The sequence below is a fragment of the Papio anubis genome, chromosome 18 (assembly GCF_008728515.1).
Source record: "Papio anubis isolate 15944 chromosome 18, Panubis1.0, whole genome shotgun sequence".
In the NCBI taxonomy this organism is placed as follows: domain Eukaryota; kingdom Metazoa; phylum Chordata; class Mammalia; order Primates; family Cercopithecidae; genus Papio; species Papio anubis.
This window is the reverse complement of record NC_044993.1, coordinates 72,708,657-72,844,031: the sequence shown is the minus strand read 5'-3', so window position 1 is coordinate 72,844,031 and position 135,375 is coordinate 72,708,657. Positions and strand designations below refer to the sequence as shown.

Sequence of the window (135,375 nt, the reverse complement as noted above, 5' to 3'; positions counted from 1 at the left end):
CGCCACGGGGAAACTGCTCAGATCCCTGCCGTCTGTGACGGCCGCCCTTGTCACGGGCTGCGGACAACAGGTCAGATCCCCAGCTGTGGCCTGGCCCCCGCCCCGTGCGGACTTGAGCTCAGAAGGTGGTGCTGGCAAGGTTGGGGTGACAGCTGTGTTCCCACCGAGGGCATTTCTGGTTGAGAAGGAAGCGGCTGGCACAGGGCTGAGCTGCGGCAGAGGGGAGGGCTCTGGTGTGTGGGGAGCAGGCCTGAGGGCGGGCGGGCTTTGCAGGCTGGAACCCGGGATTCTGCTGTGTCCTTCCAGGTGTGGCTCAGGTCACGGGAGCTGGGTTTGCGGAGAGCCGCCCCAGCGTAAAGCCGCCTCCTGGAGAACCTCCTGGGGCACAGGGACTGGCGACAGCAGCCTAGGATGCCTGCTTGGGGCCCCCTGTGTGTCTGTGGGGAGCAGGGCGGCCCGTGTGCCTGTCGTCTTTGCCCGGCTCCCGTGAAGCGCTTGGCTGGGGACTCCAGGCTGGTGTGCACATAAGGTTCATGCTGGTGAACCCTGAAGGAAGGAGAGAGCCCTGAGGTGCTGGTCGTGCCCGAGGCCTTGTTCCCTCCGGCCCATGCCACCCTCTGGGTTTCACTCTGAAACTCAAAGCAGCTTCGGTCCCCCTGAGCTGAGCAATCCCAGCAGGTGTCAGCTTTGCCTGAGACATGGTGTCACTTGGGTTTGTCGCTTGTCTGAGGCTCTGCTGAGAATGTCCCTTGCTCTTCATGTCACGGCGACGCAGGTGTGCGGCCCCGAGGAAGACGGGAGTGGTGTCGGATTGTGGGGTGGCAAAGGCGCCTCGTCCAGGCAGGATCTGGGGCGGGGCTTGCAGAACCCCTGGGGCGAAGGCTGTGCTTTTGGTGCTGCCGCCCCAGTGTGCGGCACCTGCCGCCCCGGCCCAGCCCCCGAACCCCGTCTCGTCTCCTTTCTAGGAGGACCTTTCCGACTTACTCTCTGGGCACAGCAGAGGTCCTGACAGTCCCCTTGGTGGGGCCAGTCCAGGCTTTAGGCTGGTTTGGGAGCCTCCTCTGTCGGGCCTCTGGCCCCGGTGTCCTGGCAGTCCTGGGAGCTGTGTCCTAGAGGCGAGCCCCTTCCTCCTGGGCTGGCCTGAGGCGGGCAAGCCGCCCATCTCACCACAGTTTATTTCCCCACAGACTCCGTGGGAAGGAGGCTTGTTTAAACTACGGATGCTTTTCAAAGATGATTATCCGTCTTCACCACCAAAATGTAAGTAGCTCACTGTTGAGTGTCCTGGAAGTCAGCCTGTTCCTGTGGGGATCGGAGTCCTCTCCAAAGAGGCCCCAGGCTGTGGCCGTGGCGCCCGGGCCAGGCGATCCACGTGGAGCTGGGAGGAAGATCACAGACCTGGAGGTCGGCTTTGATCCCTGATCCCCGGCTCAGGCTGCAGATTCGAGTCTGTTTCCAGCTCCGGGGGTGGGCAGTGCACGTAATAAACTTAGTCTCTCGTCCCAGCTAATTGGCTGTGAAGCTCCAGAGTCCTGTGGAGGGAGGGGCTGTGAGATCCAGGCTGGAGCTCCTGGGCTAGGAGTGCCTGGACCCTCAGTGGTTGTTGGCGATGAAGACAGGATTTGGTGCCCACAAGACCCCGGCCCTGGCCGGGATGGATGTGCAGAAGGACCATCACTCAGAGTCTCACCCTCTGAGGATTTATCTTGCTCCACCTTCTTAGCACTCTTCCTGTGGTCTCTCACGTTCTCTCCCAACCGTGGCTGTGTCTGCAGCCTGGGCAGGCCTCGAGTAGGTGAACAGCAGAGAAGGCATGGGAAGAAAGGGCTGAGGCTGGGTTCAAAATCGAGCCTACAGCTAAGTTAATGATCTCAGTCAGTTCGGCAAAACTCAGGAGAGGAGGGAGAGGGCCGCCGCGTCCCTGGTCTCCCGTAGCTGGAAATCGGCGGGCCCTGTCCGTGGTGAGTTCCATGCGTTAACACGCACCCAGCATCTAGAGAGTGCCTGGCCACGGCGCGGCGAGAGCTGTGTGTAAAAGCTTCCCCTGCGACTCGTTCAAGACACACAAGTGTTTTCCACGGTGGCACCGACCGGAGGAGCTCGAGGGCTGCTGACAGCACCACCCGGCTGAGACTGGCTTCATTTTGGATTGTCCTTTGCTGTTTGATTTTTTTTTTTTTTTTTTAACCATGAGTGGATATTAAGATGATTTATTTTAATTAAGAAAAATACAAGAATGGGACAGAGTAGCTGCTTTCATTTATTCTGTTCAACCATTTATTGGAATTCCAAGCAAATGCAGCAAGATGAGAAAAAGAAGTCACAATGGAAGAGGTGGCGAGGAAGGCCAGGACAACAGCTCACTAAAGCTGAGGTGCAAGTAAGGCTGGGCGCGGTGGCTCACGCCTGGAACCCCAGCACTTTGGGAGGCCGAGGTGGGAGGATCACCTGAGATGAAGACCAGCCTGGTCAACGTGGAGAAACCCCGTCTCTACTAAAAAAAAGTACAAAAATTAGCAGGTGTGGTGGTGGGCGCATGTAATCCCAGCTACTTGGGAGGCTGAGGCAGGAGAAGTGCTTGAACCCAGGAGGCTGAGTTGCGGTGAGCCTAGTTCACACCACTGCACTCCAGCCTGGGCAGCAGAGCGAGACCCCGTCTCGAAAAATAGGCCGGGCGCGGTGGCTCAAGCCTGTAATCCCAGCACTTTGGGAGGCCAAGACGGGCGGATCACGAGGTCAGGAGATCGAGACCATCCTGGCTAACACGGTGAAACCCCGTCTCTACTAAAAAAAATACAAAAAACTAGCCGGGCGAGGTAGCAGGCGCCTGTAGTCCCAGCTACTCGGGAGGCTGAGGCAGGAGAATGGTCTAAACCCGGGAGGCGGAGCTTGCAGTGAGCTGAGATCCGGCCACTGCACCCCAGCCTGGGCGACAGAGCAAGACTCTGTCTCAAAAAAAAAAAAAGAAAAATAGCACAGGACATGGTGAAGGAAACAAAACTAAATAAATATAAAAATAAAATAGAGATTGAGATATACACAAACCTGCTCTTATATCATTTCAATGACCAAGGATTTAAAACTATGCCATTTATAGCAGCTTGAAATACGTTGGAATACAATAAAAGATTGGTTGAGGACTTCTCCACTGAAAACTGTAGAATATTCCAAGGGAAGCCGAGGCTGGCCTGAGCAGTAACTGAGCTCTGCTTTGCGTGTGGAGGGGAAGACACGATGCTGCACATGTGGCCCTTCTCTCCAGGCCCATCTGTGGATTCCGTGTGATCCCAGCCGAGTCAAGCACATCTTGGTGGAAACTGCCCCGCGGACTCTGGAAATGCAGAAATGCAGAGGCCTTGGCTTCTCAGTAGGGGTGGCGAGACCCAGGCTGAGGCTGTGGTGCACAGTACACCCCCCCCACCCCGCCGCCCCCGCCAGATCTGCCACGGGACGCGGTGATGAGACTGCGGGATTGCTGAGGACAGGCAGGCAGGCCTGCGGACAGAGCGAGGAGTCAAGGCCACGCTGGTGGTGGCTTGGGCTGTGACAGGACCAGTCCTAAGGGATGTCCTAGCAGGAGAGACGAGCCCTGCCTCCCACCGTAGAGAAACAGCTTCCGGAAGGACTGTGGTACCCGAGCAGAACGGCGCGGAGAGGAAGACCCAGGAGGGCGTCTCGCGAGCTCTGGCCAGGCAGGAATCTCTTCACCAGAGATGCACTGAAGTGCTGGCCGGGGGGAGACCGACGGGTTGACTAAATGGAAATTAAGAATCTCTCTCTATCCCAAAGACTGCAGGTGGCGCCAGGCAGGTGGGCACACCGTAGTGTATGTACGTATCTCAGCCCTCGCCCTGAATCTACCAAGAGCTCCTGGGAATCCGTAAGAAGGCAGACAGCCATGAGGCCTCTACCCGGCCAGCAAACGCGGCAGGGATGCCTGGCTTTGCCAAAGAGTGGAAGCCTCCACAGTGGGACCTGTCGTACCGCACAGGGGAGCAGACAGCCGCAGCACAGGGCAGCGGGAGCCTGAACCACCGCTGGAGCGGGCAGATGTTCTGAACGTTTCCCCTGGACGCTGCCTGCCGCGCTGGTGGAAGCCGAGCTCATGTTGTAGGGCCTGGCTGTTCACTCGAGTCAATCAAGATTCACAGAAACACGCGTGTGTCCACCAGAGGCACAGATGGGTGCTGGTGTCACCCCCACTTGCCGCAGCCCAGACGTCCTAGGATGACAGATGGGGAAGAGTGAAGAGGCCTCATGACACCTGGCAGGCAGTCCAGACAGGAGGGCACCCCCTTTCTGTTCCTTCTGCGAAGCATGGCCACCTCCAAGCTGGAGGCCATGAGGAAGGAGGAGGCAGCCCCCACCTTGGGAGGGCCTGGCGGTGCTGGCATCCAGCATCTCTGTGGGCCTGGCGGTGCTGGTGTCCAGCATCTCTGCCTTTCTGTGGGTAAGTTGTGATTGGTAGAAGAAACGAGATTGAGAAATCAGATTAAATTGAAATTAGGCACTTGTGTTTGCCAAAAGATTCTCTTAGAAGAGTAAAAAGTAGGGCTGGGCACGATGGCTTACACCTGTAATCCCAGCACTTTGGGAGTCCGAGGCCAGTGGATCGCTTAAGGTCAGGAGTTTGAGACCAGCCTGACCAACATGGAGAAACCCCGTCTCTAATAAAATAGAAAAATTAGCCAAGTTTGATGGTGGGTGCCTGTAGTCTCAGCTACCCTGGAGGCTAAGGTGAGGCGGGAGAATGACTTGAACCTGGGAGGCGAAGGCTGCAGTGAGCTGAGATCGTATCACGTCACTCCAACCCATGCAACAGAGTGAAACTCCATTTCGAAAAATTTTAAAAGCAAAAACTCAAGCCCCGAGCAGGAGAAGAGGCCTGTACGTGTCACTTGAAGAGCTCCGAAGCAGTCGCCAGGAAGCAGTCTGGGCTGAAAGGGGCGCTCCGTAGTCACCAGGAGACGCAGCGTAGGCCACTGTGCGCCTCACCCAGTGGCTGGAATCCACCAGCGACAGCCCGCGTGAGCAGCCTGGAAGCAGCACAGCTTGAGGGCCGATGCCGTGACCCCACATTGCACAGCAACGCACTCACGCCAGTGTTCACACTCAGGATGGCCACGCAGCTGCTGGTGTCGCCTGTGGGCTCCTGCAGCGTGGGATGGTCCACCGTGTGGGATGGTCGCAGCGTGGGGCGGTCTGCGGTGGTGTCCTCGCTGCATTCTCCAGGGCGTGTGCCCTGTGCGCTCCGTGGTACCTGAAGTCCAGGAAGCTGCCCGTGGGTGTTGGAGTTGGGATTACGGGGCAGACGCAGTGGTCGGTAGGAGCGAGTGTTCGGGAAGCTGTAGGTGTTCGTGGCGCGTTGGCTTTGAGAGAATTCCTCAGGCTGCGCTGGACTTGCCGCACTGTGTGTCCTCCATAGCATTGAGGGAGAATGCCCGGGCAAAGACGGGAAATAGCCTAGAATATCAACGGTGATGGCCCCGATGGGGCTAATGGTGGCAAACTTCTTTGCTTTTTTGTAAAGAAATAACACAGGGTCCTAAAAGCCCATGTGTCCTGGAAGCAGAGGGTCTGCGTAGGAACTGCCGACTCTGGAAGGGCCTTGGCTATGTCCCTGGACATCTCCCGCAGCTCCTCCTATCTCCCCTGAGTCTGGCTCAGCTGGGAAGGACGTGGGGGCCGCAGGTTAAGTGGCCACCCGGGGGCCTGTGTTCCCAGACTGCCTGGCTGTGTCGGGATTTCTGTCCTGGGAGAGACACAGCTTCGTCTCTGGCCTGTGGCCGTGTCCCCAAGGCTCTGTGCCCTGCGTGCAAAGGTGGACATGTCTTCCTCTTGCCTCCTCGTGGCCACAATGTTATTTTTTTGGAAAGTTGTTGGCCACATAACCTGGCTACCAACCCAGTGGCCCAGTGTTGGGAGGGGGTCGGGGGGGAAGGACATGACTCGGGGACAGTGCCTGCCTGCAAAAAGCGCTTCCTTTCTTCCTCGTCCTCCAGGTAAATTCGAACCACCATTATTTCACCCGAATGTGTACCCCTCGGGGACAGTGTGCCTGTCCATCTTAGAGGAGGACAAGGACTGGAGGCCAGCCATCACAATCAAACAGGTACGGGGCCTCCACCACCCATATGGGCAGGGCTGCCTCAGTCTCCCCTCTGGACGCGCGGCTCTGCAGTCATTCTCGGTGGCTGAGGCCGAGTCTCACCGTGTCCCCCTTTCAGGCGGCTCACACCCCTGTGTTGTGTTTTTGTTTCTGGCACAGATCCTATTAGGAATACAGGAACTTCTAAACGAACCAAATATCCAAGATCCAGCTCAAGCAGAGGCCTACACGATTTACTGGTTAGTAGCAGCCCTCGCCCCGCTGCTGGCAGCTCCTCTCCATCCCAGCCAAGGCCGCCTGGCAGGAGGGGAGTGGAGCACACAGGCTCACCCTAGAGACAGCCGGGGTCCGCACCTCCAGGGGAAGGTCGGGGGCATAAACCCTGTGGGCAGCAGGCACCGACGCACAGGGTGTGCCGTGGGCGTGGACGGTGCCGGAGCCCTGTCTGGGGGAGGGAGCAGGCCAGGTGATGGCGGCTGTCTTGGGCCCCTACTAGGAGGGGAAGGACCTGGCCATGGGTGCCGGAGGAGGCCATGCTGAGGGGCTTGTCCACCTGCTCAGCCTCCTGTGGACCCCAGCCTCTTGCACTGCCCCTGCTGCTTATCCCTAGCCCCCCATACTTGGCTCCTCTTGTGGGGGCCCAGCACGGCTCAGTGATGTGATGCTGTCACATAGGCCCTGGGCTCCCACCCGGTCCCTGTGAGGTGCTGCTGTGGCTACAAGGGTTCCCATGGTCCTGGGGTCACTGTCTGCACTGAGGAGGGCCTGGTGTGAGTGAGGATGCAGACGACAGCCAAACAGTGCTGGGGATAGCAGGGAGGACCCTGCCCTGAGCAGACGCCACGCGCCTGCCTGTCCTGTCCCCAGCCCTGGGGGCCGCCTCTGCAGCTGCTCTGGGCAGGTCCATAAGAAGGTGGGTCAGGGGCTCCGACCCCCACTGCTGCACCTGCAGCGTTGAGAAACCCAGCCTCATCTCAGCGTGGGTGCCCACACCTCTGAGGGGGTCTCGGGGGCCCCAGTGGCCGGGGACCCAGAAGGCTCACCCTGCAGCCACCCCACACGTGCCTGCCACTGTGGGCATCGGAGGCCCGCTCCCTCCAGGGGGCATCTCCTGGTCGGGAGTGGGAGGCTGAGGGGTCACCGTTGCCCTAAGCCCAGCCCGCACAGGTTGTGAGGAAAAGCACCTGGTTTTGGCCGGGCACAGTAGCTCACGCCTGTAATCCCAGGGCTTTGGGAGGCCAAGGTGGGCGAATCACGAGGTCAGGAGTTCGAGACCAGCCTGACCAACATAGTGAAACCCCATTCCTACTAAAAATAAAAAAAGTTAATTGGGCATAGTGCTGGGTGCCTGTAATCCCAGCTACTCGGGAGACTGAGGCAGGAGAATGGCTTGAACTCAGGAGGCGGAGGTTGCAGTGAGCGGAGATGGAGCCACGGCACTCCAGCCTGGCAGCGGAGCAGGATGCCATCTCAGAAAACAGAAGGCACCTGGCTTTGGAGAGATGTGTTTCTCCCTGGATGCAGGCCCAGCCCAGGTGTATGCAAGGTGCCCTCCCTGCTGGCTGAGGGTGGCACAGAGGCCCCAGGCAGGGAGCAAGTGTCACAGCAGCCACCCCAGCCTCAGCCTGGCTCCCCTGCACACCTCACAGACGCTCAGTCGGCCGAGCCATTGCTGGAACTGGCTCGTGGGATGTGGCGTGGCCTGAGTTTGTGTGTTGGCCTGCTGTGCCCTAGGAGTTCCGTGAAACGCATTCCACTGGGCAGGAAGCCACAGTGCTCACGAGTGTCACGTGGCCCTTGAGGTAGAAAATATTTTCTTTTTTTTTTTTGAAACAGAGTCTCACTCTGTCACCCAGGCTGGAGTGCAGTGGTGTGATCTCGGCTCACTGCAACCTCCGCCTCCTGGGTTCAAGTGATTCTCCTGCCTCAGCCTCCAAGTAGCTGGGATTACAGGTGCACACCACCACACTTGGCTAATTTTTGTGTTTTTAGTAAAGACACGATTTCACCATGTTGTCCAGGCTGATCTTGAACTCCTGACCTTAGGTGATCCACCCTCCTGGAAAATGGCCTGGAAAACATTTTCCAGGCACTGTGGCTCACGCCTGTAATCCCAGCACTTTGGGAGGCCAAGATGGGCTGATTGGTTGAACCCAGGAGTTCACGACCAGATTGGGCAACACAGCAAGACCCCATCTCTACAAAAAATTAAAAATTTGCGTCGGGCGCGGTGGCTCAAGCCTGTAATCCCAGCACTTTGGGAGGCCGAGACGGGTGGATCGCGAGGTCAGGAGATCGAGACCATCCTGGCTAACATGGTGAAACCCCGTCTCTAGTAAAAATACAAAAAATTAGCCGGACGTAGTGGCGGGCACCTGTAGTCCCAGCTACTTGGGAGGCTGAGGCAGGAGAATGGCGTGAACCCGGGAGGCAGAGCTTGCAGTGAGCTGAGATCCGGCCACTGTACTCCAGCCTGGGTGACAGAGTGAGACTCCGTCTCAAAAAAAAAAAATTGCCAGGTGTGGTGGCTCACGCCTGTAATCCCAATGCTTTGCAAGGCCACTGCGGGAGGGTTGCCTGAGCCTGGGAGTTGGAGACGAGCCTGGGCAGCAAGGCAAGACCACCTCTCAAAAAAAAAAGTTAAGCCAGGCATGGTGGTGCACGCCTGTAGTCCCAGCTATTTGGGAGGCTGAGGTGGGAGGATCGCTTGAGCCCAGGAGGTTGATGCTGCAGTGAGCTGAGATTGCAGCACTGCACTCCAGCCTGGGTGACAAAGCAAGACCCCATCTCAAAAAAAAGAAAGCAGGCCGGGCACGGTGGCTCACGCCTGTAATCCCAGCACTTTGGGAGACTGAGTCGGGCAGATCACGAGGTCAGGAGATCGAGATCATCCTGGCTAACATGGTGAAACCCCGTCTCTAGTGAAAATACAAAAAATTAGCTGGGTATGGTGGTCCCAGTACCTGTATTCCCAGCTACTTGGGAGACTGAGGCAGGAGAATGGCATGAACCCAGGAGGCTGAACTTGCAGTGAGCCGAGATCATGCCGCTGCACTCCAGCCTGGGCGACAGAGCGAGACTCCGTCTCAAAAAAAAAAGGGAATGTTTTCCTACTTAGCCCTTAGTTGGTCTGCCATCCCGAGCACGGTGTGGGCGTGAGCTCTGTCTGGCCTGCACCCCATTTGCCGGCCATCTCCGGAGCTGGGCTGTGGCTCCCACTTGCCGCATGGGCCAGGCAGGGTCGCAGTACCCCGCCCTGTGTGACTCTCCGCTGTGTCTCCTGGGCTTGGTGCCTGCTGGGCTGCACTGTACACTTGTGTTCATGTAAACAAACGTTCTTTCTCCTGCAAACATCCACTTGAAAAGTGCCCTTTGTGAAGCATGTTTGCAGGTTTCAGTCCTTTTTCCTGGGTTTCGTGGAGGCCTTAGGCTGTGTTCTTGCCCTGGCAGGTGCCTCTTCTGGGGGCCCCTGCTTGGTAAAGGCAGAGCCGGGACATGTGGCCACTGCCTCTGGTTCCTTCCACGCCCACCCAGCTGAGCTGCTCTGCCCTGGGGCCAGCTGGTGGTCCAAAGAGGGCGCTGGGGTCTGGGGTGCAGTCCAGGCCCTTGGCCTGGGTGCGGGTGGCGCCTGCACTGCTGCCGTCCTGGGTTGTTGGCCTTCGCTCTGCACCAGGCCTGGCTTGGCTCAGTGTCTCAGACCAGGTCCAATCCCGGCGAGACTGCCAGGACTGCTACCTCAGGGACCACCTCCATGAATGTCAGTGTTCCCCCATCCTCACGGTCACACTGCCCCGTGTCCCATCAGCTCCTAGGTGCAGCCTGGGCAGCTATTTGCAGGCGGAACCTCACTCTGCCCAGCTCCGGACCTGTGCCCTGATAACGCCTGCACTGCCCAGCTGGGGCACCACCCCCTTCCGAACCAGGCGTGCCTTCCCACATCTTTGCCCCTGGGGCTGAGCGCCTCATGGAAAAACCCTCCAGAAGTTTCTGTCTGTTTTGGGGAGTTGGCGAAGAACAGTGGCAAGCAATCAGTGTTTTCAGTTTATTAGCGCTGGCCCTAGACTTACAGAAAAGAGAAGCTGCTGATTGCTAGTTAGGACCAGACTTTTGGCACTGGTGACGATGTTGCAGGCCCCCTGGCGTGGGTCCCCTGGGGCCCGAGCCCTCCTCGCAGCCCTGCGGGGCCCCTCTGTCCTCCTCTGACACCACATCCACCCAGCATGGGTTCCTCTCCTCCCTGCCCTTCTGTCCCCCTCAGACCACAGGACAGTCTCAGCCAGGTCAGAGCCAGCCTGGGCTCCCCACCACGCAGGCCTCCCTGCTTCTCCGGGCTTCCTGCTTCTGTTACTGTCACGAGCTCCACACTGCCCTCACCCAGGAGGTCCCGTCCTGCAGCCTGGTCTGCCGAGCTGGCTCCAGGGCCGGCGTGTGGGCCAGGCTGCTCAGCCCCCTAACACGTGTCTTTCCTTTGACCTCCTCAGCCAAAACAGAGTGGAGTATGAGAAAAGGGTCCGAGCACAAGCCAAGAAGTTTGCGCCCTCATAAGCAGCGACCTTGTGGCATCGTCAAAAGGAAGGGATCGGTTTGGCAAGAACTTGTTTACAACATTTTTGCGAATCTAAAGTTGCTCCGTACAATGGCGAGTCACCTGGGGGGGTTGGGCGGGCGCCATCTTCCATTGCCGCCGCGGGTGCGCGGTCTCAATTCGCTGAATTGCCCGTTTCCATACAGGGTCTCTTCCTTCGGTCTTTTGTATTTTTGATTGTTATGTAAAACTCGCTTTTATTTTAATATTGATGTCAGTATTTCAACTGCTGTAAAATTATCGACTTTTATACTTGGGTAAGTCCCGCAGCAGCGAGTCCTCGCTCCGGGATGCAGGCATGCTTCTCGCCGTGCAGAGCTGCACTTGGCCCCGGCTGGCTGTATGGAAACGCACCCTCCCTCTGCCGCTCCTCTCCAGAACCTGGGCTGTGCTGCTCTGGAGCCTCAGACCCCAGGTCAGCATCTCGGTTCTGCGCCACTTCCTTTGTGTTTATATGGCGTTTTGTCTGTGTTGCTGTTTAGAGTAAATAAACTGTTTATATAAAGGTTTTGGTTGCATTATTATTGAAAGTGTGAGGAGGCAGCCTCCGAGTGTCCCGCCCTCCCCACCTGACTGCAGCCCCACCGCGGGCCAGGACCAGGCTCTCCCCTCTGCTTCGGATGTGCCCAGGCTGTGTGGCTCCGTCTTGCCCTGGATCTTTGTCAGCAGGGCTATGTACAAAGTGCTGCTGAGGTTTCTGTGCTCCCGGGATCTTCGGGCTGTAGAGCGCTGGGCAGCTAAGGTCTGCATAGGTCGGGATTGGCGTTGAGACCCTGGCAAGTGTGCACCGGTGCCAGCTGTCTAGAGGGCCACAGGGCCAGGTCCAGACCAGGGCTGGAGGCTGTGTGAGGACTCCTATCCAGGCAGCCTGCTGGCGGGGGTGCCCCTCAGTGGCCGGGTCACAGGGATGGAGCCGCGCCGTGCACAGGGTGCCCCCTCGGGTGTCTGTCTCACGTCCTCCGGAGGCAGCCTTGCTACCACCCCTGGCAAACACGGGGTGCTTTCTCCAGGAGAGCCCACAGCCATGGCCCCTCCAGGGAGCGCCAGGTGGAGGGCCCTGGGCGGCCTGTGTCGGAATTCTTCGTCCTGAGGTTACCTGAGCATGGCCTCTCCTGGGGAGGCTGTGCCACTCAGAAGCCGCCCTGATGCTGAGCCCTCTGCAAAGGCTGGGCCGGCCAGGCCTCTTGGGGCTGCCTGAGCCGTGGCTGAACCGCTGTAAGAAGTGGCCTGGCTGTGAAGTTGGGTGCCAGTCACCTCCCAGCAGGAAGGTGCAGTGGACAGAGATGGGAAGCCCTGGGGGACACAGCCCGACGCTCCCAGCCCTCCAGCCTCCGACCCACCACCCGGTCTCCGCATCCTAGTGAGCTGGGCCCTCCTCAGTCTCGTTTCAAGCCCTGGGGCTGGAGCTGGCCCTGCTGCCCTGGTGCACCCCGGCAGCTGGAGCTGGGTCCCGGTGGCCCAAGTGCAGGGTTCCAAGGGGGTGGGGCAGGTGCTCCCCAAAGGAGCCAAGAATGCAGGGAGGGCGGCTGCTGTGGGCTGGGAATCGAAGTTAGAGGTGACTTCCGAAGGCCCCCCCCGAGCCGGCAGTGCCCCCCGCCCCCACCGGCAGCTCTGCAGTGCCAGTGCCTTGTTCGCTTTCCTGGTTACGTGCCCTGCAGTCACTGAGCTCTCGGTCTGACGTGTGTGGTTTGTTTATAAAGCAGGGGGCCTTACCTGGGGAATTCAGCTGGTTTGAATATTTGTAGCCCGCTCCCAGAATGTCTTATTTTGTAACGACTGAACTACATTTAGTAATAGTTACACATGTATATGGTTAATATATATGGAAATTCAGTATATTTTGTAGTTAACGTATTCTAAAGTAACGGATGTTTCTAGCCAATCGTAGTGACTTCAGCTAATGAAATGTTCCTTTTGTGGTACCACAGTCCTCGGCCTAACGAAGGACGTGAACCTTGTAACAGGAGAGCTCTGAAACGCGGTCACCTTTGTTTAGCGGAAGGGAGAGCGTGTTCCCGGCATGAGGTGCCTCGGAATTAATAAAGAATTGTGGGTGATGGGTTTACCACTGTATCTAAGAATCCACCAATTAAAGCATTTGCACAGACTGCGGCCTGCTGGGTGTGTCCTTTTCTGCCCTGTCCCCGGCTCCCCTGGCTGTGGGGGTGGGAGCCCACTGGTGCCACAGGGCCACTCCCCCGCATCCGGAGGTCCAGCCCTACACCCCAGGGTTTCCTTCCGGTCCTGCCTCTGGCCCTGTGTTAACCCCTCCGGGTGATACCCCTCTAGCCAAGGTGACCCCCAGGCTCAGGGTCTCTTCGCCTGTACCTCCCTGGCCTGCTCTAGGGGACTCCTCCCTGGGGCTCGAGACTGCTCTTGCTGCCCCTGGCAGGGGACTTCCTTGGGGAGCAGGGACCCCAGGTGCCCAGAGCTCTCCTCACAGGGCCCATCCAGGGCTGGCTAGAGCCACCAGGTAGGAGTCCGGTGCACAGGTGCAGGAACCCCAGCCCCTGTGGGATGGGCTAGCCAGGCCTGAGCTGGCGCTCGGGGAGCCCTCCCTTTGGCGGTCGGGCTGGCCGCACGTGCCCTCCGCCTCTCAGGTCCCTTAGGACTTGGGTCTGGCTCGGCTGGAGGAGGCTAGGAGATTTGGCCACCATGCTGGCCACTGCCCCCGGGGACACAGGCTCCTGGCCAGGCTGCTGGTCCCCAGGTCCCGTCACCTTCCTGGACCTGAGGCCCGGCCCCGCCATCACTCCCGGGTGCCACCGATGGGAAGCCTCCCTTGTAGTTACCATGACAACAAGTTGCCAGGTTGGAGGGCCTTGCACTGACTCAGACTGGCTGCAACTGGTTTGAGCCAGCTCCAGCAGGGAGGGGCCTGGGAGTGCTGGGTTTGGGATCCATCCCCAGCTGACCCTGATTCTGGGTCTGGGGGCGTCCCGAAGCACCTGCTCAGGAAAGGCAGCCTGAGACCCCCCAGGCACCCCCTGGTCTGAGGAAGCCGTTGGGCCCAGTTGGGGTGGGGGCTCCTGGCTTCGGCCCATTGGGTGGGAAGGGGCTAGGACAACTGGTCCCATCCACCCTGCCTGTCTCCGGCCCAGCCTGGTCCAAAGGCTCCTGCACCTGCCAGGAGCTTATCCAGCTCTTAGGACAAAATAGGAATGGGCTCAAGAAAACCACCGCGCACATGTGGCCTGGGCTCTTCCTTCCCTGGCCTCGGCCCTTCCTCCAGGACGCCCTTCACCGAATAAGGCAAGTTCCCACTCCTAGATGTGGACTGTGCCTTATTTATTTATTTACTGATTTAGAGATGGAGTCTCACTCTGTCACCCAGGCTGGAGTGCAGTGGCGCGATCTCGGTTCACTGCAAGCTCCGCCTCCCAGGTTCAAGCAATTCTGCCTCAGCCTCCCAAGCCTGGGCTGTGCCTTTAAGGATGGACTCTGAGGCTAGGCACGGTGGCTCATGCCTGTAATCTCAGCACTTTGGAAGGCCAAGGTGGGAGATCACCTGAGGTCTGGAGTTCAAGACCAGCCTGGCCAACACGGCAAATCCCCATCTCCATTAAAAATACAAAAATTAGGCCGGGCACGGTGGCTCACGCCTGTAATCCTAGCACTTTGGGAGGCCTAGGCGGATGGATCACAAGGTCAGGAGTTCAAGACCAGCCTGACCAATATAGTGAAACCCTGTCTCTAGTAAAAATACAAAAATTAGGTCTTTGAGGAAGACGCAGTGGTAGGTGCTGTGGATTGCTGATCTGCACGCTCCTGCTCCTGACTCACTGCTGTTCGCTCTCGCCGAGGAACAAGTTGGTCAGGAAGCCGCGTAGCAGCTATGGCTTTTAAGGATACCGCAAGAACTCCCATGGAGCTGGAGATGGCAATTCACTAAAATTCAACAAATTCAAATCGCTCTAACGAGCCGCAGGGTAAATCCCTGGAAAAGGTGTGTGCTGACTTGATCAGAGGCGCAAAGGAAAAGAATCTCAGTGGGAAAGGACCAGTTTGAATCTGACGACCAAGACTTTGAGAATCACTACAAGAAAAACTCCAGGTGAAAACCCACAAGTGACTCACTGACTTGCACAGTTCTTCTGAGATTGTTCCGCAGATGACTTCCATCAGTATTGAAGTGGAGTTGAAGTGGAAGTCACCATTGCAGATGCTTAAGTCAACTATTTTAATAAATTGATTACCAGTTAAAAAAAAATACAAAAATTAGCGGGCATCTGTAATCCCAGCTACTTGGGAGACTGAGGCAGGAGAATCGCTTGAACCCAGGAGGCAGAGGTTACAGCTGAAATCACACCACTGCACTCCAGCCTGGGCAACAGGGCAAGACTCTGTCTCAAAAAAAAAAAAAAAAGAAGAAAAGGAGGGACTCTGAAGCCCCCAGAGCTGGGAGGAGTCGCCTCCCACCCCCAGCTCTGTGTAGAATGATGCGCACTGAGGGCCTGGCCTCTCCCTGCTGGGCCCCTAACCACAGTGAGCACGGAAGCCCACCTCGCTGGGCAAGGGCCTCTGACACCCCCACCCTCAGGCTGGTGGGAAGCCTGGCCAAGGTACAGGGCGCCATCCTCCCTGCCATCCAAGCCTCACTGCAGCAGGGGCTGTCCTGCCTGCTGGGCTCTGGCACATGAGTGGCCTTTGTTTGGGAGCTTGCAGGCACGGCCTCTCAGAAGCTGCCCCTAACTTCCCCCTGAGGAACCAAGCAAGGAAAGGCAGGGCCCTTGGAGAGCTCGTGGTGTCAGAGTCCGGGGACTCTGGCCAGGGACCCTGCCTGTCCCGGAGCTGGAGGACCCTGAAGACACTGCCAGAACGTGTTCCTTGCCCACAGTGGCCAGGTATGGTGTCTTGGGCCCACTTCTTTGTCACCACCCCGCCCTGGACACCTCACAGATGCTGCAGCAGCATGGAGGCCTGAAAAAACTCCAACGTGGCACCGGGCGGTCACCTCCAGCCGGCTCCACCTGTGCACACCTGACAGCAGGACTCCCGGAGCTGCTGGTGTGGGCTCTGGAGACCAGCATCTCAGGCATGAGGCCAGACCTGGGCCAAGGCCCTCCCACCCAGAGCCCCTCTCTTGATGGGGCACTGCTACCCCAGGGCCAGTGTGGGCAAGGAACACGTTCTGGCAGTGTCTTCAGGGTCCTCCAGGACAGGCAGGGTCCCTGGCCAGAGTCCCTGGGCTCTGACCCCACGAGCTCTCCAACGGCCCTGCCTTTCCTTGCTTGGTTCCTCAGAGGGAAGTTGGGGGTGGCTTCTGGGAGGCTGTGCCTGCAATTTCTAGGGCTGCCACCAGAGGGTGGTAGCACAGGGCCCTGCGCGGTGCTCCTGAGGGTGGAGCAGGAGCGGGTGTCTGACTCTGCCATGGCCTCACCTGTGTGCTTCAGCGGCTTTGGTGCCTGCGTATCCAGAGCCTGGTGTTTTCCCCCGCCCTAAGGAGGAAAAGCTACTCTCCCTGGCTGCCAGCCCCTTTCCAGCACAAAGTCCTGAGAATGTGAAAAGAGCCAGGCTTGAAAAATGGCTCTTGTCAGCTTTACACAAGCAGCCCTGGTGCCCCAGCAGCCTCCTCAAGCTCTGATCCCATCTGGGCAGGGGGTCTTGTGTCCCGACACATCGCCAGGAGGTGTTCCTGCACCTGCGCCATCCCCTCACTGTCCCCGGAGCACAGCAGCGGTCTGCACTCGGGTCCGAGGGCAGATGCCAGGGTAGCCCCTTCGGAGTGAGGTCTGGGGCTCAGGTGTGGGGAGGGTGGGTGGCCCTGTCTCTTAGTGGGAGGGGACTCACACAAGAATGGGCTTCCAGCCCCGAGCTATGGAAAGGTAAATTGGGTCACTAGAGGGGCCGGAGTTCTGGCTGGGTGGCCGCAGTTCCCACCCCACCAGCTGGGACTGAAGCTGACCTGCTGTGAGTTGAGATTGGCTCACTGAGGTCCCCAGCTGCACCCAAGGTGGGCGCTGCTGTTGTCCCCATTTTACAGAAGAGGGAAACTGAGGCCTGGGCCATGGAGGGTTGCCTTCGGGCAGGGGTGAGCAGGGTGCTGGGACTTTGATCCAGGTCAGCCTGTCTTCAGCCTTAGAACAAGTTGGAGAATGAAAGCGTCGGTCACTGAGTGGGTCTTCACTCGGCTCGTTCATTCTGTGACTCTGCACTGAACGTTTGTGGAGGCGACGGTCCTAGCGACCATCCTATCCTGGGGAAATGGAGGCCCAGGGCTGGTTTGGGACTCAGCTTGTTGCTTTGTGGCCCTGGAAAAGCCCTTTCCCATCTCCAGACTTCAGTCTCCCTACCTAGAAAAGAGTGGGCAGAGGTCTCCAAGCGCGCTTCCGCCCCGACAGACTGCAGCGTTGGTTTGAGGGCTGGTGCCCTCGTGGGGGCTGAGCAGCAGCTGCCCCTCCCAACTTCCTGTTTACTGTGGCTGCAGAGCCTGTCCCTTCACTCAAAGCCCGTGTGATCACCATGGCAACCGGCCCGTGTTTGTTCCAACAGGTAGGCAGAACCTGGTGCAAGACTGCAGAGGCAGGGGCATCGCTCCCAGACGCTGGCTCCAGACCCGCCAGCCCCTCAGGAGGGACGCTGCTGCAGATGGGGGCTCAGGGCCCAGGCCCCCTCCCCTGCTTCCCCCGCGTGTCTCTGTCCCAGGCAGTCCCTGCATGTCCTGCAAGCTCCCTGCCCTCCCCCACCGGCCTGGCTGTGCAGGGTCAGGATCGGGCAGAGCCTGGGGCCGAGCATCTGGAAGGAGAGCCCACCCAATGGTCCTGCCCCCAATCCTGCACAGACAGGTGTGGGGCGGGCATGGATGGGAGTGAGTTGGGATCCAGAAGTCAAAACACTTGTTGGCAGACGGGCCCCCTCCCTTTGAGGAGCTGTGTTCTGGAAGCCCGTCTTGCCTTGGGTTGCCCTGGTGCCCTTTCGGGTGAAAACTCCAAAGTCTGACACCCCGCACCCCCCACCCCCAAAGGACTATGAGTGTCCAGCTGTATTCGGCCAAGCGCAGATGGGGCCGGGGCGCTGCGCTCTTGGCAAGTCCCAGAGCCTCAGGACCCCCCAGGGCGGTGCTTAGCACAGACTTCTCCAAGTGTGGTCCCCAGACCTGCGGCAGCAGCCTGCAGCTGGGAAGTACAGGCACTGGCTGGCGCGGGGCCGCGCCTGTGTTCTCAGCGACTTAGGAGGCAGGGAAGGGGGACCCCTTGAGCCCGGGAGATGGAGACCAGCCTGGGCAACATAGAGAGACCCCCATCTCCACAAAATAACCCCCCCCAAAAAAATAGCCTGCGGGAGGTCCCAGCTACTGGGGAGGCTGAAGCGGGAGGATCGCTTGAGCTGGAAAGTTCCAGGCTGCAGTGAGCCGAGATGGCGCCCCTGCGCTCCATCCTGGTCGAGAGCTTTGAGAGCTTTTTTGAGACCCTGTCTCAAAAGAAGGGAAAAAATGCAGATCGCGCCCCCGCCCAGACTTTGGGAACCAGCGGGTTGGGGACGGGACCCATCAATGCCTTAACAAACCCTGCAGGAGACCGCGGACCCGCTGGGTTCCAGGTCAGCGCGGCGGAGGGAGAGTGGGGAGCCGCCCGGGAGGGGCTGGCCGGATCCAGTTCAGACCCCAGGGGCTCCGGCCGGCTGTGACCCCACAAGCGCCAACTGGCCCCTCACCAGAGCCTCAGGGACGATCGCCCCACAGGCCGTCCGCGTGGGCGTGGGGCGTCCCGAGTGGATTGCTGCAGGACGCACCCCTGCTCCGAGAAGAGAGCGGCGGGACACTCGAGGGGTCCCTGAGCCAGGCCCTTCCAGAAAGGTCTGCGGCGCTGCCGGGCTTGGTGACTCTGGCTTCCCTGGGGTCCGCGGAGGAGACCCTGCCGACCAACCCCTCCCAGACCCCACGTGCCACAGGGAGGGCGCGCGCGGCCAGGCGGGGTCCCGAGGCACCCAAGCCCGCTCCCCGTCCCGCAGACACCTGTGAGTTGACTGACAGCCCCGCACCCCGGGGGAGGGGGCTCCGGCGCGGCTCAAGGCACAGGGACCCCGGCCCGGTCCCCCAAGGCGCAGTGGGCGCAGTGGGCGCGGCGAGCCCCGGGTCGTGGGCGGGGCGAGCGCGGTCAGGCCCCGCCCCGTCAGGCCCGGCCCCGCCCCCAGTAAGGCCCCGCCCCCGCAGCGGCGTCCGCCCCGCAGTTGCTCAGTCGTCGGCGCGCGCGGCTGGGAACGGTCGCTGAGCCTCGGCGTTCCCGAGCTGGTGCCCGAGCGCGGCGCCCCAGGAGCCCCTCTCCCCGCGCCGGCCCACGGTGAGTGCCGCGGGCTGCAGCCGGTGCTGTTGGGCCGCCGTCGGGGCTCGGCCCCGCGCCCCCACCCGGACGGACCGACGGCCGCCGCCCCCTTGGCCCGGGTCCCCCAGGAGTCACGGGGGTGGCCTCCGAGGCGGGGGGCGGTGGGAAGGTCTCGACGCCCCCTCGGCCCTGGGGAAACTGAGGCCGCGCATGCTCGGAGGGGCGGGGTCTCGGGGGCATTTCTCCGAGCGCGCAGGAGCAGGTGCGGCGGTGGGGTCCGCACTGCGGAGCGGACGGGGGTGGTATCGGGGCTCTGGCGACGGCCTCCCCCGCACTTGGGCCGCCAAGCGAGGCTTCGACCCCCGCGCCCGCCTCCCCAGGGAGCAGACGGGCCCGGGGCCTCCCAGCACCCCTCCCGGGCGGGCTGCGCCCCCCCCCAGCGCCCTCGTCTCTGCCGTCCTCCCGCAGGTCCTCGTAGGGCCCTTCAGGCCCCCCCAAATCCCTGCGAGTGTAAAGTCGCCCCTCCTTCAGCCCCACTCCGCGAAGGGCTGTGGGCTCTTGGCCTGGGCCGGGGTCTCCGGGGGAGAAGTTTAAAATGACACACTAGGCCCGCCCCCAGACTCCCCCCGGACCGCCCGCCCCCTCCAAGGGGAGAGACCCCCATAGAACTGAGGGTGCGGCTCCCGCGGGCGCCCGGAGCCCCGGGAAAGGGGGTGCCGCGAGGCGGGGCAGGGAGGGGGTCGGTGAGCAGAGGGAGGAGAGAGCACTGCGCAGACACAGGAGAGGGGAGGAAGAAGGCGCCGCGGGCTCCGGTCTCCTGCGCTCCTGCTGGGCGCCAGCAGCTGGACCTTGGCAGCCGGTCTCAGACTTCAGGGAGCCCAAGGCCACCGGCAGCACTTGTTAGAATGCAGATTCCCGGGATTCGACTGGAATGAGACCCCGGGGAGCAGCGTTTGTAGCGGGCCCGCCAGGTAACCTGCACCTGGGCACTGCCATCAGCCGCGCAGGGGCCGTCTGGAGGAGTCAGTCAGACCAGGGAGAGATTCCCACGGGAAACCCCCAGGGCCTGGTGAAGGGGAGTCGGGGGCGCTGAGGGAGGAAGAGCGAGGAAGCTGGAGAGAAGACCAAGAGGGCGGCTTGGAGAGCCAGCCTGTGGGCCAGACATCCCGCCACCTCCCCTGACAGGCACACACCCAGGGCACCAACAGCCACCCCCCTGCCCCAAATGTGGTAAGAAGGGCGCCCCCAGCACGCTGAAGGCGTTTGTTCCCAGACATCCTGCACTGGGGAGGAAGGTTGACCCAGCCTCTGCTCTGCTGCCCCCAGACTCAGCTACCTCACTGTTCCCCCACCCCCAGCCCCCAAATGGCCTGGCAGGAGATGGCTTGGCTTCAGAGTCCCAGTTTCACATCTGGGCTCTGGGCAAGTCGCCCCTGCCCTGGGCTGTGAAATGAGACGTGCCATCCTCCTTGCAAAATGTCATTCCCTATTCAGTCAGGGCCTGGGGGACTGGCAGGTGTGGCTCCGCCCCCGTGCCACAAGGCAGGAACTCCTTGGCAGTCCTCCCTCTGCTCACTGGACACATGGGAGTGTGGTCCTGGCCCTGGCATCAGGCATGAGCAGAGTCTGGGCTCATCCTGCCTCATGCTACTGTCCCGGGGTGAGAGCCTGGGAAGGAGTTACACCACATCTGGACCCACGGGAAAGACGGGGGGTCCCCTGCACCTGGCTCACTCCTGTCCCGTAAGTGCTGAGAGCCACCCAGGCAGTCAGTGCTTCCTGCACTGGTCACAGACACAGGCAGATGCGTATGTCCACCATTCACAGCAGCTCTGGCCTCTGTGGCAGGTGGCTCCCAGGGCCCACGCAGTTGGGTGCAGCCAGGCTATCAGCTGCCCGGGCAGCCTGGGGTTTCCAGGGGAACCAAAGGGGTTTCCGCGCACCCAGGATGAGCCAAGTCTTTCGTACACCTGTGCCAAGACGCCACCATTGCACCCATCCTAGCAACGGGCAGCGGGAGGGGCAGGAGCTGCGGTTGGGGTCAGGGTGGCCGGCCTAGCTGGTTGTCCCAGGAGCTTAGCACTGGGGACGCCAGAGAGACCTGGATGGCCGTCCCTGGACCACCTGCTGGCTCTGGGACCTTGGATAGGCTCTCCGCCCTGCGCCTCTGTTTACCCATCTGAGATGCAGGGAGCAAAGGGCATCCCTCTCGGGCCGCTCTGGGGATGAGGAGGTGAGTGTGGAGAGAAAAATGCAGGGAGGGCACTGAGCCCCCTCTTTCTGCCTGGAACATCTTGTTCTCACCAAGACACCCCCTCCCCAACCCCGCAGCTCGGGCCACTTAGCTCCTGCGTCACGTTTGTCTCCAGGACTGCGAGCCCCCATCGCCCCGTCACACGCACATGCGGCCGGCGGTTGCCCTGGCAACAGCTCCAGCAGCGGCTGCTCTGCTGGCTTCGGGGGGCTGCAAGGGGAGCAGCCTTTTCCACCCAGCAAGGGAGGGGAAGTGGGGTCTGCGACTCCCGGGTCCCTGGGGATTTCACGACTGGCTGTGGGGGTGACAGCTTCCGGAAGCATTGTACCCAGCCCACTGAGCCCCCTGTCTTTTGGGGGGAGGCTCACAGGGGAAGGCACTGATAGGTTTGAAGGAGTGAGGCCCCCCCAAGCATTACCTCTCATAGGGTGGGAGCCGCAAACCCTCCTTCCTGTCCTCAGCTCTAGGGTTTGGTCGCATGAGAGCCTGCACCCAGGGCTCGGGAGCTTGCAGGGACCCTGGAATCCGGTTGAGATGTCCAGGAATGGTGTCTGAGCTAGTGTGGGTGTAGATTGGGGCTGGTGACCCTGAACCCCCACAGACACAGCAGGGGCCCGGGAGCTGGCGCCACAAGGTCCATTTGGAACCCACCACTGGCACGGTGTGCCCGGGCCCCTGTGCTGCCTACTGAGCTTATGAGTCTAGTGCAGCCAAGGGGAACTGGCCTGGGCATGCAGGGGAGGGGTGGGCTAGCCTGGCCCTCACCGCCAACTGTCTGTGGGAGCCTGGGTGAGCAATAGAACCTGCTGAGTCTTCATTTCCTCTCCTGTTCCATGAGAATGACCATGCCCCCTGCAACGGCCAGTGTGCCCAGCCCGGAGGCACCCTCCGCGGGTGGATTAGAGAGCACTGGCAAGGGAAGGGGACCCAGATAGCAAGGCTAGGACCCCGGGGGGCTGGGGGAGCGCGGTGTCCTAGAAATCAGAGACCGGCAAGGCTGGGACAGGAGCCCAAGAGTGGATACGTCTCTTGTGGTGGGGCAGAGGTGGCCTGACTCTGGGACAGTTTTCATGGAGGGGGGAGGGGACCTCCCTGGGGCTGCTGGGGGGCCATGCAGGCAGAGGCAGTGCAGAGGTGGAGGGTCTGCATCTGTACCAGTGTGGAGGAAGAGGGTCTCAGGAGGCTGTGGTGTCTTAGCCATCATCCGGCCCCTGTTGAAGGGGTGTGCAGGTCGGTACCACCCGGCCTTCCTCCCTGACACGGGTGGGCTCGGCAGCGGTGGCTCATGCCTGTAATCCCAGCACTTTGAGAGGACGAGGCAGGTGGATCACCTGAGTTCAGGAGTTCAAGACCAGCCTGGCCAACATGGTGACACCCCGTCTCTACTGAAAGTACAAAAAATTAGCCAGGCGTGGTGGTGGGCGTCTGTAATCCCAGCTACTCGGGAGGCTGAGGCAGGGGAGAATCACTTGAACCTGGAGGTGGACGTTGCGGTGAGCTGAGATCGTGCCACTGCTCTCCAGCCTGGGCGACAGACTGAGACTCCCTCTCAACAAAACAAAACAAAAAGTGGGTGGGGCCTTCCGGGCAGGGGTCTGCCTGGGCCCGGGCTCCAGGCCTCGGCAGAGGGCAGCTGTGTCCTAGTGGTGACATCTGGGCTGCTGCTACTACAAGCAGGAGGCTGACAGGGTGGCTCAGTTGCCATAGCAACATGAGGGGAAGTGACTCCGGACGGACTGGGAGGGAGCTGTAGCCCCCACGCCCGGCATTTTCCAGCGGGGCCCGGCTCGCTTCACGTTCTCATTTGTACCAACTGTGGGGAGCAGGCCCTGCTCTGTGGAGGCACTGCCCCCACCTTCCACTGTCCACCTCAGGTTTGCTGACCAGTTCCTGGGGTGAGGAGGGGGCACTGACCTCCGCTGTGGTTGGTGAGTGAGGACCCCCAGACCGTCCCCTCCAGGGCCTCCTGGCCATGTGAGCACTGCCTGCCCCACCGGGGCATGAGTGCTGCAGCCCAGGCCACCGGCCCCTCCTCTGTCAAGGTGATGAAGACCCACAGGCCTTTCGTACCCAGGCTCCTCTGTGGTCCGGGATGTCAGGGTTCTGGCGAGTTTTTACCTCCTGCATAGGAGAGCTGGGTACCTGGCATCTGTCCTGGCCCCAGGGTGGGCACAGGGGCTGGGGGAGCTGAGCGCTGTGACCCAGATCTTGGTCCTCTTGGTGCAGCCCCAGGAGACAAGGGCCTCCCGCTGTGCTGTCATGGGGAGAGGTGTTGGGGGGCGAGTGCAGCAACCACCTCCCTCTCCAGTGAGACCCCAGGAGCCCCTGGATGGACCCCCGGCTGCGGGTGGGCACCAGCCCCGCCTTTGATGGCATCTGCTACCTCCTCCCTGAAGCCGCCCTGTAGGGCGTGCAGGGACTTAGCTGGTCACCCAGCAGGTGTGTGGACAGGTGCCCAGTGCCATCCAGGCTGTGGGTGAGCCCCCAGGCCTCTGCCCCACCTCTTCCCGCCCACCCCCCGCCTGCCGTGGCCTCTGTGGTGCACGGAGGATGGAGTGGATGACCTGAGGCTGCGGGCCGTGCTCTCTGCTGTAGGTCACCCACCATGTCGACCTTGCTGGACATTAAGAGCAGCGTGCTCAGGCAGGTGCAGGTGTGCCCGTCCTTCCGCCGCAGGACTGAGCAGGAACCAGGGAGTGCCAGCGCCGACCCACAGGAGCCTGCCACGGGGGCCTGGTGGGTGCCCAGGGGCCCAGCCCCACACGCTCACAGGGTCACTCCCCACCAGACTTCACACACGGCCACCCTGGCCCCAGCCCACCTAGGTGCAAAGGAGGGCCTGCACTTAGCCGTGCCACACTGTGGAGGTCACATGGCCCTGTCTGCCCCTGGAGTTGAGGGTCCCAGGCAGGGGCCAGTGTGCTGAGAGCCTCGAGCTGACCCAGCCCTTCCTCCAGGAAACCTGGGGACGGCGTGGAGTTCTTTGCCCACATGCGCCTCATGCTGAAGAAGGGGGAAGGCAGACAGGGCCTGCCGTGCCCCGAGGTGAGGGTGCCGCCCCCAGGTCCCGGTACTGCAGCCCAGCACGGGGCTTCCCCCTCCTCTCTCTCCTTCCCCCTCCCCCCTGCCCTTGCTCCCACCTCCTGGGGCACCACTTGTCCTCCCAGCCGCAGGCCTAGGGCTCTCCCTGTGATCAAGGCCCTCACCCTGGGCCCCACACACAGGTCCCCCTGCGCAGTGGCTCGCCAGCACCCCCAGAGCCTGTGGATCCCAGCCGTGGCCTTAGAGCCCTGGCCCCGGAGGAGGTAAAGGTGGGGCCGGAATCAGGGGCAGTTGTCTGCAGTGGCCGCTCTCTCAGCCGTTTATAAGCAGATACTGTGTGCACAGGGTCTGGTGATGGTGGAGAGCCAGGGTGGGTGGGTGAGTGAGGAGCGGAGGGGCTCCCAGTGCAGGGCGGCAGAGGTGGGGCCTGGGCTCGGCAGGCAGGAGGGGCTGCTGAGGGCTGGGGGCCTGGGACGTGGCACTGTGGCTGCCCTTCCCCCACCTGCAGGTGGACATGCTCTACGAGGAGGCCCTGTACACAGTGCTTTACCGAGCGGGGACCATGGGCCCTGACCAGGTGGACGACGACGAGGCCCTGCTCAGCTACCTCCAGCAGGTCAGCCCACCCGGACCCCGACAGCTTCCCCACCTCAACCCCTTCCCGACCCACTGACACCATGATCACCCAAACAGCAGGATCTCCCCGATCCATGCACAACACACAGAGATGGCTGAGGGTGCACACAGACACACACGCGCACAGGCTGACAGATGCACCCCTAAGGACGCACCTGGCTTCCACCTGAGTGTGCTCTGAACTCCCCCATCCCCCTGTGGCCCCCGCTCCTGCACATGCACTCGTGTGCCCCTCATCACGCCGACCATCTTCGGGCATGCCCGGGCCCCTTGGCACAAGCCCTCCGCCGCTCCCTCCCAGGCTTCCCCCAACCCTGCACCCGTGAGGACTGAGGTCGGGTGTCTGTGACTGGGGCTGAGCCCTAGGTCCCAGCATGGTGGCAGCCTCGCTTCAGGGGTTGCCTAGGTCCTGCCAACCCACCCGCCCTTCACAGGTGTTTGGCACCAGCACTGAGGAGCACACGAAGACCATCGAGCGAGTGAGGAAGGCCAAGGTGAGGCCGCCGCTGCCTGGGCAGACCGTGACCAGCATGTGCCTGTGTGGTGGGGGCACAGGGCAAGGCCCTGTCACCTCCATGCTAAGCAGGGTGTCTGGGGGGCAGCTCAGCCTCACCAGCCTCCCACACCGCTCTGTCCACAGGCCCCCACGTATGCCTTGAAAGTCTCTGTCATACGTGCCAAGAACCTTCTGGCCAAGGACCCCAATGGTGCGTGGGGACCCAGCAGACCTCGGCTGCACCCAGGCCTGGCAACCGTGGAGGGCAGAGGGTGTGGGGCTGGGGCTGAGGCGCCTACCGTTCCCAGGCTTCAGTGACCCATACTGCATGCTGGGCATCCTGCCTGCCTCGGACACCACGCGGGAGCCCCGTGCGCAGAAAGAGCAGCGCTTCGGCTTCCGCAAGGGCAGCAAGCGCGGGGGTCCCCTGCCCGCCAAGTGCATCCAGGTCACCGAGGTGAAGAGCAGCACGCTGAACCCCGTCTGGAAGGAGCACTTCCTCTTGTGAGGCCCTCGCCCATCTAGGTGTGGGAGGGGGGCTCTGCCTGGGGTCCAGAGTTGGGCTGTGCCTGGAGGGGGGTGGCTCGCAGCGGCTCCCGGTCTCTGTGGGGCCCTGTGGCCACTTTCCAGAGGAGGAAACTGAGACCCAGAGATGGGCGTTGTGCCACCGGGGCCACACGGCTGGCGACACGTGGCGGGATCGGGATTTGGACCTGAGCAGCCTGTCTGGAGAGCTGGAGCTTGTGGCCTGCTCCCTGCTGCTTCTGAACTCCCTGACCCCGGCCTGGGCAGAGCCTCGCCAGGGACCCTCATGGGCATCTCTCTGTTCTCCTTGTAGTGAGATTGAGGACGTGAGCACGGACCAGCTGCATCTGGACATCTGGTACAGGCCCCTGCACCGTGCAGGGTGGGGGGAATGGGCACCTTTTGGGAGGGAGCAGGATGGACTCAGGGCTGGGCTGGGGGCTCCAGACAAGCCAGGTCCTCTCCTCTCCCCACCAGGGATCATGACGACGATGTATCCCTGGTAGAAGCATGTAGGAAGCTGAATGAAGTCATCGGCCTGAAGGGCATGGGCAGGTATGACTGTGGGGACCTTTCTACCCCTCACCTGTGCCCTCAGCTTGGTCATGGGGCCCAGCGCGCGGTGGCTCCCCAGGAGCCTCAGCATGATGCCCACCACCGCGCTGGCCAGGTACTTCAAACAGATCGTCAAGTCAGCCCGTGCAAATGGGACAGCAGGACCCACCGAGGACCACACCGATGACTTCCTGGGGTGCCTCAACATACCTGTCCGGGTGAGTAGGTATGGGGTGGGGCTGGTGACGCTTACGGAAGGGCCTGGGGGGTGTCCCAGTCTTCAAGGGGCAGGGCATTGCCTGGAGGAGCTCCTGCTCTTGGGCCTCCGCTGAGTGCTCACGGTTGCCTGACACCCTCGTTCCCCGGAGAAGGGCAGCCCAGGCCATGTGGTCTCTCCAGGGTCTCACAGAGTCAGTGTGGAAGGAGAGGGGGAGGAGTCTGGTGGGCCTGACCCCCATGCTACCCCCAGGAGGTGCCTGTGGCTGGCGTCGACCGCTGGTTCAAGCTGGAGCCACGCTCCAGTGCCTCGCGTGTGGAGGGAGACTGCCACCTGGTTCTCAAGCTGATCACTACGCAGGTGGGGAAAGTGGGCGTCTCGGTCCTCCACCCCCGCCCGCGGGGCTGGGGCACAGCTGGTGACCCGGGGGGCTCTGCGTTGCAGAGGGACACCGCCATGAGCCAGCGCGGGCGATCCGGCTTCCTGTCCCACCTGCTGCTGCTCAGCCAGTGCTGATTGCGGTGCGAGCACGCAGAAGAGGTAGTGCTGTAGGTGGTGCTGAGTGGGCGTGGCAGGGGCGGGGTCCATATCCCTTGACCATGGGCTGGGCCCCGCAGGCACTGGCAGGTCAGCAGCCGCCACCATCAAACCTGCACACTGGACTACAGCTACCTGCTGGGGCTGCTGGACGACATGCAGGCACACTGGGAGGAGGCGCCCTCACTGCCCCAGGAGCAGGTGGGTGCAGCCGGGGCCTTCTTGCCAGCCATGGCGAAGGGAGTGCTGGGGACTGGGGCTGCTGAGTGCCGGTCGGCGAGGGGCAGAGTCCTGCCTGCGTGGGGGTCAAAGACAAACAAACTGTATGACATGGACTAGAGCCAGCGCTCTGCGGAAAGGAGACGGGAGGCTCGTGGAAGTCACCCCGGGGGGCGGCCAGGACTTAGGACAGAGTTGGGGAAGGCCACCAAGGTGGCGCCCATCTGTAGCTGAGGCAGCGAGAGGAGCGGTGCTTTGCGTAGGCACGGCAGCGTGGGAACTGCAGGGGCACAGGCCCTGCGTGTGCTGCGTGGGTGGAACAGCGCTAATTGGAGGGCTGGGACAGGCGCGGTGCTGTGCCCAGGTGGAGGAGTGCTAATCTCGAGGGCACGGAGCTGGGCGGTGACCATGCGTAGGTGAGGAAGCGGTGATTGCGTGGCCAGAGAAAGGGAGGGTGTTTCTCCTCCTCAGTGAGCGGTCAGGGCTGCTGGCACTGAAGGGCCCTGTCCTCACAGGAGGAGGGCCTCGCTGATAGCTTTTCCGCCTTCTCTGAGTTCGGGCTGCAGCTGCTGCGCCAGCTCCGCGACTACTTCCCCGCCACCAACAGCACCGCTGTCTACCGCCTGGAGCTGCTGCTGAAGTGGGTGCAGCCCCGCGTGTCGGCGTGGGTGGGGGCGGCTGGCAGGGCAGGCCCCACTCAGCGTGCTGCCCCCACCCAGGTGTCTGGGCAAGCTGCAGTTCTTCCAGCCCTCCTTTGAGATCTGCCCCTTCGAGACGGAGCTGAATATGGACGTTGCTGCGGCCCTGAAGGTGTGTTCCAAAGCCCATTGGGGGCCGGCCGCTAGGCCCTCCCCTCCCCTGCCCTGCCTTCCCGTCCCCTGCACCTCTGCACCACAGTCTCTTGCCCACCTCTCCCTCTTCCCTGCAAACCCCCATGCTGTCTTGGTGGCGTCTGTTGCAGAGAGGCAACCGTGAGTGGTATGACAGGATCCTGAATGCCAGGAGTCCCCGAGAGCAGGTGCGGTTGTGGGGGACCCTGGCCGTGAGGGGTGCGGGCAGCCGAGAGGTGGGTACGAGCTAGGCTTCCTTACAGCCAGGACCACAGCGCCTGCCTGGGCTGGTTGTGCTGGCCGACGCCATCTATGATGACCTTCAGTCCTGCTACAGTGTCTATGCCAGCCTCTTCCACAGGTGGGCCTGGCCTCTCAGGGCTGTTCTGGGGCTGGGGTTGGGGCCAACAGAGCCTGCAGGGAGGGCGCAGGTGGATGAGGTATGTCCCTTCCTCTGCAGCATCCTCAATGTGGACGTCTTCACCCTGACCTTCCGGCAGCTGGAGCGTCTGGTGAGCGGGGTCCCTGACCCCGGGTACCCGCCAGGCATGGGGAAGTGGGCAGAGGCCCTTGACTAGGAGGGGCCTGGGATTCCATGCTGCAGGTGGCCTGATTCTGCTGTCCTGGACAGGTGGCTGAGGAGGCGTGGGTGCTGACAGAGGAGCTGAGCCCCAAGATGACGCTGGAGGTGGCCTCGGGGCTCTTTGAGCTCTACCTGACCCTGGCTGACCTCCAGCGATTCTGGGATAGCATCCCTGGCCGGTGGGTGCCCCGGCCCGATCTCTTGCAGACAGACTTTTGGATGAGGGCCCCCGGACCTGTGAGGGGGGCTCTCCTGGGGCTGTTAGTCTGGAACGTGCTGGTTAAGGCATCTGAGTCAGGGCCAAGCCCTGACCGCCCTCCCACTACAGGGACAGCCGCTCTCTGGCCTTGGCTGGCATCCACACCCCATTCCTGCCTGCTGTGAAGCTCTGGCTCCAAGTGCTGCGAGACCAGGCCAAGTGGAGGCTTCAGGGAGCCGTGGACATGGATACAGTGAGAGCTGCCCTGGCCCGAGGACACTGGGGCTGGTCCAGGCCCCCAGCCTCCCCCACAACCCTAGCCTCCCCCACCTCCCCAGCCTCCCTCACCTCCCCAGCCTCCCCCACAACCCTAGCCTCACCCACCTCCCCAGCAACCCCAGCAACCCCAGCCTCCCCTGTCTCCCCAGCTGGAACCTGTGGACCCTTCCTCCAGGCACAGCAGCTCCGCAGCCACTGCTGGTCTCTGCCTCAGTCACATCCAGGAGCTGTGGGTGCGCCTGGCATGGCCTGACCCTGCCCAGGCTCAGGGGCTGGGCACCCAGCTTGGCCAGGTGTGTGGGTGGGCCCTGGGGGTGAGGGGAACAGGTGGGGGAGGTGACGGGGCAGGGGAGGGTTCCATGGTTCCCCACCACCGCCCCCTCCTCAGGACATGTGTGAGGCCACCCTCTTCTACACGGAGCTGCTTCGGAAGAAGGTGGACACTCAGCCAGGGGCAGCCGGTGAAGCAGTGAGCGAGGCGGTGAGTGGCCAGCTGGGGAGGGGAGTCGCCGGGAGGTGGGGAGCCATCACCAGGCCCCGACCCATCGCCGCCTGACCACACCTCCCCCAGCTCTGCGTGGTCCTCAACAATGTGGAGCTCGTGCGCAAGGCTGCTGGGCAGGCCCTGAAGGGGCTGGCATGGCCCGAGGGGGCCCCGGGACTCGAGGGGGTGCTCCCCCGCCCCCTGCTCAGCTGCACACAGGCCCTGGATGATGACCTGCAGCGGGAGGCTCACACGGTGACAGCGCACCTGACCTCCAAGGTGGGTGGGGCCTGGAGACCGCAGCGTGGGGACAGTCCCTGGTGCCCCCTGCCCATGCTGAGCGCTGCTCCTGCCCTCAGATGGTGGGCGACATCCGGAAGTATGTACAGCACATCAGCCTCTCACCCGACTCCATCCAGAACGATGAGGTGGGTGCTGGGGCGAGGGGCCGTGGATGGGACTGTGTGTGCTGGGAGCAGGGCAGAGGTGCGGGGTCAGCCCGGCCTGAACACCGCTGCCTGCAGGCCGTGGCCCCGCTCATGAAGTACCTGGATGAGAAGCTGGCCCTGCTGAACTCCTCGCTGGTGAAGGGGAACCTGAGCAGGTGCGGGTGGGTGGGGTGGGATGGACTGGCCCGTGGTCACTGATGCTGCCCTGCAGGGTGCTGGAGGCCCTGTGGGAGCTGCTCCTCCAGGCCATTCTGCGGGTGGGGCCAGCGGGGCAGGTGCGGCTGGCCCGTGGTCACTGATGCCACCCTGCAGGGTGCTGGAGGCCCTGTGGGAGCTGCTTCTCCAGGCCATTCTGCAGGCGCTGGGTGCAAACCGTGATGTCTCTGCTGATTTCTACAGTCGCTTCCACTTCACGCTGGAGGTAGAGCCCCGTGAGGGAACCCCTCCCGCCGGCCCCCGCCTCGGGCTGCTCTGATCCCTCCCTTTATCCCCACTGGCTCAGCAGCCACTGCAGGGCTGTCCACGGTGCCGCCTCCCGTTAATGCCGAGGTGTGACCTCTGGTGATGGCCTTTCCCCAGCTTTCCTGGGAGCTTCCGATGCCCCCCAGGGTGTGAGAAAGGGCTCTGCCCTGGACTGCTGAGCCCCCAGTGCTGCCTGGGCTCCTTTGTGCTGGGGGTCTCCACCTGTCCCCAGCACAAGCCAGGCTCCCTGACACCTCCACTTTCTTTCCCTGCCCCAGGCCCTGGTCACTTTTTTCCACGCAGAGGGTCAGGGTTTGCCCCTGGAGAGCCTGAGGGATGGAAGCTATAAGGTGAGGCGGGACCCTCTGTGCGGCGGGGGCGTGGATGAGGGGACCGAGTTCAAACTGCAGCCCCGCACAGGCTGTGTCCTTGAGCATGAGGTGGCCCCACGGGCAGTCAGGTCTCCCAAGTGCCAGCGCTACCAGCACCAGGGTCCCTCCTGACGTGCTTCCCCTGCAGAGGCTGAAGGAGGAGCTGCGGCTGCACAAATGTTCCACCCGTGAGTGCATTGAGCAGTTCTACCTGGACAAGCTCAAACAGGTAGGGAGGCGCCCGGGACAGGGTGTTGCCTCTGAGGCTCCCTGAGCCCAGCTGCGCTCACCCGCCTTTCTGCAGAGGACCCTGGAGCAGAACCGGTTTGGACGCCTGAGCGTCCGTTGCCATTATGAGGCGGCTGAGCAGCGGCTGGCTGTGGAGGTGCTGCACGCCGCCGACCTGCTCCCCCTGGACGCCAACGGTGAGCTGCAGCGGGGACGGGTCGGGTGATGGTAGGATGGGGACAGGGGGCTCATGACTGTGCTCCTGCAGGCCTAAGCGACCCCTTTGTGATCGTGGAGCTGGGCCCACCGCATCTCTTCCCACTGGTCCGCAGCCAGAGGACCCAGGTGAAGACCCGGACGCTGCACCCTGTATACGACGAGCTCTTCTACTTGTGAGTGTCCCAAGCCCCAGCCCCGGGCTCCAGGCTGCGGGAGTGAGACTCCCCTGACTGGCCTCTGTCCACAGCTCCGTGCCTGCCGAGGCGTGCCGCCGCCGTGGGGCCTGTGTGCTGTTCACTGTCATGGACCACGACTGGCTGTCCACCAACGACTTTGCTGGGGAGGCAGCCCTCGGCCTAGGGGGCGTCAGTGGTGTCGCCCGGCCCCAGGTGGGCGGGGGTGCAAGGGCTGGGCAGCCTGTCACCCTGCACCTGTGCCGGCCCAGAGCCCAGGGTGAGTGAGCATCCGGGTGGGGGGAGGGGCAGCGGCCTGTCGCCGGCTCCCAAACACCTGCCCATGCCCGCTTGCAGTGAGGTCTGCGCTGAGGATGCTGGAAGGCCGCACCAGCAAGGAGGCGCAGGAGTTCGTGAAGAAACTCAAGGAGCTGGAGAAGTGCATGGAGGCGGACCCCTGAGTCCGTCAGCTGCCAACCCCGGCCCTGGCCCCCACCTCGAGTTCCCTGAAGCATCTTCCAGCTCACTGTGGCCAGCTTTGTGCAGCCAGGGCCCATGGCGCCCCTCCTGTGCTGTGGCGTGTGTGTCGTGGCTGGCCCTGTGGCTCCCATCGCCCTGGCCGTGTCCGTCTGGTGTGTGCTGTGAACCCCTGCACCCAACCCCACATCTGGGTGGCCAACTTGGCAGGACCTGGCCAGAAGCTGCCTGGGACACAGTGCAGGCCACAGTGGGCTTGGCCACCAGGTGCGCTTCCCTGCCCGCTTCCTTGGGCTCCCCGGCCCTGGGTGGGCGGTGGGCAGCTGGTCTGCAGGGACTCAGTGAGTGGCTGTGCTCCCTGCACGACGGGCAATGTGCAGAGGCATTTTTTGGTAGTCACAGCTGGGGAGGGCAAAGGGTGCCACTGGCACTATTGGGTGGAGCTTCCAGAGCCTCCACTCACAGAGGGATGCAGAGGGCAGATGAGTCAAGAACCACACAGGTCTCCAGTCCCCACAGGGCTCCCAGGCCAGGGACGTCACCCAAGACTGGTGGTCAGTGTGAAGGGCTCCATGCCAACTGGCAGGGTGTCCTTCACGCACATATCCGTGGCCACCGGAGACCTGCTCCACAGCCCCGCCAGGCAGAGCCAAGAGTTCGCCCCAACCCTTCCCCAGGCCCAGGGTGAAAAACAGACTCACACACAGCTTCCTGGCCTGCAGCTTCATTGCGAGCGCGCTGAGGCAGGATGCAGAGCACAGCTGTGCTGGAAATGCGGAGAGAACCCGGACAGCTCAGTCCTGCCAGCAGCCACGAGGAGCCGAGACTGCCAGGCCCATCTACGTCCCTCGTGTCTCTAGATCTTCTCGTTACCCAGCCTCAAATATATACGTGTCTGCAACCCTCAGTCTCTCTGCCGTGTCTTGATTCCTTTCCAAACCTCGGCCGGGGCCCTGGCTTCAGCCCCCTGTCCCTGAGTCTGCTCCTCTTCAGAGCAGCTGCTGCTGGTTCCTCCATGCTCGGCGCCAGGCCCCGGGTCCTCAGACGCATCACTGTCATCAGTGTCCGAGGGCAGCCTGGGAGGGGAGGGGGAGCACGTTCCCAAATGACATCCTCCCTGGCTAGCTGGAGGCAACCTCATCCACAAAAAGCTGCAAGCCCAGGACAGATTCCTCTCCATGTACTCTCCAAACCCAAACCTCTCCAGTGGGATGTCCACTTCAGGTTTTCTAGTGAGATCATCGGGGTGTTGTTTACGACACCACCCCCAGGCAGCAGGAGGGGCTCAGGCCAGAGGTAGAGGAGAGCCCTGGGTCTGAGTGATCATGAAATTAAGAAGCCCAAGGACCTACCGGGTGCTGGCCACAGGCCTGTTGGGGTTTCCAGACTCTCTCCCTGAATCCACATCGAAGGGATCTGAGCCGAGAGAGGAAAGTGGTCTGTAAGTGAGCTCGGAGCAGGACCAGGCCTCCGACCCCCCAGGCTTTGGAGGGCCTTGGCTCCCAGCCCCGCCAGGGCTCACCAATCTCCTCCTCCTGGGGGCTCTCCTTGGCACTGGCTAAGAACTCCTGTTCTGCCTGCAGCACCTCCTCCGGGCCGCTGCAGGCTGCGTACTTGTCCAGCAGCTGGCGGTTCAGGTCCAAGAAGCCCTTGCCCCATTTAAACTTCCGCAGCAAAATGACAGCGAGGTCCGGAAAGCCTGATGGTGTGACAAACAAGAAACCCAAAGAAGTAAATGGTCCCCTCGAGTGCGTCCTGATCACCTGCTGCCGGATGGCTCTCCCACGTAACTGCAGGGTCCTCATCAAACATCAGCTCACAGTCCTGAGAGCCCGAACTGCCCCCAGCCCCAGCCTGCACCTCCCCTGCTACAGTCCACACCTCTGCAACCGACCGAGTCCCCCTCCTTGTTGCGAAACGCAAACATTCCCACCAAGACTGCCCCATGCCTCATCTGGGCTTCTTTAGATCAGCAATTCAGTAAGGAGGACACGGAGGATAAGCAGGATTCTCGGGGCAGTACTGCCGTCATGAACGGCACCCCATACGCTGGCCTCTGTACTGCAGTGATCCCATTCCGCCTACACTGCAACTCCACAGGCCGAAAACCTGAAGTGACAGTCGGGGCTGAAACCCTGGTCTGTCTGAACTGCTTCCCTGTCCGTCCCTTACGCTCCTCCAGGGGTGTGTCCGCAGGAAACACGATGCTGGGAGCACAGCAGGAACACCAGGTTGCCCGGTCACGCTGCTGTGGAGCCCCTGGACTCACCTACGATGCAGAAGGTGGCAGCAAAAGCTTCCACGCAGGAAAGTCTGCACGGCCGGCCATAATTTACGGGGTTGGCAGCCACCAGGTAGGGCAGCAGGCGCAAGTGGCTACCTCGCATCTTCCCAAACGGTGTCTCGTCCAGCCTGGCCCAGGAGCAGTCGATGACGGCGACCCCAGACTGTGCCACCAGCTGTCTGCCAGGGACAGCATGGGGTAAGTTCAGGAACCAGTACTACCCAAAGTGAAGCATGCCCCTGGAGAATTTCTTCGCTAGGGATTCAGGGACATCATTCCACCATCCCCAAATATCCTCAAACAGACTTCATGAGCAAGGTTTTGAGGCAGCTGTTTGGGGTACCTAGGGCATGCGTTTATTCACTCGACAAACGTTTATTATCCCAAAACCTCCTTTATCCTAAGCTCTGCGCTATGCAAAGGAGGCAAACTAGACAGACGTTCCCTGCCCACGTGGGTGTGGGTGTGGGTGTGACATACAAGTGCCACTAAACGATCCCTGAAAGGAACCAAGCGCTGGAAATGACAAGCTAGGGCAGGCCTCCCGCGCCTACCTGTCTGCGGGGGACACGTACTGCTTGCCCACGGGGCTGAGCACCAGACCGCCGAACCTGTGGCCCAGGCGCAGGCAGCGCACCAGCCCCAGGCGGGCCAGCTTGCGGCCGGTGCAGCGCCGGGGGTCGCAGTGGCCCAACTCCCACATGGCCAGCGTGCAGGGCAGCGCCGCCGGGCCCGGGCCGCCCTCGCCCTCAGCCGCCCCTGGCTCCACGGAAGCTGCACGAGAGAGAGAGAGGGGCACTCGGCCTCAGCGTGGGACCCCCGGGCAGGCCCTCGAACCCTGACCCGCTCTCCCCATCACGCCTAGCTCACCTTGCAGTGCGGCGCCGACCTCCTCGGCGAAGGCCTCCAGGGAGCGGGTCGGGAGGTGCCGAGGGCGGCCGCCCTCCATCCCCGGCCCGCGCCCTGCCCTCCTGCGGCCCATGGCGTACGCCCCTCAGCCTCTGGACGGGCCGTGCGGCTGCCAGCCCATGCGCGGGGCGCCACTTCCGGTTCCCGCGGTCACGTGACCGTCATTCCACGTGACCGCGCGGCGCTGCGGCGCGATGGCGGCGGGGCTGGTGCGGGTGCTGTTGTTCCTCGGGCTCTCGGCCCGCGGTGAGTGGCCCGGCCGCCCGCGTCCCCAGGCCCCGCGCGCGCTCTGCATCCCGGCCTCCCCGCTCACGGTCTCGCTCCCCGTAGGCCCCGCGCCGGCAGGTGCCGCGAAGATGAAGGTGGTGGAGGAGCCCAACACGTTCGGGTGAGCAGCCTCGCAGCTGGCGGCTCGGGCAGGGGGACGGCCCGGGCCAGTTCCCCGCTGACCCTGCCGCTTCCCGTAGGGTGAACAACCCGTTCTTGCCCCAGGCCAGTCGCCTCCAGGCCAAGAGGGATCCTTCACCCGTGTCTGGTGAGTGAGGAGCGCTGCTGGCGGGCTCGGGGGTGACCGCGGGGGGCCAGCAACAATGGAGGATGGGTGAGAGACCCTGAGAGTTACGGCCCGGAGTCCAAAGCATTGGTTTGTCAGCCTTCTAAAATTAGTGTGGACGTGCGAGAGAATATACCAGAATGTTCTTGTACCGAATTAAAAGTTATCTCCAGACTTAGTCTTTCCTTTTCTTTCCGAGAGGTAATTGCCGTTAATAGTCTGGTAACTTGGCAGAGGCGTTTCTGTGCTTTTACGTGCGTATCCATGCAGCCGGAAAACGTGTAGTTTTTGTAATCTTTGTCGCTTTTAAAAAAAAATCATGCTGCGCGAGTATTTGGCTGATTTGTCGTTGTCACTCGCTGTATGTCTTGGGACGCTTCACGGTGGTGATATAGGTCTTCATTCTTTCTCTTGGTGCTCAGTACGCGATCGGATGGCGCTGCATTTCCCGATTGTATTTAGGTTCTTTACATTTTTTTTGGCCATTAGAAATAGTGCTGTGGAGAACATGCTGTGTAGGTGCCTTGGTTTGCCCTCAGGTGAGTGGTTTCCCAAGGCAGGATTCCGGAAGTGGAATTGTTGGGTCATGAGTATATATGCCTTTTAAACACTGAATGAGTATTAAATATAAGAGACAAAAATCCAAGGATTTTTTTTTTTTGAGACAGAGTCTCACTCTGTCTGCCCAGGCTGGAGTGCAGTGGCACGATCTCTGCTCACTGCAACCTCCACCTCCTGCGTTCAAGCAATCCTCATGCTTCAGCCTCCCAAGTAGCTGGGATTACAGGCATGCATCACCATCACGCCCAGCAAATTTTTGTATTTTTAGTAGAGACAGGGTTTATTTCACCGTATTGACCAGGCTGGTCTCAAACTCCTGACCTCAAGTGATCCGCCCATCTTGGCCTCGGAAAGTGCTGGGATTACAGGCGTGAGCCACCGTGCCCAGCCTCAATAATTTTATTATCGAATACTTTTATGTGTTAGGGTCTGTGCTGGGGTTGCAGAAACGAACACAGATACACCAATACTTGTCCTCAGGGAGCTGACAGTCTCATGGGGAGTGATGGAGGAACAGGCACTGAACAAAGAATTAGGTAAAATACATAGAATAGTCAATGATGAAAAATGCCATGTAGATACGTGAAGCAGAGGAGGGAGTATGTGTATGTGTGTTAGAGTATTGTTTGGGGGATCGCTTTTTTTTTTTTATTTCTAGAGATGGAGTCTTGCTCTCTCACTCGGGCTGGAGTGCAGTAGTGCATTCATAGCTCACTGCATCCTTGAACTCCTGGGCTGAAGCAATCAACCACCCTCAGCTTCCTGAGTAGCTGGGACTACAGGTGCATGCCACCATGCCTGGCAAATTTTACGTGTTTTTGTAGAGATGGAAGTCTCACTACGTTGCCCAGGCTGGCCCCAAACTCCCAGCCTCAAGCAATCCTCCTGCCTTGGCTGGGGACTGCTTTAAATAGGATGCTGAGGAAAAGTTTAAGAAGTGACATTTCAGCCAAAAGCTAAAGGAGAAAAGGGAGTAAAGCTGTGCCTGTTTGGGGAAAGGGATTCAGGAAAGGGAGTGGCCAAAGGCCTTGCGCAGGAAATCGCGTGCCAGAGGCGATTCAGCTGGGTAGCCACAGATGAGCGAGAAAGGGGATCAGGTGGTACCGCAGCTCGTTGGTAGGTTTTGTGGACTTTGACTCCAAACAGATCTTTTTATGGATTTTGTTGTGTGGCTGGGCATGATGGCGCACGTGGGGTTAGGCTCACTTCCCTGAGGCTCAGAGCCATGGGATGTGGCTTCCCAGGGCCTGAAGTGCTGGAGTCGGGCCAACACCTGTCCCAAGAAGCTGGGGAGGAGGCAGGCCGCTGTGTAAGAGCAGTTCCCGACCGAACCCTTTCCAGTAGGAGAAAGGCAGCCTTGGCTAAGGGGACCACGTCTTTTCAGAGGTGAGGGTCCTGGAAAGAAAACAGAATATGCTGGTTGTGGTGGTACGTGCTTGCTGCTCAGGAGGGACGCTGAGGTGTGAGGATCGCTTGAGCCCAGGAGTTCAAGACCAGCCTGGCCAACATGGTGAAACCCTGTCTCTACTAAAAAAACACAGAAACAAAAATTAGCCGGGCGTAGCGGTGTCCACCTGTAATCCCAGCTACTTGGGAGGCCGAGGTTGGAGAATCGCTTGAACCCAGGAGGCGGAGGTTGCAGTGAGCTGAGATCACGCCACTGCACTCCAGCCTGGGTGACAGGGCAAGACTTCGTCTCAAAAAAATAACAAAAAACCCAAAAAATTTAAAAAGACTGCCTTTTATAGTGTTCCCCACCCCCATCCCCACACCTGGGCCCGTCAGGGTTCACAGGTGCATTTGGTTAATCATGTCTCTTTAGTGTTTTAATCTGGAGCAGTTCTTGTCCCACCTTTGGATCCAAGTGGCATGTTTGTTTTCCTGTTTCCCAGTGTTTTTGTTGATAGTGTTTTTCTCCAGACCATTTTTTCCTGCATCTGTGGGGTTGGGCGCGGATAGTCTCCCGCGTCCGTGGGATCGGGCACGGATATTCTAAGTGTTTTTTGTTTTTAATGTGGCACTCCTTCAGCATCAGCGTGTGAAACAGATTGTGCGCAGTGGGTAGGAGAGTGTGTTCTGTGGAAGGAGCAGAGCAGAAAGATAATCGGGCTGAGAAACTCGGGCATGGTGAGTGCGGCCTAGGGCTCAGAAGGTCCCGGCAGAAGAGCCTCTGCCGAGGAGAAGGAAGGGGTGGGTTTCCCAGGGCCGAGGCTGGTGGGGCGGGGCTGGGCTGGGCAGTGGGCACCTCCATGGCCTGGGCCTCCACCGGATGAGTCAGGAGTCTCGTCCCCTGAGAGCAGGAGCAGCAGAGGTTGGTAGGTCTGTGATTTAGAGACAGTATCCTGCTGTGGCATGGACAGGGGATGGGGCATGGTCAGGGTGGTGGTCCTGCCACAGCCCAGCACACTGTCCAGGAGGGAGCTCTGCCTCAGTGGCAGTGGGAGGGAGCAGCCAGCTGGGCAGGAGTCTGGGGCCCTGGCCAGGGGCCTGGATCTGGGGAGAGGTTGGGGAGGAGCAGAGTGGCCCCAGGATCCTGGCTAGAGAAGCCATGGAAAGTGGACTGCAGGGGTCAGGCTGGGAGCTTGCTTTTGGTTGGGGCCAGGCTGGGTCTATGAGGCAGTTCTGGTGCTTGGAGAGGGGTCACGGTGGGCACAGGACTCATTAGTGGGGGTGCGTGAGGTCCAAGGGTGAGGGTGAGGTCCCCGGGGAAGTTCTTGGTGGGGTGTGGGGGTTGTGGAAGTTAGGAGGGTACTGGGACCAGGTGTGGGGCTAGGCCAGGGAGCAGAGTGGGAGGGAGGACCCCCTCGAGAAGGGACTGCTTCCCGCCGAAGCTTGACCAGGGGCAGACGGAAATGAGGGAGTCTAGGCTCAGCCAAGCTGATGGGGCCTTGAGGAGCTGTGGCCTCGGGCGCAGGGCCAGCTGGTGGTAAGGCCACGTGGGCCCGCAGGAGCCAAAGGAACTGTCGAGTGTCCTGGCCATGCAGACTGTGAGCATGGAGCCTGCAGGTGACGTGCGGGCGAATGAGGAGCAGAGGAGGAGCCTGCCGGCAGGGGTGATGGCATTTGGGGGTGGTGGTGTTTGGGGGTGGAGACTCCGGCTCAGGTCTGGCTGTGTCTGGCTGAAGGAGTGGAGGGGCCGGACCCCACCCCTCTCAGGAGAGCAGGCTGCTGAGACCTGAGGGCTGGGCGGAGGGGAGGGGCCGTGGCTGGGGTTCTGGTGTGGGCCAGCAGCAGAGGACCCGGGGTACTGGGCACTGCCAGTTGGGGGCTTGTGGTACCATCCCCTGCAGAAGGCTGCACCCCAGCCAGTGGGAGCCCCCTGAAGCTGTGGACAGCTTCCAGGCAGAGGCTTCCTCCCAGCTGCAGAGCCAGGCCAGGGCCCGCCACCCTCACGCAGCCCTGTTTGGACGGATGGCCCTGCAGGTGCAGAGCTGAGCCTGGCGCCCACGCCCCTCCTGGGGTGTCTCCAAGTCATGTCTGCCGGGGGTAAGCCTGGGAACGCGAGTTCCCAGGACACAGGAGCTTGACCAGCCACCCTCCCAGTGGGAGTCTATGAGTGGCAGATGGGCGAGGGACACGTCAGGGTCTCGGATGGCTCCAAAGGCTTCCCTGTGTGCCTGTTGGGCAGAGCCCTGGGGCCAGACTGGAGGGGCCGAGCCCCAACACCCCAGGCTATGGGACAGCAGGCATGACAGGGCTGAGGTGGAGCCCCCAGTGGACAGGCTGGGAGGACAGTGGGTGAGCCTGGGAGTAGGGGCCACCCAGATGGTATCTGACGAGGAAGGACCAGGATCTTCCTATATCCACAGCCCCTGAGCAGGGCAGCCGGGCCATCTTGGTCTCCATCTGTCTTGGGAGGGGACAGCCCCAGGGGTGAGTGGAATGTCAGGGAACAGAAGGCCAGGCTGGGCCAGCACCCTAGAGGTCCCTGTGGCATTAGCCTCTGCCCTCCGGGGGCGGGGGCCAGGCTGAGGGTGGCATCAGGCTCCTGGGTTGGCCAGTTTCCCAGGGAACAGTCACCCAGCACCTCGTGTGTATTTTGGCTTTATTATTATTTTTGAGATGGAGTCTTGCTCTGTCGCCCAGGCTGCAGTGCAGTGGCATGATCTCTGCTCACTGCAACCTCTGCCTCCCGGGTTCACACCATTCTCCTGCCTCAGCCTCCCGAGTAGCTGGGACTACAGGGACGTGCCACCTCGCCTGGCTAATTTTTTTGTATTTTTAGTAGAGACGGTTTCACCGTGTTAGCCAGGATGGTCTCGATCTCCTGACCTCGTGATCTGCCTGCCTCGGCCTCCCAAAGTGCTGGGATTACAGGTGTGAGCCACCGTGCCCGGCCTTGACTTTATTAATACAGTAAAACTGCAGAGTTTAAAACATCAGTCTAACTGAGGCATCCTCTAACCAGTGCACTTGCTGCTGCAGCGCAGGCCTGACAGGAGCCAGGGGCCAGGTGTCCTCCCCGCCTCCACAGCCCACGCCCCAGCCTTGCCCACAGCCCAGAGGATGGCCTCGTGGCTGACAGTCTCGGTGGGCGCTGGGACAGGTGCATACCCAGCCAGGTCCCGACTCCCCAGCGTGCCTGAAGAACGGGGTGGCTGCTGTGGCGTCTTTTACTGACAAGTTGCCACTGGCCTTGATTTGTACACGCCCTCGCTCTAGCACTGCCTGTGGCCAGCCTGGCTGGAGGGTCGAGACGCTGCACACCTTCCCTCTTCCCCTAGGGGCTGGTTACACTGCCCTGCAACCGTCAGCACCATCGTCTCCACAACTTGCTCTGTCCCCTTCAAACCCTGGCTCCCCCAGCCCTGGCACCCACCATTCTGCTGTCTCTGAACTTGGCTGTTGCAGAGACGCCACACAGATGACCCGTAACTGCACACGACCTTCTGTGTCTGACGGACTCCTCTTGGCACAGTGTCCCCAGGGTCCCCCAGGCTGGAGGCTCTCAGAGCCTCATTCGTTTTTACGGCCGAGGACTGTCCCACGTGAGGAGAGACCACGTGTTTACCCGTCGTCTGGACACGGGCCTGGCTTCCAGCCCCTGGCTGGAAATAGGCTGCTGTGAACTTGGGCGTAAATACTGAGTCTCTGCTTCCAATTTCGAGAGTAGCTTTGCTGGATCTTGTTAGAATTCCATGTTTAGCTTTTTGAGGAACCACCAAACTGTTTGCACGGTGGCTGCACCATTTCCCGTTCCAGCCAGCGTTGCACAGAGGGTCCGGTTTCTCCACATTTTCACTAGCACTTTGTTTTTTTTGCTAACAGCCATCCTAATGCGTGTGAGGTGGTACCTTAGGGTTGTCTTAATTTGCACTTCCCGAGTTAATGATGTGGGATCTTTTCAGTGGCTTATGGTCTGTTTGTATTGTTTGTATGTCCTTTTTTTTTTTTTTTTTTTGAGATGGAGTCTCGCTCTGTCGCCCAGGCTGGAGTGCAGTGGTGCAACCTTGGCTCACTGAAACCTCCGCCTCCCAGGCTCAAGCAGTTCTCCTGTCAAGCCTCTCAAGTAGCTGGGATTACAGGCATGCACCACCACACCTGGCTAATTTTTATTTAGTAGAGACAGGGTTTCTCCATGTTGACCAGGCTGGTCTCAAACTCCTGACCTCAGGTGATCCACCCGCCTTGGCCTCCCAGAGTGCTGGGATGACGGGCCTCTTTGCCCATTTTTAAACTGGGTTTATTGTAGGGCTGTGGTTCTTTATATATGCTGGATATGAATCCCTTACGTCTATGATTTGCCAGTGTTTGTTTTCTCCCATTCCGTGGGTCTTTTCACTCCCTTGATGGTTTTTTGTTTTGTTTTGTTTTTTCCATACAGAGTGTGAGTCTGTAGCCCAGGCTGGAGTGCAGTAGCACAATCTCAGCTCATGGCAACCTCTCCACCTCCCAGGCTTAAGCAATTCTCCTAGGTCAGCCTCCTGAGTAGCTGGGACTACAGGCGTTTGCCATCACGCTTGGCTAAATTTTTGTATTTTATTAGAGACCAGGTTTCACCATGTTGGCCAGGATAGTCTCAATCTCCTGACCTCGTGATCTGCCTGCCTTGGCCTCCCAGAGCGCTGGGATTACAGGCGTGAGCCACCGTGCCCTGCCTCTACGCCGGTCTTTATGCTAGTATCACACAGTTTTGATCATGACCGCTTTGAAGTAATTTTTGGAATCAGTAAGTGTGGGTCTTTCAACTCTGTTCTTTTTCAAGACCGTTCGATGATTTGGGGGTCCTCTGAGACTCCCTATGAACTTCAGGATGTGTTTTTCTATTTCTGCAAAAAATGTCATTGGGATTTGGATGGCGTTGCATTGAATCTGCACATCACTATGCGTGGTAGTCATCTTAAAAATATTAAATCCATCAGGGCGAGCGTGGGGGCTCACGCCTGTAATCCCAGCACTTTAGGAGGCTGAGGCAGGTGGATCACCTGAGGTCAGGAGTTCAAGACCAGCCTGGCCAACATGGAGAAACCCTGTCTGTACAAAAATACAAAAATTAGCCAGCCGTGGTGGTGGGCACCTGTAATCCTAGCTACTGGGGAGGTTGAGGCGGGAAAACTGGTTGAACCCAGAGGTGGAGGTTGCAGAGAGCCGAGATCGTCCCATTGCACTCCAGCCTGGTGACAAGACTAGACTCCATCTCAAAATAAATAAATAAGTAAATAAATAAAGGGTATGGATGTTTCCTCTCAGCCTTATGTAGTGGGTGGCAATGTTTGTACATGGGTAATTGTGGTGTCTTGGCACATGGACCCTTGTGTCAATATATAACGTATTTGTCTCTTGTAATTTCAGCCATTCCAGCTCTCTTTTGGCTGTTTACATGAATACTTTTGCATACCTTCACTTTCAACCTGTTTATGTCTTTAAAAGTTAGTCTTTCAGGCGGGGCGCAGTGGCTCACGCCTGTAATCCCAGCACTTGGGAGGCCAAGGTGGATGGATCTGGAGGTCCAGAGTTCAGACCAGCCTGGCCAACATAGTGAAACCCCATCTTTGCTGAAAATACAAAAATTAGCCGGGTGTGGTGGTGCATGCCTGGGATCCCAGCTACTCGGGAGGCTGAGGCAGGGGAATCACTTGAACCCAGGAGACAGAGGTTGCAATGAGCTGAGATCATGCCATTGCATTTTAGCTTGGGTTACAGAATGAGACTGTGTCTCAAAAAAAAAAAAAACCTGATGCCTGATGAGGTGAGGTGGAACAGTTTCATCCCAAAACCACCCATCCCCACCCCCGGCTGATAGAAAAACTGCCTTCCATGAAACCAGTCCCTGCTGCCAAAAATATTGGGGACCACTGGTTTAAGTTCTGTAGATATACAGACCACAGCTAGAAAAGTAACTGGCATTTAATTTACCCCCGTACTAGGGCCCTTCGTCTCCTTCCAGCTGAGCTGCTGTCTGTCTACTCACTTCCCCGTGGGGCACATGGGCCTGCAGGTAGCCAACTCCTGAAGCTTTTATCTGGGAATGTCTTCTTTTTTGTTTTTTGGAGACAGGGTCTTGCTCTGTCATGCAGGCTGGAGTGCAGTGGCACCATCTCAGCTCACTGCAACCTCCGCTTCCCGGGTTCAAGCAATTCTCCTGCCTCAGCCTCCCGAGTAGGTGGGACTACAGGTACACACCACCATACCCAGCTAGTTTTTTGTGTGTGTTTTTAGTGTAGACACGGGGGTCTCGCATTGTTGCCCGTACTGGTCTCGTACTCCTGGCCTCAAGCGATCTTCCCGCCCTAGCCTCCCAAAGTGCTGAGATGACAGGTGTGAGCCACGATACCAAGCCTGAACTCTCATTTTTAAAGGGCTGTTAGAATTCTCGGTTTTGTCAGTTTCTTCCATTGAATGGGACCTGTTTTCCTGTTTCTTTGAACATCTTGTGCTTTTTGTTAAAAACTGGTCCTTTGAAAACAGACTCTGCCAGTCTTTGCAAACAGGTTCTGTGCACGGAGCCTGGGGATCAGCGTGAATCTCTTCCAGGGCCGGCGCATCTCCTCCGACTCTCGGGCAAGTGCTTCAGCCTGGTGGAGTCCACGTGAGTGCAGGGGAGGTGCGAGGTGGGCTGGGGCGCAGCCTGGGGACCCCCTCATGCCACCTGTGTCCCCAGGTACAAGTACGAGTTCTGCCCATTCCACAACGTGACCCAGCACGAGCAGACCTTCCGCTGGAACGCCTACAGCGGGGTCCTCGGGTGAGCGGGGCCGGGCCGGGGATCCCAAAGCAGCAGTGCGGCTCCCCCGCCCGGCCTCACGGGCCGTGCCCGTGTCCCCGCAGCATCTGGCACGAGTGGGAGATCGCCAACAACACCTTCACGGGCATGTGGATGAGGGATGGTGACGCCTGCCGTTCCCGGAGCCGGCAGAGCAAGGTGAGGCCTCAGACGGGAGCCCGGGACGAGGGGCCCCAGCCTCTGCAACACACCCACTGGCGTGCCCTCCCCAGGTGGAGCTGGCGTGTGGAAAAAGCAACCGGCTGGCCCACGTGTCCGAGCCGAGCACCTGTGTCTATGCACTGACGTTCGAGACCCCCCTCGTCTGCCACCCCCACGCCTTGCTAGGTAGGGGTGCGGGACGCAGTGGGGGCCGGTGGGGTCAGCCATGCACGTAGCCCTGCAGTGATGGGGGCCAGGGTTGGGACATGGGGCACAACTGAGTCTGGCTTCTCTTGGGCCCTCAGTGTACCCGACTCTGCCAGAGGCCCTGCAGCGGCGGTGGGACCAGGTGGAGCAGGACCTGGCCGACAAGCTGATCACCGCCCAGGTAAGCATATGCTCGGGGTTGCCCCTGGCGGGCCCGGCTGGGAGCTGGGTGCTGCCCCTGCATCCTCCATCTTCAGGGCCATGAGAAGTTGCTGCGGACACTGTTTGAGGACGCTGGCTACTTCAAGGCCCCAGAAGAAAATGAACCCACCCAGCTGGAGGGAGGTCCTGACAGCTTGGGGCTGGAGACCCTGGAAAACTGCAGAAAGGTGCCGTACCGGGGGGAGGTGGCAGCACACAGTAGCCTCCCGCCCTGCCCCACCCCCACCCCAGCCTTTCCCTTGAACTTCGTGTTGTAGGCTCATAAAGAACTGTCAAAGGAGATCAAAAGGCTAAAAGGTTTGCTCACCCAGCACGGCATCCCCTATGTGAGGCCCACAGGTAAGTCACCTGTGGGGAGGGGGCCAGGCCACCATCGCACCCCCCACCTGTGGGTCCAGGTGAGGACCGGCCACCTGGTGTTTTGGCAGAAACTTCCAGCTTGGAGCACTTGGGCCACAAGACACCCAGAGCCAAGCCTCCAGAGCGGCTGCGGGGTGACCCAGGACTGCGTGGGAGTTTGTGACCCTGTGGTGGGAAGGCAGAGGTGGACACGGCCGAGAGCCCTGGAGATTGGCTGGTAGGACCCCCAGGGACCAGCTGGCCAGGCTTGTGCTCAGAGAAGCAGACAAAACAAAGATTCAAGGTTTTAATTAATTCCCATACTGATAAAAATAATTCCATGAATTCTGTAAACCACTGCATAAATGCTATAGTGTAAAAAAATTTAACAAGTGTTAAACAGTTCACTACAAGTAAATGATGATAAATCCTACCTTCCGGGTTAAAATTCCACTCAAACAACACTCATCTAAATACTCAAACATACAGATCGAGGCTTCCAGAAATGAATCCACATGACGCGTCCACGCGGAACAAGGTCTGCTGACCACAGTTACACACGTCACTGTTTCACGGCTAATGTTGAACACTAGAGTTACAGACGACAGGCAACAAGCACACACAGAACCGGCCACCACCCGGCTCCTATGTCCAGTGCCGGCCATGGCCACAGGTGGGAGCCACTGGGCCCGCCTCCACGGGGCACCTTCCAGCCACTGCTGTGTGCCTCGGCCACCGAGACGGGTGAGGAAGGCCCCAGGGCGGGCAGCCCCAGGGTCTTGCCTCCGTTTCCAATCCTGGCAGCACCGCCAGCCATTCTTTGGTCTTCCCACTGCTCACCTGTCCTCAGAGCCAGTACAAATATGGGGGAGCAGGTGTCTCCGCTGTCCCCCAACCCCTGGGGCTCCCAGCTCCACCACCCCAGAAGCTGATCCATGGAGATGCCCTGAGGGGCAGCCGCCACGTTGTTCCCAAAAAGAGCAGAGCAGCCGGCAGACTAGCGCTCAGCTGCTCCCGACAACCGGGAGACGTCTGGGCAGACACCATATCCCAGAAAAGACCAGAGGCCCGAAATGGGAACCCCGAAATGGGAACCAAGTGCATAAATAATAAAAACAGAGGATTTTACACATCGATGACAGTAGCACAAAATATACGTAATTTCTAGATACTGAGCTAATAAATCATCACTATAATTAAAAACAAAACAGATTCACTAAAACCAAGTCGATGGTTACCTGCAGCAGTGGACTAGCTGCGGAATGCCACGGATCCACTGCCTTTAAAATGACAGAATGTTGCTATCAGTTTGTCTTACGTTAAAAAAGTTCTTAAACCTCCTACTGTATTGAATACATTCTGATTTGGTCACTGATAAAAATTTTTTACCCTAGACGTTTTGCACTTTTAAAAAATGCTATTAAAAGTCTTTGGCAAAACCACGGGCAGGGAGGAACACGTCGATGCTGCTGCCTGCTCTTGTGCCCTCACAACCCACATGGCCCACAGAGAGCCAGGTCGCCGTAAATCACAGACGCCTGTTCCTGCTCCTCAACTCCTAGGGACAGTCCCAGCCCTGAGCAGAAGGGTCAGGTCATCGCGGGAACGCGTTCTCAGTCACGTTTCTGCTGCGGCCGGAAGCCACTCTGTCGCTCCAGGGCAGACAGGCCAGGGGACGCAGCAGAGCCGGGACCTTGGGGGGCCACTTCCCCCGTGTGCTCCAGGCCACTAAGAGGCTGTGACTGGGTCCTGGTGTGACCTCGCTGGCCACATGGATGAGCTCCGATACTAACTGGCAGTACGGGTCAGGTGACTCTCATACACCCGGCACCCTGGCGCACACCACCGCTCGAGCGTCTCCCACACAAGCAGGATGGGGGTGGCCACAGGGGCTGGGGAGCCAGCCACTCTCCTAGTTCACTGCCTGACCCCCACCAGGACGCCCAGCGATGTCTCCAAGGAGCTACAAAGCACCATTGCCTAGGACAGATCTAAGTAATCAGAAGACAGCTTTTCTTTTTTTTTTTTTTTTTTTGAGCCGGAGTCTCACTCTGTCACCCAGGCTGGAGTGCAGTGGCGTGATCCTGGCTCACTGCAACCTCTGCCTCCCGGGTTCAAGCGATTCTCCTACCTCAGCCCCCCGAGTAGCTGGGACTACAGGCGCCCGCCACCACGCCCGGCTAATTTTTGTATTTTTAGTAGAGACAGGGTTTCACCATGTTAGGCAGGATGGTCTCAAACTCCTGACCTTAGGTGATCCACCTGCCTCAGCCTCCCGAAGTGCTGGGATCACAGGCGTGAGCCACCGCGCCTGGCCAGAAGACAGCTGCTTAAAAAAGAATTCTAAAACCTCTGATGTCTGATCCCTTCTGCTGCATTTTTCGTTAGTACCAAACTGTCTTTCAGAGGTTCAAGGGAGAAAACAAAACCAATGATGTTCCTTCACTTGTTTAGCAAGGCACAGGCGCATAGGAAAAGTGGCCACGGATCACAGAAATGCAGGACGGAGCTCTCTTCCTCCCACGCCACGAGGCTGGAATATCAACCCTAGTGCCTTGTGCACACACAGGCTCGGGAAAACGAGCTCCTTCCATCAAGTTAAAAACATCTAAATCCATAATCACTCTGCTTATAAATACTATGCACTTAATGGGAAAATGTAAAAATCCTAGGTCTTACTACTAGATAAACGCTCATTTCATAAGTACTAGTTTCAGAATATGAAATCTAATATATTCAGCATACTATGAATTGACAATAAACTGATATGAAATATTTAAGTTCACAGTACACATATAAAGCTTCATATTATCGCATATTTAAAAAACAACATAGAAAGCAGCTTAGAGCAATTTATAACCTCTAAATTCCTCGGTTTACAAAGTGCTTTGAAAGACCCCAGCTCCCAGTGGTCCAGTCACAGGAGTGTCAGGACCACAAACTGCTGTGATCACAGCGCCACGCGGACCCCTGAGGCACCAGGCCCCTCGAGGACAGGCAGGCGGGTTCTGTAGGTTTGCCTTTAAGGTTTTTGAGGAAAATACCTTGAAACCGTCGGTAGGGCTAGATAGGTGACAACGTGTGACAGGAAAGCTGTCCGGCCGAGCCCAGGCGGGGGCTCCCAGCCTCATGATAACGGCTGAGCGCGGGCGGGGCTCCCAGCCTCGGTCCTCACATCGGTGGCACCAGAGGTGAGTGACGATGTGTCTGTGGTTACGAGCACTGGAGCCAGGGTGCCCAGCAGGAGGTGGCTGTCCCCGCTGAGGTCACCACCGCAGGGGCTGGCCCTTGCAGTAGGGGCACTCGGGTGCGGCGGCCGCACACGGCTCACAGAGGACACGGTGCTGGCAGGGCCGCAGGACGGCACCGTGGGCCCGCTCCCGGCAGGCCACGCACTGCTTGGCGCGGAGCTGGAAGATCACCTGCAGGGCCAGAACAGTAACGGGGTCAGGAGGCCCCTGCCCAGGCTGGACCAGCTGGGGAGCCGCAGGGCCTTCTGGGCAGGACTCGGCATCTCAGGCCACCCGGCCACCAGCTACAGAGACAGGGTCAGGGAGATGCCCCCAGCCAGGGCCACCTCAGGGAGAAGGCAGCTGCGGGGTGGCGGGAATGCTCTGTCTCGAGCCCTGGGCAGAGGACGGCCCCTGGGGGCCACCACAGACACGGCAGTGGCCGGACAGGACAGGCCCCTGAGGGCCCTGGCGGCTGGGTGCCCAGGATGTGAGCTACGCAGGACACACTGGCCCAGAGCAGTTAGGCCGAGAGTCCACCCTTCACAGGCGAGGTGAGGAGAGACATGCTGAAGTGGAGGGAGCATGTGTGAGGGTTGCAGCTGTGAACAGGGAGGGATGGGGCCGCCTTCCCTGTGGAGGGTGCAGCCTGGCATTCGCTGGTAAGAGGGAGGGGTGAAAGGGCAAGGGCCAGCCTGACAGGAGAGGCGGCTCCCAGGGAGACAGGCAAGGAGGTCTCAGGGGGTCTGTGCTGGGGCGGGCACCGTCCCCTCCTCCCCAGGCCCGGAGCAGACCCGAGGGGCGGGGGGGAAGGGACACCGCACCAGCCAGGGCCCTCCCCAGACAGGGACAGCAGCCATGCAGACAGGCTAGCCCTCACCCCGCCCCAAGCAGGACTCACGCCATCCACCGCCTCCAGGTCCAGGCGCAGCTGACTCTGTAGCGAGTGCAGCTTAGGCAGGGGAATGGTGCCGATGTCCCCGCAGCCCCGCAGCCCCGGCAGTGTGGAGGCTACGCCCAGGCCCTCCAGCTCCTCCTGCAGCTGCTTCACCTGCGCCTCTACCTCCTCCTTCTTCTGCAGCGCCAGCTGCCGGTCACTATCGGCCACGCGGGCACGTTCCTTGGCCTCCTGTGCCTCTCGCTGCCAGGCATCGCAGACCTGAAACCCAGGGCCCGTGCAGGAGGCAGCCAGAGCCCATCTCGGCCCCTCCCACCTCACCTATGCCACATGCAGACCCCATTGCCCGTGTCACCTGCGGTCCTCCCTCCCGTCCCCCATCACCTGTGGCCCCCTCACCTGAGTCCCCTGCGGCCTCCCTCACCCCCCCACACTCACCTGAGTCCCCCGCGGCCCTCCCTCACCTGTCTCCCCCCACCCCACACTCACCTGAGTCCCCTGCGGCCCTCCCTCACCCCCCCTACACTCACCTGAGTCCCCGGCAGCCCTCCCTCCCCCTCACCTGAGTCCCCGGCGGCCCTCCCTCCCCCTCACCTGTCTGGCCCCCCACACGCTCACCTGTTTCACCTGCTGCCAGGACTCCTCCCACTGCCGGATCTTCCTCTTGGCCTCGTCCAGCTGCCGTCTGACCCGGGCCAGCTCAGTCCCATTTGGACTTGAACCCGAAGAGGATGGGGGGCCGGTGCTCAGGATAGGGGTGGGGCTGGGGGAGAAGCTGCCGGAAACAAAGTCCCAGATGCTCCCGGGGACACCGTTCAAACCTGAGTGTGAAAGGGCCGATGACGGCCCAGCCCAGCTGTGCTCACGGCCTGGTGACTAGTGGGTGCTATGCCCCGGCCCCGCCTCCACATGGGCACCCTTTGGGGCTCACCCACCCTGATGGCAGGGGTCTTGCCCTTTGTTCTGCCAGCCCCTTGCCCCACTCCTGGACCCCACCAGCCTCGGGAAGAGGCGCTGGGGACCGAGTGGGGCTGGCAGAGGCACTGACAGTGACACCTGCCTCGGCCGGTCTCCCCACCAGATCTATGCCTTCCCGGCCACCTGAGGAGTCTGAACAGAGGAATTAAATTCGTTCCTGGGACCACATCACGAGGTGGAAGGGGCACTGGTTCTCAGACTCCACCCCCAGGAACGCCTCACACGGACCCTCACAGACCCCAAAGAGCTGTGTCCACACGGTGACATCTGCCAATGTGTATGCAGCTTAGAGACTATGAGATACTCTAAATGTTACTTTAACAAAAACAGGCCTGTCATCCCAGCACTTTGGGAGACCGAGGCGGGCAGATCACCCGAGGTCAGGACTTTGAGACCAGCCTGGGCAACATGGTGAAACCCCATCTCTACTAAAAACACAAAAATTAGACGGGTGTGGTAGCAGGAGCCTGTGATCCCAGCTACTCGGGAGGCTGAGGCAAGAGAATCATTTTAACCTGGAAGGCGGAGGCTGCAGTGAGCGAAGATTGCTGGAGCTTGGGCGACAGAGTGAGAGTTTGTCTTAAAAAAATAAACACTTTTAAAATTTTGTAATTTTTGGAGAGTCAGGAATCTCACTATGGTGCCTAGGCTTCTCTTGAACCCCTGACCTCAAGTGATCCACCCACCTCGGCCTCCCAAAGTGCTGGGATTACAGGCCTGAGCCACTGTGCTGGCCCAAAGTGTTTTTGTTTCTTTTTTTCTTGAGACGGAGTCTCGCTCTAACACCAGGCTGGAGTGCAGTGGCGTGATCTCGGCTCACTGCAACCTCCGACTCCCGGGTTGAAGCGATTCTCCTGCCTCAGCCTCCCGAGTAGCTGGGACTACAAGTGCCCGCAACCACGCCTGGATAATTTTTTTATTTTTAGTAGAGACGAGGTTTCACCGTGTTAACCAGGCTGGTCTCGATCTCCTGACCTCCTGATCTGCCCTCCTCGGCCTCCCAAACTGCTGGGATTACAGGCGTGAGCCACCGCGCCCGGTCTTTTTTTTTTTTTTTTTTTTTTTGAGACAGAGTTTCACTCTTATTGCCCAGGCTGGAGTGTAACGACACAGTCTTGGCTCACTGCAACCTCCGCCTCCCAGGTTCAAGCGATTCTCCTGCCTCAGCCTCCTGAGTAGCTGGGATTACAGGCGCAACTCACCACGCCCAGCTAATTTTGTATTTTTAGTAGAGACAGGGTTTCTCCATGTTGATCAGGCTGCTCTCGAGTCATCAAGCCCGGCCAAGTGTTCGTTCGTTTACAACGTAACAAACAGCCGTGCACGGTGGCTCAAGCCTGTCATCCCAGCACTTCAGGAGGCCGAGGTGGGCAGATCACGAGGTCAGGAGTTTGAGACCAGCCTGGCCAACATGGTGAAACCCGTCTTTACTAAAAACACAAAAATTAGCCGGGTGTGGTGGCGCACGCCTCTAATCCCAGCTACTCGGGAGGCTGAGGCAGGAGAATTGCTGGGACCTGGGAGGCGGAGGTTGCAGTGAGCCGAGATCGTGCCATTGCACTCCAGCCTGGGTGACAGAGCAAGACTCAGTCTGCGGCGGGGGGAGCCTGTGAGCAGCAGGCCATGTGGTTTGCCACCATGGATGGGGCACAAGGTTCCGTGTGGGGCCCCTCAGTCAGGGTGGCCTCTGGGAGGCAGCCCCACGGAGGCTTCATGGGAACACTTGCGTGGAGGGAGCCGGCACTCACCTAAGGAGCTGAAGGATGAGGCTGAAGAGCCCAGTGCACCCGGCTCTGAACGCAGGGGTGGCGGCTGCTGGGGAGGCGTCATGGCCGAGGAACCCACCGGCCCCGGCAGGGGCTGGGACAGCGAACTGAGTGGCGAGGTGGATGCGGAGGACGGCGAGTGCAGCGATGGTGCTCGGGGCAGGGAGCCGGGTATGGTAACAGGCGCAGAGCCGGCCAGCGACCTGGGACCTGGCAGGGGCAGACCAGTGAGCGAAGGAAGTACCGCTAGGCCTCTGCCCAAACATCTGCCCACCGGCGGGCGGCAGCCACGGAAGACAGACCCTGCAGGCGGTGGTGGTGGGGATATGGGGGGTGGGGATACGGGGGCCAGGCCAGCAGCCACCTTCTATGGGTGTGGAGCCACAAAGCCCCGGGTGGCCACGTCTCATACAGTTGGGCAAGCCATGGGCTCAAAGGGATTTCAACCAGAGGTGGGGACACGGGGGTTTAGCGTGGGCCCCCCCAAGAGGCCAGACACCCACCAGGCTCTGCCAGCCAATTTAGCCACTAGTACAGTTCTCCCAGCACTTGTCCAGGCCTCTAAAATAGTTTACTTTCTTTTAAAGTCAGAAAGAAAAGATACACTTTTAGGCTGAAGGAAAGGGTGTTGTATAGGATAAGACTTTTGTATGGATGTTGATCTTTTGTCTACAGTGTGAACACATTTGTCCTTTGGAGACCATCAGGACCTTCCTCAGGGAGAGCCCCGCCTGTCTGCAGGGCCACTTTGCTGGGACAAAGGTCAACTGAAGAAGTGGGAGGCGGGAGAGAGAGGCTGAGGAGTCCGTGTGCAGGGGGGGAAGGGGAGGGGCAGTGAGGGAGAGGAGGAGGTACCGCCAGAAGGGGGCCCTCCCGCCCCCAAAACCAGATATGGGCTATTGCACTGTGGCCCAGGCGGGAGCACAGTGGTCCAACCCCCGCTCACTGCAGCCTGGACCTTCCTGGGCTCAAGCGATCCTCCTGCCACAGAGCTTAGCTGTTCAGCGGCTGGAGGAACAGGGCCCCAGGTGCTCCTCGCCCTCACCTGCTGGTCCCAGGTCGTGGCCGTCTTGCTCTTCCAGATCCTTCTCTAGGGAAGGAATATTCACATTGCTAAGATGTGGGTCTAACGCCGAACCTGTCAACAGAGCCCCCCATCATCCACAGCCCACTCAGTGCTGCAGAGCTCGGGAAGCCCAGCTGAGGACGACGACTGTCCGGCCTGGGCGTAGAGTGAGACCAAGGGCAGAAGGCATGGGAGTTGCTGGGGGAGCCTGGGAAGGACACCACCAGCCCACCCTCGCAGCCCCCAGCAGGCAGTGGGGGGCTTGGCTGTTCTCTGGCAGAACGAGCACGCGCAGGTGGGACACCCCGCCACAGCCCAGCAGCTGGGTCCTCGCCTCCGCGTGCCACTGCTGCCCCTCGGAGTTTAAATACCTAAGCGTGTGTTAGCATCTGACCACGTGTGCACGCTCGACTGTTTGAAAAACTTTCCGGGAGGGTGATTTCAAGGAGCAGGTGATCATCTGCAATTTCATGCCAAGCACCAAGACCTCAATCCCCCAGGCTCAAGACTGAGTGGGAAGGACCCTCCTCGGAGCGGCCTCACCCAGCCAGCCCTGCCTTCCGAGGCTGTCCCCACCCGTCCCTGCAGGCCACGGGGCTGCCCTCCTGCATGGGCCCTCCCAAGTCCCCACCCCCAATCCCGAACGGCACGCAGTGGCCCCAGTGCCCCTTCCTAGTATTAGGAAGCCGTCTTGAGGAGGCTGAGCTCTGGTCACCAGCCCCTGAGGACACAGCGTGTCTCGAACTCCTACAGCCTCTGCACAGAGATCGGGTTGGGGATGGGGGGTGACCAGAAGATCTGGGATCTGAGAGCCCACGTGCCACAGGGGGCAGGCCAGGGGACCGCGGCGGCTGCAGGGGCTCCGGGACACACCCTGTGGGCTGGTGCTGCTTCCCACAGCAGCAGGTGGGAGAGGAGACTCAGGAGTGGACAGTGGACTCCAGGTCCACCTGGGGGTTCTTGAACCCACACTGACGCCTGGTACTGGACAGTGTGCTGCTAAGTCCTGCTCTGAGACGTGCGAAGCCACCCCTCCCTGTCCCTGAAGGGTCTCAGACCCCCTTCTTCCTGTCCTCACCTGGGATAGATGGTCCCTCCACAGCCCCGGGCAACCGCACCCCGGGGACACCTGTCAGACCCAACTGGGGGTTGGCGCGCCGGGAACCTCCAGCCTGGCCAGCCCTGCCTGGTGCTCGGTTCAGACCAGTGGCCCAGCAGAAGTGGAGAGGTGGTCACTGCCCCCCAGGTACCGATGTCAAGCCCCGCCCTCACAGGGCTCTTGCGGCCGCACTCCCCGCACCCCACCCCACCCAGCGTGGAGCTGGCTGATCCAGGCAGCGATGACTGCTGCGACCCGGTGGCCGTGTCAGGGTGACAGCAGGTTCACCACACAGGGGGCGTCCCAGGAAACAGCTGGAGAAACGGACTGGGCAGCCAACGGGTCGCAGAGGGACAAACCCCCCTCGGCTGGGGAAGAGGGCTGGGCCTTTCCAGACATTTTCAGCATCAACAGGAAAGGCAGGAAGGTGACCTCTGAAGAACGCAACACTAGCCACACGCGAGATTTGTGGGGCCCAGCCTCAGCTCATGGCCTGCACCTCACCCCTCCGCCCAGGCCTCCGCTTCTCCTCCGTGGAACCGGCTGGCACCAGTCAGTGCCACGGGGACCACGGGAGCAACCACAGGGTGGCAGGGGCCCCTCGCCGGAGGCCTGGTGCTCGGCGGCCACACACTCTGAACCCCACAGGAGCAGCCAGAGCATCCTCGTGCCACGTGGTGGCCCTGGCCGTGCACAGCCCATCGCGCACGGGCACAGGCTGGTGTGGATGCAGCGCGGCCTGGCAGGTCCGGGCCTCTGAACTTCACCCCGAATCTGGCCTCGCTCAGCAGCCACACTGTGTGGAGACCGTGCTCCACCACCCACAGCAGCAGGTGGGAGAGGAGCCTGGCTCAGGGGTGGACAGCGGACTCCACAGGCCGCAAGGCAGAGGCCATCCCCACCCCACTCCACCGCACAGCACGACCCAGACTCAACCCTCATCCACACGCCAGCCATGAGGGAATTTCCGGGGCACGGAGGCCGGGCTGTGGTGCCACCTGGCAACACGGTCCTTCCCGGTCACAGAGGCAGCAGGGTCCGGGGCAGAGAACCTGACGCCCTGAGGCCTCCGGGACAGCACATGGTACCCGCAGCAGCATCTCCACTCCCACAGAGACACTGTTCAAATGAAGCTTTTAGGGACTTTCGAAGGTCTTATCCAGAAACTAAAGGAACAGGTGGGGGGTGGAGGTGGCCAGGCCAAGACCCCCTGAGGACCAGGAACCCACAACAGCAGTCACCAAGGCCTCGGCCCTCAAGGACGCTCATTGGCAGAACCAAAGGCAGACCCTGGGCCAGCGGCCCCCAGAGCCGTTCGCTCCTCTCCTTCCCCTCACACGACAGTGACGGCCCCCAGAGCCCTTCGCTCCTCTCCATCCACCCACAGGACAGTGACGGCCCCCAGAGCCCTTGGCTCCTCTCCTTCCACTCACAGGACAGTGACGGCCCCCAGAGCCCTTGGCTCCTCTCCTTCCACTCACAGGACAGTGACATCCTCGAGCGGACATCCACCCTGGCCTGCAGAGTGGGCCAGCCCTCCCGGTCCCTGTCATCCACCTGACGTGCTGCTCAGACCATGGCCGAAGAGGGCACGACCTCAAAGCCTGACTGAAGTCGTGCTTCGAAGCACAGAGCTGAGACGCTGGAGGCAGCAGCAGAGGACCATGCACTGAGTGGCCTCGGACAGGTGGCTCCAAGGCTGAAAGTCAGATCTGCAGTGGGCAGGGCCTCCTCCCTCCAGGGCTGGGGTGTGCTCCTCCTCCTCCCTCCTCCCTCCAGGGCTGGGGTGTGCTCCTCCTCCCTCCTCCCTCCAGGGCTGGGGCATGCTCCTCCTCCCTCCCTCCAGGGCTGGGGTGTGCTCCTCCTCCTCCCTCTCTCCAGGGCTGGGGCACGCTCCTCCTCCTCCCTCTCTCCAGGGCTGGGGCACGCTCCTCCTCCCTCCTCCCTCCCTCTAGGACCTGGGGCGCTCCTCCTCCTCCTCCTGGTGTCCACCCTCCTTCATGGCAGGCAGCCACATGACTCCGGTGTCTGCCTCTGCGCTGGGGGCCATCTCTTCTGAGTGTCTGTCCAAGTTTGTTCTTATAAGGACACTGGTCACTGGCCCACCCTACCAGCCTCATTTTAACCTGGTTATGAGGACCCTGCAGTAGCATCCCCCGATCTGTAGCAGGGGGGATACATTCCAAGACCCCCCATGGAAGCCTGAGGCTGCGGATGGCATGGAACCCCTACATACCAGGCTTTTTCCTATATGAACATTCTCATTTGCATGTCAAGCCCAGTAAGAGATTAACAAGATTTACTAGTTACATAGACAGATTTCAGCACGGCACAGGAATAAAAGTTAACTGAGCAACCAAATGCCCTCCTGTACGGTGCCATCCTGAACCCAGACCTCACACCAGCAACTGAGGCAGTGGACAGCGAACGCTGGGATAAGAGGACCTGTTGTGCTTCCACGTAACGCCACGTAGCCCGGTGCGGGGCCTGGGGTTCAGGTGCTTTTTTTTTTTTTTTTTTTTCTGAGACAGAGTCTTGCTGTGTTGCCCAGGCTGGAGTGCAGTGGTGCGATCTCAGCTCACTGCAACCTCCGCCTCCCAGGCTCAAGCTATTCTCCTGCCTCAGTCTCCTGAGCAGCTGGGACTACAGCTGCCCTCCACCACCCCCAGCTAACTTTGTATTTTTAGTACAGACAGGTTTTCTCTATATTGGTCAGGCTGGTCACGAACTCCCCACCTCAGGTGATCCGCCCGCCTCGTCTCCCAAAGTGCTGGGATTACAGGCGTGAGCCACCGTGCCCGAACTCAAATGCAACTTTCAGGGGACACAATTCAACCCAGGACATGGGGGCCCACCTGCAGATGCCCTGTTGGTCCTGTCCGTCCTCCCCAGGCCCCTCAGGACTCTGTACCAACAGATCTGCCCCTGCTGTGCAGAGCCCTCCCTCCCTGAGTCCTCCCCAGGAAGGAGACCCCCGCCTCTGTCTCCACTCCTCCCGCAGCTGTTTTCTGGGGCCTCCTCAGCACTCACTCTGCCCACCGCTGCCCGGGGCCTTTCCCTCCAGCCCTGCACCTGTGCCCTGAACTGCCTCTGGTCACAGGCACCAGCCTCCCTCCCAGGCCAACCCCCAGGCCCACTCTCCTCCCTGGGTCTGGTAGCCTCTCCTGTGGCCTGGACCCGCCCAACACAGTGGCTCTGCAGCCCCCAGCCCAGATGTCCTGGACGTCCCCCAGCAGGGGCCAGAGCCCCTCCTCCCTGGCAAAGGATCCCTCGCTCGTTCCCATGGCCCCACTGCAGGGCCTTCCCAGACACTGTGTGTGCAGGGCCCTCCTGGAAGCTGGCACTGCAGGACCCCTTCCTCAGGGGCTGCTCACTCAGCCCACACCCACTGAGGCCAATCCCTTCATGTATCGCAAGAGTGACCTTCCTACTACGAAAAGCCTCATCGTGTCCCGAGCCCTGGCCTGCAAGAAAGGAGGGAAGGAGCTTGTGCCCTTGCGCGTGCCGGTCACCGCTTCCCAATGGGTCCTTTGCCAGGCTCCCAACCTGCTGTGCCACTGAGGCTCAGCCTGGCCGTGCCTTCCATTCACTAAGATCAGCCCCACCAGTCCCCAGAAAGCTGCTCGGCCTCCAAGCCCTGCGTGGAATGCCCCCCACTCCATCCTTGCAGGTGTCAGCCTCAACCATGCCAGGGACCTGGGCAGACTCACCCACTGAGGACAGGCACTGATCCCCAACCCGCAGGCCTGCCCACGGCCCCCGTGTGCTTCCACACTGGGGCTTGATGACGGGGAGGGCCAAGCCGTCTGCGCAGGGTCAGGTCAGCCAGGCTCAGGAACCTGGACCTGCTCTCTGCACCCAAGTCCCGGGATTAGGATGTGGCAGCCCCTTCAGAGCTCACCGCCCCTCACACCTGGCAGAGATCCAGAAACTCCTCATGAAAAGCAAAGACGCAAAGGAGTCGGGGGACAGGAGCGGGCGCCTTTTTTTCTCCCCTTGGGCAGAGCTGCCTCGCCATGAGTCAGGACCTGAGCCTCCCACCAGGTGCAGAGCGCACAGCGTGTGGAGGGGCTAAGCTGCCTTCAACGGTCACCTGACAAACTTCTACAGCTGGCACTCAGCTCAGAGGATCCATGCCTACCCCAGCCAAATCACCTCGTGGAAGCCTGGGAAGCTACCTGGAGAGGGACGTTTAGAATGTGGGTGCCCCTGGTCTCCCAGCCCTGCTTCACAGCCAAGTGCCCCTGATCCAAAGAGGGCACTGGGGAGGGTCCCAGGGGGCTCCACCACCCCTAGGGTGCTGTCTAGGAGCCCACTCCCAGAAAGCTAGGGGGGAGAGAGCTGCTGCACCCACCTGGCCCACTTTCTCGCCCGCAGCTTCTTCCCCACCTCACCTCACTGTTCCAAGGTCCGATCCAGATCTTCTGAAACATTCTCAAAGAAAGAGCTAACCCTCACGCAGAGGCACAATCTAGGCGAGGCTGGTTATCTAAGCGAGTACAGCTGGGTCAGGCCAGGCTGCCTCAGCCCCGGGCGTTGGGAAATCACCGGCCCGCTGAGTCACGGCCCCACAGCCCGGCTCTGCCGTGACACAGCACATTCAAGCCGCCGCGGTCCCCCGGGGTCAGGGACACGCGAGGACAAGCTACAGACTGCTCGGAACTCAGCCCAGGGCGGGGGAGCCCCCGACGCCAGGGAAATCCCCGAACCACGCGGGCTGAGTGCAGGCTGGGCCGGGCCAGGACGCAGGGGTCGGCCCTCCCCTGCCCCGTTCCCCTGCCCCGCTCCGCCCCACTCCCCTGCCCTCCCTCGGGGCACCGACCCCGCCTCTCTAGGGCACGCAGAGGGTCCGAGCCCGCGCTGGGAACCGGCGAGCGCCCGGCAAAGGCAAGTTCCGAGAAGGCAGCGCCCTCGCCTCGCTCCGGGTCTCTGAGAAGCCCGGGCCCACCCCGCGGCTGTCACACCCGGCTCCGGGACGCGGGGGACGCACCTGGGGGGCGCACCTAGCGGAGGGCCCGCTCCTGAGCGCCGAGGAACGAGCCCCGCACCTTGACGGCGCGGGGCTGCCACGCGCTGGGGCCGCCGCCGATGCTGACTCACGGTCCGCGGCCGCCGCCGGGGATTCAAACCCGGCCCGCGCCCCGCCCCCGCAACGTGACTCGGCCCCGCCCCCGCCGCGCGGGCCCCGCCCCGCAATGTGACTCGGCCCCGCCCCCGCCGCACTGGCCACGCCCCCAACCTTCCCCTCCCCCCGGGCGCACCCGGTCCCCGCGGCTCCTGGCCACGAGCTGGGCGGGCAGGTGGGCGCGGACAGCGGGGGCTAGAGGTCTTCAGGCCGAAAGCCCCGGAGCCGCCCCCCTGCCCGGCTCCTCCTGCCCTGCCCACCTGCATCTGCAGCGGCTCCGGGCGGACTCAGGTGAAACACCGGAGCCAACACGGGCGCTCGCGGGGCGGGGCGACGTGACCTGGGGCCGCTGCCTGCCCTGCAGGACCCTCCTCCCTCCCAAGTCCGCGTGCCCGCCCAGCCCCATCTAAACGCGGGGTACGGAGCTCGCAGGTCACTCTTTATCTGAAACCTATTCCTACGAAGTGGAAGATGAAGGCAAATGGAACCTATCAGATGGGCCTGAAATGCTTTCACTAAATCTCTTAAATACAGAATCCGCTCATTTTCTCTATTCCGTACTTCAGTCACGGTATATCTACAACCTGAAGGAAACTGTACTATTAACAAGGAAAAAATGACCCAGTCTACACGCCTGCTTCGCCCAAAACCCTCTACAACAGCTAATAAAATGCACACGCAGGCAGGCGGGCTTACACCTGGGGCCAGACAGTCCCGCTCGCTCGCTCAGGGAGTCCCTGAGCCTGGGGCACAGGAGTGCCCCGGGGTCAGCGGGCAGGACACTGCCTCTGGTGCCTGCGGCTAGTGCAGGGATGTAACTTCACAGTGATGCCTCAGGCATGGACAGAGGAAAAAAGTGAGGCTGGCACTGGGTGGCAAAGTTCACAATTTCAGGCGCAGCAGCAACAACAATACATTGCCTGTAACTAAGGCCATGTCGATCCTGGGGGGGGAAAAAAAAAAATCCATCGCTTCACCTCTGAATAGCTGGTTCGGAATTTTTTTTCCGTTTCTTTTTTTTTTTCTTTTTTTGAGACGGAGTCTTGCTCTGTCGCCCAGGCTGGAGTGAAGCGGCTGGATCTCAGCTCACTGCAAGCTCCGCCTCCCGGGATTACACCATTCTCCGCCTCAGCCTCCCGAGTGGCGCTGGGGACTACAATCGCCACCTGCGCCCGGCTAGTTTTTAAGTATTTTTAGTATTAGAGACGGGGTTTCACCGTGTTAGCCAGGATGGTCTCGATCTCGGCCTCGAGATCTGCCCGTCGGCCTCCCAAAGTGCTGGGGTTGAGCGAGCCACCACACCCGGCCAGGATTTTTTTTTTTGAGAACAAATCCTGGCTCTATGTAGGCTGGCATGCAGTGGCATGATCTCATTTCACTGCAGCCTCACGTAACTACAATAGTCCAAGCAATTCTCATGAGAAGCTGGGATTACAGGCGCAAGCCACCACACCCACCTAATTTTTGTATTTTTAGTAGAGACAGGGTTTTACCATGTTGGTCAGGCTAGTCTCGAACTTCTGACCTCAGGTGATCCACCCGCCCTGGCCTCCCAAAGTGCTGGGATTATAGGCGTGAACCACAGCTCACGGCTCAGGAAATATTTAAGTCAATGAAAGAACGTGCTTCAAGATCGCGAGTGACATACTAAAAGAGGTCGAAAACATACCTTAGATATGAAAAAATGTTTGGAAAAATTACTACAAATGTGCTAACTCCAGTCCATCTGAGTTAGGTCAGCTATGCAGATGCAGCCACGCCTCTGTCAATCACACAGGCACCTGGCTCTGTTTTCCACCAGAGTAAGCAGAGTCCAAGATGGTCTCTCTTGTTTGGGATTTAATTTTCCTAAATATTTTTCTGCTATGCTCAAATTCTAGCATTACTTTTAGGTTGGGGAAGAGAAACTTCATTTAAAAAACAGAATGTATACTTATTTGTTTAAAAAAATAAGTGGCCGGGAGTGGTGGCTCATGCCTGTAATCTCAGCACTTTGGGAGGCTGAGGCGGGCGGATCATGAGGTCAAGAGTTCGAGACCAGCTTGACCAACATGGTGAAGCCCCGTCTCTACTAAAAATACAAAAATTTGCCAGGCGTGGTGGCGGGTGCCTGTAATCCCAGCTACTCAGGAGGCTGAGGCAGGAGAATTGCTTGAACCCGGGAGGCAGAGGTTGCAGTGAGACGAGATTGCACCACTATACTCCAGCCTGGACAACAGAGAAAGATTCTGTCTCAAAAAAAAAAAAAAAAAAATCAATCAATCAATCAATCCTGGGCGGGCACGGTGGCTCACGCCTATAATCCCAGCATCTTGGGAAGCTGAGGTGGGCGGATCACCTGAGGTCAGGAATTCAAGACCAGCCTGGCCAACATGCAAAACCCCATCTCTACTAAAAATACAAAAATTAACCGGGCATGGTGGCACACACCTGTAATCCCAGCTACTCTGGAGGCTGTGGAGGAAGAACTGCTCGAACCTGGAAGGCAGAGGTTCCAGTGAGGCGAGATTGTGCCATTGCACTCCAGCCTGCATGACAGAGCAAGAAAAACAAAAGCACCTGCTCAGAGGCCAGACCCTCCTGGAGCTTTAGCCACTGTGCGGACTTCATCCCTGACCCGAGTTTCTGATGGGGATGTGTGAATTTGAGGGTGTGATTCAGCACGATCCAGGGCCTTGGATCACACAACCCATTTACGATAGCGATCTCAAATTAAAACAAGCATGTTCAAATACAAAAAACTAGCCGGGCGAGGTGGCGGGCGCCTGTAGTCCCAGCTACTCAGGAGGCTGAGACAGGAGAATGGCGTAAACCTGGGAGGCGGAGCTTGCAGTGAGCTGAGTTCCGGCCACTGCACTCCAGCCTGGGCAACAGAGCGAGACTCCGTCTCAAAAAAAAAACAAAACAAAACAAAAAAAACAAGCATGTTCTAGCTAGGCCCGTAGCGCCTGCTTGTGGTCTCAGCTATTCTTGGGAGGCTGATGCAAGAGGGTCTCTTGAGCCCGGGAATTTGAGGCTGCAGCGAGCTGACTGCACCACTGCACTCTTGCCTGGATGACAGGGCAAGACCCTGTCTCAAAAAATAAAACCCCAAAACGAACAAAAACAAACTCAGGGAAGGCCGTCACCTGTGGGGTCTCCAAGTGCTGTCCCTGGGCTGGAATGGAATGGGATGGGGGTGGGTACCCCAGCCCATTGAACTCCTGAGACTGCTCTGGTTCGAGAGGAACAGCATGTATGCCCTAGTTTCCAACTGAACACACACGTGGGCTTGTTCCTGCATGAGAGAAAAATGAACACAGCGCTCCCGCCCATGGAGTATTCACGATTTTAAAAACCTGCCCTCTACGGCGAAGCCCTAACAGGAGTCATCTCACACCACGTGCTTCCTCCTCCACAGAGGCTCCGGGAGAAGATGACTTCCAAAACAGACCAGAGGGCGGAAGTCTGAGTCCTGTCCTGAAACCAGGTGAGCCCTCCACAGCAAGGCAGAAACGAGAAGCCCTTCCCTGGGCGGGGCGGCCCAGCGCTCCCAGCCAGTGAGGACGAAACACACACAAACATGGCCTGAGCCTGTGCCCCTGCCCCGGCCCAACCGAGCCCCCCCGCACAGGCGCTGGGTCCATCCAGGATGCCCACTCTCCCCATGGCCTCCTGAGGGAGGGACTGGTCCTGGATTCTGGAAGGTTCTCCTGCAGGTGCACAACAGAGCCCACATAGGAACACCAGGGCTGTGAGGGAGAGACGCATGCGGCCACAAAAGGTCCCAGTGTTTGGGAAAGAGACCTTTTAAAAACTTCAGGCCGGGTGTGGTGGCTCATGCCTGTAATCCCAGCACTTTGGGAGGCCGAGGTGGGAGGATCACCTGAGGTCGGGAGTTCGAGACCAGCCTGGCCAACATGGTGAAACCTCATCTCTACTAAAAACACAAAAATCAGCCGGGCGTGGTGGCACGCGCCTACAGTCTCAGCCACTCAGGAGGCTGAGGCAGGAGAATCACTTGAATCCAGGACGTAGAGGTTGCGGTGAGCCAAGATCACGCCACTGCCCTCCAATCTGGGTGACAGAGCGAGACTCTGTCTCAAAAACACACACACACATCCCGGGCAGTGGCTCAAGCCTGTAATCCCAGCATTTTGGGAGGCCCAGGTGGGCAGACCACGAGGTCAGGAATTTAAGACCAGGCTGGCCAGTATGGTAAAACCCCATCTCTACTAAAAATACAAAAAAAAAAAAAAAAAAAAGTTAGCCGGGCATGGTGGCAGGCGCCTGTAATCCCAGCTACTCCGGAGGCTCAGACAGGAGAACGGCGTGAACCCAGGAGGCGGAAGTTGCAGTGAGCCAAGATCGCGCCACTGCACTCCAGCCTGGGCAACAGGAGGGAAACTCTGTCTCAAAAAAAAAAAAAAAAAAAATCAAAAACAAAAACAAAAAACCCACCCACACACACAACAAAAATGTAAAGGCCTGGGCTCAACCCCAAGGGGATGTAGGGATGGGACGGCCCCACAGCAACACAGGCTGAGAGCCATGCCCAGAAGATGCACCTGGGTTGCAGAGGTGCTGAGAGCGGGGCCCTGGGTGCTTGGGGGACTGAGGACCATCCTGGGGCCTCAGGAGCTGCACCTGGCTTTCCTTGCAGACACCACTCAGGATGAGACTGGTGTAGTGTCCTGCCGAGGTGCAGTCTGTGGCCTAAGTGGCCGCTGGGAAGAGTCTCTCTCCTCAGCCTCCTTGGCCGGCGGCGTCCAGGCCTGCATGGATGGAGCTGCTGGAGGCTTGCAGCTAGGCCCGAGCAGTTCCGTATGGGGCAACCACCAACGACCGGCAGCTGCGGCTCTTGGGCAGGAGTCATCGCGGGTCTGGCCGCCGGGCCGCCTCCCGCATCGACGCTTGGCCCTCATGGTGCCGGGCTCCCACTTCGAGTCCCCAGAGTGTGCCCATGTAGACAGTGGAGCAAGGGCCCCCACCACGTGGCCCCAGCAGCCCTGTCCTCCTGATCCCATGCCCAGCTCCCCCACCACACCCTGGACAGCAGAGGATGTAGGAGAGGAAGGGGTGGGCTCCAGGCCCGGGCTGAGCTGAGCAGGGCCCATCCTCACTGTACCCCCAACCCCATCCCACTCCACCCCAGCCCAGGGACAGAACTTGGAGACCACCACAGGTGGCGGCCTTCCCCATGTCCCTCACTGTCACTGTCAGGAGAGGCAGGTTTGGGTCCCTTGGGCGCTGGTGGCCATGGAATGTGGGGCTTCAGCACGACCCATCATTCACCAAGCGTCTCTGCAAGCAAAGCCCTGCACAGGTGCGGCAGGCGTCCCCCACCACCCCAACCTGTCCCCAGGGGCTGAAAGGGACCAAGGACACACACAGCCCAGCCCCTGGCACTGTCCCGCCCCCAACTCCACCCCCTCTGGGCTTCTGGAAGAATCTGTCCCCCAGGTTCTGGGCTTCCAGCCAGGCCCCGACGGGTCCCCACAGCCCAGCTCCATCATGTGTCTCAGTGCCCAGTGACTCCCTCCAGCTAAAGGCCTCCCAAAACTGCCAGCCCAGGTGCTCACAGCTTTGCCCCCGACTCTAAGCCTTCGCCGGGCTCCCCACCCCATCACTATCCCCCACCTTCAGTGCCCTCACTGGTCCACAACCCCTACTTTCAATTTTTTTTTTTGAGTTGGTCTCACTCTCTCACCCAGGCTAGAGTGCAGTGGTGCAATCACAGCTCACCACAGCCTCCACCTCCTGGGCTCAAGTGATCCTCCCACCTCAGCCTCCCAAATAGCTGGGACTACAGGTGTGCACCACCATGCCTGACTAATTATTTTATTTTTAGTAGAGACGGAGTCTCACTATGTTGCCCAGGCTGGTCTTGAACTTCTGGGCTCCAGTGATCCTCCTGCCTCAGCCTCCCACAGCACTGGGCGCACAGGCAGCCAACTCCCACGCCTCCCCTCATCTGTCAGCAACCTCCGTTCTGAGTCCCTGGGCCGGGCGGCGCCCACTCTGCCTGGCTCCCGGGAGGCTCCTCGTCCCCAGCGCCCGTGGCACCCAGACCAGGAGCCTCTCTGAGCCAGGGCTTGTTTTCACAACCCCATGTGCAACACAACCAAAGTGACAAAAGACCGAAAACACATGTCTGGCTTCTTTACAAAAATGACGATTCTGTAACGTGTCCTGAAATAGAAACGCTGTTCCTGAAAAGCTACAGCATGAGAACAGAAGGAGGTCAGGGAGAAAGGAGGATGGTGCCGGACTTACCGAGGACGGCCTCCACGGTGCTGCCAGCGGGGCTGAGCGGGAGGGCGCGGGTGGGGGGCGCGGGCAGCGCAGTGGGGGAGGAGCTGCCGGAGCCGGCGCTGGACGCCAGGCTGGACGCCACGCTGGAGCTCACGCTGGGGGCCGGCGGGTGGACGGCTGCAAACACGGCCAGGTGGTTCTGTTCAAAGACACAAACACCGTCAGCACGTGCCCCCTGCGTGGAGGAGGCAGCGCCACGTCAGCACCCTGCAGAAAGCACCACGGGACAGCGACCGACTTCCACGCCCTGGCGAGGCCCGGGGAGAGTTTCCCAGACCCGGAGGGACTCTGACCGCACTGAGGAGAAGCACCAGGACGGGCAGGGCAGCGGGCTGCGGTGCACTTGGGAAAGGCACAGACACCTCTGGGAAGTGTCTCGTGAGCTTTTCTGCAGAAAATGTTTCAGGAGTAGACATTTGCCAGTAAAAATCAATCCGGCAGGTGCAGGAAGATGTGTCAGAGGCCAGGGGCCTGCCAGCCCAAGGGGCACACCTCCTGGGTGCCCCCACCCCAGCTCTCACCCAGGACTGGCTCCTGAGCACCTTTGGGGGCCCCCAGAGAAATGTCCTCCCAGGGACTTAAAAAGAGACCCAGCATCACTTCTAAAACACCCATAGCGTGGCCCTGTGACCTCATCACCAGGGAAAGTGAAACACGGGGCAACTCACATCATCTGTATTTGGTGGATAATAGATCAAAAGAAAAAGAGCACACAGAGCAGTGCTGTGTAAAACCCAGTAGCGGGCAGGGCGCTGCACACAAGAAAACACCCGATACAGATGACCCAGAGCCGCCTCCGAGGTCACTGCAAAATCGAGCATCAAAAGCTGGATTAGAATGAGTTTCTGGCCAGGCACGGTGGCTCACACCTGTAATCCCAGCACTTTGGGAGGCCAAGGTGGGCGGATCACCTGAGATCAGGAGTTCGAGACCACGCTGCTCAATATGGAGAAACCCCGTCTCTACTAAAAATACAAAAAATTAGCCAGGCATTGTGGCGGGCACCTATGGTCCCAGCTACTCGGGAGGCTGAGGCAGGAGAATCGCTTGAACCCAGAGGCAGAGGTTGCGGTAAGCCAAGATCGCACCACTGCACTGCAGCCCGGGCAACAGAGAGACTCTGTTTCTAAAAAAAAAATGAATTGCATACTGAAATATTACAGTTGAAATGATATGATATTTGGGTTTTGCTGAAAAGTAATGCAGGAAAAGTTAACCTTGGGGGGTATGATTCTACTAGTTCGTCTGCTTAAGTAAAACTGTCCATAATGAAAAAATTTTAACGTGCATTTCCTAAGGGTCAGAAATCAGGCACTGACTAGTCCTCAAGAACGCACCCGGCTCCAGGCTTCTGTGGCCTTGCGGTCCTGCTGCCTGCACTGGCTTCCTTCTGGATAACGGATTTGCCCCTCAGCCCACGGCACAGGAGGTGCACAGAGCCCCCGTGACTGACTCTGAAAACAGTCTCCTCCAGCTGCAAACTCTGGAGACAGCCGCCAGAGCTCCCTGCGCAGGTGCAAGATGGGGCCTGCCCCCTCGTCCATGATCCACTTCCCCTCCCTGGCCCGGAGACCACTTTCCCTCAAGCCGTGAAAAAAGGAACCACAGTCCACCCCGTCAGCATCAGGGACGGCGGTAACTCCTGCACCCAACACCACAGACCCACCCAGTCATGCAACACCAGGGACCCTCCCAGCCATGCATGGCGCTGCTGACACCCCCCATCAATCCCCCATGGTGAGCCTGGTGACGGAGTTGCTGGAAGCCTCACGTTCTCTAGCAAGCAGCCCAGAAACACGGTGGGTGATTCGAGACCTGGTGCCATCTCAGTGGCAACCCGCCCTCTACCCCTGGCGCTTCCTATCTCTGCTCCACAGCCTCGATGTGGCCCCAGGAAGGCTGAGAAGGACCTCCCAACAGACGTTCCGGTGACCTGACATCCAGGAGCGACGCAGACACCTGGGAGCTCCTTGTTCCCCGACAGCTTGGATCAGGGAGGGGACCGACCTTCTCTACCGGCAAAGGACAGGGCCACCCGGGCTGCGGGACCGAGGAGGCGGGCACCAGCAAGGGGTGAGTGACGTGGGGCAGTCTGCCGAGCTCACCGCATCCAGCAGCTGTGACTCAGAACCAAAAGCTCAGGGACGGCAATGCACTGCCCTCCGGGGATGTGGGCACTGCACAGCTGCACGGCCCGCAGAAGCCCTCCCCCACCCCCTCCTTGTCCCATCTCTTGGCAGCCCACCCTGTGTCTCAGGGTCTGCCTGGGTCCGTGCTCTGGGGCATGGTCCCTACACACAAGCTGCCCCTGCTCCGCCAGGCTGACGTCCACCATGTCCTGACCCACCAGTAGCCAAGAGGCCACCGCCCGCGTCACAGTCACCCCTGTGGATGTCCTCCCAGCTCCATGACCCCTGTAGGCGTCTCAGTCCTTGCCTGAACCCAACTCCAGAGCATCACCCAGGCCCAGAGGCCACCTCCCAAATAAGGGAGAGCCTAGGGACTATTGCCTGGAAGGGCCCGGGCCCACCAAGAAGCCATGGACAATGCTGGGGTTTGCAGAGCAGGCCTGCCCTGCCCTGGGTCAGACAGGGAGCCTGTGCCCCGCACCTGTGTCTGCACAGAGCCCAAGAACGCAGAAAGCCGGGAAGCACCACAGTGCAGGCGCCACATTTGCCCCAGAGCAGCGCTGGTCTGAGGGCTGGGCACAGGCTGACCCCCAGCTAGGAGGCGGCCTCAGGCTCCCAAAGCACTGCCCGGCCCAGGGTGATTGCAGCAGCCTGAGAAGCCAAGGCCGCCTCCTTCCTGGGTGTCTGCAGGAGAGACTCCACCCTGGGGGCCTTCCCCAGCCTACTGGAGGCCATAAACCAAGAGGGATGGGAGAGGAAGCCTCAGCGCTGAGCGACTCCCAGACCCCATGCTGACCCTGCCCGGGAGCTGGCCGGGGTGATGTGCACACTGTGACTTCAGCCCAAATGATCACCTGAAATCATCAACATCCAGGTGAGTCCTTGTTCCCCAAGGTACAATGGCCACAGACGACGGGCCTGTGGGCTGGGCATGGTGAGAGGCGTCAGACGAGAGCCCCGTGGGGACACCGCACCTCCACTAACACCGGCACCGTCCACCCCGTGAGGACGCCGTGGGGACGCCGCACCTCCGCTAACACCGGCACCGTCCACCCCGTGAGGACGCCGTGGGGACGCCGCACCTCCGCTAACACCGGCACTGCCTGCCTGTTTTTCTTCTCTGTATTACGGTGACATATAACATTTACTACAGTGGTCACGGGTCGGAGTAGTCCGTGGCATGAACTCCATCCACGCCGCTGTGCAGCCATCACCGCATCCATCCCCAGAACGCCTCATCTCCCAGCCGGAAGCTCTGACCCCAGGAACACCAGCTCCCTCCCCCGCCCCGGCCGCGCACCCACCGTGCTACCTGCTGTCTGTGAATGTGGCTCCGCTAGCGGCCTCCTGCGGGTGGAATCACACAGGATCTGCCTTTCAGTACCTGGCTCGTTTCAGTCAGCACAGTGTCTGTTATGGACCAAACGTGTCCCCCCCAAATTCCTACATGGAAGCCGTGACCCCCAGCGTGACTAAATTTGGAGATAGGCCTGTGAGGAGTAATTAAGGTGAGACGAGTTCTTAGGCCAGGCGTGGAGGCTCACACCTGTCATCCCAACACTTCGGGACGCCAGAGCAGGAGGACTGCTTGAGCCCAGGAGTTCAAGACCATCCTGTGCAACACAGTAAGACCCCATTTCTAAAAAAATACAAAAATTGGCCAAGCCTGGTGGTGTGGGCCTGGGGTCCCAGCGACTCAGGAGGCTGAGGTGGGAGGACTGCTTCAAGCCTGGGAGTCCCGGGCTGTAGTGAGCTGGACTGGGCCGCCGCACCCCACCTGGGTGACAGAGCCAGACCCTGTCTCAAAAAATTCAAGAAACTAAAAAACAATGAAATGAGGTGTTGGGGCAGGGCCCTACGCAGCCGCTATCCCCACGAAGAGACCCCGGGATGCCCATACACAGAGGAGTGACCCAGAGGATACGGAGGAGGCAGCATCTGCACCTAGGGGGACTCAGGAGCCTCAGCCCCCAGAAGTGAGAGAGAATCGGGTGCTGCTGCTTGGGGTGTGGTTTTGGTTTTGGTTTGGTTTGAGATAGGGCCTCACTCTCGCCCAGGCTGGAGTGCTCGACTCACTGCAACCTCCAACTCCTGGGCTCAAGCAATTCTCCTGCCTCAGCCTCCCAAAGTGCTGGAACCACAGGTGTGAGCTACTATGCCCAACCAAAACTTCCTCATTCATTCATTTATTTAGAGATGGAGTCTCGTTCTGTGTCACCCAGGCTGGAGCACAGTGGCATGATCTTGGTTCACTACAACATCCACCTCCCGGCTTCAAGCGATTCTCCTGCCTCAGTTTCCTGAGTAGCCGGGACTACAGGCACGTGCCACCACGCCTGGCTAATATTTTGCATTTTTAGTAGAGATGGGGTTTCACTATGTTGGCCAGGCTGGTCCCGAACTCCTGACCTCGTGATCCGCCCTCCTTGGCCTCTCAAAGTGCTTGGATTACAGGTGTGAGCCACCGCACCAGGCAAGTTCTGCTGTTTAAATGGCCCCATCTGCCTCCTTCCCTCGTAGCCCAAGGAAAGTAACACAGATGGGCTCCAAAGGGCCCCTCTTATTTCCCTGAGCAGAAAACGGCAGGAGGTTTTGGCTTTGTTGTTTCCAAGGTATAACACGAATGTTCCAAACAGACAAACATGGGGGTACCAGGGGAGAGCTAATTCTGTCACAAGCAGATGTTAACCAGACGGCTTTGTGAGCCCAGCCAGAGTGGGAGGGACCAAGGATGCACGAGCGCAGCCCTAACGCAATGTCGCACCGGCAGGCACGAGGGCCGCGGGGAGCCTTGGGGCCTGTACCTGCTTGCTGTCCTGCTCGCTGCCCTTCGGGCCGCCCTCGGCCGGCGAGTCTCTCCGCTTGGCCTGCAGCTTAAAAAAGAGTCATGTGAAGAAAAAGCAGAGAGGAAATGTGAATTAAAAATATACATATTCAGGCTGGGCACAGTGGCAGCACTTTGGGAGGCTGAGGCGGGTGGATCATCTGAGGTCAGGAGTTTGAGACCAGCCTGGCCAATGAAAATCTGTCTCTACTAAAAATACCAAAAATAGCCAGGCACAGTAGCACATGCCTGTAGTTTCAGCTACTCGAGAAGCGGAGGCAAAAGAATCACTTGAACCCAGGAGGTGGAGGTTACAGTGAGCCGAGATGGCACCATTGCACTCCAGCCTGGGCAACAAGAGTGAAACTCCGTCTCAAAAAATAAAATTAAAAATTAAAAAAAAAAGGGAATTGCTTGAACCCGGGAGGTAGAGGCTGCAGTGAGCCAAGGTCGTACCACTGCACTCCAGCCTGGGTGATAAAGTGAGACTCCGTCTCCAAAAAAAACAAAAAAAAAACAAAAAAAACCACACACACGCATATGTATATATATACACACCTACCCAGCAGTACTTCTGGTTCCTAAAGATATGTATACACACACACACACACAAGCGCGCGCGCGCGCAGATGTAAGCTCTGCTCAGAATTTAGACAAATGCTTTTTTCTTTTTTGAGACAGGATTTCACTGGCTCCCAGGCTGGAGCATGGTGGTGTGACCTCCCTGGCTAAAGCAATCCTCCTGTCTCAGCCTGCCAAGAAGCTGGAAGCACAGGCATTTGCCAGTGGACCCAGTTAATTTTTCAAAGCTTTCTGTAGAGACAGGGTCTCGTTTTGTTGCCCAGGCTGGTCTTGAACTCCTGACCTCAAGCGATTGTCCCACCTCAGCCTCCTAAAGTACTTGGTTTACAGGCGTGAGCCACTGCAATTGGCCAAGGATGCCAAATCTTGAAGGTTTCATGAAACAGAAGAGACGTCTGAATCTGCTGGCTCCCTGTCGGTTCTCCTAAGTTCCATTTCTTTTCTTTTCTTTTTTTTTTTTCCCGGAGACAGTCTCCCTCTGTCGTCCAGGCTGGAGTGCAGTGGCGCAATCTCAGCTCACTGTAACCTCCTCCTACTGGGTTCAAGCGATTCTCCTGCCTCAGCCTCTGGAGTAGCTGGGACCGCAGGCACGCACCACCACACCTGGCTAATTTTTGTATTTTTAATAGAGATGGTGGTTTCACCATGTTGGCCTGGCTGGTCTCAAACTCCTGACCTCAGGTGATCCACCCGCCTTGGCCTCCCAACGTGCTGGAATTACAGGCATGGGCCACCGCGCCCGGCCCTGAGTTCCATTTCTTACATTTAAACGTGGCTCTCTGACCTTGGGTTGGTCTGTGTGAAGGCGGGTGCCAGCTCTAGAATCCCCGAACCAACCACAGCGTCAAACCCCAGACCGAGCCATGGGCCTAAGGCAGAGGCTCACGTGAAGCTCTAAGACACACACGAGGGGTCAGAGCGTCCCACCCCACAACATGCCACTCTCTGGGAAAAAGATTATTTCGAGTTGAAAGCAGCTGAGAAACAGCAGACGCAGGAACCGCTCTCCGCTCCCTTCCTGCCTCGAAGCCGGGCGTGAATTCCCTGTGAAGGTGCCCTCTCCCCTCTCCACACCAGGAAGAGGCTGCGTAACCACCCTCACTGAAGTTACTCTTATCTTCTGCCAGTCTCCCCCAGAGCCTTACCTTCCTAGGAGCCCAACCCCCCTTCCCCCCTCTTTTTTTTGAAAGAGTCTCGCTCTGTCACCAGACTGGAGTGAACTGGCGGGATCTCAGCTCACCACAACCTCCGTCTCCTGGGTTCAAGCAATTCTCCTGCCTCAGCCTCCTGAGTAGCTGGGATTACAGGCATCCACCACCACACCCAGTTAATTTTTGTATTTTTAGGATAGACAGGGTTTCACCATGTTGGTCAGGCTGGTCTTGAACTCCTCACCTCAGGTGATCCGCCCGCCTCAGCCTCCCGAAGTGCTGGGATGACAGGCATGAGCCACCGCCCCTGGCCTAGTGGCAAGGATTTTCTAGACTCTTCTAGAAGAGCCACAAACTCCACAGACTGCCTGCGACCACACTGCTGAAAACTCATATCCATCCACATCCCTAACAGTTCAATTAAACCAAAGGACACTTGGTATTGTCCCGGGAACACCGTTCACTTACGTTTCCCGGCGGGCCGCTGCCCGTGGAGGCAGGACTCGTGAGGTGGAGGTCGCGGCAGCCCCAGTCATTCACCATCCCCAGGCTCTCTGCAAGGACAGGGGAGCAGCAGGCTCTGAGGGCCACTGGTGGGTGACAGGAACACGCAGTCTCTGCACCACACGTCAGGGCCGAGCGTGCACGGCCTTGTCACAATCATCCCTCAGGGGTGCAGCAGAGGACGGCCGGGCAATGACAGGGGACGCTCAGGCCTTAGACCAGTGTTTCATGTTTTTACCACGAAAAGCAATGTTTAAAATGTGAACAAGAGCTGCCCTCCCTACTAAAATCAAAAACAAAGGGAAATTGGAGCTTGCGACCACAGGCAGAAAACCCAGAGCCCAAACCCCAGATGCGAGGAGGCGGCCGCGGGTTCCCACTGGGGCTTGTTTCTGCTGCTGGGAACTCATTAGGGACCACGCGATCGCCAAAGCTAAGCCCTCATCCTCTGGACAGCGGACGGCTCTGGAAAGCAAGGGCTCAGCCCGAGCCACCCTTGCGCGAGGGTCTCTGCTGTCTCCCCGGGGGAGCTGGGGTGGGCAGACCCCTCTCTCCACAAGGGTGGTGCTGCTCCTGGGTGGGCGCCCGGCAAGATGGCAGTCTCAGGGCAAGGCCCAGGCAGCGGGGGTAGAAGGACCCAGCTTGGATGCCCAAGAGGCAGGTGGAGGCGCCAGCCGGCCCACACCAGGACTCAGCCTCCACGCTCGGGGCCCCATCGTGCCTGGAGACACGGTCCCTGCAGGTTCCACCTGGCCTGGCCCACGCCAGCGTGGAGGGAACCCAGCCTCATGTGGCACAAACACCCCAGGGAGCCTCCATGGGCACGTCAGGGACCCCCCACCCCCAACCACAGTGCTGAGCTCCCGCCCGTCTTCCAGGCCCTTGTGGCCAGCTCCGGGTCATCAGTAACTCCAGTGAGGGCCTGCAGAGCCGCAGAACCTGCTCAGGTGAAGCTGCCACAGGGACGGTCACTCACTCTCAATGTGTGCAAAGGCGCAGAAGGGGCCGCGAGGGCAGTACCCGGTTTGGCGCATGTCGTTGCATTTCGTAGATTTGTAGATCTGGGGGAAAAAAATGAAATGAAGACGCTTGATTGGATACGGGATCCTGTGGAAAGATCACAGCTGGCATCATCCCAAGGTAGAGGATGAAGCTCTAAGTCATAACAAGACAACCCTGAAAAGGGGGGTGTGGGCCCTGCCCTCCTCCACTGTGTGCCCTTGGTCCCCACATCCCTCCTCTCTGCACAGCCGACCCACAGGGAACAGGCACACCTGTGGGCCATTCCCACAGCATCTGCCCTCCAGTCACGGGCAAGGTCATTTCCCTGCTGATCTTCTCTGAAAGATGCACCAAATTCAGAGTCTGGTATGCAGCAGGTGCCTAATAAGCGCCTATTAAAAGAAGCGCGTGTCTCTGTTCCCTGACCAGACCCACTGACACTTCACCTAGGGTGACAGCCCCTCTCATGGGTCAACAACGCTTAAGACCCAGCAAGGGACAGACCGGCCTGGAAGCCCCCAGTCCGCCTTCAGAGGGCCTGGCCCAGCCCCTCCTGCTCCGCAGCTCTCCAGGAAGGACACAGCAACTGGCACACCTGGCCCCCAGTGCCCACACCTGCCTGGGTCCCAGCAGGAAGCCTCTCTCCTGCCCTCCAGCCTGGCCCCACCCCACGGCTCTCCCACCACGAGGCACCTGTGGGGGCTCGTTCGCTTGTTCATTTTGTTTTTTGAGAGAGTCTCGCTCTGTTGCCCAGGCTGGAGTGCAGTGGCATGATCTCAACTCAATGCAACGTCCATCTCCCAAGTTCAAGTGATTCTCCTGCCTCAGCCTCCCAAGTAGCGGGATTACAATCACGTGCCGCAATGTCTGGCTAATTTTTTTTTTTTTTTTTTGAGACAGAGTCGTTCATCCCCAGGCTGGAGTGCAGTGGCGTGATCTCGGCTCACGCACCAGCTCCGCCTCTGGGGTTAGCATTCTCCTGCCTCAGCTTCCCGGTAGCTGGGGCTACAACTCCCGCCACCACGCCTGCCAGCTCGTGCATGTTTTGGCTAGAGAGTTTCATCGTGTTAGCCAGGATGGTCTGCCGATCTCCTGACCTCGTGATCCACCTGCCTCGGCCTCCCAAAGTGCTGGGATTACAGAGGCAGGCCACAGCCCGGCAGCCCTGGCTAATTTTTGTAGTTTAGTAGGGCGGGTTTCACCAAGTTGGCCAGGCTGGTTTCAAACTCCTGACCTCAGGTGATCTATCCCACCTCAGTCCCCAAAGTGCTGGGATTACAAGCATGAGCCACTGTGCCCGGCCTGTTCATTTTTGGGGGAAGGGAGTCTGGCTCATCGCAGGCTGGAGTACAATGGAGTGCCATCTTGGCTTGCAACCTCTGCCTCCTGGATTCAAGTGATTCTCCTGCCTCAGCCTCCTGAGTAGCTGGGATACAGAGTACCACCATTCCAGCTGATTTTTGTATTTTTAGTAGAGACGGGGTTCACCATGTTGGCCAGGCTGGTCTCAAACTCCTGACCTCAAGTGATCCGCCTGCCTCGGCCTCCTACTGAGTGCTGGGCGTGGAGTGTGAGCCACTGTGCCTGGCCTGCCGTTTTAAATACAAATCTGAGTATGATCCTTAGCAGCTTCACACAGCTGGGTGGACCATCCATACCCTGCGCTTCTAGTGAGCTGGGCTGGCTCCAGCTCAGGTGGCCCCCTTCAGCCCCAGGAACTTCCTGCCTGGGAAGAGTTCTTGTTCGCCTGGGGCAGGGCCCAGGTGGGAGGGTTTATGTCACTCAGGATTTACAGGCTGACTGTGAGCCCATGTGTGCCAGCTCCTCCGGTGGAGACTGGGGTCACAGCCAGGCCCGCAATGACTGAACCTAGAAAGGCTCCGGTGCCCGGACTCCCGACAGGCCCCTGGTGGCACCGCTGAGTGTGTGGTCACCGACACCCAAAAGGCATGATGTGTGTCCGTGACGACATGCGTCAAGAAAAGACAGGAAGCAGCGCCTGGTCCCTCCCAGCCCCTGCGCGCCTCCCCCTTGGCTGAGGTTTTCACGTTTTTTAGACAGAGTCTTGCTCTGTCCCCGCTGGAGTACAGTGGCGCGTCCGATTGCTGCGTACCTCTGCCTCCTGGGTTCAAGTGATCCTCGCACCTCGGCCTCCGGAATAGCTGGGATTACAGACGCACACCACTACACCCAGCGAATTTTTGTATTTGTAGTGGAGACATGTTGACCAGGCTGGTTTCAAACCTCCTGACCTCGTGGGCGCGCCTAAACTCCCAAAGTGCTGGGATTGGTGTGATCCCAGTGCCCAGCCCTCAATAATGGCATATATGTGTGTGTGTGTGTGTATATATATATATATATATATTTTTTTTTTTTTTTTTCTTGAGGCTGGGTCTCGTTCTGTGACCCAGGCTGGAGTATAGTGGCATGATCTCGGCTCACTGTAAGCTCCGCCTCCCAAGTTCACGCCATTCTCCTGCCTCAGCCTCCTGAGTAGCTGGGACTATAGGCATCCGCCACCACGCCCGGCTAATTTTTTGTATTTTCAGTAGAGACAGGGTTTCGCCAGGATGGTCTCGATCTCCTGACCTAGTGATCTGCCTGCCTCGGCCTCCCAAAGTGCTGTGATTACAGGCGTGAGCTACTGCGCCCGGCCCTGAATATGTATGTTTTTAATTGACATTTTCTCCCTGCTTTTTTCCCACGATTCTTTTCTGTTGCAGGCCAAGCGGAGACTCGCCAGCTGATGCAGCCTGAAGGCCAGCAAGCAAGACAGAAAGCAGGTACAGCCCTCACGCGCCCCCAGGCTTCCCGCCCCGCGCCAGCCCTCAGCCAAGGTTAATCACTGTTCTTTCTGTGTGATGAGCCACGCTGTGAAACCCTCGGCTTCTCGGGACCTTCCAGCAATCCCTGCACCTGGTGGGCCGGAGGGACGTACCTCGGGATGGAACTGCTGCTCTGTGCGGGAGTGGCAATACTGGCAGCCGTCACCGCCGTCGCAGCGTGCGGGCTCCCCCCACTCATCCCCGTGCTTCACGCTGGGGCAGGGCGTGGACCTGGGGATGAGGAGGTGTGAGGGGGACACGGAGGACTTGGCTCCCCAACTCATCCTGTGCTGCTGAGGTAGAGGCGTGGACAGGGATAGGAGGGTCAGGGGGACTGCAGGAGGACTTGGCTCCCCACTCATCCCCGTGCTTCACGCTGGGGCAGGGCGTGGGGATGAGGAGGTATCAGGGGATATGACACGGAGGACATGGCTGCCCCCGTGTGCCCAGAGGTGTCTGCCTCCCACCAGGAGGCCCTCAGGCCTAGGGCCCTGGAGTGACCGGCAACCCAGCTCTGCGCTCACGGACACGCAGGCCCGGCCACTGCCAGGATGGGGTCAGGAGCCCCAGGGCTGTTCTTCACGGAATTTAACTTGAGTCTGAGTCAGAGCCACCCTCACGGACGTGGAGAACGCAGGGGAGATGCAGCCGAACTTCCTTGGGGCAGTGAGGCTGGGCACCCGGACAGCACGGGGCTGTCTCATCAACCTTCTATAATGTGCAAGTGAGAGTTCTGATCCCACGATTTAAAAATCCTCACCAATTTCAAATGACCTATGTTCCTACTGCAGTGAGCTGAAATGCACCACCGCACTCCAGCCTGGGCAACAGAGACTGTGTCTCATAAAAAACAAAATCCTCTACTCTTCGTGGCATTTCTAGCAGCTTTATTGTAACTGGCTTGGATTTATGGAAAACATAAGTGCCTGTTGAAGAAAAGAATTTTTCTTTGCTTTCCATGACGGGCGATGACAAAAACCTAGAGACTAATTTGTGGTTTGTTCTACAGTCGTTCAGGTCCCTCAACCTGGACGCTGCTCAGAGGGAGATGGAATGTGGCAAAACAAGGAGAGGGGTCCTTCCCATGGGGACACAGGCGCCCTCCAGGGCACATGAGGCAGCACCAGGTCATTCAGAAGAGGAGAGGGTGGCTCTCTGCTCAAAGGAAGAGTTGGACACAGACAGGGCCTCAGGGAGGCCAAGGCCATGGTCCAGTCATCTAGACACCCTGTGGGGTCTGTACCCCCCACCCCCATCTCAGGTGCAAATTGCAGACAGCAGGCAGGCCAGGCCAGGCACAACCAGAAGGCCGGGCTGGGGCAAGGAGGAGAAAGGGGCTTCAGAGGCAAGCAGGCTGCAAGGCGCCAAACCCACGGGCCAGACGCAGGGACGGTTGGGGCTCAGGCAGTGGAGGAAGGTCCTCTGTGCACCCTGGGCAGGGCGACCCTTGGGTTGTTGGCCGTGGGACTCAGCCTAAGGACCCGGTGTCCCAGCTGCCAGCTGTAAAGACGAGGTCGATCCCAGGTGACAACAACGTCAGAGTGCCTGGGGCTCAGGCGAGGAGACAGCACGCGGCCCACAGCCCGGAGAGCATGGCTGCGACCAGAGGCACAGGTGGGGCACACGGGGGTCCCTCCTGCAGTGCTCCGACCCCTTGCCTGGCAGAGGGGCCCCGGTAGGGGACTGCATGGGAGCCACTGAGCACGGGTGGGGAGGCCCGTCCCCGGGACAGACGCGTGGGCCTCCATGACGCCTCCCACAGCCACTGTGCTTGGAGATGCCCTCCCCTCCCGGGGATGATGGTGCCACAAGGGCAGCCCTCCCATGAGAACCCGGGGTGGGCAGTGCGGGCCACGGGCCAGGAAGGACGCCCACCAGCCGGGGTCCTCTGAGCACGGTCCCGCAGGCTCACCTGTACTGGAACCGCCGGGGGTTGCGCCGCCTGTCCCGGCTGTTGTGGTAGTGCGGGCACGCGTAGCCCTGGCGACACAGGCGCGGTGGCTTCGGGCACTGCTCTGTCTTGTAGCTACCCAGCACGAAGTTGGCGTCTGAAAAATGGGCCACATGGTGCCTGAGCTGCGTGACTGGAGGCTGGGCACAGGAGACCGAAGGTGGGAGGACCCGGCTGTCCCCCAACGGAAGGAGCTGCAGGAGCACTCGGGCAGCGCAGACACGCGCCACGGCACCCGCGGACCTCAAAGACTCACGCTCCGTGAGGGAAGCCGGGCCCACAGGCCACGTGGTGTGATTCTGTTTATGTGAAAACAAATGCCCAGAACTAGGGAACCCACAGAGACGGAGTGGAGCTGAGACCACTGGGGGTGGGACGGAGTCCTGCTGTGGGTATGTGGCTTCCTTGATGGGGGATAAAAACGTTCTCCAACTAGACAAAGGAGATGGTTGCACAGCTTTGTGAATATGCTAAAAAACAGAGAAACGCACACCCTGAAATGCTGCACGTTGAGTCTCATGCACACCACAGCCTCTGGGTGACAAGCACACCTCAATGTGGGTTCACTGCTGGTAACAAGCGTACCTCGCAGTGCAGGAGGTTCATGGCAGGAGAGGCTGAGGGGGCAGGGGGCGTCTGGGAAATCTATTTTTCTACTCCGTTTTGCTGTGAACCGAAAACTGCTCTAAAAAATAAAGCCTAGTTTTAGAAGTCATTCACTGGGCCGGATGTGGTGGCTCACGCCTGTAATCCCAGCATTTTGGGAGGCCGAGGTAGGTGGATCACAAGGTCAGGAGTTCAAGAGCAGCCTGGCCAACACGGTGAAACCCTGTCTCTACTAAAAATAAAAAATTAGCCGGGCGTGATGGTGGTGCCTGCCTGTAGTCCCAGCTACTCAGGAGGCTGAGGCAGGACAATGACGTGAACCTGGGAGGCAGAGCTTGCAGTGAGCTGAGATCGCACCACTGCACTCCAGCCTGGGCAGCAGAGAGACTCCGTCTCAAAAAAAAAAAAAAAAATTGCTGCCATACGAAGCGTCCAGAATAGGCAAATTCACAGAGCTGGGATGCAGGCCAGTGGTGCAGGGCCAGTGAGGGGACGGGGAAGAAGTGCTCACAAGCAGGGGGTTCCTTTCGCAGGGATGGAACGTTCTGGAACTAGAGAGAAGTGGCAGCTGCACAACACTGCAAAAATGGTGCATTTTATGTTACATGCATTTTACCACTTTTTTGTTTTTTTTTGAGACAGAGTCTCTGTCGCCCACGCTAGAATGCAGTGGTGTGATCTTGGCTCACTGCAACCTTTACCTCTCGGGTTCAAGAGATTCTCCAGCCTCAAACTCCCAAGTAGCTGGGACTACAGGCGCCCACCACCACAACCGGCTAATTTTTTGTATTTTTAGTAGAGATGGGGTTTCACCATGTTGGCCAGGCTGGCCTCAAACTACTGACCTCAAGTGATCCACCCACCTCAGCCTCCCAAAGTGATGAGATTACAGGCATGAGCCAGTGCCCCCGGCCTTACCACATTTTTTTTCAAATCGAACTCTCCCCTGCATGTAACCTCGTCTGTGTGCCAGCCAGGAATGCACGTCCCCCAGCCCCGAGGGACAGCCCTCTGGTCCATGCATTTCCAGGCAAGCCCAGGGATTTGAAAGCTGCTGTCTAGAGCACCACCCCAGAGAGGCGCAGGGCTGGGGGCTCTGCTGGGCTTCCTGGGTGGGTGTGTGGTGGGCTGGGGGCTCTGCTGGGCATCCTGGTGGGCACCCCGGCTCTGGGACATGACGCCCCACAAGTTCCGGGGGAGTTGTGCTACTACCCCCTCGGCCACTTGGTCAATAGCTGACCCCACTGAGATGCCAGTTGCTGCAGAGATTCAGAGCAGGTGTGGGGAAGGCACCTGGGCCCAAATCCTACTCAGCACCCACCCACTGTGGGGGAGGGGTTGGTAATGGACTCCATGAGCCTCAGTTTCCCCGTCTGATCACCTTACACATAAACTGAAAAGCATGGAGAACCGAGTGGCCCAAGCTGTTCTTGCGCTGTGCCCGCCCCCCCCACCGCCCTCAGCTGCGGCCGTGGAGTTACCTTGCCACCGGGGGTCCTCGCTCAGGATCTTCTCAATCATGGCCTGGCTGGCCAAGACCCCAGGCTGCAGATCCGGGACCCCTTCCCCGCTGCCCAGCTGGCCGTTCTGCAAGGCTTCCTGAGCCTGCAGCTCCCTGCAAGCCGAGGACACAGTGGTCACGGCTCTGTGTCTGGAGCCTCCAAAGCTGAGACGAGGTCACTGGAGGGCAGGCTCCCCTCCCACCACTGCACAGAGAGGCTGCAGCCGAACGTTCAGGACGGCGTCTAGTGTGTAGGTGCTCCCCTGTCCTGGCCCACAGTCCTCATCCAAATCCCAACCACTTCACTTTGTTTGCTTTGTTTTATCTGAGACAGGGTCTGGCTCTGCCCCCAGGCTGCAGTGCAGTGACGCAACCACGGCTCACTGCGGCCTCCACCCCCCGGGCTCAAGCACTCCTCCCACCTTGGCCCCCCAGAGCACTGGGATTACATGTATGAGCCACTGCACTCGGCCCAACCCACGTAAGAGCGGAGTCTTCTTTGGGCAGGATTTGCTTTCCTGCAGCCCCAGACTGTGTGCTGAGTTCGTTCTCCCGAAAGTAGTGCCTCACAGCCTCAACCCCACTGAGCTGCCCGCCGGACCCAGAGAAGAAACACCCAGTGAGCAGAGGTGAGGGACTGTCTCATTAGAAGCCAACATCCAGGGAGGCCGAGCGGGCGGATCACAAGGTCAGGAGATCGAGACCACGGGTGAAACCTCTTCTCTACTAAAATACAAAATTAGTCAAGGCTGGGTTGTGGCCGTAGTCCCAGCTACTCGGGAGGCTGAGGCAGGAGGAACAAGTGGAACCCGGAGGCAGAAAGCAGGTGAGCTGAGATCCGCCACTGCACTCCAGCTCAAAGGCCACAGGAGCCAGACTCAGTCTCAAAAAAAAAAAAAAAAAAAAAAAGAAATAACATCCAGTGGTTGGCGCTGGGTGGCTCGACGCCTGTAATCCCAGCACTTTGGGAGGCCGAGATGGGCGGATCAATTTAGGTCAGGAGACGCAGACCCTGGCTAACACAGGAAACCCTCGCCTCTACTAAAAAATACAAAAAAATTAGCCGGGCGGGTGTGGCGGCGCCAGGTCCCAGCTACTCGGGAGGCTGAGGCGGAGAATGGCGTGAACCCAGGAGGGCGGAGCTTGCAGTGAGCTGAGATCTGGCCACTGCACTCCAGCCTGGGCGGCAGAGCCAGACTCTGTCTCAAAAAAAAAAAGAAATAACATCCAGTGCCAGGCGCCGTGGCTCACGCCTGCAATCCCAGCACTTTGGGAGGGCGGTAGGCGTGGCAGATCACGCAGGGTCAGGAGATCCAGACCATCCTGGCTAACACGGTGAAACCCTCGCCTCTACCAAAAATACAAAACAAAACCCCAGCGGGTGGCGGGCTTCAGTCCCAGCTACCGGGAGGCTGAGGCAAGAGAGAATGGTGTGAACCTGGGAGGCGGAGTTGCAGTGAGCCGAGATCACGCCCCACTGCACTCCAGCCTGGGTGACAGAGCGCAGATTCCGCTCCACAAAACAAAAAGGAAAAGAAAAAAAGAAAGAAGTAACATCAAAGGCTGGGCCTGCTAGCTCACACCTATAATCCCAGCACTCTGGGAGGCTGGGAGGTGGGAGGATCACTTGAGGTCAGGAGTTCGAGACCGGCCTGGCCAACATGGTGAAACCCCGCTCTACTAAAAATACAAAACTTAGCTGGGCCGGCACCTGTAATCCCAGCTACTCAAGAGGCTGAGATAGGAGAATCACTTGAACCTGGGAGGCAGAGGTTACAGTGAGCTGAGATCGTGCCACTGAACTCCAGCCTGGGCGACAGAGAGAGACTCTGCCTCAAAAAAAAAAAAAAAAAAAAAAAGGCCCAAGGAGGTGGCCTACACCTGTAATCCCAGCCCTTTGGGAGGCCAAGGCAGGCAGATCACGCAGGTTGAAGAGATCGAGACCATCCTGACCAACATGGTGAAATCTGGTCTCTACTAAACGTACAAAAAAAAAAAAAAAAAATTAGCTGGGTGTGGTGGCGGGCGCCTGTAGTCCCAGCTACTCGGGAGGCGGAGGTAGGAGAATGGCATGAACTCCAGGAGGCGGAGTTGCAGTGAGCTGGAGATTGCCACTGCACTCCAGCCTGGGCAACACAGCAAGACTCCGTCTCAAAAAAAAAAAAAGAGGACAAACATCCAGACTCAGAAACAAATTCTGGAAGAGAGAGATTTGGGCCAGCAGAGCCTGCAGGAGCAGGCAGGCAAGCCGCTGGCTGAGTGCCCACCGTGGATGCTCACTCACCTGACGTCACACACGGGCGGCCGCAGGTCCAGGGGGCCGTGCGCGAAGGCACAGTGCAGCCCGTTCTTCACGCAGTGGCCACGCGCATCCGTCTCGTGGATGCAGGTTCCCGTCTTGTAGTAACGCAGGTGGTATTTGCGTTCCGTGTCCCCTGTTGTCCGGTGCAGGTAGGGACACCTGGGGAGCAGAGGGGCACATAATGCCTGGTTCTCATGGACCCAGAGGCAGCCCTACTAAGCTCCCTGGGTCCACACCCCATCAGCACATGGCAAGCAGTGAATTCCCTTCCCTTCTCCCAGATTCCTGTTCTGCTCAGGACAGACACACTGAACACAGCACCTGTTCCCAAAGGTACACAGACCACCGCAAACCCCCAACCAGTCAAACACAGACCACCGCAAACCCCCAGTGAGCCAAACACAGCAGGAAACACAACACTGAATTTCCACAAAGCTCATCCTTCCTAATGTTCCAAATAAACTTTTAAACCTGTGTAGGAATGAGAGTTCACGCCCTGCACACAGGCTGCATCACCTTCCTGACCAGTCACTGGCACAAAGTAGGGGCCCTTCCTGCCCAGTGTCCTGCTGCTTTCAGGGACCCCAGGAGGGACGTAGGGGAGGGGATAAGCACAGGCCCCTGGACGCGGCTGGGGGAGACGAGGGGCATGGGCAGAAGAGGAGGCAGATGGCGTGGTGGGGAGCACAGGTGAGGCAGCGTCACCATCCCATGGGCCACCTGCAGGCCCAGAGCCACGCTCCTGGGGAGTCACAGGCGGCTCCTGGAGCAGGACGGGGAGCAGCGGGGAGGGGAAGCAGCTGCCAAGGCCCAAGTCATAGGCAGGCAGCAGCAACGGAGACACGGAGACGACACAAACCGCTCCAGCATTCCTGGGCACCTCCAGGTAGGTCACTCCAGAAGGAGGCAAGGGGACACACAGAGGACCCTGAGTCGTCAATGGTGCCGAGCCCCGACTGGTCACAGAATCACCCTGAGTGGCCTGAGGGCCAAGGCAGAGGATGACAGGGGCCATCACTGCAGGTCCCCAAATGTAAAGACTCAAACCTTCACCTCCAGCTCCAGCTGGAGAGCTCCGTGAGGGCCCCGCCCACCTCGCTGTGCACAGGGCTGCAGCCTGGACACTAGGAGCTCCGGCCAGGGATGGCTGGGGACCAAGAGCGATTCAGCAACACCAGGTCCAGCCCCATCCTCTAAGGTCAGGAAATAGAGACACAGAGTTCAGAGAGCCCAACCCAGGCTCCACGGGCACCTGTGATGTGCCAGACACTGAAAGCTGAGGGGGACAGAGGCAGAAGAAGGGGTGCCAACTGGCTCTCAGGGTCCCCAGGAGCCAGCCAAGCAGAAGTCAAATTCGAACGCTACCCTGGTACCCAGCGATCCTGCTCCTAAGTACACATCCAAAAAACCCAAAGGCAAGGTCTTCAGGCGACACCTGCACACCCATGTTCACAGCAGCGTCAATCGCAAGAGCCAAGGGGGGAAACCACTGAAGTGGGCGCCAATGGAGCCAGTAAGGAAAGTGTGGGCTTCTGTCCACACAACGGGGCAAACGTGGGCTTCTGTCCACACAATGGGGTATTTTTCAGCCTTGGAAGGGCTGGCACACTGGCTGACATCTGTAACCTCAGCACTTTGGGAGACAGAGATAAGAGAATTGCTTGAGGCTAGGGGTTCAAGACTAGCCTGGGCAACATAGTGAGTCCCTATCTCTACAAAAAATTTAAAAATTAGCCCAGCGTGGCGGTGGACACCTGTGGTCCCAGCGACTTGGGAGGCTGAGGAGGGAGGATCGCTTAAGCCCAAAAGGCCGAGGCTGCAGTGAGTCGTGATTGTGCCACCGCACTTCAGCATGGGCAACAGAGCAAGACCCTGTCTCACAAAAAAAAAAAAAAAAGGAGAGGAAGGAAGGGAGGGAGAGAGAGGTGGGGAGGGAGAAAGAAAGGAAGGAAGGAAGGCAGCCAGCCAGCCAGCTGGGTACAGTGGTTCATGCCTGTAATCCCAGCACTTTGGGAGGACGAGGTGGGTGGATCACGAGGTCAGGAGTTCAAGACCAGCCTCGCCAGGATGGTGAAACCATCTCTACTAAAAATACAAAATTAGCCGGATATGACAGCAGGTGCCTGTAATCCCAGCTACTCGAGAGGCTGAGGCAGAGAAGCACTTGAACCCGGGAGGCGGGGGTCGCAGTCAGCCGAGATCGTGCCACTGTACTCCAACCTGGGCGACAAGAGCAAAAGTCTGTCAAAAAAAAAAAAAAAAAAGAAAGAAAAGAAAAACTGGAAGAAGTTTTAGGAAAATGCCTTACTCTACGGACACCTAGGAGTGAGAGGGAATACCTAAGAGAAAGCTCACAGATGCCCAAGGAGGGGACGCAGGAGCCCCCAGGGGTTGGGTGACACACATGGTTCTCAAACTCATCCGAGACAATCAGTGAGCAGAGCCACCAGATTACACCCAGTGCACGGGAACCGCTCTGCCTCACGCTCCAATGCCCTGGACCCACCGAGACCAGGGGATAGGAGGCAGCCAGATCCCGGAGTGTGAGAAGCTGCCCTTCCCTCAGGCAGCTCTTACCTGAACCCAAGGAGGGTGCACCAGACCCCCTTAACACATTCTCCAGACTGCGAGCCACGTGCATCAAAATCACCTGGGAGGCCTGTAGCCCACGCAGTCCCCCCAGCTGGCATGGACGAGGCCCATGGATCTGCACTGCCGGCTGGTTCCCAGGGAACGTGCGAGAACCACCGGGCTTAGGGGACAGGCAGCGTACATGACTCCCTTCCAGCTGAGGGGGCCCCAAAGCACAGCACAGAAACAGCTCGGGGGATGGGAGGAACAGGCGCACCCCCATGCCTGGCTATATTGGTTTTTGTTTTGTTTTGTTTTGTTTTGTTTTAGACGGGGTCTGGCTCTGTCACCCAGGCTATGGAGTGCAGTGGCATGATCTTGGCTCACTGCAAGCTCCGCCTCCCAGGTTCACGCCATTCTCCTGCCTCAGTCTATCAAGTAGCTGGGACTACAGGCGCCCACCAGCATACCTGGCTAATCTTTTTGTATTTTTAGTAGAGACGGGGTTTCACCATGTTAGCCAGGATGGTCTTGATCTCCTGACCTCGTGATCCACCCGCCTCGGCCTACCAAAGTGCTGCGATTACAGGCGTGAGCCACCGCGCCCCGCCGGTTTTTTTTTTTTTTTTTTTTTTTTTTTTTTTAGACAAGAGTCTCACTGTCACCCAGGCCAGAGTGCAGTGGCGCAATCTTGGCTCACTGCAATCTCCGCCTCCTGGGTTTAAGCGATTCTCCTGCCTCAGCCTCCCGAGTAGCTGGGATTACAGGCACCTGCCACCATGCCCAGCTAATTTATGTATATTTAGTAGAGATGGTGTTTCACCACGTCGACCAGGCTGGTCTTGAACTCCTGACCTCAGGTGATCCGCCTGCCTCAGCATCCCAAAGTGCTGGGGTTACAGGTGTGAATCACCAGGCCCGGCCTAATTTTTTGTAGAGACAGAATCTTGCTCTGTTTCCCATGCCGGTCCCAAACTCCTGGGCTCAAGCGATCCGCCTGCCTAGGCCTCCCAAAGTATTGGGACTGCAGATATGAGCCACTGTGCCCGGATGCCTCTGAGTTTTAAAAATTGCTTTCACGCCCCAGGCCAGCCCCGGGCTTTCTTCTCGCTCCCAAAGCCCAAGCTCATCATGAGATCAGTTTAAACAGCAACAGCCTACACACCCTGAAGTGAGTAAATCTTTTACCTACGCCTTAAGTCCTAAAGCATTCAACATTTTAAAATTAAATATTCCAATTGGATCTTTTAACAGATCAGACTCCTGGCCAGGCGCAGGGGCTCACGCCTGTCATCCCAGCACTTTGGAAGGCTGAGGCGGGTGGACCACCTGAGGTCAGGAGTTAAAGATCAGCCTGGCCAACATGGGGAAACCCCATCTCTACTAAAAATACAAAAAAAAAAAAAAGTTAGCTGGGCATGGTGGCGCATGCCTGTAATCCCAGCACTTTGGGAGGCCAAGGCGGGCAGATCATGAAGTCAGGAGACCGAGACCATCCTGGCTAACACGGTGAAACTCCATCTACTGAAAATACAAAAAATTAGCTGGGCATGGTGGCAGGCGCCTGTAGTCCCAGCTACTCCAGAGGCGGAGGCAGGAGAATGGCGTGAACCTGGGAAGCGGAGCTTGCAGTGAGCCAGGATTGCACCACTGCACTCCAGCCTGGGCGACAAAGCGAGATTCCATCTCAAAAAACAAAACAAAAAAAATGGATACTTGGAAAAGTTTCTCCTCCCACCAGTTCCTCACAGAATGCACAGTGGAGACCCAGCTAGGCACACCCTGGACCCATCCAGACAGGAGTTCTGCACCTGCTGGAGAACAGGGGCCTGGGGAGGTCCCACAGGGCAAGCGGGAAGTATCAGGTCCGCCAGGTGACACCACCAAACAGAGCTCTGGAAAGAAGACAGAGGCCAGGTGCAGTGGCTCATTCCTGTAATCCCAGCACTTTGGGAGGAGAGGTGGGTGGGTTACTTGAGCCCAGAAATTTGAAACCAGTAAGACCCCATCCCTATAAAAAATACAAAAATTCCACTGGCGTGGTGGTGTGCGCCTACGGTCCCAGCTACTCTGGAGTCTGAGGTGGGAGGATCACTTGAGCTCAAGAGATTGAGGTTGCAGTGAGCCAAGATCCAGCCTGGGCAACAGAGTGAGGCTCTGTCAAAAAAAAAAGACGACAAACCTGTGTGTCAACCTGGAAAAGCTGCACCACAGGAATGGGATGAGCCCGTTTTTTCCTGAGAACAAGAGACCCAGGGTGGCTGCAGGGCCACAGTGCAGGGGCGCTCTTCTGGGCAGGGGTGGGCTGGCAGATAGCCACTGGTTCTGTGGCTACACAGCTGCAGGCCACGTGGATTTTTTTTCCCCAATGAAAATGGGCCTAGAGGCTGGGCATGGTGCCTCACGCCTGTAATCCCAAGACTCTGGGAGGCCAAGACAGGTGGATCGCTTGAGTCCAGGAGTTGGAGACCAGCCTGTGCAACACAGCAAAATCCCATCTCTATTAAATTACAAGAAAAAAAAAATTTAGCTGGGGGTGGTGGCGCACTTGTGGTTCCCGGTACTTCGGAGGCTGAGGTGGGAGGATCAGCTGAGCCCGGGAGGCAGAGGTTGCCGTGAGCTGAGATCCGAGCCACTGCACTCCAGCTGGGGAGACAGAGCCAGACCCTGGCTCAAAAGAAAAACAAACAAAAAAGAAGGACCCTGGAGCGGCCCAGGGTCCCGCGGGGCGTCTTTTCTATTTCTTTACCACAATCTGTTTAAAGAGAAAAGCAAACGCCCCGCCCCTCAGCGACAGCCCCGCAGTCTCAAGGCCCCGCCCCCACGGGGGCTGCCACGCCCCCATGTCAGGACAGTTCCCACGGGGGCGGGGCTCTACACGTGACCCGGGGCAGCCAATCGCGGGCGCACAGGGGAGGGGCGTGTCCCGCAGAACAAAGGGCCTTTCCCGAGCCAGGCGGGTCGGGGCCCGGGATCCCCACGATGCCCACAGGACCGGCACGGCTTGGGGTGCAACAAGCGGCGGCCACCCAGCTAGGAAAGGTCGCACAGTGGGGGCACCCACGGGGGCAGGCACCGGAGGGGATGCCCACAGAGAACAGGGGAGGACGCCGAGAAGTGACCTGGGGGACTATGGAAAGAGGAGAGAAGGGATAACAGCAGGGGCTGGAGGAGGTCACCCTCCACGGAGGGGGCGGTGACGGCAGAGGCGCCCGCAGGAGCTGGTGCCAGTGAGGCTGACCCCAGGAGGGGCTGACACTGAGGCAGCAACTGAGCAGGCAGGGGTGGAGCGAGGTGCCAGCCTGCCCAGGAAAGGAGGCGCCAGCAGCGGGGGGCCCTCCTGGGGTCCCAGTCCTGCTCTGCCCCACAGCTCAGCCCGAGCGCCTCCAGCCAGAACCAAGAGCCACGCCTCACACGGGCTAAGGGCCTCTGCTCTCTGATACACATTTATGTGTAAAATAACAGGTTGGTAGTATCAACACCCAAAATAGAAATTTCTTTTTTTTTTTTTTTGAGATGGAGTCTCACTCCGTCGCCCAGGGTGGAGTGCGGTGGCGCGATCTCGGCTCACTGCAAGCTCCGCCTCCCGGGTTCACGCCATTCTCCTGCCTCAGCCTCCCGAGTAGCTGGGACTACAGGCGCCCGCCACCTCGCCCGGCTAGTTTTTTGTATTTTTAGTAGAGACGGGGTTTCACCATGTTAGCCTGGATGGTCTCCATCTCCTGACCTCATGATCCACCCGCCTCGGCCTCCCAAAGTGCTGGAATTACAGGCATGAGCCACCGCGCCCAGCCAAAATAGAAATTTCAAAAACCAATGAACTAAAGAAAAGGAAGGCCCTGGCTGATGGCAGGTGCCTGTAGTCTCAGCTACTCGGGAGGCTGAGGCCGGAGAATGGTGTGAACCTGGGAGGCAGAGCTTGCAGTGAGCCGAGATCGCACCACTGCACTCCAGCCTGAGCAACAGAGCAAGACTCCATCTCAAAAAAAAAAAAAAGAAAGAAAGAAAAGGAAGGTTCTGTCTTATTCTGAACATTCATCTATTTACAAATTCTGAGGCAACCCTCAATGAGAACCAGAGCAGGCACTTCAGTGGGACAAACTGGTATCCCCTGTGTGCAGTGGTAAGAAAGTTCCGCTCGGCCGGGCGCGGTGGCTCAAGCCTGTAATCCCAGCACTTTGGGAGGCCGAGGCGGGTGGATCACGAGGTCAGGAGATCGAGACTATCCTGGCTAACATGGTGAAACCCCGTCTCTACTAAAAATACAAAAAACTAGCCGGGCGTGGTGGCGGGCGCCTGTAGTCTCAGCTACTCAGGAGGCTGAGGCGGGAGAATGGCGTGAACCTGGGAGGCGGAGCTTGCAGTGAACTGAGATCCGGCCACTGCACTCCAGCCTGGGAGCACAGCGAGACTCCGTCTCAAAAAAAAAAAAAAAAGAAAGTTCTGCTCCCGGAGAACGAAGGGTAATTCCGGAGGAGATTCCCAGGGGAGGCAGCCTGTCAGACACCTCCGAAAGGGCCGGCCGAAGCAAGTCATTCACATGCTACAAACAAAATATTAAACAAAATAAGGAAATGTCCTTATTATGTGTGGATATACCCAGGATGCATCCAAAACAAAACACCAAACAGGCATCTTAGCCCCACTTACCACCCTCAATTATAAACTGTAAGCCATTCAGACAGCAGGCTAATATTTGTGTAATGAATAATCGCGTTATGGAACTGCTACTTGAGCACGGCTTGAAGCGACCACCTCGAGGCAGGCGCTTACCACAGCACTGTCGGTCCCTGTAAGAACTGGACACCACCCTGTGCCTAGCAGTGGGGCTGAGTCCACACCAGGACTTCCAGACTCCAGAACCAAAACAGTTATGAGGCCGGGCGCAGTGGCTCATGGTGGCTCATGCATGTAATCCCAGCACTTTTGGAGGCCGAGGCTAGCGGATCACCTGAGGTCAGGAGTTCAAGACCAGCCTGGCCAACACGGCGAAACCCATCTCTACTAAAAATACAAAAATTAGCCAGGCATGCTGGCACACGCCTATAATTCCAGCTACTTGGTAGGCTGAGGCAGAATAATTGCTTGAACCCAGGAGGCAAAGGATACAGTGAGCCGAGATTGCGCCACTGCACTCCAGTCTGGGAGACAGAGTGAGAGTGAGATGCCATCTCCAAAAAAAGAAACAGTTATGAAAAGATGCTTTCTCACCGGGTGCAGGGCTGCACACCTGTAATCCCAGCACTTTGGCAGACTGAGGCGGGCGGATCACCTGAGGTCGGGAATTCGAGACCAGCCTGACCAACATGGAGAAACCCCGTCTCTATTAAAAACACAAAATTAGCCGGGCGTGGTGGTGCACGCCTGTAATCCCAGCTACTCGGGAGGCTGAGGCAGTATAATCGCTTGAACCCGGGAGGTGGAAGTTACAGTGAGCTGAGATTGCACCATTGCACTCCAGCCTGGGTGACAGAGCGCTGCCAATCAGTGCCCCGTATTCAACACTGGAGCGGGGTCAGACAGGCTGGGTGCTCGTATTCACACTTCCGGGACCCCCACACCAGAGTTAGGCAGCACTGGCCCCACTCGCAACTCAGGATCCCAGATCTGGGCAGATAAGGGGCTTGACCAAGGGAAATTAGGGGCTGAGCCCAGACATTAACTAGACAAATATCTGCCTTTGAAAGCCCCATTTGCAGTAAACAGTGACTCAAAAAGCAATTCAATTATGCACTTTCAGAACTGCCTAGAAGTACATCATCATCCTCACCAAAACGGGCTGGCTACATTACTTCAAGTTTAGGCACCAACCTGCCTTAACAACACTAGAGCCGGGTGTGGTGGTTTGCACCTAAAATCCCTGCACTTTGGGGAGGTCAAGGTAGGAGGATCGCCTGAGGCCGGGCAACACAGTGAGACTCCATCTCTACAAAAAAAAAAAAAAAAAAAAAAGGGAGCCAAGGTGTGTGGTGGCTCACACCTGTTATCCTAGCACTCTGGGAGGCTGCGGTGGGAGGATTGCTTGAGTCCAGGAGTTTGAGACTGAGACCAGCCTAGACAACGTAACAAAACCCCATCTCTACTAAAAATACAAAAAAATTAGCCAGGCGTGGTGTAGAGAGTCTGGAGTAGTCCCAGCTACTCCAGAGGCTGAAGAGGGAGAATCACCTGAGCCCAGGAGGTAGAGGCTGCAGTGAGCTGAGATCATACCACTGCACCCCAGCCCAGGCAACCAGAGTGAGACTTGGTCTCAAAAAAGCAGTAATAATAAATTAGCCAGGAGTGACAGAGCACTCCTGTGGCCCCAGCTGCTCAGGAGGCTGAGGCAGGAAGATCGTTTGAGCCCTGGAGGTTCAAGCTGCAGTGAGCCATGTTCGTGCCCCTGCACTCCAGCCCAGGGGACAGAGCAAGACCCTGTCTCAAAAAACAAAAACAGCACAGTGGCTCACACCTGTAATCCTAGGACTTTGGGAGACCGAGGTGGACAAATCATGAGGTCAGAAGTTCAAGACCAGCCTGACCAACATGGAGAAACCCAGTCTCTACTAAAAATACAAAAATCAGCTGGGCGTGGTGGCACGCACCTGTCATCCCAGCTACTCGGGAGACTGAGGCAGGAAAATCGCTTGAACCTGGGAGGTGGAGGTTGCAGTGAGCCGAGATGGCGCCACCGCACTCCAGCCTGGGCGACAGAGACTTCATCTCAAAACAAAAACAAAACAAACACTATTCAATGTGCAATTAAAAACATTTCAGTATTTAAAGTTTCTAGCATCCCTAAAAAAAATCAGAAAAATTTATCCCCTGGGCTAAGCACTGTTGAGAAAATACAGAAAAACAGACTTCACACGGGTCTCCGCACTGAAAGCAGCCTCCAACAGGAAGGTCCCTGGAGAATCAGCTCCTTCCAAAAGATCAGAGGATGGAGACTTCAAGACTGCAACTGCCGCCATCTCACTCCTAGGTAGGAATGGACCACCGTCCGCCCTCCACCCTCTGCCAGCAGCCCACAGGAAGGAAGTAGAACCTGACACCACCTCCCACCGGTCTGTGAATATACAATCTGACTTGTATTTTCCCTGTTTTCCCATTTTACATACTTCAAAATAAAGACATCTGTTCATAACACTATTAGGAAACTTGTAAAAAAAGAAAAAAACCAAAACAAACCCTTGATTTCTTAACTTTAAAAGTGCTACACAGGGGCCAGGCATGGTGGCTCACACCCGTAATCCCAGCACTTTAAGAGGCCAAGGAGGGAGAATCACCTGAGGTCAGGAGTTCGAGACCAGCCTGGCCAGCATGGCAAAACCCCATCTCTATTAAAAATACAAAAAATTAGCCAGGCGTGGTGGTGGGTGCCTGTAATCCCAGCTATTCAGGAGGCTGAGGCAGGTCACTTGAACCTGGAAGGTAGAGGTTGCAGTGAGCAAAGATCATGCCACTGCACTCCAACCGGGATGACAGAGCAAGACTCAATCTCAATGCTATATAAATGAGCCTGCACAGAAAAACTTTACTATCTTTTCTAAAATTAAAATAAATATGTAAACATCAAGAAAGGAAACATCCCAGATATACTCTACAGTGTGAATATTCTAACAAGCTCTCTGTGTGGAAAGCAACCGACCGCTACAAAATGCTCCAAAACCTGGCCAGGCGCAGTGGATCACGCCTGGAATCCCAGGACTTTGGGAGGCCAAGGAGGGAGGATCACTGTGCCCAGGAGATTGAGACCAGACCAGGCTACAGCAAGAACCCCACCTCTACAGAAACACAAAACAATGCACTTGGCCAGAGGTTGGTTCTGATGCAGGAACTGTGTCAAATCAAGAGTGGGAAACAGTTAGGCACAGTGGCTCACACCTGGAATCCCAGCACTTTGGGAGGCTGAGGCAGGAGGATCACTTGAGCCCAGAAGTTCAAGACCAGCCTGGGCAATGTAGTGAGACCCCATCCCTACAAAAACTATGCAAAATTAGCTGGCATGGCATGAGCCTGCAGTCCCAGCTACTTGGGAGGCTAAGAAGGGAAGATCACTTGAGCCTAGGAGTTGGTGGCTGCAGTGAGCCATGTCCCATCATTGCACTCCAGCCCCAGTGACAGAGCAAGATCCTGTCTCAAAAACATACAAACAAAAAAAAGTGGGGCCAGGCACGGTGGCTCATGCCTGTCATCCCAGCACTTTGGGAGGCTGAGGCGGGTAGATCACCTGAGGTTGGGAGTTCAAAACCCGCCTAACCAACATGGAGAAACCCTGTCTCTACTAAACATAGAGTAAACTTATTTTACTCTATTAGCTGGGCGTGGTGCCACATGCCTGTAATCCCAGCTACTCAGGAGGCTGAGGCAGGAGAATCACTTGAACCCGGGAGGTGGAGGCTGCAGTGAACCGAGATCATGCCATGCACTCCAGCCTGGGCAACGAGAGCGAAACTCCGTCTCAAAAAACAAAAAACAAATAAACAAAAAAAAGTGGGAGGTGAAGCAAAATTGGTTTGAGTCACACAAGCGTTACCCCTAAAACCCATATAATCCCTCCGGAACTGGCCTGAGAATAGGAAACGCCTCCCCAGCATCCCTGGTCACTAGAAAACTTCAGCATATAATTACGACGCCCTCGACAGAGGCCAGGAATGGACACCAAGGCGTCCGCTGAGGGTCCAGGCCGAGTCCCTGGGCGGAGGCCCCCACCTCCCCCCGGGCAGCGGCGCCCCCTCGCGACCGCTTACTCGTCGCCGTCGGGGCACACGCCGGTGGCTTCGTTGTACTTGGAGCAATACACGTCGGGGCTGTAGTTGAAGGTGCCGTCGCGCCTGCGGAGGGGCCTGCGGCGCCGCTGGTTGAGGAAGTGCCAGTGGAAGCAGGTGAACGGCCGGTGCTGCGCGCACTTGTGCTGTGAAAACAGGGGGCACTGCTCCGTCCTGAACTCCTTCAGGTACCTACAAACACAGACAGCGCCACAGCTCGCTTCCGGCAGCACCTCCGGGGACTCGTGGGCGGCGGGACCCACCGGCCTCAGGCGCTCCAACCCCAGGGTCGACCTGCACTCAGATTCCTGGCGGGTCCCGGGCGCTGCGCCCACCCCCATCCCGACTCCAGATACGACCCTCACCCGACCTCGAAGCCCAGGCGCTGACCCTGGTCCCCAAGCCCAAGCGCCACCCCGGACCCTGGGCGACCCGCTGTGACCTCAGGGTCAGCAGCCGGAGCAGAGGGTCCCGGTCCCCGAGCCCAGGCGCAGCCCCCAACCCCGGGGCGTTCCTCCCTCCCAGAGGCGCGTGGACCCAGGAACCGGGTGCCGTCCCAGACCCTGGCGCCGCGCTCCGACCTCAGGCGGAGGCCGCCGAGCGCAGAGGGTCGTGGCCCCCCCAGACCAGGCGCGGCGCGGAGGCCAGGGGGCGCCGGGACGGCGAAGGGGAGGCGGAGGCGGCGCGAGCCCCGGCGGGAGGCTCCGAGCTGTACCGGGCGCGGCAATGCAGGTTTTACGCGACTCCAGGGTCGGCTTCTCAGTCTGCGGGGGGGACCCGCTCAGCGCCGCCGCCGCCGCTTTCGAAACCGACGGCATTTTCAGTCAAAACAATGCAGCGCGCATGCGCCGCGCCGGCGCCCCCGCCCCCGGATCTCCTCGCGCGCCCCCCGCGGCCACGCCCCCCGCTGCCCCGCCCCCGGCCCGCAGACCCCCAGCCCCGCCCCAGCCCCAGCCCCGCCCCCGGCCACAGACCCCGCCCCCGCCCCCACCTTCAAGTGCCCCACCTCTACCTCTGCTGCCCTGCGGTCCCCGGCCTGGGACGCGGGTGGACGGGGGCCCTGCCCGGGGCCGCGCGTGGGACCCGCGGGATGGTCGCCCCTGCTGTGACATGACCCGACATAACCGTGTATTTTATATGAATTAATCACAAGAGTTGTAATCCCCTAACAGAGCCTGTCTTCTCCACAAACTAAACTCAAGAGGCTAATGTCAGGGGGAGCCAGGCACGGGGCGGAAGGGCCAAGGGGTCCTGGCCTTTGTAAAAAGGAATTTCTTCCATTTCGAACCCTGACCTCAAAAACTTACATTCAAAGATTCATCTACAAAGGTAATTATCACAGCTATTTTGCAAACACTTGAGGCCCCCTTCCCCCAACAGCCCAGTAGCCGAGAAAATGGAAAACTCTAAGTGCTATACGTGATTTGATAGAAACAGCGTTTCCTAAGAATTGTTAGTGGTAGGAGGCCGGGCGCGGTGGCTCACTGCCTGTAATACCAGCACTTTGGGAGGCCAAGGCGGCGGATCACGAGGTCAGAGGCCTATGACCATCCTGGCTAACACGGTGAAACCCCGGCTCTACTAAAAAAATATGCAACCAGCTGCATGAAAGGTGGCGGGCACCCGTAGTCCCAGCTACTCGGGAGGCTGAGGCAGGAGAATGGCGAACCCGAGGGCGGAGCTGCAGTGAGCCGAGATCAAGGCCATCGCACTCCAGCCTGGGTAACAGAGTGAGACTGCCTCAAAAAAAGAAAAAGAAAAATGTGCCCATTTAGGTTAAAAACAAATCACTTCCTACAGATTTGTTCCAAGTATGTCAGGTTTTTTAAAAAAATATTATTACTGTAAAACAACAAAAACTATCATTTGCTGGTAGGATAAATTTCTTTATAGGTTCACATTTTCTTTTCTTTTGGCGGGGGAGAGGTGGGGGGGGGACGGAGTTTCACTGTTGTTACCCAGGGTGGAGTGCAGTGGCTCGATCTCGGCTCACTGTTGCAACCTCCGCGTCCCAGGTTCAAGGAATTCTCCTGCCTTAGCCTCCGGAGTAGCTGTGATTACAGGCATTCACCATCGCACCCAAGCTAATTTTTTATTTTTAGTAGAGACGGGGTTTCTCCACGTTGGTTAGGCTGGTCTCCAACTCCCAACCTCAGGTGATCCACCTGCCTCAGCCTTTCAAAGTGCTGGGATTACAGGCATGAGCCACAGCGCCCAGCCAGGTTCACGTTTTCTAAATGAATTATTTCTACAAACATTATATTTAAATCTTAAAATTAAAATGATAATGAAGAAAATGGTATTTTCAAGTTGAGTCAAGCAGGAAAATGAAGTCAAGCAGGAAGGACAGGGCCTGCGAATTCTTCAGAAAGGAATAAACAGATCTTGAAGACTCCCAGGGTGCTAGGAATAGAAAGGGAGTCTAGGATGATGCCCAGGTCTCTGGCTTGCAGGAATACAGGACAAGGGAGAAGCAACAGGTTTAGGGGAGATTAATTCCATTTTGGAGTTTAAGGAGCCTGTGAGCTGCCCAGCAGAGGTGTCTATGGAGCCTGCTAAAGCTAGAAAAGGATTTGAGGCCTTAGGGTTTAGGAATTTGGGGATCTTTGCTATAAACATATGAGTGAAGACGCCTGCTGTTCCTCCACACCCCGGGGGCATCTTCCTTGAAGAAATCAAAGGAAATTGATGTAAGGCTTATTGAAAGTATCATTTTTTTTTTCATGCTTTGGAAGAAATGTTCTCTAAAACCCAGGGTGGTACCAGATTTAATAATCCCAGGTTTTCCTTTTTTTTTTTTTTTTTTTGAGACAGAGTCTTGCTCTGTCACCCAGGCTGGAGTGCAGTGGAACGATCTTGGCTTACTGTAAGCTCTGCCTCCTGGGATCACGCCATTCCCCTGCCTCAGCCTCCCAGTAGCTAAATTACAAGCTCGGCCAATCATGCCCGCTAATTTTTTTTGTATTTTTTAGTAGACGGGTTTCACCGTGTTAGCCAGGATGGTCTTGACCTCCTGACCTTTGTGATCCGCCTACTGCTCTCCCAAAAGTGCTGGGATTACAGGCATGAGCCACCGCACCCAGCCAACCCCAGGTTTTTCACTGTGAATTTATAAGTATTTCACTTTTCTTGGGGACAAAATGCACAGCACTGGCAGGACCTTCTGAGACAGTTCATTGGTTTCGATGTGACCATTTGGGCTAACATATTCCTTGAAAGAATTTTCGTTTTAAAACAATTTCTGGCCGGGTGCAGTGGCTCAACCCCGTTAGTAATCCTAACACTTTGGGAGGCCGAGGTGGGTGGATTACCTGAGGTCAGGAGTTTGAGACCAGACTAGCCAACATAGTGAAACCCGTCTCTACTGAAAATACAAAACAATTAGCCAGGTGCAGTGGTGCGCGCCTGTAATCCCAGCTACTCAGGAGGCTGAGGCAGGAGAATTACTTGAACCCGGAAGGCAGAGGTTGCTGTGAGCCGAGATCACACCACCACACTCAAGCCTGGGTGACAGAGACTCCACCTTGGGAAAAAAAAAAAAACAATTTCCACCTTCTGCCCAGCTATGTCATCTCAAGTATCGCTGCAGTTACGTCTGTTCTAGCATGCTTACAATGGTCTCCCTCTCAAATGCTTATCTGGGGAGGTCAGTGTGCCATGTACCCTAGGGAAAATAAAACCTACAGCCCAGTTGGGAAAACATGACAAACACACTACAAAAATAGTTAAATACAACTGGGCGCAGTGGCTCCTGCCTGTAATCCCAGCACGTTGGGAGGCCAAAGTGGGCAGATCGCCCAAGGTCAGGAGTTCAAGACCAGCCTAGCCAACATGGCAACACCCTGTCTCTACTAAAAATACAAAAATTAGCCAGGAGTGGTGGTGTGCCTGTAATCCCAGCTACTCAGGAGGCTAGGGCAGGAGCAGTGCTTAAACCCGGGAGGCAGAGGTTGCAGTGAGCCAAGATTGTACCACTGCACTCCAGCCTAGGCAACAGAGTAAGACTCCATCTCAAAAATTAATAATAATAAATACTAACTGTACTGAATTAACTGTTCACCTATCAACCTGCTCTGTTACCATCCTTTGAAAACTCCAGGAGTAGGGAAGATCCGCCCACCATCCCCAGCTGGCCCTGGGTCTGTCCACGGCACAGGTGTGAGGTCAGCAACTGGAAAAGCCCTCCCAGATCACTGCCCTGGAGGCACTTGGGATCTGCTGCATGTGGGACAGTCACATTGTCAAAAATGTATATGTATATGTGTATGAAAACAATTGACTGGGCACAGTGTCTCATACCTGTAATCCCAGAACTTTGGGAGGCCAAGGCGGGCAGATCACTTGAGGTTGAGAATCCAAGACCAGCCTGGCCAACATGGCGAAACCTCATCTCTACTAAACATACAAAAATTAGACGGGTGTGGTGGCGCACGCCTGTGACTGAAGCTACCCTGGAGGCTGAGGCAGGAGAATCGCTTGAACCCAGGAGGCGGAGGTTGCAGTGAGCCAAGATCCTACTACTGCACTCCAGTCTAGGTGACAGAGCAAGACTCCACCTCAAAAAAAGAGACAAAAGAATCTGGGGCCGGGCGCGGTGGCTCCTACCTGTAATCCCAGCACTTTGGGAGACCGAGGAGGAGAGATCACTTGAGGTCAGGAGTTTGAGACCAGCCTGGCACATGCCAAAACCCCGTCTCTACTGAAAATATAAAAATGATCTGGGTGTGGTGGCACAAGCCCATAGTTCCAGCTACTCGGGAGGCTGAGGCACAAGAATCGCTTGAACCCAGGAGACAGAAGGTACAGTGAGCCAAAACTGTGCCACTGCACTCCAGTCTGGGCGACAGAGTAAGACCCTGTCTCGAAAATGAAAAACAAAAAACAACAACAACAAGTATCACTTAGGTAACCCAAAATAGTGCCCATCATTTGTGAAAAGAAATACTCATTAGCTGTATTCTACTCAGAAAATTGTTGCCTTGCTTAAAAAGTTTTGCAGAAAACTGCACAAGTTCCTCATTTCTGGTACTATTTGGTGATATATCTGTAGGTTTCTCTCCTCAGTTCCCACTCTCAGGGGGAAAAAAAAAAAAAAAAGGAAAACGAAACTTTGAAAAATAGCTGCTGGTGCAACTAACTTATGTGCTCTGGTAAGATTAAAATAAAAAACAATAACTGCTAAAAATACCCCCTTTTTAAAAACTAGATGCGAAAAGGAATCATCTAACCCCATATTATAAAATTAAAATTTATTTTCAATTTGTTATTGTGCGGAACTAATATGGAGAAGTGTTCTTTACACAGGCCACACAGTATGCAATAAACTTTCACACTTCTGCCAATCTATCTCAGAAAGCAAATTACCTGCACACTAACACCGGATTACAAGTGTCACCAGAATTGCTTTGGAAACATGATTATGTTATACAAAGACTGGGCAAATCCAACAGCACACAGTGCACCTGAAACCTTCCCTAAGGATCTGAAAAAAGGTCTTGCGGATGGAATCCTTGCACATCAAGCGCCAGGCAAGGAGCAGGTTCCAATCTGCTCAGATTCTACTCCGCCTTCACGCGGATCAGCATAACCAAGTGCTCCACCCACCATCCAAGTCCTTCGGTGCGGAGGACGCACACATAGCCAGGACAGTCACGGACAAACGTGACATCAAATCCGAAGGGCGGCTGTCAGCTCCCTTCCTGCCTGCCCCAGCGGCCACCCCGTTAACTTCTCGCTCCGTGGGCAGCTGGAGTTTCAGGCTCCTCAGAACGATCACGGGGCTCTGGCTCCTCTCCCAACACCCGTCCCAGCCACTGATCCGCCTCGCTCTCCTCCCTCAGGTAGCACCAGATGACGAGCGCCATGAGGAAGAAGCTGAGGGGCAGCACCTTCCACCAGGGCTGATGATGTTCCTTTCCTGTGGAATGGCCCACAGGCCAGAGGCGAGGGTTGGCTTTGCTGGAGGAAAACTTAATGGGGCGGTCAGGGTCGTCCTCTTTCACGGCGGCCGGCTGGGCCAGATCCCGGGAACGGGGCACCGGATGAAGGCTTCCAGAAGCCCAGCTCATGAGCCTCAGCGCCCGGACGGCCCTGGAAGAGAGAGAGCAGTAAGCGCTCCGCCCGCCCGCCGGTGCCTGCCCTCGACCCTCCGAGACCTTGAGGAGCTCACCCGGCCGCCGGGGCACACAGGACACGGTTCATTACAGACTTGACTCCGCGTTCGACGCCGTGGCGCGCCGTGATGGCGTCAGTTCCGTCGCCCGAAAGAGGAAATCGGAAACCGGACGCCATACCAGGCCTCCGCTCACGACTACAGAACGTGGTTCCAGTAGCGCAACGGAAATGACGTTTAACTGCGGCGAGCTTTTTCCGTCGCAGTCCCCAGCGCCGCCGGAGAACGCGACGGCATGCCGGGAAATGTAGTTCTCCGTCCCTTTCGAATAGGCCCGAGACCCGGGTCCCTGGCCCCTAAGAGAGGCGGGACGCCACGGGGGCGGACGTCGTCCTCAGAGAGTTGTCTGAGTTTGCCTCGGAGCAGCTCTGAACCGTCACGAAGGTGCTCGGGGCATGGGTGGGGATCCGCGCCCTCAGCCCTGCCCTGCCCGCCCTGGGCTGGGCGCCCGCACCTCTCTGCCGGCTTTCCCCCAGGCCGTGGCGCAGCCCTGTTTTTGTTTTTATTTTTCCCGTTTGGTTCTTTGCATGAGACAGGGACTCGCTCTGTCACCCAGACTGGACGGCAGTGGCGCGAGCTCACATCACTGTGGCCTCTGAAACCGCCTTCGCAAAAATTATCACTGAGGAAGTTGTGACAGTGAAAGAGATCAGACCTAACTAAGGTGCTGCGTCGTGCTTCCCACCCTTAAGCTGTCCTGGTTCATTCCTGGGCGTGGACAGAGCTAACTTTGGGAAGGATTTCAGTTCTTGGTTTGACTCTGAAACAAAGTTAACAGCCCTTTCCAGAAAAGACCCCCTTCTTGCCTGAGGACCAGTCTGCCTTTGCAGGACTAATAAATAAGCTACAAAATTAGAAATTGTCCGAGCGCGGTGGCTCACGCCTGTAATCCCAGCACTTTGGGAGGCCGAGTCGGGCGGATCACGAGGTCAGGAGATGGAGACCAACTTGGCCCACAGGGTGAAACCCTGTCTCTATTAAAAGTACAAAAATTAGCCAGGCATGGTGTTGAACACCTGTAATGCCAGCTACTTGGGAGGCTGAGGCAGAAAAATTGGCTGAACCCGGGAGGCAGAGATTGCAATGAGCCGAGACTGTGACACTGCACTCCAGCCTGGGCCACAGAGCACGACTCCATCTCAAAAAAAAAATAAATAAATTAGAAATTATGGTTTAGGGGTCATGCTGCCTCTGGCTCCAAGAGTCTGAACTGGCCGGGCACGATGGCTCATGCCTGTAATCCCAGTACTTTGGGTGGCCTAGGCAGGCAGACCATGAGGTCAAGAGATGGACACCATCATGGCTAATACGGTGAAACCCTGTCTCTACTAAAAATACAAAAACTTAGCCGGGCATGGTGGCACACGCTGGTACTCCCAGCTACTTGGGAGGCTGAGGCAGGAGAGTCGCTTGAACGTGGGAGGCACAGGTTGCAGTGAGTCGAAATGGCGCCACTGTACTCCAGCCTGGGTGACAAAGCAAGACCCTGCCTCAAAAAAAAAAAGAGTCTGAACTTCCCCAAATTGCTTCTGGGGATAACATCACTATTGTAAAATCTAAGATCAGGCCGGGTGTGGTGGCTCACGCCTGTAATCCCAGCACTTCGGGAGGCCAAGTCGGGTGGATCACGAGGTCAGGAGATCAAGATCAGCCTGGCCAATGTGGTGAAACCCTGTCTCTACTAAAAATACAAAGATTAGCCTGGGATGGTGGCAGGAGCCTGTAGTTCCAGCTACTTGGGAAGCTGAGGGAGGAGAATCGCTTGAATCCTGGAGGTAGAGGTTGCAGTGAGCCAAGATTGTGCCACTGCACTCCAGCCTGGGCGACACAGCAAGACTCTGTCTCAAAAAAAGAAAAAAACCTAAGATCAAAGATCAGTGCCTGAGCTATTTTGCAGACCCTGTACTGGATGGATCAGCTGGTACCACCCAGACCGGTAATCTGGCCCAACCAGTTCTGCCACCCAGGAACAGAGGAGTCTGAACATGAGTCCATCTCCAACCTGACCAACCAGCACTCCCCACTTGCCAAGCCTGTACCCACCAAATTAGCTTTAAAAACTCCTATCCCCGAATGCTTGGGGAGACTGATTAGAGTAATAATAAAACTCCTGTGTCCCGCACAGCCAGCTCTGTGTGAATTACTCCTCTATTGCACTCCCCCATGTCTTGATAAATTGGCTCTGTCTAGGCAGCGGGCAAGGTGAACCCATTCAGCACTTACACCTTCGCCTCCCGGGCCCAAGCGATTCTCCCACCTCAGCCACCTGACTGGCTTGGGACCACAGGCGCCCACCACCACACCTGGCTAATTTTTGTATGTTTGGTAGAAACAGGGTTTCACGACGTTAACCAGGCTAGTCTCGAACTCCTGACCTCAGGTGATCCACCTGCCTTGGCTTCTCAAAGTGCTGGGATTATAGGCGTGAGCCACCACGCCCAGCCTTGATTGATTGATTGAGGAGGAGTTTCACTCTTGTCGCCCGCGCTGGAGTGCAATGATGCAATCTCCGCTCACTGCAACTTCTGCCTCCCAGGTTCAAGCAATTCTTTGGCCTCAGCCTCCCAAGTAGCTGGGATTACACACAGGCACCACCACACCCGGCTAATTTTTTTTATTTTTAGTAGAGACAGGTTTTCTCCATGTTGGCCAGGCTGGTCTCAAACTCCTGACCTCAGGTGATCTGCCCACCTTGGCCTCCCAACGTGCTGGGAGGTGAGTCACCGCACCCCGCTAATTTTTTTGTACTTTTAGTAAAGACAGGGTTTCTCCATATTGCCCAGGCTGGTCTCGAACTCCTGGCCTCAAGTGACCCACCCACCTCAGCCTCTGAGTGCTAGGATTACAGGCATGAGCCACCATGCCCCTCTCTGTTTTAGGAGTTACCTAACTCCCCTAAGTTGGGCCTCTACCCCAATCCCATTCTTTACCGGGGACCTGCCACTTACCCAGAGTCGTCCAATCAGGGCTGCAGAGTCAGTTTCCTTTTCTATTTCCTATGGGTCTGGGGTCACCTGAATATTGTCCCTTCAGGGTTCACCAGAAGGATGTTACAGGACCCCAGCACTTTCCCAAAGTGAGCCTTTGGGAAGCGTCTTCCACGCTATAGTCCCTTCTGCAGTTCCACAGAAATACGTTACAGGAAAGGGGTCCTGATCCAGACCCCAAGAGCGGGTGCTTGGATCTCACGCAAGAAAGTATTCATGGCGAGTCCATAGAGAAAAGTGAAAGCAAGTTTATCAGGAAAGTAAAGGAGTAAAAGAATGGCTACTCCAGGGCGTGGTGGCGTGTGCCTGTAATCCCAGCTACTCGGGAGGCGGAGGCAGGAGAATCGCTTGAACCTGGGAGGCACAGGTTGCAGTGAGCCGAGATGGCGCCACTGCACTTCAGCCTGGGCAACAAGAGTGAAACTCCGTCTCAAAAAAAAAAGAAAGAAAGAATGGCTACTCCATAGACACAGCAGCCCCACCAGTGTCTTTGAAAAGCCCGAACTTTGGCGCCTTTGGGGAGACTGATGTGTGTAATGACTCGTCTCCTGAGTGGCGGGGCCCGCCTCAAGTCAATTAAAGTCTTTCTTTACTGCAATGCTGTGGTCTCAGGGAATAGATTTTGTCTGTGCAGCAGGTGGGATGAAACCTTCCGGCAGCTACACTAACCCCTCACCATGAAGGCTTGACAAGGAGCGCCCCGAAGTCCCCAGGCTCAGCTCCAGCGCCTGGCAGCCCCGTCTCCTGGTGGGCCTGTCGGGGAGGCAGGAGGCCCTGTGCAGTGAGACTGAGCTTGGATTTCTCTCAACTCTGGGAAGTTGAGGCCTGAAGCAAGTTTGTTTTTTGTTTTTTGTTTGGGACAAGGTCTTGTTCAAAAGACCACGCTCGGTGGCTCTGGCCGGATCTCGGCTCACTGCAAGCTCCGCCTCCCGGGTTCCCGCCATTCTCCTGCCTCAGCCTCCCGAGTAGCTGGGACTACAGGCGCCGCCACCTCGCCCGGCTAGTTTTTTGTATTTTTTAGTAGAGACGGGGTTTCACCGTGTTAGCCACGATGGTCTCGATCTCCTGACCTCGTGATCCGCCCGTCTCGGCCTCCCAAAGTGCTGGGATTACAGGCTTGAGCCACCGCGCCCGGCCACCTCAGCCTCTTAAGTAGCTGGGACTACAGGTGGGTGCCGTCATGCCTGGTTAATTTTTTTTTTTTTTTTTTTTTGGAAAATAAGGCCGGGCACGGTGGCTCACGCTGGTAATCCCAGCACTTTGGGAGGCCAAGGTGGGCAGATCACCTGAGGTCAGGAGTTCGAGACCAGCCTGGCCAACATGGTGAAACTCCATCTCTACTAAAAACACAAAAATTCGCCGGGCATGGTGGCACGCACCTGTAATCCCAGCTACTCGGGAGGCTGAGGTGGGAGAACTGCTTGAACATGGGAGGCGGAGGTGTCAGTGAGCCAAGATTGCGCCACTACACTCCAGCCTGGGCAGCAGAGCAAGACGCTGTCTCAGGAAAAAGAAAAGAAAACATGTCATTTCTGCGTGTGTGTGTGTGTGTGTGTGTTTTCATCTTTTTAAAATTTATTTTATTTATTTTTTTTGAGATGGAGTCTCGCTGTTGTCACCCAGGCTGGAGTGCAATAGTGTGATCTCAGCTCACTGCAACCTCTGCCACCTGGGCTCAAGTGATTCTCCCACCTCAGCCTCCCGAGTAGCTGGGATTACTGGTGCCATCACACCCGGCTAATTTTTGAGTTTTTAGTAGAGATGGAGTTTCGCCATGTTGGCCAGGCTGGTCTCGAACTCCTGACCTCAAGTGATCTGCCTGCCTCAGCCTCCCAAAGTGCTGGGATGACAGGCGTGAGCCACCGCACCCAGTCCATCTTTTGTTTTTTTTAATTTTTGCAATATGTCTGTGTAACAGAAACGTGTCATTTCTTATGCCCAGAGTTTCAGAGAGGAATTCACACCCATTCCGGCTGCGAGATTAGTTGGAAGCCTGGACGCACCTTCAGTGAACGGGAAGGAGGTGGGGTGCTTCTTTCCTCTCAGGAAGGGGCTAGAGCTAGAAGGCCTGCTCCTGACTGCCAGTGCAGGTCACCCCTCCTGTCACCTGGGTGGCGGCGGGGACCTCGGCCCATCTGCTGCGCTGTGTGTGGCCGGGTGGTCCTGGACAAGCCCCTTCCCCTGAGCCAGAATCTGCTCGCCTCTGGAGCACCAACTTCTGCGCCTGCTTCCCGGCAGAAAAAGCACCAGATCTGGGACCAGTTCTGTTCCCCCAGGAGCTCTTGGCATCAAGGCCAGGAAGGGGGGCTGGAGGTGTCCTGAGCTCAGCAACACCTGGGCGGCCCGGCCCCAGTCCGTGTTTGGGGCTGCTGTGTCAACAGAGGCACCTGTTTGCCCAGGTCCTCCTCCCCGGGCCCTGCCCCACCTGTTCTACCTTAGAACCCCACCTGGAATCACTGCCAAACCAGTCCCCTTGTAGGGACCTGGGAGCACCCACTGTTGTGGGAGGAGGGGGCTCAAGGTGTGGTTGGGGAGGACTGGTCAGCCTCATCGTGGTGTGCAGCCCCGGGGGCTTCCTGGAGGAGGTGGAAATCGAAGGGCCCTGCAGTTAGGCATGGACCCTTTGGGTTAGGCTGGTGCAGCTGCCTGGTTGGCATGGTTTTGGGCAGTTGAGCACGAGCTGCCTGAGGACAGTGGAGTCGGGGGCAGGGCTGGGAGGCACAGGCAGGGGCTGAGGCTTCACTCGGGGGCGGGCCAGCCTCTGAGGGGCCAGGCCACCACGTTACTCTCAGTCTCAAACAGAAATGAGACACCTGGGGAGAGTGTGAAACGGGCATCCCCCGTCCCACTGAGCCCACTGTGAGGACTGGAAGACGCCACCCTGGGTTCAACAGTGCCCCAAATTCACGTCCCCTCAGAACGCAAGAACTTGACGTTGTCTGGAAACAGGGTCTTTGCCGACGTCATTAGTTAAGACGAGACACTTGTGGACCAGGGTGGGCCCTAAATCCTATGACCAGAGCGCTTACAAGAAGGTGAGAAGAGGCCGGGCGTGGAGGCTCACACCTTTAATCCTCAGACTTTGGGAGGAGGAGGCAGGAGGGTTGCTTGAGTCCAGGATTTGAGACCAACCTGGGCAACACAGACCCCATCTCTACAAAAATTACAAGACACACATTGAGGAGGGGAGAGGACAGAGAGAGACACCCGCGGGGAGGCCAAGGCGATGACAGCGGTGGCAGTTGGAGTGAGGCGCCAACAGCCCGGACATGCTCAGGAGCGTTGGCCACCACAGGGGAGGGAGACAGGCACGGAACGGATTGTCCCCGGAGCCCCTGGCAGGAGCAAGGCGATGCTGACATCTTGGCTTTGGACCTGCGTCCTCTGGAACCCTGAGAAAACCCAGTGTGTGGCGGTTGGTTGTAGGGTTGTAGACACAAACACAGGTGTCCAGCCAGAGGGGCCCCCGCTCCTGACAGCAGCCACTCCAGAGCCCTCCTGCATCTTTTTTTTTTTTTTTTTCTGAAATGGAGTCTCGCTCTGCCACCCAGGCTGGAGTGCAATGGCACTATCTCAGCTCATTGCAACCTCTGCCTCCCATGTTCAAGCGATTCTCTGCCTCAGCCTCCCGAGTAGCTGGGACTACAGGCGCCCGCCACCATGCCCGGCTGATTTTTGTGTTTTTAATAGAGATGGTCTCGATCTCCTGACCTCAGGTGATCCACCCTCCTCGGCCTCCCAAAGTGCTGGGATTACAGGCGTGAGCCACTGCGCACAGCCAGGCTTTTGTATTTTTCGGTATAGAAAGAGTCTTACTATGTTGCTTAGGCTGGTCTCAAACTCCTGGGCTCAGTGGGTCCTCCCACTGTGGAGAAGCTGGGACTCCAGGCGTGAGCGCACCGCCGGCTCCCATGCTGCCCATCTGTCCCCAGTGGCCTTTGGCTGGTGGACGGTGGCTCCCCCCGAATGCTGTGTGTTTGCTTGACCCCGGGTGGGAAAAGCCACAGCCGGATGTGCTGGGGCGCCTGTGTCCCCGGGGCCCTGCTCTCCTTGGCGCGTCCACGTGGAGCTGGCGCTGGCCCTGCCCAGGAAGCGGCTCTCATCCTCCCCCTCCCCCAGGGACGTAAACCAACACCTCAGCCTTCGTTTATCTCAAAGCACACAGAGACATTTCACAGGAGGCCTAATGTCCCGCTAATGGTCGGCGGAGGCTGCGGCCCTCGTGTGCCTAATGGCGGGTGAGAGCCTCTTGAGAGCTGGCATATTGGAGCTATTGATTTTCTCCAGGAAGATCAAGATGGGGTGCGTGGGCACAGCAGGCATGCTGCACTCAGAAGGGCAGCGCCTTCCTCCCGGGCCTGAGGCCCCACAGCAAGGGGAGGGAGCTGTGGGCTGGGAGCTCCGTCGGGCCCGATGCTGCCCCCACCAAGAGGCACACTGGCCGCAGATGCTGGACGTTGCTTGGGCCCAGCCCCACTGCCGGGCCTCCTGTGCTCCTCGGCCTGGCCCTGGCTGCCCGTCCTACCCCAGGCAGGAAACAGGCAGGCGGTGGTGTGGGACGTGTATTTCTCCACTGTCCCAGATGCCCCACAGGCTGCCGCCCCACCCAGCCTCACCAGAAACTGCAGTCACCGGCACCTGCGGGCCTCCTGAGTCTCAGCACTCAGGGGTAGGGGACTAATTAGCTAGCGGCTAATTCATCCACCCCTCCCCCAGGGAGTCCCCATATCCCACCTTCGCCCCTCTGGCCACCCCCGCATTCCCCTTCGCTGCCCGCTTGGACCGGTGCAGTGGCACTGTCACCCCTGAGCCTCCAGCCAGCTCCCGGGGTGTCCGTGCCAGCCCCACACTGCTCTGCCCCAGCGCTTCCTCACAAATGCCTGTCTGCTCCGGGTTGTGCCCACTCTAGCATTTTCCATCCCAGACTGGAGTTTTCTCTGTGGTTTCTTGTCAGGCAGAGACAGCATCCAGACGGCTCTGGGCAGGGTCACAGGCAGGCCCCCAGCGCCCAAGTCAGAGGACGGCGGGAAAACCCAGGGCCTCAGGGCAGGAGCAGCAGCAGGTCACCCCGCTGAGGCTTTCTCCCCAGGAGCGGGGGAAGCGCCAAGGTTCAGGCAGCCACGGCCCCCGCCCCGCCAGCATCCAGAGGCTCCCGCGTCCCAGCTCCTGGCCGCTGCCTCCAGCTCCAAAGCCAGCAGCGTGGCCTCTTCCATCCTCTCGGCCTCCTGCCTCCCTCCGACAAGGATCCGCCAGGTGATCTCCCGTTTCAAGGTCATTCGCTTAGCCACACCCGCGGTCCCTCAGCTGTGTCGGTGCTGGGGGTTCGGGCGCGGACATCTTGGGGCCATCACAGGGCCAGTGTTTCCAGGCTGTCCGCTCTGCGGGAACCCCGTCTGCTTCCCGAGGCTTGCCCGTCGAGCCCCCACACCCACCTCCTTCATGAGGGGCTGGGTCTCATTTCCCCACCCTGTGTACAGGACAGCAAGGCTGGTAACCCAGTGAGCTGGGGACCACCTGTGCCCGAAGCCTGGGCTCGCCATTTCCCGCCGCCCGCGCCCTTCAGGGCAGAACACAGGGGCCCAGGGGCCCTTCTGCGTCCTGCACTAAAGTTCCCTTGGGGTCCCTGCTGACGCCATCCTTGCTAAGACCAGCGAGGGGGAGGCTGCAGTGCCAGACCCCAGGCTGGACTGGCTCCCACCCTTCCCTCCGCAGACCCCGGCCATGCCACGGCATGCGGCAGAGGGCGCTGCAGTCACTGCCAGGAGCGGCAGAACCCCCACCCTCTGCAGGTCCGGCCCTGGGGTTCTGAGCAGACCAGGGCGGACGCACCCAGGGCCCCAGGCTGGAAGCTCCCCAGATCGGTAGGGACAGGGGCTGTATCTGGTCAGAGATGGGAGTCTAGGGCCCTGAACCCCGGGCAGCCGCAGGTCCTCAATGACGGCTGGATCAGAGGGGAGCTGGTGAGGCTGGCAAAGCATCCTCAGACCTTGGAGTCTCAGGGCAGCCCCCATGAAGCCAGGGACAGAGGCCCCTACATGGTTTGGACGCTCAGGGCCGAGTATGGCCAGATGCACCTCACCTGTGGACGGGCTCACTGGGCTGTGGGGTCACCTGGGCTGTGAGCTCACCAGGGCGTGGGCTCGGTTTCTGCCTGCGAAGGAGCAGTAAGGAGAAGCTGTAACTGGCAGCTGTGCCGATGCCGTCCCTGTCCCCACTCCCAGCAGCCTCTCCTGGGACCTGCAGGTGACCCCACCTCTCACCATGAGAACCATGTAGAGGCCGCCGGCCTGCCCTCTGCAGGATCTCACTCTTAAGCTTGAACTTTTCGTTTCCTGTCCCTTCCCTCGAAGCCAGGGGTCCTGACTGCAGCCCCCGGACACTGACTGGTTGCACTGGCTGCCTGAGGCCCTCTGGGATCTCCTGCCTTCTAGGTGCCCGAGATCGGGGCAGGTCAGCCACAGGTCCCCAGGTACAGCAAAGGGCTGGGCCCGTGTCCAAATCCCTGTGTATTGGATGCCACTAGGTGAGAGGGGCTGGTCTACCACCTGATTGGGGGATGCCTGGAGCGTAGGGGTGAGGACTGGGGTGGGGGGTGGCATCCAGCACCGTCCTGGCCACTGGAAGGTGAAGGCCCAGGAGCTGGGGGCTCGGGACAGGGAGTGTTGGGGCCAAGGCCAGGCTGGGGCTGCTGTCCCGTCCTCAGAGCCGGAGTCCCTGGGAAGGACACTGTGGAGTCCTCCCAACCTGGGCCACTGGGGGCTGCTCTGGGGAGCATAGTGCCAAGCAGGGGCACACCTGGCGAACGCCAAGGTCAGGGACAGTCACATGTGGGCGGTGCCTTTGCGGCCTGAGCCATGTCCCCACAATGCTATCCACCCTGAGTCTCCCAGTGGGACGTCATTTGGAAATGGGGGCCCTGCAGGTGTAACTGGTAAAGCTGAGGGCACAAAGGGTGGGCGTGGGCCCTATATCCAGGAACGGGGTCCCCATAGGAGGGCAGAGGACACTCACAGGGAGGACCCTGTGAGGACAGAGGTAGAGACTGGGGAGACACAACCATGAGGCAAGGAGCCACTCCTGGGGACCCTGGACCCGACCTCTGGCCTCCCGCCCTGTGCTCCAGGCCGCCGGGGTTGTGGTCAAGGCCACAGCAGTCGCAGGAAGCTAACATGGCCCCACAGCGGACCAGCTGGGGCCACCCAGGAGGAGCCAGGGAGTCGGTGGGAACAGCAGAAGCCCTTGGGGACACTTCTGGGGGAGGCTTTCCTGGGAGCAGTAGGTGAGGGGAGGGTTCCCAGCCCCCCATTCCCACCCCAGGGGTGGCTGCAACTGAGAAAGGAAGGCCCCCGGGAAGAAGCCTGGGGAAGCAGGGGGTTCCTCCATTAACGATCAATTGCAAACACCTCTGAGCTCTGGGCAGGTGGACGGCGGCAGTCCAGAGGCGTCCCGGTAACCACTGGGCCAGTGGAGATGGTCACGGTTGTCCAGGAGGTCCCGATGGCCAGGGGAGCTGGGCAGGTGTCGGGCCCTGGCTGGGGGTCCCTGGGACCTCGTTCCCTTCCCCTCCCCCTTCCCCAGGGTCCTCCTGTGGCCGGGAGCACTGTTCACCCCACTGGCTGCAAAGGCAGGATGCCCTCTAGAGAGGCCTACTCCAGAACTCAAAATAGCATGAAATTTAATTTTCCGCCTATTTGACAAGGCTGGGTCCGGGCCCCAGTCAGCAGCAGAGATAAGGGTCCCGGGGCCCGGGGGCGAGCCAGCTGCGCCCGCACAAACACTCCACCATCCCCCGGCAGGCCGCGTGCAGGTGAGGCCGGGGGTGTGCTCCCCCCTTGGGGCCCTGGTTGCCGGGCGCTAAAGCAAACGGGCTCTATTTGCCCAGTCTGCGATGACAATGCTGTTGCCAAATATTTGCCAGCTCCTGGCGGCTGCAGAGCGCGGCTATAAATGCTCGTGTCCAGGTGGAGGGTGTGCCTGTGGATCGAGAGCTGTGGCCCCGGCCAGGTAGGAGCCAGGGCCTGGGGGAGGTGGGCGCTGCTGGGGACCACCACAGCACTGGGGATTTGGGGAGTCTGTGAGTCCTTCTGCCCAGGGCTCTGCGAGGACCACCCACCCCGGGAGACTCCTGCTGGCCCAGGGCTGGGCCGGCATCCAGGCAGACGGCCATGGGAGGGCGCCTGCGTCTGGGCTGTCCGTGAGCAGTCAGCCTCAAAGTCCAGCACTCAGGACACTGGACGTCTCCTGCGATGGGGACCCCAGCACTTGAGTGAGATCAGAACCACAGCTGGGCCGGCCAGGTCTGGGGGCCTCGCAGCTCGCCTTCTGGACAGCCAGCGGGGACACATCCTGACCCCGAGGAACGCCTGTCTCAGTGCTGTGGATGCTCCCCGCAGCCCTCCCCCTCCCTGCAGCCGACTCCCTCCCTCCGCCCTCCGGCCGCAGGCTCCGGACAAGATGGGTTCAGGCTACCTGGCCCCAGGGACACCCATGAGGAGGGGTTGGGTAGCCCTTGTCTGTGTGGTGGGCTCTACCTGGCAGCTAGCCCAGAAGAGAGCTGCACCCACCCCACAGTCCCCGCCCAGACACCCTCCTGCCAGGCCCCTGATCCAGATGCCTCCCTTGAGTCGTCCTGGCCAAGTGCAGTGGCCCCTGGAGCCCACCCCTCCAGGGACCTCCCACCCCAGCCGCCTTCACCATCGCAGACGCACCCCAGTTAGGGCCACCGGGGTGCTGCCTCCCTCTCCCTTGGGACGGTGACGGCCCGGAAGAACCCCGCAGGGGCTGCGGCTCTGGGCTCAGTCACAGCTGACGCCTCCACTTTGATCAAGAGCCATGGTTCTGATTCAAAGCAGCCTGACCTGGGGCCCAGCTCTGGCTCAGCAGCCCCAGCCCCCTGCCCTGGCCTGCGGGGGTCCCTGCCCACCTACCTGTCTTCTCCAGGCCCCGTCCCCAGGGACTGCCCTCTCCCACCCAGCATCCTCCCCTCCCAAGTGACCACAATTCTAGTGTCCCTACAATGTCCCTGTGTCCCCAACTGCCCCCCATGACAGGACCCCACTGATCCCACCCACTGACCATCCTGGGCCAGCCGTCCAGCAGGTCTCAGCCCCTGGCCAGCCATTCCCCTCATGCCACGGCCATGCGGCCACAGTGCCCACCCCATCTCTCTCCACGCCTCACTCCGGTGGCAATCCGTGCCCTCAGCAAGCACAACTGGGAACCCAGGAGCTGAGGAAGGTCTCTGGGGGAGGCCACAGATGGGTGGGATCCGAGTGCAGCAATCGAGGGTGGTGGGGGCATGGCCAGGCCTGACAGGGAACCTGCTCCTCTGCCTCCCTCCCTAGCCAGCACCTGCTGCCCCGGAGGCCCCAGAAGCGTGGGACGTGTGGAGATGGCCGCCGGTGTGATCCGGACCCTGTGCGACTTCCAGCTGCCCCTGCTGCGCCACCACCCCTTCCTGCCCTCAGATCCAGAGCCCCCGGAGACTTCGGAGGAGGAAGAGGAGGAGGAGGAGGAGGAGGAGGAGGAGGGGGAGGAGGGGGAGGGGGAGGAGGAGGAGGAGGGGGAGGAGGAGGGCGAGGGGCTGGAGGGCTGCAGCCAGATCCTCCCAAACTCAGGCCCGGCAGAGGCCGCGGAGGAGGCAGCCCCTCAGGGTCCCAGCAGCCCCGAGATGCCACTGCAGCTGCTACGCTTCTCAGAGCTCATCAGCGACGACATCCAGCGGTACTTTGGCCGCAAGGACAAGGCGCAGGACCCAGATGCCTGCGACGTGTACGCCGACAGCCGCCCAGCCGGCAGCACTGCCCGGGAGCTCTACCACGCGGACCTGGTGCGTCTGGCCCGAGGCGGGTCCCTGGAGGACGAGCACACCCCGGAGCCCGGGGTCTCCCGAGGGCAGGTGCGCAGGCCGGGCCTCGGCGGGGACAGGGCGCAGCCTCTGGGACCCCTGGCCGAGCTCTTTGACTACGGGCTGCAGCATTACTGGGGGGCCAGGGCGGCGGCCAGCTGGAGCCTGAGGCTGGAGCGGAAGTACGGCCACATCACCCCCATGGCCCAGAGGAAGCTGCCCCCATCCTTCTGGAAGGAGCCGACCCCTAGCCCCCTGGGCCTGCTGCACCCTGGCACGCCCGACTTCAGCGACCTGCTGGCCAGCTGGTCAGCCGAGGCCTGTCCTGAGCTGCCCGGCAGGGGAACCCCAGCCCTGGAAGGGGCACAGCCAGCCGAGGCCTAGCGAGGCACTGGGGTCGGAGTCAGCTGGCGGCAGCGGGGCCGCCCCTGAGGCACTGGACTCTCCTCCCGTCCTCCTGGGAAGAGCCTCCTCCATCCCTCCTTGGAGAGGCAGGAAGAGGGGCCCACTGCCCGACCGAGACAGCAGACAAGGGCTGTCTCCTCCACAGATGCTGGAAGGTTCTTCCACTGCAGGGTGCTGGGCTGGAGTGGCTCTGAGGCAGAGCCAGAGAGCCCCAGGCCAGGGAGCGTCCCCGGGTCCTCCTCACAACCCGGGCAGGGCGGCTCACTGGGGGTCCTGGCGGGGGCAGGCCTAGGTGCTTCTGGGCAGGCCCCAGCCCAGCCCCTTCCACCCTAGGGGGCCTGGCAGGGAAGGAGAGGGGCTGCTGAAGTGCTAGGAAAAGCAACAGCCTGAAGCCAGGCTGGGCTTGGGCATGACAGGGAGAGTTGTGGGGCTCGAGAGACTGGCTCCCTCCAGCCTTGGGCACCCCCGCTGCCCGGGGCCTCGTCACCCCTCTCACCCCACAGGCCCTGGGGAGACTGTTCAATGGCACGCATCGGGGAACCTCAGCTCTAATGAGTACAAGGCTGGTTCGTTTATTTCTGGATAAAGAGCGAGGGTGTGAGCTGTTGCACCTGCTCCTGGCTGTGGGGCTTCTCTGGGACCCCTCCTGGCCTCCGCGGGGCCCTGAGCTTTATGAGGGATGCCTTCCACTGCAGCCACCTGTCCGGAGATGCGGCACGTGGCCCTGCACCCCTGCCCCACCCCCCACAGCCCACCTGCTGCCCGCGGGCCCCCAGCCCCAAACCCCGACCCTTTGGACCCAAAGGCCCAGGAGGCCGCGCTGGGATCCCTGCTGCCCACCTCACCGCCTGGTACACGCCCCAGCAGTTCACGGGTACCACCTCGTTTGGCGCCGTGTCCTTGATGAAGACTCGCAGCCTTGCCAGGGATGGGAGCAGCTTCCGGCTGCCCAGCGGCGCCTGCAGGCCCTCCTCACTGCGCAGCCGCAGCACGCTCTCCCGCAGGGCGGCCATCTCCTGTGTGCGCTGTGGGACGGGGATGCCCGTGTCACCCAGGAGCCAGACCTCCGGGCAGGGGATGCCAAACGGGGTTTATCTCCCACCGAGAGCCTGGAAGTCATTTATCTTCAGGGAAACCATGCCCATTGCCAGACACTTGGACAGATGGACACTGGCGCCTGCAGCAGGGCAGGCGGGGAGGTGGCAGGGCCGAGGGAGTGGGTGGGAGCTGGCCGGTGCCGGCCAGGCAGGGCCTTCTTCTCACCAGCCGGGCCTCAGTGTTGAACCTGAGGTTCTGGATGGTCTTGCTGGCCTGGACGCAGTTTTCCAGCTTCATTATTTGGTTCTGAAACTAAACACGGCCCCAATTAAGCCACAGACAGGGCCAGTCTGCTGGCATCCTGCTGTCCCCACGGGCGCCCCCATATCCGCTTACAGCTTGGGCAGGGGCCACCCGCTGAGACGCTGGTCCTCACCCTCCCCCCCACCCCCGCAGGGCCTGGGACAAGCTCCGCGGAGGAAGGGGCAGCCTGAGAGTGGCCCTGCGGGGGCCTGGCCCGGGCTCAGGGTTGTGTCAGCCCTCGTGGCTGCACACGGACACCCCAGCGTGGGGGCTGCAGGCAAAGTGCCTCCGCTTAGAACTTCAGAGGCTGAGACAAGCTGGGGTGGCCCAGGGCAACTGGGTTTGTTTTTTGTTTTTGAGACAGAGTTTCGCTCTTGTCGCTCAGGCTGGAGTGCAATGTTGCGATCTCGGCTCACCGCAACCTCCACCTTCCAGGTTCGAGCGATTCTCCTGCCTCAGTCTCCCAAGTAGCTGGGACTACAGGCGCCCGCCACCACGCCTGGCTAATTTTTGTATTTTTAGTAGAGATGGGGTTTCTCTGTGTTGGTCAGGCTGGTCTCAAACTCCCGACCTCAGGTGATCCGCCCGCCTCGGCCTCCCGAAGCGCTGGGGTTATGGGTATAAGCCACCGACCGCGCCTGGCCTTCGACAGGTGGTTTTCTGAGCGTCTCCTGCCGGCTGGAAAACGCCCCCTAGGCCGGGGGTCCTGCCTCTCTGCACGGCTGCCCAGTCTGAACCCAGTGGCTCCCCCTCTCTCCCAGCTGGGTGCAGGCAGACCCAGGACTACCGTGGCCAGCTTGCCCTGCATCTCCGCGATCTTCCGCCCAGGGCTATCTTCCTTCAGCAGCTGCACGGACGACAGCAGCGTGGCCAGCTCCTGCCGCAGGGCCCCAACCTCGAACTCCCTGTGGGCACCAGAGGCTGGGGCTGGCTGTGGGGTGTGCTCGGGGGTAGGGCCAGGACCGGGGACACAGGCTACTCCCACAGCCACCACAGGGTTAAGGAGGCTCGAGGGGGCTCAGCTCTGTCACCCCTCCAGGAGGGAAGGTGGTAGAGGGAGAGTTCTCAGAGGCTGCCCCAGGGTGGCAGGGTGAGCTCAGTGCTGGGCCGGGCCCAGGCTCAGGGGGAACAACAGATCTGTCATGACACCAGGGGGCTTGTGGAGAGCAGCGTGGGGACTGGCCCCGCCCAGTGACGGTCAGCAGAGCCCCTGCCCCTCTCCCAGGGCCCCGGAGGCTGTACCTGGCCTTGCCTTCGGCGGAAATCCTGAGGTCCGAATCACTCTTGTGGAGCAGGCACTTGTCCGAGACGCCCTCTATCTGAGCACAGAGCCGGGAGCGGGCACAGTCTAGGACCAGCCTTGGCCTGGGCGCCCACACAGTGAGAGGGAGGAGGCGAGAGGACGGGCGCGGTGGGGGAGGGTCCCGCGCCAAAGTACCCCGAGTCTGGCTGTGCCTTCGCCCACCTGCTGGGGGAGGCCATCCACCTTCTCCCGCACCCCCCGCAGGTGCGCGGCGACCTCCTTCTGCCACCTGGCCAGGTCCTCCAGAGACTTCCTCTCTGCACCTTCCCATTCGGTCTTTGCCTGGGATACAGATGCCCAGTGAGGGACAGAGCCCAGAGAGGGAGGACAGACGGATGGATGGACAGACATGGGGAGCTCTGGGGGCAGGCGGCCCTCACCCCCACTTCCGACTCTGAGACATTTGTGCACAGGCCTGCAGGCAGCTGGGATGGCCTGGCCAAGCACGCTCTGGAGACACACATGCCAGGCAGGGTCTGGGCAGCCGAGGGCCCGTGGGGGCTGTTCCGACCACACAGGTGCCCGAGGGAGGCAGGGCAGGCCCCAGTGGGATCCAGCCCCAGGACACAGGGTGTCGCCCACTCGCAGCAGCACGCATGCGTCAGGGGATGAGCCGGAACCGGGGAGCGGCGCCCACACGATGCACATTACGCCCTGGTGGGAGGGCGAAGCTCTGTGCACGAGGCCCCGAGGAGCGGGAAACGGGATGCCCGCGGGTGTTACCGCCGCAGCGGCCGCGCGGTGCATGGCGCCATTTCCTGGAAATGTCCAGAACAGGCACCCCCGAGACAGGCAGGGACCTGGCGGTCGCCAGGGGAAGTGGGGATGGGAATGACGGCGGACGGACGGGCTGGGGTTCTTTCTGGCAGAGGAATGCTCTGAAACTGTGAATAGACACACGGAACTCATGGAACCGTACGCATTCGCGGGTGAACCGTGTGGGGAGTGAGTCCGTTTCAACAGAGCTGTTACAAAGTGAACAAGAGCAGGATGGGCGGAGGCCGCCTGTCTGCCCCTCTGTGGCTACACGCATGGCTTGGCCGTGGGCCGAGGCTGCTCAGCGGCCGTCCCGGCCCACACAGGAGTCTCTGGAGCTCGGGGTCTCCTGGGCCCTGGGGACAGTCACTGGGTGATGGGAGGCTTGGGACTGGCCTGTCCAGCCTCTCCCCTGGGGACAGTGGTGGGCTGAGAGCCGGCGGGGTGGGGACTCCCCATAGCCCTGCCTGCCCTCTGCTGCCTGGCGCACCTCAGACAGCCTGAGGCCCAGCATCTGCTCCTGCAGATCCAGCCGGCTGCTCAGAGCCGGGAGGCGGCCACTCAGCTCCTTTAACTGCCCGGCCAGCTGCGCCACCGATGCCTCCAGAGCCCGGTTTTTCTCTCGGAGCTGAAGGGGGACAGGTGGGTGCAGGGAGGCCTGGATGAGCGCCCATCCTGTGTGCATGGGGGACCCCGTTGGGGACATGTTGCGCTACCCCCTCACCAGCACCAGCTCGCCATGCATCTCCTGCCGGGCCAGCTCGCGGGCCAGCTGTGCGGCCTCCAGGTTCTCCTGCACATAGGCAGCCAGCTCCCCGGCCCGGCTCTCCTCCAGGCGCCCCTTGGCATCCCTAGGGGTTGGGGGACACATAGATGCCCTCAGCAGAGCCTGCCCACCCCTCAGCCTTGGGCTAGGGAGGGAAGCTTGGCTGCAGGCTCCGGAACCTCCCAGGAGACCCTGGGATCGGAAGATGGGGTGCGGTCACAGTGCCACCACGACAGGGGTTCACTCCCCATGGCCACAGCCGAGTGCCCCAGGGAGAGCAGGCTAGGTGAGGGACGGGAGGCCCCACGGGAGCACGGGAGGGAGGAGGAGCCGCACCGTCCGGCTGCAGCCCTCGGGGTCAAGCACTCTGCTGGGGGGAGGCAAGGTCATTCCCCGCTGAGTCGGCCACCGCGGCCCCCTCCTGAGTGGGACTTGGGGGTCTCCCCACCTGACAGCACCTGAGGCCCCAGGACACCCACCAGGCCTTCGCCTCAGCCAGCAGGACGCGGTTCAGCGATGCCTGGTTCTGCTGCACGAACTTGGTCAGCTGGGCCACGGCGGCATCCAGGCCCTGGCACTGCTCCAGGAGGTGGCTCTCCTGCCAAGGGGTGGAGGCCGCCCTGAGACCCACACCCCGGCCCCGGCCCCACCTGTCCGCCGCCCGGCTGGCCCCACCTCATGCTGCCCCTGCAGGGCCTGCAGGCGCTCCTCCATCAGCCCCCGAAGCTTCTCCCACCGGCTCTCCAGCTCGCCCCGCAGGCTGCTCTCCAGCCTCAGCCGCGAGCTCTCCGAGGCCTTCATTCTCTGTGGCGAGACCCCACGGTCAGCCGCAGGTCTGCGTCTGGAAAGTGGGGCGGAGCAGGCCGGCCGCGGGCAGGCTCCCACCTTCTCCAGGGCCAGGAAGCTCTTCTGCAGGAAGCCGCACAGCTTGGCCTCCCTCTTCAGGAAGCGCAGGCTCACCTCTTCGCCGAGCTTGGTCACCTGGGCCTGGGGCGGAGGCACATTGTCCCGTGTGCAGCCTCTGCTGGACACGCAGCCCGTCCCCCTCCTGCCTGTGGTCTCCATCAGAGTTGGGGTCCCCTGCTGTCCCCGAGCCCAGCAGAGCCAGGCCCACCACACCCTCAGCCAGAAGAAAGCCAGGGCAGGCAGGACCACTCTGTACCCAGAAGACCGACCAGGCTTGGGTTCGTGAAGCACTGGAAGGCCACACTCACGTGGGGACCAGACACACTTGGCACCCACCACCGATGCCGCCCAGGGAAGGCCCCCCAGCCACCACCAGGCCCCGACAGGGAAGCAGGGATGTCACACGGGTGTCCCCATGCACGGGGAGCCAGGCAAGCTGGGCAGAGCCTCGGGGCCTTGTCTCCACCCCAACAGCTGCTTTCCTGCTGCACTGAGGGTCTGAAGGTGAGGGGAGAGGGGAGGTGCAGCCGACCCAGTCCCTGCGTCTCATACACCCAAAGGGCAGGCAGGCGGCACAGGCCCTTCCTCAGCCACGGAGAGGCGCCTCCCGGAAGCTTCCTCTCTGGTCGAGCCCCTGCTGGCCTCCTGCCCCCCAGGAAGCACCTTAGACTAGACATTTTTCTGTAAAAAGCCAGATGGTACAAGTTCCACCCTAGTGGGATCTCTGTTGTAACCCTCTCAGCACGGCGGTTACAGCCCCCACAGGAGACAATGACAACATGTAAAAAATGTTCCTGTGTGCCAATAAAACTTTATTTACAAAAACAAGCAATGGCTGGCACAATGACTCACACCTGTAATCCCAGCATTTTGGGAGGCCGAGGCGGGTGGATCACCTGAGGTCAGGAGTTCAAGACCAGCCTGGCCAACATGGTGAAACCCTGTATCTACCAAAACTACAAAAATTAGCCAGACATGGATAGCTGTCTGTAATCCCAGCTACTCTGGAGGCTGAGGCAGGAGAATCACTTGAACCTGGGAGATGGAGGTTGCAGTGAGCTGAGATCAGGCCACTGTACTCCAACCTGGGCGACAGAGCGAGACTGTCCGGGAAAAAAATAAATTAAAAAAAAGGCCAGGCGCGGTGGCTCACGTCTGAAATCCCAACACTTTGGGAGGCCGAGGCAAGCAGATCATGAGGTCAGGAGATCGAGACCATCCTGGCTAACATGGGGAAAGCCTGTCTCTACTAAAAATATAAAAAAATTAGCCGGGCATGGTGGTGGGCACCTGTAGTCCCAGCTACTCGGGAGGCTGAGGCAGGAGAATGGCATGAACCCAGGAGGTGGAGCTTACAGTAAGCTGAGACAGCACCACTGCACTCCAGCCTGGGCGGCAGAGCGAGACTCCGTCTCAAAAAAGAAAAAGAAAAGAAAAGAAAACTTTTTGGGAGGCTGAGACAGGAGGATCACTTGAGCCTAGGAGTTTGAGACCATCCTGGGCAATACAGTGAGACCTCGTCTCTACGAAACATCAAAAAATGAGCCAGGCAGGCCGGGCGCCGTGGTTCACGCCTGTAATCCCAGCACTTTGGGAGGCCGAGGCGGGCAGATCACGAAGTCAGGAGATCGAGACCATCCTGGCTAACACGGTGAAAACCCGTCTCTACTAAAAATACAAAAAATTAACCAGGTGTGGTGTCAGGCACCTGTAGTCCCAGCTACTTGGGAGGCTGAGGCAGGAGAATGGCATGATCCTGGGAGGCGGAGCTTGCAGTGAGCCGAGATCGCACCACTGCACTCCAGCCTGGGCGACAGAGCGAGACTCCGTCTCAAAAGAAAAAAAAAAAAAATTAGCTGGGTATGGTGGCATGCACCCGCAGTCCTAGCAACTTGGAAGGCTGAGGCAGGAGGGTCACTTGAACCTGGGGGGCTGAGGCTGCAGTGAGCTGTGATCGTAGCACTGCACTCCAGCCTGAGCAACCAGGCAATACCCCGTCTCAAAACCAGAGACGAGGGTCGGCCTGACTCTGGCCCTCTGCCTCTGGCCCTAGAGAACACTCAGACACCCAGGCTCAGGGAAAGGCAGCCGCCCTCGTGAGCGGCAGCTCCCCCACACCTGGCACCTTGGGAATCCTCAGCCCAGCACCTCTGCCTGCCCCACACAGCCACTCAGTAACTTCCCAAAGGGCAGTGAGAGGGAGGCTGCCAGCTCCAGGTAGCAGAGCTATGTGGGCGACTGTTGGGGCGTCCCGGCAGTCCTGGCCCTGCACCCAGCGTACTACCTGATGCGCATGGGAGCTGGCTGCAGTCCCCGGTCTCTATTTGTGGAGCTCAGACCTGAGTTGCTGAAATGTGCGGCTGCCCGGTCCCCTCCCCACCCGTAGCGAAGGCCCCTGCTGAGGCCACAGCGGGAGGAGGAGCCGCTCCGGCCCCATGGGTGGGACCCCGGGTTCTAGGAACTCGTGTCAGGGAAGGCGAACTCCGCTTTGCGCGCAGGGAAAGGTGGAGCCTGAAAGTGGCCGTGGAAGGGGCTTCAGGGCTGCGCGCGATCTGTTGATCCAGGCAGGCTCCGGCTGTGTGGGAAGGGGTGGAGGCGGCAGGACACAAGCAGCTTCCTGGGACGAAGGACACCCAGACGCGCCCAGGCCGTCAGGCCCCACGCGGGCGACACTCAGCTTTTTATTTTTTGAGATGGGGTCTTGCTGTGTTGCCCAGGCTGGTCTTGACTTCCCAGGCACAAGTGTTCCTCCTGCCTCGGCCTGCCAAAGTGCTGGGATTACAGGCGTGAGCCACTGCACATGGCCTGAGCTTTGGTTTTTTTGTTTTGTTTTGTTTTTGAAAGGAGTCTCAGCCGCCTGTCACCAGGCCAGAGCACATGTGATCTCGCTCACTGCAACCTCTCCCCCTGGGTTCAAGCGATCCTCCTGCCCTTCAGCCTTCCAAGTAGCTGGGACTACAGGAGCCCACCTTCCAGCACGGCTTGGCTAATTTTTGTATTTTTAGTAGAGATGTGGGTTTTGCCACGCTAATAGGTTGGTCTTGAATTTTGAGACGGAGTTCGCTTGTCACCAGGCTGGAAGCAGTGGTCGATCACACTGCAAGCTCCGGCCTCCGGTTCCCCGCCGCATTCTCCTGCCTCAGCCTCCCAAGTAGTTGGCTGGGACTACAGGCTGCCGCCACACCTCGGCCTGCTAGTTTTTATTTTTAGTAGAGACGGGTTTCACCACGCATTCAGGATGACCGATTCCTTCTGACCTCATGATCCGCTTCTCTGTCTCCCGCCTCCCAGTGTTGGATTACAGGCGCGGAGCTGTCAAGGCCTGGGCCGTCTCCTGAACTTGACTCAGGATTCGCTCTGTCTTGCCTCTCCCAAAGTGCTGGGATTGGTGGCGCGGAGCCATCGGGCGCCCGACCGGCCTGAGCTTTGAAATGGGGCATGGGCGGCTGAAGAACTGAGTTTTAAATCACCTACAGCTGTAGCTGATTTCAGTGACACGGGCCGCGTGATGGTTGGGGTGTCCTCTCGCCCTCTGCTGCCCCCACCCGGCTGGGCCTGGTGGTACTCCAATCCTGGCTACACCTCCAGGTCCATTCCTCCGGCTGCTGTCCTCCTGTTCTTCTGCAGGGCCGCAGAGGCCACCTCCGCCCTGCTCCTCCTGCTGCAGCAGTCGGGTCAGCTTACAGCTCTAGAGAAACCGGCTGCAGTCACACACATTCAGCCCAGCTGGTCGGAGGACTCCAGCAGGTTGAGGCTGACCACAGGGAGCTGGCCAGGCAGGAGGTGTAATGACCCCTACCCCTGCCCCTAGGGAAAACAGAGAGGAATGAGAAACACAGCACTGGCTGGGGGAAGGCTGCCAGAGTCTCTTCCCACGGAGGGTCCCGGCAGCAGCAGGCCCAGGCTCCCAGCACACTCAGCACTGAGGGCGGTGCCCCGCTGGGTCACTGGGGACACGGCAGGGGGACCTGGCAGTCTTGCTCGGCCAGGACTTCCCTCAAACGACCCCAGGCAAACTCCAGAGCCAGCCGCTGGCGGTGGGCACTCACCTGAGGCCGCGGCCTCCTGCTCGGCCGCCCCTTCTTCTCTGCTCTCCCTGCTGCTGCTTCTGCCTCCTCCTGAGCTGAGCCAAGGCTTCCTGACCTCCACCTGGGGACAACAAGCCACCTCCCGAGAGGCCCAGGGCTGAGCAGCCTCTTGGGGGCTGTGGGGTCCCGCCAAGGCTCCCCTGCCACCTCCTTACCGCTTTCCTGGGCCTCTGAGGGTCAGCCCCAGGCACGACAAACTGCCCTTTCTATTGACCTGGGATGTGTGGGGACCACTCCAGCGACACCTGCGGGAGATGTGGATCCCCCAACGCACCTGCCACTGCTTTCCCCCGCCGCCCCCCCGCCCCGGGCCTGTGCCCCTGCGTGTGTGAGAGGTACCTTTTGTCCAGGGCCTGCATCTGGTTCTGGAGACCAGAGAACTGCGAGGAGGAAGAGGAGGCTGTGGGCTGGACCTAGGCCCGGGTCTGGCACCTGGCCCTGGAGTCCACCCAGCTCTGGCACCACTGGCCCCTGGGAGCTCTGGGCCTGGACAGCAGGGGTGAGCTGGGCTCCAGGCCCAGAAGCAGCTGCCCCCAACACCCAGGAAAGGGGCAGCTCACCTCCGGCGCCTCCTTCTCAGGGGCCTGGGCTGCCGGCCGCACCTCCTGCTGCAGCTGCCTCAGCTCTGAGCCCTGTAGCTGCACGCGGGCCCGCACCTGGAGCAGCTCCCGCAGCAGGCTCCGTGTGGTGCGCTCACAGCGCTGCTTGTGCTCCCGCAGGCACGCCACCTCGGCCTGCAGCTCCACCACCCTGGCCAGGGCGAGAGTGGGCGAGTCTGGCGGTGACCGCCGTGGAGACAGAGGCAGAGGCGGCGGCGCGGTGTGGTCCTCCCGCCCCAGCATCCCCCGCAGGGCTCACCACTGCTCCAGCTGGTTCCAGCGTTTGGCGGTGTCCTGCTCAGGGACAGAGGCCGTGGATGGCGGGTGGCTGGACTCATACCTCTCCGAGAGCTCCTCCAGGCTCAAGGTCTCGGGGCTGGTCAGGTCTCCTGCCAGGAGGAGCCCCAGGTCTTCCAGGGTGATGGCGCTCAGCTGGGAAGGGCCCGATGCCCCTGAGGGGCCACTGTCGGCCGGCTCTGCAAGGAGGTGTCTTGGGAGTTCGCCCCTTGGGGTCCGGCTCCCACTGGAGCTTACGGGAACGGGGCCTCAAACCCCTGCAGGACCCTTGCCCACCACCCAGAGCTCAACGCGTCTCCCTGAGTCACACAGGATCCAGAAGGGCTTTGCTCAGAAAAGTCCAGGGCCCTGCCTGAAGACACACAGCACCCCACCTGGCCAGCGTGTGGGAGCCCGGGGTCAGAAGCAGAGCGATCCCCACCCTCACACCTGTGGCAGGCCCCTCCCCGGGCCCGCTCCTCCGCTCCGCCCTCAGCTCCGGCTCACCTGACATGGCTGCTGGGCTGCACCGGCCACTCTGCCCGCGGCTGTGGCCTGGGCCTGGGGCCTCTGAGGTTGCCCAGAGCTGGGCACAGGCTGGGGGGTCAGGGGCCAGAGGAAGTCCCGTGAAAGCTCCGGGCCTTGAGGGACGAGCTGCTGCCGTCGTCTGGCTGCCTTCCCAGGGACCGTGGTTCACAGAGGGTCAGATGATACACTGGCACTAAAACGGACGGTGCTGCACCACAGCTCTCCTCAGGGAGCCCCTAAAAGACAGCACTAAAGGGAAATTCTCCCAGTTAGTGGAGTTGAGAATAGTGTGTTTATTTGTTCATTCACTCTGGATGGAGGGATAAATGGGCTGAGATTTCACTTCCAGTGTTGAGTGCTTTGTCTGGTTAATCAGGGCCCTGGGGCCGGGTGCGGGGGATCACTTCAGGTCAGGAGGGCAGAACCAGCCTGGCCAACTTGGTGAAACCCGTCTCTACTAAAAAAATGCAAAACTAGCTGGGCGTGGTGGCTCACGCCTGTAGTCCCAGCTACTCAGGAGGCCTGAGGCAGTAGGATCGCTTGAACCCGGGAGGCAGAGGTTGCAGTGAGCCAAGATGGCCCCACTGCACTCCAGCCTGGGTGACAGAGTGAGACCCTGTCTCAAAAAAAAAAAAAAAAAATTAGCTGAGTTGGCCGGACATGGTGGCTCATGCCTGTAATCCCAGGACTTTGGGAGGCCAAGGTGGGCAGATCACCTGAGGTCAGAAGTTTGAAATTAGCCTGGCCAACATGGCAAAATTTCGCCTCTACTAAAAATATAAAAATTAGCTGGGCATGGTGGCGAGTGCCTGTAATCCCAGCTACTCCGGAGGCTGAGGCTGGAGAATCTCTTGAGCCCAGGAGGCAGAGACTGCAGTGAGCCGAGATCGTACCACTGCTCTACAGCCTGGGCGACAAGTGTGAAACTTCGTTTCAAAATAAATAAATAAATAAATAAAATAAAATTAGCTGAGTGTGGTGGCCTGAGCAGGTGGTCCTAGCTACTCAGGAGGATTGCTTGAGCCCAGGAGGTTGAGGCTGCAGTGAGCCCTGTTTTTACCACTGCACTCTAGCCTAGGTGACAGAGTTTGTCTTTAAAAAAAAAAAAAAGTCATCGTAGTATCCCACACAATGTTGCTCAGAACAGGGACTCTTTTTATGGCAAAGAAAGTACAACAGAGAGCACGGCCATAAAATCCACTGGTCTTTTCACATTCCCCATCATCTAAAGCTATTGCTAACAGAATTGGAGTGGCCTATTAAAGGTTCACCATAGCCATCAGGTTGGAGATCATCCCCTGTGGGTTTCCGGTACTGTCCTCCATGATATATTTATGTGCTGAACTGATGCTGATATGTATTCAAAATGGTTAGAATACACGAGTCTGGGAACAAATGGTAAAAGTAGGATTTGCTATACTCACTTGGGAAACAGAACGCTTGAATTTAAAGCTATAACTTCCATCTTGGTCTCTTTGGACTTCTTTTTTTTTTTTCCATTTATTTATTTATTTAGAGATGGAGTCTCGCTCTGTTGTCCAGGCTAGAGTGCAATGGCACTATCTTGGCTCACTGCAGTGTCCGCTTCCCAGGTTCAAGTGATTCTCCTGCCTACTTTAGCCTCCTGAGTGGCTGGGATTACAGGCACCCACCACCATGCCTGGCTAAATTGTTGTATTTTTAGTAGAGACAGGGTTTCATCAGGTTTTGGCCAGGCTGGTCTTGAACTTCTGACCTCAGTTGATCCGCCTGCCTTGGCCTCCCAAAGTGCTGGGATTACAAGTGCGACCCACTGGGCCTGTCCGCAACAACTGTCTTGGGCAATTGGACAGAAAATGAATAGACTCCCTTAGGTCAATTAGATGTGTCAAAGGTGACAGAGTCCTATAGTTATAGAACAAGATGACCTGAGATGGGGCTGTGGGAGTGGAAGATGCTTGCTCCAATACTGGGAATATGAAGTAAAGCAACTTGGTCTGATCTGAGCTGTACCAAATAAGAATAAGCCTGGGGTTTCATACTGATGGCAATAATTGCCAGATCAGTCATTCAGATGTATTTGAGTAGGCTACTAGTTCTTTTTGTAATCTCCTCTGTACTATTATTAAATGAGATCCATAGATAATACAGTCAAACTAACTACACACACACACACACACACACACACACATATATATATATATATATTTTTGAGACGGAGTCTCGCTCTGTCGCCCAGGCTGGAGTGCAGTGGCCAGATCTCCACTCACTGCAAGCTCTGCTGCCTCCCGGGTTCACACCATTCTCCTGCCTCAGCCTCCCTAGAAGCTGGGACTACAGGCACCCGCCACCACGCCCGTCTAATTTTTTTGTATTTTTAGTAGAGACAGGGTTTCACCGTGTTTGCCAGGATGGTCTCTATCTCCTGACGTCGTGATCCTCCTGCCTCGGCCTCCCAAAGTGCTGGGATTACAGGCGTGAGCCACCGCGCCCGGCCTACACACATATATTTAAGAAAATCAATATTGTGCGCTAACTGTAATACAAAGAAGACATAAAAAGGTTATTTATAATAACATATTTCAATACATAATTGCACAGTGGCTCACGCCTGTAATCCCAGCACTTTGGAAGGTCAAGGCAAGCAGATCACTCGAGCTCAGGAGTTCAAGACCAGCCTGGGTAACATGGCGAAACACCATCTCTGCAAAAAAATACAAAAATTCTCCAGGTGTGGTGGCATGCACCTGTAGTCCCAGCAACACAGGAAGCTGACATGGGAGGATGGCTTGAGCCCAGGAGGCAGAGGTTGCAGTAAGCCAAGATTGTGCCACTGCACTCCAGCCTGGGCTACAGAGCAAGACTCTGTCTCAATAAATAAATAAATAAATAAATAGAGCAGTAGTCAGTTGCTAGCAACTATACATAGCAAAATCATGACTGTTACAGCTGCAGATTCTGATTGATACATGCATGTTGTGCCGGTGACTCAAATACTACCAACACCATTGCCATCAATAATGTAATTTTCTGAAATGATATAACCAACCTCTAGCACAGTGTCTGGTACTCAGTTAAATGCAGTGGTTTTTTTTTTTTTTTAATGAAAAAAATCTGAAAGCCAATGAGAACTATAAAATATTTTTAAAAAGAGATGTGGGATGGTGTGGAAGATAGACTCTCAAAAAAGGATGATCAGGGTCTGGGTTATTTTCATCTTTGGCTCATCTCCCATTCCTACCCCATGCTTATAAGTGGTAGGCACTCAATACATGATTTAAATTGAATTGATTTGAATCAAATAGTTTCTGCAACAAAGTGTCCATGGGACCCTTTTTGTGTGACATTTCTAAGGGCATAGCTCCAGGAAAGTGCTATTAGCGGAGAAAGTACTTATCACAGTGCTCTCCAAAGTCAGTCTATCTCTATTTCACATGTGCAGGACCCTGGGTCCAGAATGGAATATTTCTGGGTCCAGCTCTGTTAAAAGCTACATGCTATTAGATCCCAAGATTGACTAGCAACAAGAACAAAGGCCCACAGTAATAGAAGTCTTTAACAAAACACACACTCTGTATGGCTAACAAACATGTTCCAAATTTTGGCTGGCTGTTTGAAGACCTCTTCAGGACCTTGCTTGAGTGCCTGGCACATAAAAGCCCCTGAACAGGCGGTAGCAGTGAAACCAAGCCCTGTAATCCCAGCACTTTGGGGAGGCAGGAGGCAGTGGATCCACAGGTCAGAAGATCCAGAGACCATCCTGGCTAACAGGAAACCCCGTCTCTACTAAAAGAAAAATAAAAACTAGCGGTGGCCGGCCTGTAGTCCCCTGGGAGGCTGAGCAGGAGAATGGTGAGCCAGGGCCCGGAGGCTACGCCCAGTGACTGAATCCGGCCACTGCACTCCAGCCTGGGTAGAAGCGAGACTCCGTCTCAAAAAAAAAAAAAGCCCCTGAGAACAAGTATGTGCTGAATGGATGAATGAACAGCGGCCGTTGAAAATGGTGCCTGAGGAGAAAGCGATGAAATAGCAAAATTCTAGTGTGTGTTATACCAGAACCAGATCTGCCACTCTTAGTTTTCAGTTTGAAGGCTGTCAAGCCCCCTGACTCAAAAGCAAGCACTCAGCCTGTAATCCCAGCACTTTGGGAGGCCGAGACGGGTGGATCCGCGAGGTCAGGAGATGAGAGACCATCCTGGCTAACATGGGTGAAACCCGTCTCTACTAAAAAAAAATACAAAAAACAGCAGGAGGCCGAGGTGGTGAGCATGGCCTGTAGTCTAGCTACTCGGGGAGGCTGAGGCAGGAGAATGAAGCAAGCCGGAAGCGGAGCTTGCAGTGAGCTGAGAGATCCACGGCCACTGCACTCCAGCCTGAAGCTGACAGGCGAGACTCCGTCTCAAAAAAAAAAAAAAAAAAAAGCAAGCACTCAGACCACACATTCAAAACAAAACAACACAACAAAAAGAAAAAAGTAACATATACTTGCGTGGTTACAAAGAAGTGCATAAGAACTTTCAGATGAAAAGGAATAAGCTTCTTACGGCTGTTTTGCTTCTCCCTCATCCCTCAGTTCCATTACCCAAGACAAAAAATTTGTGACAGGCCGAGCGCGGTGGCTGCGTTTGTAATCCCAGCATTTTGGGAGGCGGCCGGGTGGATCATGGAGATCAGGAGTTCCAGCCTGACTAACACAGTGAGCACTCTACTAAAAAACAAAATTAGCTGGTGGTGGCAGATGCCTGTAATCTCAGCTGCTTGGGAGAATAGGGGGGCATCGCTTGAACCTGGGAGGCCAGAGGTTGTAGTGGCCCAAGATCGTGCCACTGCACTCCAGCCTGGGCAACAGCTAGACTCCATCTCAAACAAAACAAAACAAAAATCTGTGGCATTACATTCATTTCCACCAGTGGCCATTGTTTTGTTTTGTTTTTCTCCATTTAATCACTGATATGATTGAGAAGAGACTCATACTTTGAGGCCAGGCACAGTGGCTCCGCCTGTAATCCCAGCATTTGGGAGGGCGGGCTGATCCCGCTGAGGTCAAGGATTCGAGACCAGCCTGGCCAACATGGCACAAGTCCCGTCTCTGCGCCAAAAAAAATACAAAAATTAGTTGGCGTGGTGGCAGGCACCTGTAATCCCAGCAGCTATTCCAGGAGGCTGAGGTGAGACAATCACTTGAACCCAGGAGGCAGAGCTTGCAGTGAGCCCACACGAGGCGCTGCACTTCCAGCCTGGGCGACAAAAGTGAGACATATCTCAAAACAAAAACAAAACAAAACAAAAACCTCGTCTTGTGAACAAAATGTAGGAAAAGAAGCAAAATGTGGTGTGGTTTCTGGTTTAGCGACTGCAATTGTTTCCCCAAGAAAATTCTATGATAGAGCTGTTTTTCTGCGTCTAAAGAAACCTGAACAAAATCAATTAAAGCATTGTGTATTTTGCTTGAGATGGAGTTTAGCTCTCGTTGCCAGGCTGGAGTACGGCCGTGGCGATCTGGCTCACTGCAACCTCCACACCTCCTGAGGGGTTCAAGCAATTCTCCTGCCTCAGCCTCCCCAGTAGCTGGGATTGCAGAAGCGTGAGCCACTGTGTCCAACCTAGTAGCACTATTATACAAAAATAGTTCTAGCCTCACTAGTGTGGAAATTAGGGAGAAAACTAGAGAGCTAGGCGAACTACTGAGTCCTGGTACCTCTGAGCAAGTTTCAGGACATGTAAGTTCCTCTGCAAAACTCTCATCCTGTTAAAACTTGTGAATCCGAAAATCTGAGGAGGTCTCAGTTAATTTAAAAAGTTTATTTTGGCGGTGGCAGTGGCTCAAGCCTGTAATCCCAGCACTTTGGGAGGCCAAGGCGGGTGGATCACGAGGTCAGGAGATCGAGACCATCTGGCTAACATGGGTGAAGCCAAGTCTCTACTAAAAAATATACAAAAAAACTAGCAGTGGTGGCGGGCGCCTGTAGTCCCAGCTACTGGGAGGCTGAGGCAGGAAGGAGCCAGTGAACCTGGGGCGGGCTGCAGTGAGCGAGATCGCTTCCTGCACTCCAGCCTCTCCTGGGTGACACAGCCTTGAGACCCCGATCTCAAAAAAAAAAAAAAAAAAAAAAAGTTTATTTTGCTAGGGATTGAGGATCGTGCCCTGAGGACCTCCTGAGACATCACAAGGACATGTGCCCAAGATGGTCCAGAGCACAGTTGGTTTTCTACACATTTTAGGGAGACATGAGACATCAATCAGCATATATAAGATCAACATGGGTTTGGTCCGGAAATGGGGCTTTCCAGGTCATGGGTAGATAGGGGACAAATGGTTGCATTCTTTTGAGCTTGCTTTCTTTCCTTCCTCCCTCCTCTCTTTTTTTTTTTTTTTTTTTTTTTGAGGCGGAGTCTCGCTCTGTCATGGCCAGGCACGGGTGCAGTGGCAGATCTCCAGCTCACTGCCCAAGCTCCGCCTCGGGTCCTCCCGACCTCAGCCTCCCGAGTAGGCCTGGGCAGCCCGCCACCTGGCCGGCTGGTTTTGTATTTCTTAATGAGGCGGGGTTTCACCTGTTAGCCAGGACTGGTCTCGATCTCTGACCGTGATCCGCCCGTCCCAAAGTGCTGGGATTACAGGCTTGAGCCACCGGCGCCCGACTCCCTCTTTTTATTTTTCTTTATTTTTTTTTTTTTTTTTTTTGAGCAGAGTCCGCACTCTGTTGCCCCGGCTGGAGGGCAGTGCCTTGATCTCGGCTCACTGCAAGGTCCGCCTCCCGGGTTCCATGCATTCTCCTGCCTCGCCTCCCCGACTAGCCCCTGGGACTACAGGCGCCACTCCACCACACCTGGCTAATGTTTTCGCATTTCAGTAGAGAGCCGGGGTTTTCCACCGTGTTGTAGGATGGTCTCGATCTCCTGACCTCGTGATCCGCCCGCCTCGGCCTCAGTCTTTGGGATTACAGGCGTGAGCCACCGGCACGTAGCATGCCCTTCCTTCTTTTCGCTTTTCCCTTCCCTTCCCTGCTTCATACGGGTTTCCCTCTTTCGCAGGCTGGAGTAGAGTGGCCTGACCGGCTCACTGCAACCTCTGCCCGGTTCAGCGATTCTCCTGCCTCAGCCTCCCAAAGCAGCTGGAATTGCAGGTGCCCACCACCACCTTGACTAATTTTTATATTTTTACCCCAGAAGCCCAGAGACGAAGGGTTTCTCCATGGCCCCACGCCAGGCTGGTCTTGGGCATCTGGCGTCAGGTGATCCACCACGCCTCAGCCTCCCAAAGTGTGTTGGGATTACAGGCATGAGCCAACTGCGCCCGGCCTGGATTTTCTTATTATTTATTTATTTTATTTTATTTTATTTTTATTTTTATTTTATTTTGTTGAGACAGAGTCTTGCTCCTTGCCCGGGCTGGAGTGCAGTGGCGGATCTCAGCTCACTGCAAGCTCCACCTCCACCCTGGGTTTCGCCATTCCACTCCTGCCACCCCTCCCAGCCTCGAGTAGCTGGGACTACAGGCTCCCGCCACCTCGCCCGGCCTAGTTTTTGTATTTTTTTTTAGCAGAGCGGGGTTTTCACCGTGTTAGCCAGGACCTTGTGATCCATGCCTCGGTCTCCCTAAGTGCTGGGGATTACAGGCTTGAGCCACGCGCCCGGGGAGTCTGGCTCTGTTGCTCAGGCTGGGCGCCAGTGGGTCATCTGGCTCCTCCAACCTCCGCTCGCGTTCAGAAACCATTCTCCTGCCCACCGGCCTCGAGTAGCTGGAATTACGGCGCCCGCCACCATGCCTGGCTAATTTTTGTGTTTAGTAGGGGCGGGGTTTCGTCATGTTGGCCAGGCTGGTTTTGGAACTCCCCTGGCGCCTCAAAGAGTGATCCAGCCCGCCTCTGCTTCGAAGTACTACAGGATTACAGGCGTGAGCCACCGCACCCAACCTGCAGGTTTCTGATTAGCCTGTCAAAGGAGGCAATCGAATCTACGCATTTATTTTAATTGAGCAGAGGGGTGACTTTGAATAGATTGGGAGACAGGTTTTCCCACAGCAGTTCCCAGCTTCACTTTTCCCTTTAGCTTAGGGATTTTGGGGTCCTAAGATATGTTCTTTTGACGAAATTAATCTCAGAAACCAAGATTTATTTTCTTTTTGGAATTTTAAAAGTTTTGCTCTTGCATTAAAAAAAGAAAGTGCATGTGTGTTTCGCTTTATTATTTGCTGCATTTTGGAACTGAGTCAGGCAAATCATTTTTTTGTTCCTAGGCAAGTGGCTTTGATCTTCAAAAAATCTACCCAGTCTCTGGGCACTGCTGTCTCCTTTCACAAGGTCTAATTCCCACTGAAACCTGTCTGTAGTGGCGTTGGCTTGGGTACTTCAAGATTTCAAATTTCAGCCTCAGACTAAGGGAGGAGACCACCCCTCATATTGTCTTATGCCCAATTTCTGCCTCCAAAGAAAGAAGAGGTAAAAAACTAAAAGGCAGAAATGAAATCCACAGGCAGACAGCCTGGCGCCGCGCCCTGGGCCTGGTAGTTAAAGATCGACCCCTGACCTAATTGGTTCTGTTATCTACAGATTACAGACATTGTATAGAAATGCACTGTGAAAATCCCTACCTTGTTTCCTTCCGATCTAATTACCGGTGCATGCAGCCCCCAGTCACGTACCCCCTGCTTGCTCAATCCCGACCCTCTCACACGCACCCCCTTAGAGGTGTGAGCCCTTAAAAGGGACAGGAATTGCCCACTCCGGGAGCCTTAGAGGTGTGAGCCCTTAAAAGGGACAGGAATTGCCCACTCCGGGAGCCCGGCTCTTGAGACTGAAGTCTTCCCTATGCCCCCGGCCGAATAATCCCCTTCCTTCTATAACTCGCTGTCTGAGGAGATCTGTCTGCCGCTCCTCCTGCTACAAGACTCCAATCCCCTGGCGGGATCCGGGAGACCCAGCCCGATGCGGCCCCCGCCGACCTGGCGGGGATTTCAACGTCGCGGTCATGACGGTTCGCGGAGCCCTGGAGCCCAGGCGCGTCAGCCCCGCCCCGCGGATGCGTCGGCCCCGCCCCCTGGGTGCGTCGGCCCCGCCCCCGGCTCGTCTGCCCCGCCCCCCGGACGCGTCGGCCCCTCCCCCTGGACGCGTCGGCCCCTCCCCCTGGACGCGTCGACCCCTCCCCCCGGACGCGTCAGCCCCTCCCCCCGGACGCGTCAGCCCCTCCCCCCGGCGTCGCTCGCGTCGCCTGCGCTGACTCAGCTCTTCCGGTCACCGCCATCACTGCCAGTGGTTCCCGACTGCAGTGAAGGTGCGGACGCCAAGTCACAGCTCAGTAATGCTGGAGCCGCCGGCGTCCCGGGGCTTCTCCAAATGAGTGGTGTTGCTGGACCCACCATGACTCATTCGCTTCCGCTCCGGCCTCAGCGGTGCTCTGGCCTCTGCCGGCGACGCGCTGCCGCCTGCCCACTGCCCCGAGGGGCCACAGCGCGCTTGCTTCCGCCCTTAGGTGACCTTCCAAGCCCCTGACAACGTTTGGCAGCTTGATCAAGGGTCCCTGAGCCCCACTGCTTAGGCCCTGCAAGGCCCTTCTCTGTACATTGAGGAGCTGAGGTCTCCGCACAGGAAAGTATCCTCACCCTGCGATGCAAGAAGGAAGCCTCAGATTGAGGCAACTGAGGCCTGGGACAGCCGCGGGTCCTGAGAGCCCGATGGACCTACTTGGGAAGTTCGGCGTTACCGTTTGCGGATGTGTGACACTCCCCCACTCCTACCCCCACCCACTTAACAGAAGTGAGGATGATTCCAGGCCACCTTGTTGATCCACTTTGTTGTTGGCATTGGCTAGCACGTAGCAGGAACTCAGCAAATCTCAGCTTTTGTTTGTATTTTCTTTCTTTCTTTTTTTTTTTTTTTTTGAGCTGGAGTCTCACTCTGTCGCCCAGGCTGGAGTGCAATGGCGCGATCTCGACTCACCACAACCTCCGCCTCCCGGGTTCAAGCGATTCTCCTGCCTCAGCCTCCTGAGTAGCTGAGACTACAGACGAACGACACCACTCCCAGCTGATTTTTGTATTTTTAGTACAGACGGGATTTCACCACGTTGGCTAGGATGGTCTCAATCTCTTGACCTCGTGATCCGACAGCTTTGGCCTCCCAAAGTTCTGGGATTACAGGCGAGAGCCACCGAACCCAGCCTGTGTTTTCTTTGCAATGCCTTTTCAATGTAGTTCTTGCTCTCCATGGTCAGGGTCACCTCAGCAACTTCCTAACTGGTTTCGCCACATTCCCATCCAACCTCATACAATGACCAGGTGCATTTTTATGGCACACTGTATTCTGCAAGCCATTCCTCTGTGCAAGAAAACTTCATACTCTGTTGTCTTTTGGTTAGACTGGAAAGTCCTTTCACTGATATTTAAAGCAGTCCAGCATAGTCTGGCTCCCATCCTTCCCATAAATATTTTAGGCCTGCCCTGCACCCTGTATTGTGGCACTCGGATTCTTGCCCTCCAGAGCTCTAGTGAGGGGAGATAAATATATCACCCCCTGGCTCTTACGATCCACATCGCAGGGGGGTGAGGCACCCCCCGCGATATGGGGAGTAAGAGCCACCGCCTCTCCCCGCCTGGCTATTACGATCTACGGTGGACTCACAGGCTATTTACGATGTTGTGAG

General features: G+C 58.5%; 8 protein-coding genes and 1 long non-coding RNA gene across 21 annotated transcripts in view; 4 read left to right on the top strand and 5 right to left on the bottom strand.

Moving 5' to 3' along the window:
- UBE2I (ubiquitin conjugating enzyme E2 I) overlaps nucleotides 1–12,801 on the top strand; it is a 17,954-nt gene extending 5,153 nt beyond the window's left edge. Inside the window, exons 4-7 of the mRNA XM_009195636.2 lie at nucleotides 1,188–1,260; nucleotides 6,003–6,112; nucleotides 6,269–6,348; nucleotides 10,591–12,801. Coding sequence (XP_009193900.1) covers nucleotides 1,188–1,260; nucleotides 6,003–6,112; nucleotides 6,269–6,348; nucleotides 10,591–10,654 — 327 coding nt within the window. The 3' untranslated portion in view covers nucleotides 10,655–12,801. The remainder of the gene's footprint in view (nucleotides 1–1,187; nucleotides 1,261–6,002; nucleotides 6,113–6,268; nucleotides 6,349–10,590) is intronic.
- A 6,030-nt stretch (nucleotides 12,802–18,831) lies between these two features.
- BAIAP3 (BAI1 associated protein 3) lies at nucleotides 18,832–33,097 on the top strand. Its single transcript, XM_031658611.1, is given in 33 exon segments — nucleotides 18,832–18,973; nucleotides 23,805–23,945; nucleotides 24,167–24,254; nucleotides 24,434–24,514; nucleotides 24,760–24,867; nucleotides 25,322–25,381; nucleotides 25,528–25,594; nucleotides 25,692–25,887; nucleotides 26,222–26,266; nucleotides 26,386–26,463; nucleotides 26,579–26,681; nucleotides 26,933–27,040; nucleotides 27,125–27,418; nucleotides 27,952–28,076; nucleotides 28,156–28,246; nucleotides 28,398–28,454; nucleotides 28,530–28,627; nucleotides 28,727–28,778; nucleotides 28,898–29,028; nucleotides 29,178–29,301; nucleotides 29,477–29,620; nucleotides 29,716–29,808; nucleotides 29,899–30,090; nucleotides 30,171–30,239; nucleotides 30,336–30,415; nucleotides 30,573–30,681; nucleotides 31,001–31,072; nucleotides 31,242–31,322; nucleotides 31,398–31,518; nucleotides 31,590–31,713; nucleotides 31,788–31,993; nucleotides 32,071–32,457; nucleotides 32,913–33,097. Coding segments are annotated over 31 exon segments (3,432 nt in total). The 5' UTR covers nucleotides 18,832–18,973; nucleotides 23,805–23,814; the 3' UTR covers nucleotides 32,175–32,457; nucleotides 32,913–33,097.
- TSR3 (TSR3 ribosome maturation factor) lies at nucleotides 32,899–35,520 on the bottom strand. Its single transcript, XM_003916320.5, has 6 exons — nucleotides 35,345–35,520; nucleotides 35,029–35,248; nucleotides 34,460–34,653; nucleotides 33,713–33,889; nucleotides 33,543–33,606; nucleotides 32,899–33,266 (listed from the first exon to the last, which is right to left on the bottom strand). The coding sequence occupies exons 1-6, from the start codon at nucleotides 35,454–35,456 to the stop codon at nucleotides 33,095–33,097; spliced, it is 939 nt and encodes a 312-aa protein (XP_003916369.1). The 5' UTR covers nucleotides 35,457–35,520; the 3' UTR covers nucleotides 32,899–33,094.
- Nucleotides 35,520–46,063, top strand: GNPTG (N-acetylglucosamine-1-phosphate transferase subunit gamma). 2 transcript variants are annotated; one of them, XM_003916319.3, is made up of 11 exons: nucleotides 35,520–35,629; nucleotides 35,714–35,771; nucleotides 35,851–35,918; nucleotides 44,472–44,526; nucleotides 44,599–44,682; nucleotides 44,766–44,859; nucleotides 44,934–45,048; nucleotides 45,168–45,250; nucleotides 45,327–45,458; nucleotides 45,549–45,630; nucleotides 45,720–46,063. In XM_003916319.3, exons 1-11 carry the CDS (start codon nucleotides 35,578–35,580, stop codon nucleotides 45,812–45,814), a joined length of 918 nt encoding a protein of 305 aa, XP_003916368.1. In that variant the 5' UTR covers nucleotides 35,520–35,577; the 3' UTR covers nucleotides 45,815–46,063. The 2 variants fall into 2 exon arrangements, with proteins under 2 accessions (XP_003916368.1, XP_009193901.1); XM_009195637.3 differs by having other exon boundaries at nucleotides 35,540–35,629; nucleotides 44,406–44,526.
- Nucleotides 45,924–95,641, bottom strand: UNKL (unk like zinc finger). 12 transcript variants are annotated; one of them, XM_031658619.1, is made up of 15 exons: nucleotides 95,526–95,641; nucleotides 94,767–94,976; nucleotides 83,446–83,622; nucleotides 81,142–81,275; nucleotides 79,016–79,151; nucleotides 77,217–77,334; nucleotides 74,253–74,337; nucleotides 73,241–73,326; nucleotides 71,020–71,082; nucleotides 66,048–66,225; nucleotides 53,548–53,640; nucleotides 52,485–52,712; nucleotides 50,377–50,579; nucleotides 49,762–50,019; nucleotides 45,924–49,052 (listed from the first exon to the last, which is right to left on the bottom strand). In XM_031658619.1, exons 1-15 carry the CDS (start codon nucleotides 95,600–95,602, stop codon nucleotides 48,897–48,899), a joined length of 2,202 nt encoding a protein of 733 aa, XP_031514479.1. In that variant the 5' UTR covers nucleotides 95,603–95,641; the 3' UTR covers nucleotides 45,924–48,896. The 12 variants fall into 12 exon arrangements, with proteins under 12 accessions (XP_031514479.1, XP_031514477.1, XP_031514473.1 ...); XM_031658617.1 differs by lacking the exon at nucleotides 94,767–94,976 and adding an exon at nucleotides 90,331–90,337 and having other exon boundaries at nucleotides 71,020–71,088; nucleotides 95,533–95,641; XM_031658613.1 differs by lacking the exon at nucleotides 95,526–95,641 and having other exon boundaries at nucleotides 94,767–95,461.
- Nucleotides 68,600–69,843, bottom strand: LOC116271343. The gene is made up of 2 exons (XR_004179910.1): nucleotides 69,298–69,843; nucleotides 68,600–69,243 (listed from the first exon to the last, which is right to left on the bottom strand). It is a non-coding gene; the product is annotated as an uncharacterized LOC116271343 (long non-coding RNA).
- Nucleotides 95,642–100,016: 4,375 nt separating the features above from the next.
- On the bottom strand, nucleotides 100,017–101,101 carry C18H16orf91 (chromosome 18 C16orf91 homolog). The gene is made up of 2 exons (XM_003916323.5): nucleotides 100,954–101,101; nucleotides 100,017–100,874 (listed from the first exon to the last, which is right to left on the bottom strand). Exons 1-2 carry the CDS (start codon nucleotides 101,073–101,075, stop codon nucleotides 100,508–100,510), a joined length of 489 nt encoding a protein of 162 aa, XP_003916372.2. The 5' UTR covers nucleotides 101,076–101,101; the 3' UTR covers nucleotides 100,017–100,507.
- Nucleotides 101,102–113,262: 12,161 nt separating this feature from the next.
- PERCC1 (proline and glutamate rich with coiled coil 1) lies at nucleotides 113,263–114,756 on the top strand. Its single transcript, XM_031658610.1, has one exon. It carries the CDS (start codon nucleotides 113,335–113,337, stop codon nucleotides 114,172–114,174), a length of 840 nt encoding a protein of 279 aa, XP_031514470.1. The 5' UTR covers nucleotides 113,263–113,334; the 3' UTR covers nucleotides 114,175–114,756.
- CCDC154 (coiled-coil domain containing 154) lies at nucleotides 114,743–133,742 on the bottom strand. The gene is made up of 18 exons (XM_031657992.1): nucleotides 133,328–133,742; nucleotides 124,738–125,007; nucleotides 124,214–124,430; nucleotides 123,916–124,105; nucleotides 123,630–123,735; nucleotides 123,144–123,214; nucleotides 122,833–122,955; nucleotides 119,247–119,348; nucleotides 119,037–119,165; nucleotides 118,841–118,959; nucleotides 118,320–118,446; nucleotides 118,086–118,223; nucleotides 117,002–117,121; nucleotides 116,779–116,855; nucleotides 116,324–116,441; nucleotides 115,459–115,545; nucleotides 115,036–115,220; nucleotides 114,743–114,894 (listed from the first exon to the last, which is right to left on the bottom strand). Exons 2-18 carry the CDS (start codon nucleotides 124,742–124,744, stop codon nucleotides 114,768–114,770), a joined length of 2,043 nt encoding a protein of 680 aa, XP_031513852.1. The 5' UTR covers nucleotides 124,745–125,007; nucleotides 133,328–133,742; the 3' UTR covers nucleotides 114,743–114,767.
- Nucleotides 133,743–135,375: the final 1,633 nt, after the last annotated feature.

Excerpts from the sequence above, each read along its gene's own strand:
- TSR3 (XM_003916320.5), bottom strand. The coding sequence starts at position 35,456 with ATGGGCCGCAGGAGGGCAGGGCGCGGGCCGGGGATGGAGGGCGGCCGC. Across the intron at positions 33,890-34,459 it reads TGCCACCTTCTGCATCGTAG|GCTTTCCGGACCTCGCTGTC; the intron begins GTGAGTCCAGGG and ends TCACACCATCAG. Across the intron at positions 33,267-33,542 it reads AGGCCTGTGGCCAGCACCCG|GCTGCCCTCGGACACTGATG; the intron begins GTAGGTCCTTGG and ends CTCCCCTCCCAG.
- GNPTG (XM_009195637.3), top strand. The coding sequence starts at position 35,578 with ATGGCGGCGGGGCTGGTGCGGGTGCTGTTGTTCCTCGGGCTCTCGGCC. Across the intron at positions 44,527-44,598 it reads TTCAGCCTGGTGGAGTCCAC|GTACAAGTACGAGTTCTGCC; the intron begins GTGAGTGCAGGG and ends CTGTGTCCCCAG. Across the intron at positions 45,631-45,719 it reads CCCCTATGTGAGGCCCACAG|AAACTTCCAGCTTGGAGCAC; the intron begins GTAAGTCACCTG and ends GTGTTTTGGCAG.
- UNKL (XM_031658612.1), bottom strand. The coding sequence starts at position 95,125 with ATGGGGGTGGGCGCAGCGCCCGGGACCCGCCAGGAATCTGAGTGCAGG. Across the intron at positions 81,276-83,445 it reads CCGCCCGTGTGTGACGTCAG|GGAGCTGCAGGCTCAGGAAG; the intron begins GTGAGTGAGCAT and ends CTCGGCTTGCAG. Across the intron at positions 77,335-79,015 it reads CCCCGGCGGTTCCAGTACAG|GTCCACGCCCTGCCCCAGCG; the intron begins GTGAGCCTGCGG and ends CCTCATCCCCAG.
- C18H16orf91 (XM_003916323.5), bottom strand. The coding sequence starts at position 101,075 with ATGGCGTCCGGTTTCCGATTTCCTCTTTCGGGCGACGGAACTGACGCC. Across the intron at positions 100,875-100,953 it reads CTGTGTGCCCCGGCGGCCGG|GGCCGTCCGGGCGCTGAGGC; the intron begins GTGAGCTCCTCA and ends TCTCTCTTCCAG.
- PERCC1 (XM_031658610.1), top strand. The coding sequence starts at position 113,335 with ATGGCCGCCGGTGTGATCCGGACCCTGTGCGACTTCCAGCTGCCCCTG.
- CCDC154 (XM_031657992.1), bottom strand. Across the intron at positions 124,106-124,213 it reads TGGAACCAGCTGGAGCAGTG|GGTGGTGGAGCTGCAGGCCG; the intron begins GTGAGCCCTGCG and ends CGCCCTGGCCAG. Across the intron at positions 123,215-123,629 it reads GCGGGGGAAAGCAGTGGCAG|TGACCCAGCGGGGCACCGCC; the intron begins GTGCGTTGGGGG and ends CCGTGTCCCCAG.